We start from the raw sequence: 144179 nt of genomic DNA, 5'->3' as shown, positions 1-144179 counted from the left end.
ATTAGCATTCCAACCAAAAGGGAACCCAACATTGGGTGTGAATGAATACCAACAGAGGCACGAGGGCCAAGGGATGGACGCAAAGACCCATATATAGACCTAGGATTTGAACCTCTTGAAGTGGACGTGGGTATACTACTTGTAGTGGGACTAGAGCCTCCGCTAAATTTAATTGGAGGGACCATGGTGGATGATGTTGAGGCACCTATACTTGATAGGTCAAATGGTGGAAAGAGTGATCTAGGATGAGTTTTCCAATAGAAGATAGTGTGGAAGAATGTAACTATTATCGGTCTTAATAGTTGTACTTGATTCATGATGTAATATATTTGTCAAAATAGATTTTATTATTATTATTAAATTGACTTATTAAAGCATGGGTTTCATGCTTGGGTCAATGGTCAATAGGTCAAAGAACTCATTATGTGCTCTAGGAGTTTGTTGAGTCAAAGTCAAATTTAATAATGTAAACCCTTCTTGGGATCATTGCATTAAAGAAAGAAAATTGTTTGAATTCTTGTCATCTCCTCCACAATCAAGTCGTCCTCAAGCAAATTTTGCTTCAATATCAATTCATCTTCTCCTACTAGACATGTCGGCTCAATGTACAGACAAAACCCACTATATATACCCCAACGAAGTCGACCCAAAGAGGTAGTAGTCAACAAGTTCGTATGGACTATAGTCAACAAAGTTATAGTACAAAAGTTACAGTCAACGAAGTTTTGATCAAATACAGGACAACAAAGTATTGAAGCAAGACATAAATTCAAGATCGAAATTCTTCTCAATTACAGAGGTCAAAATTTTCTATCATTGTAGGGCCAAAGTTAAATTGTAGGACCAAAGTTTCTTCTTATAATTGTAGAAGCCGAAGTTGGTTAAAGAAGGACCGAAACTCTTATTCTTGAAGATTAGTATTGGAAGAAGACTACTTCAACTGAAAGGATGACTTGATGGATGGAGAGAGGTTTAGGTCAAGAGTCTTGGTTGTCTCACTATGATTTGAATCTACTAAAGAAAGATTTCTTGACTGGGTTTTCCCTTACCTAGGGGTTTTGCCATGGATGAGCACCTATATCTTGTGTTCTCTTGTGTTTTTGTGCTTTGGCAATTGTCTTGATGATAATAATGTAACAACAAAGAAGAAAAAGAAATACCTAATCACAAGAAATTGTCAAGTAATAGAGAAATCAAATTAATAAGAAACCCTATCAGTGTTGCCCTAGATTTCTCAACATGGAATCAAAGCATGGGTCATTTGCATAAGTGCAGGAAAGAGATCACAAAGGCTACAAGTCATGGCAAAGAAGTCTGGTCAACTAAAAGAAGTGAATCAAAAATTCTGGGGACTATAAACTAGCCCTAACCACTATAATATGGCTACAAAAAGAGTGAAGGCATAAAAATGTTTTGTTTGGAGGACTGAAAAAGGCCAAGCCATTCAAAAAGGATGAACCAAACTATTTGAACACATTTTGGGCATAAAATATGAATCTATACCTCTGCAACTAGGCTGCAGACGTGGGTGTTTTGGGCCACAGATAAAAAATTAAAGAAAGGAGTTGAGAGGCACTGTTTTTCTAATCACTGAAACGTTGGGCATCTAGCCTAGACAAGGCCAAGTTCATTGCACAAGAAAACGAGAGTCTGGGCATAAAACTTAATATTTGAAATTTCTTGAAATCCGAAGTTATAGTACTTTGTAACATGAGGGTGACCAAATTATACTACTTACGGATTAAATATAGTTCTTACAACTAGAAAATAGCCTAATTGAAGATAACAACCTGAACTAAGCTATATAAAGTTTTAAAGACCTATATGTATGACCTGTTGTGAAGTATCAATCACTATGGTGTAGTTAGAAAATTGACCATTAAGGGAGGGTATTAAATTATGTAATAATGTTTATAAGAAAGTTTTTCAGCGATAATCACATCAAAATTCATTTGTTGACGCATTTCGAACCAACAAGTGTGGTTCATTGTCCGTGTGGTTGTCGACGCGATAATCTCATCTTGTTTTGACGATGAACCACACTTGCTGGTTCGAAATGCGTCGACAAATGAATTTTGATGTGATTATCGCCAAAAACGTTTCTTATAAACTTGTTATGGATCACAAAAGCCTCAATTCAATATGTAATAATGGTCAATAATTAATTAGACTTAGGCATTTAACTTTATGTTATATTTTTGCTTTATGTCTTATTGATCAATCCCACATTCATAAAGTGGATTGACGTGTTAATGTAATCTATATAAGAAAGTGTTTGCTCTCTTATTAAAACACTGAATACAAAGAACTCTTTCAAGTTATTTCTTTTCTTTCTCTATGCTCGTGTTTTCTTTATATTAATTGCAAATTGAGAGTAAGAGAGTACTCATTGGAAGATCAAATGAATTTTAGGGTTACCATTCTTGGCTTGGAAATGTACTATTCCTAAAAGAGAGTAGTCAATATTGAGGTCAAAGTGGGTATTGCTCCATGTAGTATTTTCTTATTATGTTAAAGCACTTACATAATTGCAATTCCTTTTTTCCCTTTGTCCTTAGCTCCTTCTAAAACCAAAGCTGACAATCAAGCTTGTTGACCACTATGTGTCAACAACCCATAGCAGTACATCCCCTTTTTTCGCAAAAGGGATAGCGCATGATCAATGTGTCCGTGCCATCCAACTATCATCATCAGTTTGACCAAGAGGTTATAATGTAAACCCATTCTGCATGTATGTGATGTAAATAATCTCAGCAGATCCGTGTTGTGTATGTAACAACCTAGGTAAACCTACTTTTATGGTGACGATTTACATTCTGGGAGGTTTTTTGTCTCACCAATCCATTCTCGAATGATCGGCATAGTTTTCCTTCAGTCTTACCCCAAAGCCGGAATGGATTTTGTCACAGGGATCTTATGCGAGTCCTAGTGTTCTAAATCGAGTCTATGTAAAGGTGATTTGGGAATAATCCTAACTATTTGGTTAGGTTATTTTATTACAAATTGTTTAGTCTATTGGATTATATTTGTGTCGCAGAAATGGGTAGTCTGTGAGAGTCTTTTACAAATGGGTTTTCCCCCTTGAGATGTAAAAAATATGAAAATCATGATGTAAAGTGTCTTGAGGGTTGGAAAAATAATTTATCCCCTCATAGGTTAATTAATTAAATTTTCTAGCAAAAAATTAATTAAAATCATAAGCCTGAAATTTAATTAATTATAGGTCCTATCTTGCTAAATTTTAAGCCTTTGGTCCCTGGGGGTTAAGTCAAAGTCAAATTTTTGAAGAAATTAACTCAATTTTTTTTATTTTATTTTTGAGTTAATTAAAATGCATTTAATTGAAAATTTTGAATTTCCTCAAGAATTTAATATTTCAACGAATGAGATTAAAAGAAATTTTAATACTCATCAACGATCGAGATTTCTTTGACGAGGATTACTCAAACTAGCTGTTGGAGGTTTTATCTTTAAATAGGAAGTCATTCATCAGTCAATTCGTTCGACCTTAGAGTCTTGTGCTAAGCGAAAAGCTCTCGTGTAATTTTTTTTTTGAATAATAAAGAAAGACTTTGGGATTAATCTTCGTCGGTGTTACTCTTCATGGAAATACTATAAGATGTGTCATTTTTCATGTGTAATTTTTTTTTAGCAATTGATAATAGCTTCTGAAAAGTGATTTGAGTACAGGTATCTTGCTCAGTCGCTAGGGTTTAAGTCATAATTTAAATTTTGAATGTAATAACAAGTATCTCTATTTATCTGAATTTTATTATCATTTTCTCGCTCTATTTTGATGGCTAAATTGAGTTTTGTAGGAAACTTTTGATTTTTAGGACGAGCCATCTCCTGATCCGTGTTTTCTGAAGAGCCTAGCTTAATTTAATCTCGGGCTTATCACAAGATTTTTACTGGTGATGCGTGAAGCGTTTTGAGCTAAGCACCTCCTTTAAAATTTATAAATTTAATTTTTTATGTGTGAAATTGATAGATCTGGCTGTTGAGAGCCTTAGACTATCAAATTTGGGAGCGGAGTTGGACTCACACTCCTCAGATCTGATAGATCTGCCATTCTTGTGCATAGATCTGTAAAATTATTTTTGGTTTTCTGACTTGGGTTTTTCTGGGTTTTAGTTTTTATCTTTGTATATATTGTTTGGGTGTTTTATTGTTGTCGTGCAGCTACAGATCTGAGGAAAAAACCCATGTAGAGTCTAAATCTAGGCCCTGGAGGATAAGATCTGATCTGTGGGGTTTTATTTGCATAATTTTGCAGGGATATTATTCAAAAGATTTTGCAGTCCAAGGTTTTCAAAAGGTTTTAAATTTGGAAAATTTTATAAGGGTTTCAAATAAATCTGAAACAGAAGGATTTAACATTTTAATAAGAAATTATGGGGTTTTATGGCTACCATTTTTCTGAGTTATTCGATCTGCTGGTTGGGTTTTCGTTTTGCTGCAAAATTTTGATTTTTTTTGAAAAGGCCCACAACCTTTTGCTGCTACTTGCATTCTCTACAAATCTGCAAACCCCAACCTTGCTACCATCTCTCCCATCTATGTTTTTTTCAATCATCCAATCACTGCCTTCAAACTCTGCAAACGCATCCCTCTGCCCAACTCCTTTTACCCTTGAAATTTGTCCATCGCCTCGCTGCTTTGCTTGCGAATTCATCTCCTGCTGCGTGTGGTATCTCCTTGCCCTGACAGTAGTTTCGTCCCACAGCTCTCAACTCTTCATAGCCCGTATCCATTCTTCTCACTCCTTAATCCTCCATCCAACTCGCAGCCATCCTTTCCCACAGTTTTTCCTGCAAACGCCTCTTACTTAACCTGTGGATCTTCTTTGCACGCTGCTCCATTCACTCTTGCACAACTCCCTTCTGCTCCCTCTACAGCTCCATCGCAACCATCCCTCCCCCGCTGCTCCATTGCCCCTGCGTCCTTCTCGCTAGTTGCAATTCACGGCCTCCTCGCTGCACTTCCATTCCGTCGCCAAAACCTGCATAAGCAACAAGCAAACATTTCGATTTGTTTCTTTTTATTTACTTCTTATGTTTTAGTGGGTTAGGGTTACCATCGTTCCTTTTTTTTTTTCATTTATGAGGTAAGAAAGTTTAAAGTTTGATTTTATTCTTTGCTTTGAGTTATTTGATGATTAAATGTATTTTTTTGATTTCTCTATTGTCAAGGTGTGACTAATGTTTTAAAAATTATATTGACTATAGAAGAAAGTTAATTAACTCTAGATCTAGGTCATTAATGAAAATCATTTTAAATCTGGAATCTCTTGCATGATAAATTTTTGGGAATTTGCGTTTAATCGTTCATGATCTTCGCTTTGCCACATTATAATTTGCTCTGGATGACTTGTCATTTATTTAGTCTTTGGTTAATTCAAATTAAAGGCACTGGTCTGTAGTCATTTTTATCTTGTGATTTTGTCTATCTATCTCAATTAACCGAGACTTGTTCTAAACTCGTCAAGTTGTTCATCCTTAAAAACTCCTAGAGCCCGTGTTCCACAGGCTACCCTCGTCCATTCACCTTAGGGACTACCCCCCTTGACTTATCTAGGAGGGAGTCTAAATGGAGTGAGTAAGGATTAGAGTGACAAACCTTACTCTGAGCGTTGTCATGGTGCCTAGACACTTTGTGCAACAACAAGGCCCATTGCTAACCTTAGTTTATCTCAAGGCATAACTGGGTTCTCAATTCGACAGTATGTACCTATGTTCACTTCTATCCCTTTTTCTCCATGGAGATATTTGCTTTTATAGATGAGTTAACAAAGTGATTAAACTAATTAACGAAGGACCTCAAACGACTGTTCAAAGAGTTGTGTGAAGTCTACTACTACACTTTCAACTGCCATTATACCCTCTGTGACAGCAGTTGCACGCTGCTCCTTTACCTCTGGTAGAGTTGAAGGCTGGGCCTTCCACTATAATTTTGTGATCTGCAGGTTCAACTCCAACTGAACCCTCTCCATTTCTGTACCAGCGTCGCGCACACCTATAGCCAGCTTGTAGACGCACACCTCGACTAGTTATTTCTTAGGAATAGCCAACTCTGAGACCATTCGGCATGCCTCCTCCACGACCTGAAGTATATTCTTGTTTTGGTCGATAGCCTTAGTCATGGTGGCGATGGCAGAGTCTCGTTGTAGTACCATCTCCTCATTGTTAATCCTTTTCTCGTTGATCACCTGTAGAGTGTGGTGCTCACGGGCCCTCAACTCCGTAATCACTCCATCCTGTAATAGGTGGAGCACTTCACCAAATAGCGCTGCCAAATTCAACCCTATTCCCTTGAGGGTGCTGACAGTGGGCCTATAAGCTTCATTCTCTATGGTCAGTGCTCCATCGGGCAGCACTATTTCGCTGGATAACCTCGCGCGCAACAACTCAGCATCTTTTGAAGTGCCGATAGCAAGGCTGGTAGACATCGTGCCAGCCTGTGACACGAGGGTCTGCACCTCCTGCATACCCTTCTAGATAGCCCCCAATACTAGTTGTTGCTGCTATTAAAACTGTTGTAGGGCCTCCACAATGACATCTCGCACCGTGTCTCCAATTTCATGCAACTCGCCCTCTGTGAGGGTGATTGGGTCCAACAACGTCTTAGTGGCCTTGGACTTCTTCCCCGACCCCCCTTTCTCTTGTTCCCTTGGATGCTTGATGCAAGCAAACGTCGCTTGTGGGTCTGCGTCGTGCTACTCTGTCTGCTCGTCCATGTCTTCTTCTGTCTTAGGTGAAGGCAATCTCGCGCCTTTGTCAAAGACCCACTTTGTTCCACCTGTTTGCTTCTCCGTCTGCTGAGCGGAATCGTGCTCTGCCTGGGCCTTGTCAATGGCCTCCTTCTTTCTCTTTTCGACCAATTGCGTCATCTTGAGCTTAGCCTCCTCCTTGCGTTGCGTGGAGGACTTGCTCCCTCCCACCGCCATGTCTGTTTTAGTGCACCATTCTGTCAGCCAGCGATCAAGTACTACATTAATGGCATCATACGTTGCAAGGTAAGGCAAGTCATACCATATCTGTGTAGGGTCCTTCCCCGCCTTGATGGAAACATGGTGAAAATCTACCTTAAACTCTGCGTAGCCCCGCAGGTTGGAAAACACCGTAGGTGACAATCGCGGTTTGCGATTGATGGCCATGTGGATGTTCATCTCCATCAACATCCATAAGATCTTGTTGTCCTTGATGTGATGCGTATCCTTGGTCACCCACAACAAAGTGTACTTCGCTACTTCTAGTAGGTCTGGCGCTACCAAAGGGAATGGACTGTTCTCTGGTAGCTCCCATGCTACTAGCACAATAGATAGCAAGAGCCATGCGTAATGGAACGTCTTGCTGAGCTCCTAGGCCTCTCGGCAGTTCGCAAGGAACTCACCACAAAGATAGTCTGCCCAATTAAACTGAACTCCTTCGGCGCACTCGGCTGCTAATGCGACAACAGGCGTCGACACCTCATCAGCGCGACACTTCCTCATCGCCTTCCCTGCCAAAATCTATGTAGCCACCGTTACAGTAGGGTCAATGATGCTTGATATGGCATATCTGGGCAACTTCTTCACTTGCTTAAATTTCTCTTTCATGGCCTCCATAAGGACCTGCTCGCCACCTTTTCCGCCAAACATCATGGACGAATTTTCTCCTGTGTAAGGCAACCACGTGATCTTGTGGATCAATCTGTCAGTGATGGGTATTGACTCCTCCAACCACAGACACCCATCATGCACCAAGCATGGTACTTTCTTGATGACCAATACTGTAACCAGGGTGCGGTTGTAGTGCGGCACCCATAGCAAGTTGAGTAGACCTGCCTTGTCTACTCCTCTGAACCACCTCCGCGACTCGAATGCGGTCATCCTGATGGTTGTATCGATAATGCGGAACATTAGTTGCTCGGTTGCCAAGTGTGGGAACTTCTCATGGTCAGCCAAGTCCTAGTCTTTGATTTTTAACAAAGGAACCCGCCCCAAGCGCGGTCCTTCAAAAACAATCTCATCTGGCAGCAGAGGGGTTTGCAAAGGGACCTTGCACCTGTTGATATCTTTTGGTACCTTGGTCTTGCCTTTGCACAGAGGGACATACTCAGGAAACCGAGTGATAGGATCATCACGCTGGATTTCAACTTCCTCCATGTCTATCCTCACATCCTTATCATCCATCGGGATGTCTTCGATATCTTCCCCCTTCGGCTCCATATTGATGGCTTTTCCCTTTTCATGTGCGGTGCGATTATCCTTCGGTGGATTTCTTCTCAGCGATGCACGCACCGGTGTTGTAGGTTGTTTTCCATTTTTATCCTTTGCGCTCTCATTGGTTGAGGTGGGCTTTGGTCTCAACGTCCTTGGTGATTTGGGGACTTCTTCTAATACTTCGGCAAACTCTGGAGAATCTTCGGTATCCATAGCTTCTGCGGGTGCCGACATGATTTTCTTCAATAACTCATGTCACCTTCGACAATGCCTCAAATACTGAACTGGCTATCAGAGCTTCGAAGTTCTCGCGGTTCATGTGCGCCTGAGACCTCAACAACTCAATTCTCAAAATGCCAAGTGTTTTTTGCTAGACAACCACCTGTAATTTATAAGGCATTTTGAATTCAAATCTGACGGTTCCCCCCACATTTGGTTCATTAATGCCAGATTGGCAGCAGATTTTCAAGGATTTCATCCATAAATTCCATCTTAAATGATGGCTGCCCGTTCCATTTGGCTGCATTTCTACCGTCAAATCATGAACAGTGACTTTAACGATCACTTTCCAGCTAACCTGCGTGATTTCTCCCTGGGTAGCGCAATGCCCTTTGTGTTGTCGTGAACCCTATGACACTTCCTTGCTTCGCATAATCCTTCAATTGCGCAACTCCCCAACCCAGGCAGAGTAGTTTATACTCTCGCGCCTCCTTTAAGCTGCTTGGAGCGCTAAGACTGTGATACCTTCATATAGTCACATAGCCGAACCACTGGTGTATGGCTTCAATTGACTTCCATTCACTTTTCCTAGGAAGGGATCTCCATTCAATTTGACCAACTGAACTGCTCCTCCTTCGGTAATCTCCTTAATTACATAGGGCCCTAACCAGTGCATTCTGAATTTCCCTAGAAATTTATCAAACTTGCTGTCATATAACAAAACCAAATCATTTACCTTAAAGATGCACAGATTAATGTGTCGATCATGCCATGCTTTTCCACGTTGCTTTTGGACCTGTTGATGAAATCCAGCTAGAAATATTTCTTCTTCAAGCTTAGCCAGTTGCGCAAGCCTTTCTTCCAGGGCTCCGCAATCCGTCATACCCATGAGTGCCGCTATGCACAGACTAGACACAATGTATTCCATGGGCATCACTGCTTCAACACCATATACAAGCCTAGAGGGTGTTTGTCCAGTCAACTTATTGCATGTCATCTGATAGGCTCATAGTACTGTGGGTATGCGCAAGTCCCAATCACTTCGCTTATCGTTGCAAACCTTGGTCAGTGTGTTCTCCAGCACTTTATTGAATGCTTCCATCATCCCTTTAACTTGTGGGTGATAAGGCGTGCTCTTCTGGTGATATACCTGAAATTACTCCATCAGTGCACTAATCGTCTCATTCAGAAAGTGCGTACCGCGATCACTCCTCAAAATCTTTGGACACCCAAATTGTGTCAGTACATACTCAAAGAGGAACTTTGCAGCAGTCACCCATGTACAATCCTTTACAAGTTGTGCCTCCGCCCATCGAGTCAAATACTCCGTCGTGGTGATAATGTACCTCGCTACCGTCTTCTTCCCTTGGGGCTGAATGGGCCCCACAAGATCTATCACCCATTTCTCAAAGGGTTGCAACGTCATCTGTGGATTCATAGGCAACTCATCCCTCTGTGATGGCCTGCTAGTCCTTTGACACACATCACACGCTTTGCAATAAGCTTGCGAATCCTGATGGAGGGTTGGCCACCACAACCCTATGCGTTGAATCTTCTATGCAGTCGCTCTCCCTGCATAATGTCCTCCCGCACCACCCCAATGAGCATCCGCAAGGATACTAATCCTTTCAAACTCTGATACATATCCTCACAATATCTCATCGGACCCCATTTTGTACAGATACCCGAGAATGACAAAAAAGTGTGACGTGTGGACCACTAACTCCTTCTGCTGGATGGTGTAACCTTCCGGGCAATTCCTATCGTTAGAAAGTGTATGATATCTTCAAAATGACCATCTACGATGTGCACTGCAAATAGCTGCGCGTCAGGCAATCCCTCCTCCAAATTAGTGGGCTCTTCCCTAGTTTCGATGCGCAACAGATGGTCTGGTCCCGCATTCAGTCGTCCAGGTTTCAAAATAACTTCAAAATCATACTCTTGAAACAATAACAACCATTTGCAGATTCCCCCCCCTCCCAACACAGGTTATTGACCAAGTATTTCAATGCGGAATGATCTGTATACATCTTAAAATGGCCACCCAACAAATATTGTCTAAAGTTCTGGAGTGCATATAACATGGCTAACCCTACGCGCTCAATGGTGGAATAGTTCTTCTCCGCCTTGGATAACCTTCTGCTTATGAACGCTATAGAATGGTCCAAGTCTCCTCCACCAGCCTAGTTCAGTACTGCTCCCAGCACTTACATGACGCATCGACATGTACACAAAACTCCTTCTTCCAATCCAGGAAGACTAAAATCGGTGCGGTGACCATCTTTTCTTTCAATACATACAATCTTTTCTTACAGTCCTCGTTCCAGCAAAATGTGACATCCTTTTTCAACAACTTCTCCACAAGCGTGGTGATTTGGGCATAGCCCTTGATAAACTTTCTGTAATATCCAGTATGTCCTAGCGTAGCGCGCAGTTGTTCCACACTCCTCGGCGCTTCTAAATTAAGTATCACTGCGATCTTTGCAGAATCTACCATCAGTTCCTGTCTAAAAACCACATGACCCAGCAGGGTCCCAAAAGGAACACAAAATAGGTATTTCTTTAGATTAAGCGCGATCTGGTATCTTCGACAGGTATCTAGCATCAGGTGAAAACTTTCCACATGGCGTTTCACTAGCCCAAACATAGTCTAGTCATCAAAGTACACTCCCATAAACTTGTGAATAAATTCCTTGAACACTGCAATGACTACGTGCAAAAAAATCACAGCCGCATTCTTCAATCCAAAAGGCATTACAGTGTACTGAAAATATGCCCACTTAGTCGCGAAGGTCATCTTGCTCATATCCTCTTGCTTCAATCTGAAACGACTATGCTCCTGGCCACTTACATTGTCAAACACTTCATCAATGAACGAAGTTGGGAAAGGATCATGTACACAAGTGTCCTTAAACTTCCCGAGATCTATGCATATCCTTATTTCATCCTTCCACTTCTTTTCCTGTACCACCATTGGGCTTACCCAATTAGATTCTTTTACGGGCTCAATGATGCCTGCCACGAGCATCTTGTCTAGCTCTAAGTGGAACTTCTCCTTATACTTTGGATTGAGATGGTAAGGTCTTTGCTTAACCGGCTTCGTGTCGGGCTTCAACGTGATCTTCATGACACCCAGGTCTCTGATTATCCCTTTTAAATCCGTAAACTTGGTGGCAAACATATCTTGGTATTCACAGAGTAATTCAACGACCTTATCCACCATCGCGTCATCCCAGTGATCTCCAATATTCGTGAATTTGGGTTTTGCCTCCGTACCAATATTTACCTATTTCGTTTTCAGTGGTGTGTTCATATCAGGTTCTCAATCTGCGGTCCTTCAGCCTCGCGGTGACCTTTTGTTTCAGGGATGTTAATCTTTTGCAGATCCTCATCTTCTTCTTCAACAGTTACGTTATAGCATTCCAATGCGTGACTCAGCTGAGTAGTCCAATCGGGTTGAGCCAGGGCCAAAGGATCTTGCGGTATCCTAAAGATTGTTGCTTTCACTTCTTGTAGTGCCTCGTCAATACAATGAAACTTGTCTTCAAAGATGAATATCATTATGAATCCTTCGCGCAGAATATTCCATTCACCTATACCATGGCGAAGCTCTGTTTCCAAGTCCCAGTTCATTGGGATGATATCCAAGGTGTGACAGAACAAGTGCACCCATTCAGATTGGGCTTTCACTCCATAAGCCTCGACCCATTTGGCCAAATGTGCGCACAGATCATCCTTCCCGTCATAGTTGTCCGTTATTCGTACCTTTGGCTTCCCAAAGCATGTTCTCATCATCCTCCTACACTCGTGCTAATCATCAAAGCTACCCTTGTGCGTAACCCACTACCTTGCAGGTGTAGCTGGAAGCGCTGCTCTTCTGGTACCTCCCTCTCAAATGCATCCAAAAATATATCTACATCATTCATGCCATTATAAGAGGGCAGATTTCTTACCTCTGATGACACACATCACAATGACCGGGTCATCATGTTACAGCTTAGCGTGGTTACTTCATGTAACCGATTTTGTCAGCGCTCTAATTCTTCATCAAAGTTCAAGGTGCGGGAACGCTCGTGATCCCATGTAATTCGTACATCCATTATTGGATTCACCCAATATTGGTCTCGTGCTGTTATCTTATATATATCGTCCAAATCATCATCGCTTTCATAATCGCGGATTGGTTCACTATAGTGCGATCCTTCTACAGGATCTAGGGGCACTATTACGTGGAGTGATTTCTTCTCAAATATCATCTTTCGCTTCTTTAGTTTGATTACCCCGTTCATATCAGTATCCCAATCGATCCGAAGGAGCGCAGGGTAGGGGTTGCTGTCATCCACAATTAATATTACTTCAAAGTCAGCCAATGTGCTCGCGCCTTCAATATCTACAGTCACCCCTTGCAGCCGCCCCATGGGGATGATCCTTTGCTGATTTTCCATCCTTAACTGAATTGGAGACCACTGCAGCGCGGGTCTTCCCGTCCATTCCCAAGTCTGTTTTGGTAGGATGTTCGCATCTAACCACAGATCCAAAATAACTTGATCCATTTCATACTCTCATATCTGCACGTTCAGTGTCATCTCTCATCCTGTCCTTGTTTTATGCTTACCAATCTCTCGTACCACGCACTGTTCACCTAGGGTGTTTTCGACGCATCTATTTATAAGCTCATGTAATCCCTTCACGGCCTTGCTATCACGCAGCAACTTCATGTAGGTCTCTAGAAAGATCGTAAGCATAGAAGGGTCCATTTCCTGATTCGGCTTATTCTTGCTCCCTGAGGTGGAAGCCTCAGCAAAGCTCTTCTTTGCTTCCATGAATGTTTCACGTGCGCACTCCAAATCAAATTTAGCCTCCTTCGGTGGAGCTTTGCGAACCCATGCGCTGTCTTCGAGTTGTTTCCCCTTATCATCCCCTGTTGCAGTTCCACTTCGAAGCACTATATTCACATTCGGGTCCTCTTTGCAAGGCTCAGACCTCATCATCTGCAGGTTCTGAGTCGATTGAGGTGGTAGCGCCCCTTTGTCACGTATCCTTGCTCTCAGCGTAGAACAACCCTCCGTTTTATGATCAAAGAGAGTGCAATATTTGCACGACGGACGCGTTGCTTTAGTGCAATCGCGGGCGTAGTGTCTCGGTCCTCCGCAATTGTAGCATATTAGCTGTCCCCGATCTCTGCCATGTCCTCCTCTGCCTCGGCCTCGTCCGCGCCCCTGAAATCCTGTTCACGCCATCCCTGCGCTCTGGTCAAGGGGTCGCGTTTCTTCCTGAACCCTATAGGAGGGTGTTCTATCCATCATCAATTCATAGCTTCTGCAATTGCGCTAATCATGCCCTACCGACCTACAAAAGTTTTAGAACAGTTGTTGTGGTGTTTTTACAAACTTCTGCAGCAAATGACGATTATCCGTCAGATGTTTTCCTGCTACCTGACATATAGCGCACCACAATGTAGGCCTCATGCTCGGTCTTGCTTGAGCTTCCGTCCTCAAAGGCATCAGTCCTCCTCCTGCAATATAGTTCGCAAAGACTAGGAAATGGTCCTTGTCATGCCCCTGGCCTTTACATTTCAGGCACCATACCTCTTCGCGCACCTCCAGTCGAACTGTTTTGTCATGCTTCAAACTTTGCATTTCAATACAAAGATTTTGCAACTACACATGAATCTCGTGAACCCCCAAATTCGGATCCTGCATTGGTGTTTCATGCAATCTCATTGCAATCTCCAAGGCCTCTGCCTAAGTCGTTATCTTCTGTTGTGACAGCGCAACCCTTAAGTGTCGCAGGAGCGAAGCCACAAACCACTCGCGGTGTTGTCCATCTGTTAATTTCATATTAGCTTCGCGGATTTTACACTTCAACCTCTAATCTAATTCCCAAGGTGTCTCGCCTGGTTTCATCGTGATTTCCTTAATCCCCACAATCGACTGTGCCTCAGATTTAGGCCTACTGAATTCTTTATTCAGAGCGGTCTGAATATCCGCCACCCCAGCATTTGGGTTATCATTAGAGTATTTAATGTACCAAGTTAGCGCACTATCCTCCAAAGAACTAACCAATGTTGCCTTCTTTGTGTGATCATCCGTGACGCCCTGAGCTTCCCATACAACGTTCACAACGAACTAGAACTATTCTGAGTCCTCATTTCCCAAGCCTTTAAACAAAGGCAGCTTCACTCAATTTGCCATGTTGAACTACGGTGGAGGTGGAGGTGGTATGGGTGAAGTCGCAGGTGATGGTGGTGAAGTTGGAGGTGGTGTGGGTGGAGGTGGCAGTCACGGGAATCCTTGACTTATTAACTAAATAGAACTTTGCGGAGAAGCCTGAGCTACTCCCTCTTCGTCACCCAATGGAGGTGAAATTAATGGACTGTATTCGGGACCCTTTCTCCCTTCATTCCTGTAAGTTTTTCTGCTTCGCGTGGCTCCGAACATCAAGGTAGTTGCATAACCCGTTTTTCACACAATAACATCTTAATCCAGGTATGCAAAGACTTCAAGTACTTACCACGTAGGCCTTTGAAAAAGCGTCGCTCCCCCTCGCTGTAGCTAACTGAGGTATCGACTTCGAATTCAGTCACAAATCCTCCTATGATGTGATCGAGCCAATGATCGACAACATGTGCAATCTTATCCTCAGATGCTTCCAATCTATGTACTAACTTCGGGGTCCAGACAATAAGACCGTCAAATATCCACCTTCCTTGGCTATCTGCTAGCTTCGTGATCCACTCATATAGATCAATTGGAAAAGAACAAAAGAAGATCTCGTGGATCTCTGTATATAGGTACCTGTCCAGCCACTTTTACTTTGTCAGTTGCGGGTTTCTATTCTCCTGCGCTATGAATTCGTGGATCTTCCTATCCAACCAGTCTCCAATCTCTTTCTTAGTTGGATTCTAGTGATATGACATCACACATCTCTTATGCAGATTCTGGTCCCGACAATAGAACCATTTGTTGGTTGCGTGGGGCCTAACCCAGGTTCAGCGTTACTTATCCAAACAAATCCCTATACTACTGGCCCTTTCGGCATCAGCGCACGAAACGCGGACTGAAGTCTCACCTGAAGCAATATGGGGGGATGCTAGAACCAAGTTTCCGCACCCTGAGATGGTCATGATGTCGGTTTATTCCTTTTGTTCTTTCTTTCACATAGGTCCCCAAGTCCTAGGACCCTGTCTGTCTAACCCTCTGTTCTATGCTTCAGTACCTCCATGAACGGGTACAATTGACCTTCGCGCAACCCTAACCTTCGGTTCAGGTACTTTCGCACTGCGAGGGCAGCGTATTGTGTAAATTCCCAAATTACCCTAAGTGTCTTACTTATCTTATTAAGCGATCATGGTTAGCACCGCGTAAACAAATATTCTTTCTTGCGTTCAATTAACCAACGTAATTACATACATTCGCACATTACATAAGCATTGAAAATGAAATTCATACACAATATGACAAGATGCGTTAACAGGAAACAAAGACACAAAATTTGTAGAATGCTTCTCTTTATTGATATCTTCAGATGATTACAGACTCTATCCGCCCTGCACACACAGTTGTAGGGGTTCGCGCACTCAGTGGTGGACTTCCACCCTAGGCCTCTGCGCACTCAGTTGCAGAGCCTCTACCTACGCTACGACCCAAAATTTAAACTTCTAAAGACTTCCTCCTTATCGCTCAAGACTTCTTGTTTCTCTAAACTACTTAAAGCCTACTTACTTAGCTCTTTTTATATAATCCCATAGTCCACGAACCATGGGTAGATATTTACAGGCAACTTTACACTTTACAAACTAAGGGTGGACAAACCTTTATGACTCATGACAGCTTCGCGCTCCACGACCACAAAATGCGGAGACTTTACAACTTTATTACAAAACTTGACCCAAAATTGTCCTTGGGGGATCATGTTCCCAACAATTTATGATCAGTTCTCTTTGCCATTGACAATCATGGCCCTCCTTCTAGCACCAAAATGTTGAAGCCCTAGAATTCCATTGCAACAACATGGGGGATAACCACCTAATCCGGACCTTGGAAGCAAGTCATTTTCTGTTTGGTATGGTGGCTTCCATTGGGGATAATGGGACCAGTTTCCCATCAAGAATTGATATGATGATGATGTTGGTTTGATATAAAGTATAACGGAGAAATGCCTTAACTAAAATGATCTAATTAAACAATCAAACACATGCTTCTATCTATTCTAACATTTATCTTAATATATACCTGGAAATAACTTAACCCATGTGATCTACAAAGATATCTTAGAGAAACAGCTAATAAAGATCATTCAATTGCTATAAGAGAAGAAATTGTTAATGATAATTATTTTGACTAAATAGTTAGGAAAAATAATTGTGGAAACTATATCGCATATATCAATTGTTCATGTACTCAATAAGGTATCACAGCTAAGACATTTTACAAAAGTGCAATAACGTCAAACTATAGCTTAGATTTCATACATAACACAATATAAGAAATATTATTGCTGATTCATAAACAAAACTCAACCATAAAGATAGAAATACTAGATATGAGAAGTTCTCCTCATGAAGTCAGCGATATTGATTTGCTTCCTTTCAACTAAATATACTCTAGGATTACAAAAGTAAAAATTCAGTAGAGTATGCTTCAATCTCGAAGAAAATCATGATCTTATTCTAATTATCTCATCAAGGCAATCACAAAAGTACAGAAATGCAAGCCTTTGCAAAGTGTTTTTGATAAAATTCTGGACCCCTCTCTAAATGCATGAGAGGTTTAAATAATACAACATATGTATCAAAAATAGATTATTACATAAAAATTTGAGGAGGTTTAAAACAAACTTCCTCAAAATAAGTAAAAATAAAAACTAAAATAGAAAATAAAATGATGACAAGCTTTTCAAGTTGAATGGTTCTAGTTAACCATTCAGTCCTTGAGTTCACAGATATCTATCATTGGCTGCATCTGGGGTGGATAGCCAATTCTTGATCTTAATTGTCCCGTGAATACAACATCAAAGAGAGGTGGCACCATATTTTGTGTGGAATTTGTTAGATAGCATAGAGTCATCCAATGACTATGTAGTTTTACCAGAAACTGCCAGTAGGTTTCCCAATCAAGCTTAGATAGTTGTTTTATTTCCTCAACTTGCATTTTTGTGATCTCTTTCCATTGTTTTTCTAGTTGTTTGATGTCTCGGAGAACTTATGGCCTGCATTCTTTGATAATGTTGGCACTATGAAGGTTTTGGTTCACATTTTCAATTATATTGTTTGTTGTACTAGCTACTCTTGCTCTTGCCTTTTCTGCTTGCTTCAACTATATGTCCCAATTTGTGAATAAAATATCCTTGTGGGACTCCTCAATCTTTGGCAGATCGGATTTTCTACCTTCTTCAGATTCCTACCAAGAAATAAACTCTGAAATCCTCTTATAGATCTCTTCATATTCTAGTCTCTGATCAACCACTTGGTTGGATAATGGATCACTTGTTTCACAATAGGATTTGATCAATGAGATTTTTTGGCAGAATATTTCTTGTTGTGACAACAGAGAGTTTAGTTCGAGTACATCTTTAATGAATTCTTTTGTTTGAAGGTGGTCTTTGAGTTTATTCATTACATTCTGCATTTGATGAATATGTGAGTCCTTCTTTGCAATGTTTGTCTGACACTGTAATCTCATTTGCTCAAAATCTTTTTGAAGTTGTGCCATTTGCATCTGTGCGTGCTTATTGGTGCTTTGTCTTTCTTGTTCTAGTTGTTGTTCTAATAGCTTAACTCTTTGTTTTTTTTCTTTAAGAAAAAGTTGAACTTTTTGTTGCCTTATCAATTGTTACATTTGCATAGGCACCTGCAAATTGTGATAGCTTTGTAATATTTTCTAATGGATCGATGGGGATGTCTTTCCATACTACCTCCATCGATTCATTTTCTAGAATTTTTGTAGTTGATGCATAGAGTTTTCTTTTATTCCTTTGCCTCTTCACTATAGCCTTATGTGTTGGGATGTAGAATATATCCAGTGGGGGTATCAACTCAATCTTTAAAACAATTTCTGAAGTTAGGTACGCATGGATGATTTCAATATCTTGAATAGTTGTAACTCCTTGTATTGTTGTTTCTAGATTTATAACCTGTTGAGTCTGTTTAGGAGTCTGAAATCCATATGTTCCTTCAAGACTTGTCTCTATCTGCTACACTTGGAGATTTTTATTAAATTGCTCCCATTCTTTATCCAGATCAATGAATTTCATCTTTTCTGTTTGAACCTGTATGGAGCGAGTGTCCATGTGTTCCTTGGCTAAGGCCTTTTTGGCCGTTTCTTCAGCATTTTCCTCTCTGTCCTTCTCGGAATCTTTCTCAGGGCTTTCTTCCTTATTATGAGATTGATGTTCAGAATTTTCTAAACCTTGACCTTACTTCTCTTGAGATTCCTCATCAGAATTGTGTTTGGAACTTTCCTCCAAGCTTACGTTGGGAGTAAGCTCTCTTATTTATTCAATTAGTAATAGGTCCAAAGGGGCCTTTTTCAGTCTTTTATTCTTGTATATGTGGAAGCGGTTGAGATATGATGAGTTCATTTTTATTTATGCTAAATGTAAAACTTGTGAAAATCTCTCAGCTTTCTCAAAGAGATCATCAAACTCATCGTCCTGGTGAATAAATTCCCTGATTTTGACCATATTAGTGGAAGTTTCGGGCAACTTTGTTAGGGTCACTATCTGCCTGACGGAGTACCCAGATTCAGAGATGTGATGTTTTGTATCTCTTTTGTCGCGTGCCCAAAATCATGTAATATGAAAGAACCACATTGCACCGGAAAGGTCAGCCAGATGAATTTCTTCATTTCTTTGAGGGTTTTGGTAATACCATCCCCCACTGTTTGATAGGCAACCTCTCTTGCCAAGAATTATTTGGAACATAAAATGGAAGAACATGTGGAGCTATAATACTCCCAAAAACTCTGATATAAGTAAATAATTCCTCTCCAAACCATCTTGCCACTGGCAAGATGTCTATCTTTGCTTCCTCTAATAGCCTGGGGGCTTTCTTATCAAAAATGGTCTGGTAAATTTGCAACATAACTCCATGACAAATTTTATAAAAATGGGAGCTAAATTGTGATTCCCATAAAACTTTATGATAAGCATGAATAGGAGTAGGGTCCTATAGAGTCCATTTCCAGCCCATGTTTGGAAAATGTCAACAAAAACATATAGCATCCATGACTTAAGCACTCATGTAAAAGGGAGGGATAACCCGAGTGGAGATAATTGTATTGCACCTATATTCACTAATGGCCATAGCCAAATTTCCCGACAAAATATTGCTCCAGTTCATAATTATCGCATTAACAACCATATCAATCAATGGAACCCATTCAATAGAAAATTTAGTGTTGTTAGCCTTTCCAAATAGCCTATACATCATTGCCGCTGTAAAATTATGTGGGGCTGACAGAGGTGCGATTGGGTACATACCAGATTTCTCTCGCTTGAACTTGCTGGAGCCAAACCTCCAATTCTGCATGACGTCCATCGAGTCTTCATTTTCTTTCATAAAATGCTCAATAAAGGCTTTATCATAGAGCTTCTATGGCTCTGACAGATGGTACATTCGGCACAAATTGTCTGGAGTAAATGACCCCACGACTTCATGCCTGGAATTTCTGAATGTTCTATCTGAAATTTCCACATTATCAATAATCCATATTACCATATTCGTTTATGGTAATATTTTAGGCCTTGCAGCGATCTTGTGCAAGAAAACATGCTACTTCAAAATAGGAAGCATCGGATGAGTCCTCGTCATCTGTTGTTGCTTTAATTTCCAATACCCTTGGGTTTTCTTCCTCCAGTAAATTATACATTACCTCCCATGATGTAGTCCCACCATCCTTGTTGCAGGTGGTATCAGAGAAGAGTGGAATCATGTCTGAATCCTTAGATGTAGTACCCTCTACAGTCCCCTTTCCTTTCTTAACCATTTTTTCAAGCATTGTTTCTTTCGGAAATTTCCTTAAATTTGGGTAATGGAGAAAACAGAATGAAAACACAGCGCGACAATGAAAGCTGAAAGACAATAACACAATAAATTTTGAAAGAACGTAAGGACAGAGCTTTTATTTCAAATATGGATAAAAAATATATCAATATTTTCAAGCCATTAAAAGAGTAAATGCAATTAAACATTATTAACTATGCATTAAGGCCTACGTGTGATTTCCTTCATGACTCATCAAAACATCACATCGCAAGTTTCTAAATGATATTTCAAATTGGTGCACTAAGTGTGATACCAATCCCGCGATTACAATAAATCACAAATCACAATATTGGTGATATCAGGAATACACCAATTCAAAGTCGCTTGTATTTTGCGATTTGCGATGAGCGACTTACTTTTTTATTTTAAGAGTGCTTTTCCTTAAATGGATCATTATTCCATAAAAACATTTATTCACGATATGTCAGACCTGATTCAAGTTATAACAGTTTGCATTATTCTGTTGGGTCCTGGCCACATTGCAATTCACAGTTTTCATGGTTTGCATGTTTGCGCCTTTGTGGAAGTCGCGACGCAATTGCGATAAATACTTTATTTTATAAGGAATGCTTTAAGCCTTCAGTTTTATAAAAAGTTCAATGCTACCTTTGGTCTTTTACAGGGGGTTTCTTTTATCACATTTCGTAGATTTTGACTCATGAATAACCTTTGTTACTTTGGATCCTACGATTTGCGATAAAGCGAGAATTCCTAGTCACAAAGTGACTTGGTTTGATATCTTAAATTTATCCAAGGTTTTATTCCAAATGGCTTCAAAAGGCAAGCTCTTATTTGCTAGTTTTTTGAAAAGAATTTGAAAGGTCCCCATTTATTAATACAATACTAACTATTTATATAATAAATGGGGTGGGGGGGGTTGTTGAACAGTACAATAGAGTGGTACGCCAAATTACATGCACGATAAATTGAACTCTAGTTATCACATATTAATTATGTATTTGACGTTTGAACCAATCCACATGAATTGAGTTCATGGCATAACCAAATTGTTTCTTTAGTTGCTTCCTTAGCTACCATGTACTATGCTTAATAAGAAGATAGAGAAAGAGTTCTCAACTTCTTACTAGACCATGAAAAAATACATGAGCCAAGTTGAAAGATGTACCCTATGGTAGCTCATATATCTAAATTGTTTCCTTCCTAATCATAATCTATATAACCAAGAAGAGAAATTGTATCCTTGCTCGAAAAGAAATCAACCCCCATATGCACACTAGATCTTGGTCCCCAAAAACTTTGTATCAAACAAATGACCATACAAATTCTATAAAGACTCGTACAATTCATGTACAAAGGAGGGAAGATGCCCAACATATAGACCACTAAAAATGAAATTAAAGAAACCTATTACCAAAGAAACATGCAAATCCATCCATATGTTACTACAAAAACTTCTCAACCCTCTGAGGTCATATAGATATGTACATGCTTGTACAATGTACGAAGATGTGATAGAGAAGGTTGAATAGCTAAATCACTAGAAAAATAAACCCAACAAAAAAATTCACTAAAAATAAGCTCCTATTGAAAAACAAATTAGCTTCAAGAGAACAATAAGGTTTGGTAGAAATAAAATAGGAATGGTAAACACCAAACCTAAAATATGCACCAAAAACTTTAGGTTATATTTCTTTTTACCAAGGATAGGTTAAACAAACTAATTGAAAATTAGGAAAGACAAAACCAAATTAAATGAACCAATAAGTTGATCCTAGCTTATTCATTATTCCAGAGCCAATGGTGAAGCCAGAAGAAGAATATATATATCTATCTATATATATATATACCCCAAAAACTTCAGGTTATAAAATAAATAAATATACCAAAAATAGGTTAAACAAACTAATTAACAAAATTTAATTTAATGAATCAATAAGTTGATCTAGCTTATTCATTATTATGGAGCCAATGGTGAAGTTGGAATATATATATATATATATATATATATATATAAAATCAATCTTGTAGTGAAAATTCCAAGAGAGAAGCCTTAATGGTTAATATACTTATATGGCTCAACTATAAATAATAGTGTTTAGCCAATTGAAGAAAATATTGTTACAATTTTTTTTCACTGATGAAACTTTGATATTCTTTTGTTATGCTTTTCATAGGACTCCATAACCTCTGCTATATCTAAGTGATCGAGGAATTACATCCAAATAATACATATGGGATAATGTAATTTCACTTTTTTATATAATAAAGGATTACAAGGGTAATTTACTCCATGATGAATGTGGGGTGTACCTCCTTTACATAAGGCTAAAGTTTCTTTTGACATAACCCAGACATATTATCTTCCAAAGGGGCACATTCCAACAATAATTTTACTTCAACATATATTTTTTTATAAAATTATATTAAGTGATTGTAGTTTCCAATGACTAGGAAGCCATGAGAGAAATATTAGGTAAATGAGGGAGTTCATGAATGCATTGCTACGTATTATAAAATGTATAGTTGAGGATGAGCTCAATGTTACACAAATGGATTATTTTTAGATAACTTACATTATTTTTCTTTTATTTACTGTATTTCTTTCATTGTAACAAAATAGTCCATTGACACCAAGTTTATCTCTAAATTCAATGTATTTTTCCTATCAATGTAGAACATTTTTTTTATTTTACATTGATTTTGGTACTAATTTTAATGACAAATTTTTCTCCCATTACATTTTTCATTAATTGTTTTTCTAAATTTTATCTATGATCACACTTTTGTGCTAGGTTTAGCATCATGCAATTTAACTAGAGTAGCATTGTGTATTGTGTTGATTTTTTCTTCATAATGTAGCTTCTTCTATACCACCAACTTTACCATATTTTTGTTTATTACACCAAAATGAGCTTTGCTTCCAATATAATTTCTAACATTTCTTCTACTTTAGCATCTAGTTTTAGTTCGTCTATATCTTCTAATATTTGCTTTTATTCATAATAAGTTTTACTTCCATAATGGCTTCCACGTTACCATTGAGATTCTTCCATTACAACTTTGCTTGTAGAATTTTTTTCCTTCCACTATAACATCCACTTTTACATTCCATGTTTCTTCTATTGCTTCCATTTAGAAATTGGCTTTATTTCCGCTATAACTTCAACTCTAGCACCATGTTTTTTTTTAACTATAACTTACACTTCAACACCATATTTTCTTCCACTAAGACTTCCACTTTAACATTGGGTTTTTTCTTCCACTAAGGCTTCCACTTTAACATTGGGTTTATTAAATAAGATGTTTAGTTTAACATAAATTAAATATTTAATTTATATTAAATTAGATAAAATTTGGGTAATTGGTAAAAGTTAATTTTTTTTAATATATTTTTTTTAATGTTTTTAAAATTTATTATTTAAAAATCTATAATTCTAAATATATATATATATATATATAAATTAAAATATATTTAAAATTTTATAATATTTTTAAAAAATTACTTATTATACTATATTTAAGATAAAAAAAAATTCTGATAAAAAATAAAATAAAATCAAGATTCTTCGAATTTATAATTGATTTAAATTATACTTAAAATTGTTATATTTTTTACTCAGATTCAAATCATTTATATATATGTATGGGTTTATGGAAAAAATTGTAATATAAAATTTAAATCTTATTAAATAAGATGTCTAATTTAATATAAATTAGATATAATTTGGGTAATTGAGAAAATTTTGCAATGTTTTTACAATTTATTATTTAAAAATCTATAATTCTAAATATTTTTAAAAGAAAAAATATATATTTATTTTTAATAAATAAATTAAAATATATTTAAAATTTTATAATATTTTAAAAGAATTACTTATTATACAATATTTAAGATTAAAAAAAAAAAATCTGATAAAAAATTAAAATGAAAATCAAAAATCTTCAAAATTATAATTTAATTAATATTATTATTTAACATACTATGAAACCTAATTCTAAATATTTTTGAAAGAAAAAAATATATCTTTAATAAATAAATTAAAATATATTTAAAATTTTATAATATCTTAAAAGAATTACTTATTATACAATATTTTAAAAAAAATAAATAAATAAATAAATAATAATAATAATAATAATAATAATAAAAAATTAAAATTAAAATCAAAATTCTTCAAACTTATAATTTAATTAATATTATTATTTAACATACTATGAAACCATATCTAAAATAATAACATTTTGAAAAATCATATTTTTATTAATTAAAAATTAAATTCTACCGCTTTTAATGTAATTAATTTGACATACTATGAAAACATACCTTTCGAGGCACCGCAGTGTGAAACTTTGAGAGATAAACTCCGATACAATCCAAATATAAACCACTCCGACCATGAAAGCCCACTATTTTCCCATAGCTATTGGGGAATGAAAAGTAATTCCCTTTTTCTCTACCATAAGGTCCATATTTCTTCAAGTTGCTTGTAAAAGTCAATGACCTTAAATAAGTGTCGTAATGTCCACTTATTGAAGTGAGAATCTCTTTGGGATAATCCAATTCAATCTGTAAAAAATAAATTATAAATTAATCAATATATAAAAATTAAAACAATATCAATGCATATTATTTATAAAACATATTTATTATTATTCAGTCATCACCTTTCCAACTTTTTTTCCACCGTTTCCTCCATGCTCGAACCGAAAAGGACTTCCATCCTTATCATATTTAATTTTAATGGAATGTATGGCATCTCCATAACCTACGATTATTCTGTGAATGCCTGAATACACTCCATCATCCCACTTGTCCCCACCTTGGCCTCCCCATGGACCAACTGATATGGGCTTCAAACTCTACAATAAGAAGAAAATAAAGACCTCAAATTAATTAATTTTTCCATTTACCACAAAAAATTGTACTTCATTAACTTTCACAAAGACTTCAAATTAATTAATTTTTCCATTTACCACAAAAAAAATTGTACTTCATTAACTTTCACAAAGACTTCAAATTAGTTAATTTGTCCATTTACTAGGGAAAAAATCTGCTTAACTTATCATTATAAGAAAGTTAAGGAATTTTGTATACATATTTTATTATTAAATGTAAATTTACAATATCTTATCAAGATATATATACATTCTTAATCATTAAATCATTTAAATTATACTTTAAATTGTTATATTTTTAATTAGTTAATTTGTCCATTTACTAGGAAAAAAATCTACTTAACTTATAATTATAAGAAAGTTCAGGAATTTTGTATACATATTTTATTATTAAATGTAAATTTACAATATCTTATCAATATATATATATATATATATATATATATATATATATATATATATATATTCTTAATCATTAAATCATTTAAATTATACTTTAAATTGTTATATTTTTTAATCAAACTCAAATCATTTATATATATGTATGGGGCCATGAAAAAAATTGTAATATAAAATTTAAATCTTATTAAATAAGATGTTTAATTTAATATAAACTAGATATAATTTGGGTAATTGAGAAAATTTATTTTTTTTAATATTTTTTTTTGTAATGTTTTTAAAATTTATTATTTAAAAATCTATAATTCTAAATATTTTTAAAACCAAAAAAAAAAAAAATATATATATATATATATATAATATTTAAAAAAAATTACTTATTATACTATGTTTAAGATTGAACACAAACCCAAAAAAAAAAATGATTAAAAAAAAACTTAAAATCAAAATTCTTCGAATACTTAAAATTGTTATATTTTTTAATCAAATTCAAATCATTTATATATATATATGTATGGGGTTATGAAAAAAATTGTAATATAAAATTTAAATCTTATTAAATAAGATGTTTAATTTAATATAAATTAGATATAATTTGGGTAATTGAGAAAAGTTAATTTTTTTAATATATTTTTTTTAATGTTTTTAAAATTTATTATTTAAAAATCTATAATCCTAAATATTTTTAAAAGAAAAAAATATTTTTATTTTTAATAAATAAATTAAAATATATTTAAAATTTTATAATATTTTTAAAAAATTACTTATTATATTATATTTAAGATTAAAAATAAAAAATAAAAAATTATGATAAAAAAAAAAATTAAAATCAAAATTCTTCAAACTTATAATTTAATGAATATTATTATTTAACATACTATGAAACCATATCTAAAATAATAACATTTTGAAAAATCATATTTTTATTAATTAAAAATTAAATTCTCCCGCTTCTAATTTAATTAATTTGACATACTATGAAAACATACCTTTGGAGTCACCGCAGTGTGTAAATTTGCGAGATGAACTCCTATACAATCCAAATATAAACCACTCCGACCATGAAAGCCCACTATTTTCCCATCGCTAATGGGGAATGAAAAGTAAGTCCCTTGTTGTTTACCATAAGGTCCATATTTCTTCAAGTTGCTTTCAAAAGTCAATGACCTTAAATAAGTGTTGTAATGTCCACTTATTGAAGTCAGAATCTCTTTGGGATTATCCAATTGCATCTGTAAAAAATAAATTATAAATTAATCAATATATAAAAATTAAAACAATATCAATGCATATTATTTATAAAACATAGTTATTATTATTCAGCCATCACCTTTCCAATTTTGCTTCCACTACTTCCTCCATGCTCCAACCAAAAAGCACTTCCATTATTATCATATTCAATGTGAATGGAATGTATGGCATCTCCATAAACTACTATTATTTGGTGAATCCCTGAATACACTCCATCATCCCACATGTCCCCACCTTCGCCTCCCCATGGACCAACTGATATGGGCTTCACACTCTACAACAAGAAGAAAATAAAGACGTCAAATTAATTAATTTTTCCATTTACCACAAAAAAATTGTACTTCATTAACTTTCACAAAGACTTCAAATTAATTAATTTTCCATTTACCACAAAAAAATTGTACTTCATTAACTTTCACAAAGACTTCAAATTAGTTAATTTGTCCATTTACTAGGAAAAAAATCTACTTAACTTTCACACAAACCTCAATTTAATTAATTTTTCCAATTACTAGAAAAAATAATTGTACTCAACTTTCACAAAGACCTCAAAAAGAATTGTAATTAATTAACTTTAAAATTTATTTTAAATGAATGAAATATAAAGGAAATTATATAGACACCAATTTTAATATTTTCAAATATTAGTGTATAAACCTAAATTTTTATTTTGTTTTTAAATAGAAGACTGGTATTATCCTTTAACATCTTGAGGTTTGAATTTATTATAATCCTTTTTTTTGGTCGTAGAAAATTATAAAATTATCTTTTAAACACATCACAAAAGCAATTTGACAAGTTAAATATTGATTAATCGATATTAAGGTTTTAAAGGATTAATGTAACTACTCTTCATTATTAGAAGAGGGGCGTGTTCGCCCATGCAAAAGAGAAAAATGGCACTATTATTTTGCCTTGCAAAGCTTTTATCTTTTACTAGATTGAGGTATAAAGTATAACGCTTAGGAAATCAGATTCCTAATTATCTAAGTAACAAATGCTGGTTAATTCTCTTAATTGTGTGAAAGGAAGAACGCTTTAACTCTCATATTTAACGAATTTTGGTAAAAATATAATTGATAAATATTTTTAAAAATTTAATTAAAAAAAAATGAAAAATGAAATTTTTATAATCTAACAAAAACTTTAGCTAAATCTCAATGAATACAGGAAATAGGAGTTAGGACAAATTATACTAATCTATATGGCCTATGGTGCATTAAGAAAAGAAATTTAAGAGAGTTGACAATTCAATTTTGAGGTTTGTTATTATGAAAATATGAATTAAAGAAATTTTCGCAAGTGATGTAATTTAGACATTTGAATTTGAAATATGAATGAAAATTAAGAATTTAATTAGTCACTACAAGAGTGTTCATTAAATTTATCAATAAGTGTTTTAGTAATCGATGCAAGACAAAGAACTTATGAATCAATTAATGTGAAAAGCCAATTGTCTTGATGAACACTTATTTTAATTGATTTTGATTACTTATCAAACATCATCCAAAGAATGTTTATAATCATAATATTTCACATGAAGCTTTTTGCTAAGTTTAAGGTATCATCAATTAATTTTAAAGTCTTAAAAGATAGTGCAGAGCAATAAAGTAATCAAATCTTTCATGACTCCCGATGGTTACCAATGTCTTAGCTCAACAATACAATCATGGAACATCCATTGGAATACAATGTTTCAACCAATTAGAGATATGATTTGACTAAAGTAATGAAGGTGTGAACTCATATGTCGATTATGAAGTTAGTTCCCATGGATGTTTATCCAAATAAAATATGAAATCACTCACTTGGGAAGCTTGTTGGATTCTCAAGCCAATATGGTGATCCACATGGAGGTAAAATTGGTAGGCATGAAGGCCATTAAGACTCTAGGGTGAGTAATTCGTCCATAATTCTAAAGGTGGGTGAAGTTTTCCTTCTAGGATAGACAAAATGACAAAAATATTGTAATACCCCTAATTTGATTCCTTCAGTGAATGTTGATAACACATATTTTGAAGCCTTTGAAAAGCATCACAAGGGTATTGGTATGAAGCTTTTAAATCAGATGGGTTATGATTGAAGAGGCCTCAGAGTCAATGGACAAGCTATCATTAATCCTATCAAGGTGAAGGAATGACCATGATATGAAGGATTGGGTTATGACCATGGAGAAATTGGAGGGTTCTCTAAAATTGTTGAGGCAAGGAAATCATCAAGTGAATATATGTCACACCATGATGGTATTGATAATGGAAAATTGTCTCCACAGAGAGATGAATGTTCAAAGGCACATGCAAAGTCCAATTCTTCTCATCAAATTCATTGCCCAAAAGACAGGTATAAGTGTCATGGGGATTTCATAAATGTTGATAATTTTGTTCATTCATGGGAAATGTTTCCTTGCACATTTTGTGATGCATCTGACCATTGTGTGTTTGATTGTGAGATATGTAAGGCGATGGTAAAATGAATGGAACACATCCTTGGTACAAGATATGAGGAACCTCTCTCAGTTATGAAGACTTCCTTGTCAATGGCCAAGGGTAAGCACTTTTCTACCCATTGTAGCATGAATGGGCACTATATTGAAAAGTGGTGGAAACTCCATCTGAAAATTGTCCCAAGAAGAACAAAGACGTCTTGTGATCCCTTGCAAGGAAAGAAACAAATGGCAAAGTGGAAACTGATGTAGTTCTTGAATCATCTGTTCAAGCAAAGAGGGTGTAAAAAGAGAACCCATTAGCCCAGTTAGGCAAAGAATGGGTAGATTATTTTATACATTCTGCTTGCTTTGTAAAATTGTAATTAATTGTTGTATATTCCTGTATAAGTACTTTGTAAAGTGAAGTCATGTACAAACCACTTATTTGCACTAAGTGATTTGTGAATTTTATATTTGGTAAATATTGTGCAGAAGATGACCATGGTAACGTGGACAAAGCTAAGCATGTCATTGAACAAATGTAGCCAGTGCATCTAAGAGTACAAGTTCAACTTGAGGACAACAAAGAAAAGTACAGAGCACTGCAGGGCAAGCATAGAAGTTTCTGATTTCCAAGTGGAAAATCAAGTTTGGGTTCACCAAAAGAGAGACTTTAAGGTGAAGTTTGTTTGAGCGAAAGAAATATGGCTTTGGAGAGAATGCTCAAATTCCATCCATCGAATTTTTTATTCTTGCATGTTTAGAATAATTGTAGCAAGCCAAAATTCTTGACATGAAGATGAGGACTTCACACAGAGGCAAGGTGGAGTACCTTTATTGGAGCTGTAAGGCACCAATTAAAACAAAAAATAAAGGATTGAAATCAAGAAAATAAATGAAATTTTTCCTCACATATTTTTTGATATAAGATAGAGGATTCAAACGCTTGAATCACCTCAATTCAACGTCGGATGAGGAAGTTATGGTGTTCTGAATTTTTTTTTACCAAGAAGTAAAAAGTCAACTGCAAGGATGACCGAGTTGTTGACGGGTCATTCCCTACAACTGAAGTATCAGGGATCCTTGTGCTGAACTAGTTCAAGTGCTATGAATTTTACAATGAAGCATCAATGCCTTTCAAACGCTTGAATCGCCTCAATTTGACGTCAGATGAGGAAGTTATGGTGTTCTGAATTTTTTTTACCAACAAGTAAAAAGTCAACTGCAAGGATGACCAAGTTGTTGATGGGTCATTCCCTACAACTGAAGTATCAGGGATCCTTGTGCTGAACTAGTTCAAGTGCTATGAATTTTACAATGAAGCATCAATGCCTTTCAAAAAGTTCAAAATTCAAATGCAAAGAAGGGTATTGCGAACACGTGAAATTGGATTGAAATAAACTTAAATATAAGCATTCAAATCTAAAAATAAGGCCAATAAATTATTGAGGAACTCCCAAAGATGCATTAAGATAAAACACGTGGAATGATTTGATGAACATCATCATAAGGTTTTGAAAAATAAAATTAAAAGAGAGATTGATGGGTCACCTTGAAATGGGATTCAAACATGTAATAAGTCTAATGTTTTAGTAAGAATTGTCTTCATTTGAAAATGGTAAACTCAAGCATTCTCAATTAATCATCTAGCACTTTAAAATAAATCAAAATAAGAAATTTATAGAAAGGAAGAAGAAAAAAAGAAAAAAAAATAACTAATTTCAAAAAAGAAATCAATGAAATATTAAGTTTCTTCTACAAGCAATGTTTCGAAAGCTTAAAGGAAATCCTACTAGTCCATCATCATGGGTGTTGCAAAGAAATTTCAAAAAAGAAATCAATGAAATATTTTCTTCTACAACCAATGTTTCAAAAGCTTAAAGGAAATCCTACTACTCATTGCAACAAAGATGATATTTAAATAGATCCCAATAACACATCTACTCATTGCAACAAAGGTAGCAAAATCCCCCATGGATAATGTGCAACAACTCTTCAAATGAAATATATCCACTTAAATAACATGCTTGAAAAGAGCAAAATATATCCACTTAAATAACATGCTTGAAAAGAGCAAAATATATCCACTTAAATAACATGCTTGAAAAGAGCAATAGCCTGAGTTTCAATTTAAATAGTAAAAAAACATATCGCTGACTTTAAAAGGATCTCCCAAAAAAAAGGTTCAGGCAAGTGATTACTACTATGTATGTAAACATTGAAGCACATCAAGGTATATGCATAGTTATTCACCTAATCATCATCTCAATCAAATAGAGAATGAATATAAAATAGGGAAAAATGTATGCAATGAATTAGAAGGTGAATAACTTGCAAATTTAATAAAATAAGTGGTCTTTAAATACGAGGGTAGAAGATATGTCAGGGTCTCAGTTAGTGGCCCAGAGTGGAAGGAACGGAAGCCAGAGGGGGTGGGAATTTGGCCTCGGCCCCTAGCCATATCAATGCCACATATGACCTTATCCCAACAGAACAAGAGCTTCGACAGCAAGGGCAAGTGAGTAGCCCTAGCCCCTGGCCACATGCGCATCACGTGACCCTAATTTGGCTTTTAAGGGGTCATTGGTGAATTTAAACAGGCGACAAAATGCACCTTTTATGACAGGAATCTTGTTGGCACCAATCCAAATTATCGCTCGACAGATTATGTAAAGGGAGAATTGTCGCAGAGATAGCAGGGTTTGGTAATTTAGAGGACAGGTAATAGAGCTTGGCTTGGAGAAGCATATCTTGCTCAGTGTTTAACCTTTTTGAGCTCAAGAAGAGTCTAGATAGAGTTTTTTTAGTGTCTTAGACTCAATAGCATCCTCATTTTTCTAATTTAATCACTGTATGATGGCCTTTTTGTAGAGTCAATTTCTTTAGCGCCAGAGACAATTAGATTTTTGCAGCAAGAAGTAAGCACTTTTTAACATTAAGAGAGCCTATTCAGAGGTTTTCTAGCCTTCTAGTTTCATCTGCAATAGTTGTTGCTTCAGCAGAGCAACTATTTTCAGTCTTTCCTCAATGTTCTCATGAGAGAAGCTCTTTTCAACACTTCATTGTGGAGTTGTCGTATGTTTATGTGCTTGGATTTCAGGGGGAGTACAAGGACCTGTTGTGAGAGTGTCATTTTTCTGTTGACATCATGACTTGTTATAGGGAGTCATATTTTTTTAGTGATAATTATTTGTAGGAGAATGTTTCTTGGTAAGAGAAACAAGCCACTCTTGTGTCAACAATTTTTTATGTACTCATTTACTGCTGAAATCAATATAGCAAGCCTAGTCAATGGAGCAGGGCCTGAAGACGTAGCCCAAAGGGGTGAACTTTTTTATCAAATCACATTCCATTTAGTCAACTTAACACAAGGAAATGTAATAGTTTGAGATACTACATGATGTATCTAAGATATTCAAATGTAAGAATATCCATCATCATCCCGATCTTCCTCTTACATGGGCTTAACAAATGCTTCAAGCCATGTTTATTCTCTAAACATTCTAAACAAGTCCCCCCATTAAGAGGCATGTTGTAAACTATTATGACTAGAACTACCCAAGTTGTTCTCGTGAGCACCTTGGGTACAACCTCTATATATGTTCATTTTTTATTGATATTTTCATGTTTTGTTACATATTTCTTATTTTTCAAATCCACAAAAATTGTCCCAAAACTCACCATTTCAATAACAAATTGCGCCAAAGGAATTACAAATATTACATTTCAAAATGTCTCTTGAAATTGGAATAGGCTTAGTCTTTCTACAAGAAAGAAGTTAAATACTAAAATATTTGGTTTTGTTTGAGATTCATAATAAGTATAATGAAGTTGGAAAATAGGGTCACACCCCAAATTTAGTAGTATATTCCTTTAAAGGATAAATAGGAGCCTTCCCTAGTATATTTTAATACAAAATTCAATTGCATAATTTAACATTTGAATCTAAGAGCAAACGTAGCACCATTTTCTAATATAATGATCAATATTTTTGACAAGTTAGCTTTGTTCTTGTATCATGACATAATAATTTGAATGTAGAGGTAACTCTACCCTTCCACAAAGAAATGCTATGAGAGGGACTTATTTCATGAAGGATTGTAATAATTTAGTCATATTGAATACTTATTTGAAAGGAATAAATAAAAGAATGCATGCATTCAATCAACAAAAATAAGATCATGCTTGGGATGAGAAATTTGAATTTTGTTTCTATTAAATATGGTCAACAAAATTCGCAAATCCTTATAAATATGGTCAACAAAATTTTGCAAGGACCACCTTGAAGCAAAGTGAGCAACAGTTGGAGAATGGCGAGTCGGCTAGAACTTATTGAAATCCGGCTCTCTTCCCACAAAGCGGTCAATCTCAAGCACATACGTCGACATGGAAATAAAGTGGCTTACCTATTGGCTAATATAGGAGTGGAAAGTGGGAGGGATCTCTATACAGGTTCGCTTTCTACGCTAGCCACTGAAAACCAGTTATTGGAATATAAGGAACTAGTGAAGAGTGAAATGGCATAGGAAGAAGAAGCGCACCCGGATGCGGGGGAACACCAAGAGCCTTAATGACGAGCCGACGGATTGACAGCGTTCGGACCAAATAGATGGTGGCCATCGCATCATCCCAAGCTCACTTGAGGTGAACGCAGGCTCGCCTGCATGAAGCATTTAATGGCCGCTCAGTTTGCCCTCCCTCCCTTAGCGTTTGCCCGCTCCAAGCCGAAAATCCTTACAGCAGAACGGTTACCGGGAGTCGTTGTTGGCTTTTGTGCTATATTGACCTTAGAAATAGGCATCATTACTCCCATTCCAAGCACTGCCCTTTGAATCCCGCCCAAGCGCCCTTTGTTCAAGCTCTGCTATCCTTCCCGACTTCCCATTCTTCTGAACTCCACTCCGACCACATTTCTATGGTCCATCACCGTATGAGGAGCCGTAGAGGAGGTACCCGAGGTGGTAGCGCTCACCCACAGGCAGCGCAAAGCTCTGAACCACCACCACCACCTGCCTCACCACCTCCTCCCCAAGAAAATTCTCCCCCTCCCACCTCGCCCCGTAGACATTATCCTTATACTCGCAGTGGTCGGGGTCATGTGAAGGCTTCAATGGCCAAGCACAGAGATTTCGAGCTTCAAATTGCTACTTTTCCTTTGCACCCCAATTCGGTTCCTCAACACAATTCAGGTTCTAGAGCAATCTGAACAAGCCCATCATAACTGCTAATGTTACCATAGTTTTCTCAGAAGAAAATGATCAGAACAGTGCTCCTGTGCAAAACTCTGAAGAGCATCCGAACATTGCTCCTGTGCGAAACTCTGAAGAGCATCCTCAGGAGGATCGCAGCGTTTGAGTTGGTCGTGGTTCTGAGCACCTCCCAACGAAAGAAGGCAGGTGAACTCGGCATGCCAGACTGCATGCGGAAGGTGAAAACACTGGCGACACTCGGCAACTAGGTGGCAGCTCAGTGGGAGCTTCAATCTCGATGGCAATTGTAGGCAGTTTGAGGGGGGCACCCTTTCGGCGAGGGAGCCACCAAGTGGCAAGGCGGAAGGCAACGTGGCGGACGAGGACGAGGATTGGGACTAGTATGCTTAACCCATTGTCGAGGAGACTCCTGACCCCAAGTAATCCCACATGGCCACCCACGCGCCAACTCAGGCTTCTACTGCTGACGGGTTGGGTCCATTCTCTTGTTGTTTTGATTTTTGTCCACATGATAGGCAGTTATGTCATGTTTTCAACTGCATCAGGTGGTGTTGTGTCAAAACTTTCTTCTGGTTTTGTCGATGTTGGGTCAAGGACATATGTTTGGTTTTTTGCTATGTTAAACTAGTTCCCCAAATATGGAGCAGTTATGATTCTCAGGATGAACTCCGCTGATATCGGTTGAGGTTGAGGCCTCTTTGTAATATTATTTTTTTGTTCCTTTTAATAGAATTAGCCTTACACAGAAAAGAATAACAAAAAAAAAAAAAAAATTGGTAATGCTTAAAATTAAAAGAGAGGAAATCATACCTACATTAACCAATTTGATGTAGAATTCCAAGCTTGGAGTACAAAAGAAGCTTCACAAGTCTACAAGTAGACTACTACAATCATCAAATGCACTCAACATAGACATTTTTTACTATCCATAGGAGGTGAAAAGGGTGGAATGGGGTGGAATCATTGAAAATTTGAATATTGGATTTTTTTATGCTCCTCCTTTCAAGGAAGGCTTCAAAAAAAATGTGACATTTGACTATAGACATTCTTTTATAAACTTTGCCCTACTCCTAACATATTATATTCAAACATTTTTGTAAGATTTTATGTTTCTCTAAAATATTGTGTATTAATCAACATTAATTTGGGAGGGTTGGTACAAATGCACCATCAATGCTAAACATCAAGGAGATCATGTGTTAAATGAACAAGTTCAAATTTCTTTAAGGCCTTATTGGAACATTAATGGAAATTTTTGAAATACATAATTTCAAGCTTAAATGTGTCTCAACGAGCCATAAATAACTTCAAAATATTATTCTTTAAATGAACATAAAAAAATATAACTTAATGCATTATAAGGCTCATTCAAATGATGCATTGAGGAAGTTGACAATCACTCAAAGAAATATAGAAATACTTTTAAAAATGTTCAATCATATTTTCAAAATTCATTTAACCAACATTGCAAATGTAGATTGATTAATTGTTAGGAAAACAAAAATGAAAGATGAAATCCTCTTAATAAACCATCTAGGAAAATGAAAAAATATTCATTTGAAATTTGACAATGGTTCATCGAACCATATGGCATAAGTATAAAAGATAAACCGTTTGACTTTGACAATGGCTCATCAAACCATAGCGTAAGTATAAAAGATAAAACCGTTTGAATTATGTGGAAATAATCCATTGACACACCATCAACACTCAAAATATGAAACCTAAATAGTGATCCATGAAGTATTAGGGATCCTTGTGATGAACTAGTTCAAGTGCTATGAATTTTACAATGAAGCATCAATGCCTTTCAAAAAGTTCAAAATTCAAACGCAAATAAGGGTATTGGGAACACGTGAAATTGGATTGAAATAAACTTAAATATGAGCATTCAAATCTAAAAATAAGGCCAATACACTATTGAGGAACTCCGAAAGATGCATTAAGATAAAACACGTCAAATGATTTGATGAACATCATCACAGGGTTTTGAAAAATAAAATTAAAAGAGAGATTGATGGGTCACCTTGAAATGGGATTCAAACATGTAATAAGTCCAATGATTTAGTAAGAATTTTCTTCATTTGAAAATGGTAAACTCAAGCATTCTCAATTAATCATCTAGAACTTTAAAGAAAAATCAAAATAAGAAATTTCAAAAAAGAAATCAATGAAATATTAAGTTTCTTCTACAATCAATGTTTCAAAAGCTTAAAGGAAATCCGGCTACTCCATCATCATGGGAGTTGCAAAGAAATTTCAAAAAAGAAATCAACGAAATATTAAGTTTCTTCTGCAACCAAGAAGAGCAATTGTATCCTTGCTCGAAAACAAATCAACCCCCATATGCACATTAGATCTTGGTCCCCAAAAACTTTCTATCAAACAAATGACCATACAAATTCTATAAAGACTCGTACAATTCATGTAAAAAGGAGGGAAGAGGCCCACTATTACCAAAGAAACATGCAAACCCATCCATATGTTACTACAAAAACTTCTCAACCCTCTGAGGTCATATAGATATGTACATGCTTGTACAATGTATGAAGATGTGAGAGAGAAGGTTGAATAGCTAAATCACTTGAAAAATAAACCCAACAAAAAAATTCACTAAAAATAAGCTCTTATTGAAAAACAAATTATTTTCAAGAGAACAATAAGGCTTGGTAGAAAAAAAAAAGAATGGTGAACACCAAACCTAAAATATGCACCAAAAACTTTAGGTTATATTTCTTTTTACCAAGGATAGGTTAAACAAACTAATTGAAAATTAGGAAAGACAAAGCCAAATTAAATGAACCAATAAGTTGATCCTAGCTTATTCATTATTCCAGAGCCAATGGTGAAGCCAGAAGAAGAAGAACAAATATATATATATATATATATATATATATATATATATATATATATATATATATATATGCATGCACCAAAAACTTCAAGTTATAAAATAAATAAATATACCAAAAATAGGTTAAACAAACTAACTAACAAAATTAAATTTAATGAATCAATAAGTTGATCTAGCTTATTCATTATTATGGAGCCAATGGTGAAGTTGGAATATATATATATATATATAATCAATCTTGTAGTGAAAATTCCGAGAGAGAAGCCTTAATGGTTAATATACTTATATGGCTCAACTCTAAATAATAGTGTTTAGCAAATTGAAGAAAATATTGTTACAAATTTTTTTTACTGAAAAAGATAGAAAATAGTAACCAACTCTAACGCCATGTTAGAATATTTAAAACATGAACAATAATAAAACACACCAAATTTACAAGGTAAAACTCTAATTGGGGAAACATCCGTGGGAAGGAAATAACTTCTATACTATCTTCAAAAATATCCAATCTTACATAGAGCATATCCACAAATATTTCACCACTTTACACAGATGAAACTTTGATATTCTTTTGTTATTCTTTTCATAGGACTCCATAAGCTCTGCTATATCTAAGTGATGGAGCAATTACATCCAAATAAAATTTCACTTTTTTATATAATAAATGATTACAAAGGTAATTTACTCCATGATGAATGTGGGGTGTACCTCCTTTACATAAGGCTAAAGTTTCTTTTGACATAACCCAAACATATTATCTTCCAAAGGGGCACATTCCAACAATAATTTTACTTCAACATATATTTTTTTTATAAAATTATATTAAGTGATTGTAGTTTCCAATGACTAGGGAGCCATGAGAGAAATATTAGGTAAATGAGGGAGTTCATGAATGCATTGCTACGTATTATAAAAATGTACAGTTGAGGATGAGCTCAATGTTACACAGATGGATTATTTTTAGATAACTTACATTATTTTTCTTTTATTTAATGTATTTCTTTCACTGTAACAAAATAGTCCATTAACACCAAGTTTATCTCTAAATTCAATGTATTTTTCCTGTCAACTTAGAACATTTTTTTCAACACAAAATTTGGTGTTCAATGATAATTTTTTTTATTTTACATTGATTTTGGTACTAATTTTAATGACAAATTTTTCTCCCATTACATTTTTCATTAATTGTTTTTCTAAATTTTATCTATGATCACACTTTTGTGCTAGGTTTAGCATCATGCAATTTAACTAGAGTAGCACTGTGTATTGCGTTGATTTTTTTTTCATAATGTAGCTTCTTCCACTATAACGTCAACTCTAGCACCACGTTTTTTTTTTAAAGTACCTTACACTTCAACACCATATTTTCTTCCACTAAGGCTTCCACTTTTAACATTGGGTTTTTTCTTCAGCTATAGCTTCTAGTATTTCATCCATTTTGGCATTCAAGTTTTTCTTCCAATTTTTCTTTCCCATACTCATCCAGTTCATATATGGTTTTTCACCTAATAAATTTTATGTTTAATGCTAATGTTATAATACTCATTTTTTAATTCAAATTATTTTAAGAAATACGAAATAAATACAATATTTAACATATACCTCAACCTGAATTTACATTATAAGAAGCGTTAAGGTAGTTAAAGTGAAATTAAAGGCATTCATCCTAACTAAAAAAAATGTGCATCCATAAAATATTCCCTTCTACAAACAATATCTCGAGATAATGATTTTTCCATACAAAATTGCAATTAATTAAAATCAACAATGCTCAATAGATATAAGAAAAGTATGTCAATTGGGTTTAACTTGGACAGTTGGGTGGAATGATCGTTATCCTCCCCACCTAATTTTAAATATTGTAAATGAAATGTTACGTTCTTGAAAAGAGTAATATATGTGCTCTTAAGCGAGCATATTATGTGGCTTTGACATGGTATCAACAACCTTAATCTTAACTTTTGGCAAAGAAGTAGAGTTATTTCTTTCCCTAGGTAGTCCCTAATGTCCAAACATTTTGTCAATTTGGTTTAGCTCGAATGGTTGGGAAAAAGAGTTTTTTAGCCTCCCCACGAAGGTTCAAATATTTTATGTGAAATATTAAGCTTTTGAAAATAATAATCTATGTGGTGCTCTTAAATGAGTGTATAATGTAGCATTGGCATGGTATCGACATCCTCCCTCTTGCCTTCAAGATAAGGGGGAGGTTGATTTTTTCCTCACCCCATCCCTAGTACCTAAAATTTTACTGTGGAAAAAAATATATGGCAGGTAGTTTTGTAGCAACATCCTCATCATCTCCATCAAATCAAACAAGTCAGTATATATGATTTCAATATAATCACATCATGATGTCATGGACATCATCATAGAAAACTAAATAATCAATTCAAATAGACACATATAATATCCTATAAAACAATTTTTTGTAATCGTCATATTTAAAAAAAAAAAAAAATCAAAATCATGATTGTATAACCATTTCCTCATGCCACCCAATGAAACAAGTCAATATGATGTCCAAACCATAAAGTGAACATATTTACATAAGAGAAGTAAAATATCGACATCCTCCCTCTTGCCTTCAAGATAAGGGGGAGGTTGATTTTTTCCCCACCCCATTTCTAGTGCCTAAAATTTTACTCTCGAAAAAAAAAATAAGGTAGGTAATTTTGTAGCAACATCATCATCTCCATCAAATCAAACAAGTCAGTATATATGATTTCAATATAATCACATCATGATGTCATGGACATCATCATAGAAAACTAAATAGTCAATTCAAATAGACATATATAAAATATCCTGTAAAACAATTTTTTATAATCGTCATATTTAAAAAAAAAAAAGTCATTCAATGAAACAAGTCCATATGATGTCCAAACCATAAAGTGAACATACTTATGTAAGAGAAGTAAAATATACGTGTCAGTGATATCATGCAAATAACCTATGCATCTACACTAGTAATTGGACTCTCATATCTAGTGAAACCACATTCATAATCTCAAATTGATCCAACCGTATCATTGTTTTCATTTCCATCTATTCTTCAGATTGGGAAACCTAAAAATAAAACAAAGGATGATATAAAATGTTAGTATGAAGTGCATTTCAAATAATAATTAGATTTATCATTGATACATATAATTCCATAGAAATGAATAGCTTTCAACATTGTTTTTATGCCTAGCTAACCAACCAACACATTTCTATGATAGATTTTATAGATTTTGTGCTTATCTAGCAAGCTCAATTCAATGTTCATTTAATACGCGTAAATTTCTGGACAAGGATGAGAAGACATATCATTCACAAAACAAAAATAACCAACATGATACTAGAAGCATGCAAGGGGAATGTAATGATAACAGCAATGATCATTGAATTAAATATAAACTAAACAACATTAACGCTTTTGTGATGTAGAAGGATTCATCATATGAATTAACAAGGAGGGTTGCGTAGCAGTAAGTCCCTGACCATGCAAAAAGTTTCAAACATGCTGAGAGACTTGTACGGATATAGACAACCAAAACAGTCAATTTTTCAAACACGCTGAGAGGCTTGTACATGATATAGACAACCAATTCCAAGACCAGTAAAACAGACATCCAGATACAATGACTTCAAGCTCGCCTCGAGATAAGGCCGATAAACAACCCACATTCTTGCCTTTAGTACAGATGAGAAGAGGAAGATACTATTCATTCAAGTTGACCCCGCAGTTTGTTTTCAGCCATAGTGATTGTGCATAGGTATTTTCGAGATTGTTATGGCTATAAAATCCTTCCCCCAGCACACAAACCACCTTTGAAGGTTTCATTTGGAAAGTGCTTCATGGGTACTTTTCAGTGCATGTCTGACTACTAGAAGAGAGAAGTCACCAGCTAATTTCACTTACCATGTAAAATCACTAGTACTCATATACATGTGAAAGATCTGCCAATCAACCTATACAAATTGATGACTCCAACTTTGCTGAATATTCTATTTGTCAAAAAGGTGCAATATTCTACCCTATCAACAATTTTTTGGGAATCATATTTTTGCCATGATGTCGCTGGCTTGGTTTGGACCACCACTGCACAACGAGTTTCGAGCAGTGTTTTTTTTGGGAATCATATTTTTGCCATGATGTCGCTGGCTTGGTTTGGACCACCACTGCACAACTAGTTTCGAGCAGTGTTGGGAGACCTGGTTAAGACCCCTGAGACTTTCTATGTGTCTCCAGCTCAATCCTGAAATGGTTAATCAGTATAAGCTCGGCCTGAAACTTGACTGAAAGTGGAAATTGCCAAAACCCATTGAATGCCTAATCAAATTGAAGTTTTCATACTGTCACTTCTACGGATACTCTGTTACCCTGAATTGTAAGGTCTTAGTGACAACAGAAATCCAACATACATTCAACAGGAATGACAATTCTGCTTCCAAAGGGGAACGGAGGGATAGCATGTTCTCCTTCCAAAGGAGGCAGGAATAGGCTTAGATGCTCAAAGTTCAAAGCCTGAAGAAGATACCTAGGATGACAGGTATGTTTTAAATCACCAAGGGAGGGTCTTTAAACATGTATGCTATCCCAAAGTCTTGCATCGTCATCCGAGGAAGGAAGCCCAAATCTGTTACATACTCATCCGAGGAAGGAAGCCCAGAATCTGTTACCAGAATCTGTTAACAAGAAACAGAAGCAGGAAATCCATGACTAAGGAGGCAAAGCATGTGTTCTGGGAAATTCACATTGATGGTTTACAAAGGTATCGAATCATAACTCAAAATTGAGAAAACTAATTCAACAACACGACATTGTGCTTTCAAAGAGATAGATGCAACACGTGGCATGTTGAGCCATGATGCAGGAGCGAAATCAGAAATAGAGAGCGATTTGCAAATGAATATATGGTAAACTGCAAAAAGAACAATAGGTAAAAACCATTCAACTTTGAAAAACAACGTAAGATGATCATATTACAATCTAAATGGATCTCAAATTACAATAAGTAGATTAAAATAGGAAATTCAATATAACCGATTGCTCAATATTATTTAGCACATCATATTTCTTACAGAATGATGATTGAAAGGGATCTTAAAATGCAAGCAGATTATCTTTTAAGTAGCTAAATGTTCCGTGTCTGTAGCCTATGGGGCAAGAACTGATCCCATAGAGAGAGATAACTGAATATTAGCCCTTGGGAATATCTTACTGCAACGAATCCAATATATTGCAGTTGAATACAGTAAAAATGTAAATGAATAGATAAGTTGAAATAAGTCTACAAGATAAATTCCTTACTGAAATTGAGTACTACAAATATGAAGTTGCTGCAGATACCTTTAGGTTCTCTCAAATTCATCTTCCAGTGAGATTTCTTGTTCCTAATGAAAATAACTTGAGGCTTAGAAGTTAGAACAGACATTAATTATTTTTATTTCTTGGCTTGCAGAGGGCTTTCTGCCATTAAGACTGGGGCGTGATTAAATCTGCTCTGAATAGTGCATATATATTTGAGCAATATCAATGAGCAAATTCTCAAAATGAGGCACTCCACGTTGTATTCAGGAATACTGTTATCCATTTGCAATTTTGCACAGTTCACGAGTGTTAAGAATCGAACTGTCAATTTCAAGCCCATTGATACAAAGGACTGGAAAGTGACAGAATAATAGCAATTACACCTTTTTTTTTTATTGCCAGTGCTTCATTGAACAGACTTTCAAGTGTCTCCCATTGACCTAAAATTGACACAGTTTTTGTTCTCTTTTCACTGCTTAGTCAAGCTACTCGGAATCGATCGACTCTAGAGTACACTTCTGGGCCCTGTAAATAGGCTGAAAACAAATTAACTCCCAACTACCAGAATGAAACACCAACAAGGAAATATTGAATGAAATCAAACTACTCCCAACTACCAGCATAAATTTTTACCCTAAAATGATAACAATGGTTACTGTTACAAATGACAGTTGATGGCATCAAAAGTAACATCATCTATCTTGTAGACAGTAATTAAGGAATGCTTCAGAAGCTACGGCTTTTGCTAACTTACTGTAGGGAGGTTATAAAATATAGCTTTAGTTTGCCATTGTCACTGCTTAGTCAAGCTAATCAGAATAGATAGAGGACACTTACAGATCCTGAAAATAGGTTACGAACAAATTAACTCAAGCAAGTCATTAAAAACTAGAAGCTCAAGCACGCTGCATGATGATGGAGTCGTTCTCAAGCAAACACCTACAAGAACATATTGAATGACATCAAACTAGTGCCAACTACCAGCATGAATTTCAGTCTTTTGGTCTAGAATGATAACAATGGTTAATGCTGCAAATGACAGCTCATGGCATTATACATAATATCATTAACCCGACAGACAGTGATTAAAAAATGCTTCAGAGGCTACACCTTTTGCTAACTCACTGAAGTTATCGATGAATACCAGAATGAGCTCTGGAAAAGTTTTAAACAACAGTGCACATTCAGGTCCTGTGAGTAGTTAATTCTGGATTGGGTGCAAATAAGGCTATAGAAGTTACAGTCCAATTGGTGTAGTTCGGAAGTTTTTACTATAACTGTGTTTACCTTCTATATCCTAAATGCTTAGTTTTTGAAATGAAATGAAAAAGCAAATGATACCTTCAGATCCAAACTTTCAGCATAGCAAAGCAACATGCGCCTGCACAATTCTTTTGAACTGTTCAATTTAGGAGGTGAAAACGGTGGAATGGGGGGGAATCATTGAAAATTTGAATATTGGATTTTTTTTTATGCTCCTCCTTTGAGGGAAGGCTTCAAAAAAAATGTGACATTTGAATATAGACATTCTTTTATAAACTTTGCCCTCCTCCTAACCTATTATATTCAAACATTTTTGTAAGATTTTATGTTTCTCTGAAATATTCAAATTTCTTTAAGGCCTTATTGGAACATTAATGGAAATTTTTGAAATACATAATTTAAAGCTTAAATGTGTCTCAGAGAGCCATAAATAACTTCAAAATATTATTCTTTAAATGAACATAAAAAAAAATATAACATAATGCATTATAGGGCTCATTCAAATGATGCATTGAGAAAGTTGACAATCACTCAAATAAGATATAATAATTAAAAAAACAAAAACAAACAAAAAAAAATTAAATATTTTTAAAAGAAAAAAATATATTTATTCTTAATAAATAAATTAAAATATATTTAAAATTTTATAATATTTTAAAAGTATTACTTATTATACAATATTTAAGATATTTAAAAATAAAATAAAAATCAAAATTCTTCAAACTTATAATTTAATTAATATTATTATTTAACATACTATGAAACTATATCTAAATAACATTTTGAAAAATCATATTTTTATTAATTAAAAATTAAATTCTACCGCTTCTAATTTAATTAATTTGACATACTATGAAAACATACCTTTGGAGGCACCGCAGTGTGAAAATTTGAGAGATAAACTCCTATAGAATCCAAATATAAACCACTCCGACCATGGAAGCCCACTATTTTCCCATCGCTATTGGGGAATGGTGCATATAATTGCATAATGCACCTGTGCATTAGTGTATTATAGACACACCATTAAAAAAATCTACTAAAACATCCACCCACCCAACCATCGTAGTGACCTCCACTACAAACAGATTTTTGGACTATTTTTATAGCGTCTTTTGCAAAAACCTCTGCTAAAGGGTCTTTTCCTTGTAGTGATAGCATGTTGCTACAATAAATAAGAAACCATTGAGAATGGTCTTATTCCAATGCAACGGGTATTGTAACATCCCCAATCTTAACCCCCATAATAAATTTTAATGAATTACGCTAATATTTTTTTTATTATCAACATGAATATTTAATTATAGCGTTGAGATGATCTAGAAATATTAATGCTGTAAACATTACTATCCATCAACTAATAAGAAAATTCCAGCAACTAACTTAGATAGGATCACTTATAGGGACCATTGATACCATGAGTGAGAAATAGTGATGGGGATAAAAAGGGGCTAACCTAAGGAACCATAGCGACCATTGCCAAATATTTTGTTACCCTAATAAAATTGTGAGAGTTATCCTTCATTTCCCTTGACTAACTTGACAAACCAATCATTTAGGTGGAAGGGCTACCTTTCAAAATTGTGGGAGAATGGGTTGAGTACTTTAAAAAAGATTGAGTGGGTAAAATCACCCCTCTAGTAGCTTCAACCTTTACTTGGGGGAAAAGCACCTTAGGAATTGTGCCCATGAAATGGAAGGTCAAGTGTATGGATGAAAGAGATCACCATTTCAATAGAAAGAGAGATAATGGTGCATGAGTGGGAAAAATAGAACGAGCGTGTGCATGCAAAGAAAAAACCATCCTTTTTGTGAGCTAACCATTTCTCGTGAAACCAAGTTAGTAAGCCCCAAATCAAGGCCCTAAATTTTCATAAGGGAGTCATTGAAGTTGTTGCAAGAGGGGTTTACAATTTTGTTGCAAAGCTCAACACCCAAAAGAAGCATGAGGGAGGGAAGTAGCTCGAGAGCAACAAATGCATTCAAACATGACAAAGGAACAAGAAATTTTAGAACGTGTGGAGACAAATGATTTAGGACAAGTGAAAATTGGCTCATCTGCCAAAGCTGGGAAGTGGGTATGGGTCAATGCCAAACAATATCGGGGCATTTTAAAATGAAGAATAACCCATCTAAAATGGGAGAAAACAAGAAAGAAACAGTCTAAAAAGAAAAGTATTCGAGCCCTTCGCAAAAAGCACTCAAACAAGTTTCCTCTACAAGCACATGGCAACAAGAAGTCTAGAGGAAAAGTCATTGATGATTTTGCCTTATATAGTCCCACATCCACACCTCTCACCTCATCATATGATCTTTATGTGAAAGAATTGTTAAGTGCAAAACAAAGGTTAGAGGTTTTAGAAGCTAAAGGGTGGGAAAGAGATCATAAAATTCATATAATAACAACTAAGAACAAGGCTTTAGTAGAAAGCAATAAAGTTTTAAAAGAACAAGTGGCATTGCTACAGGAAGCTCTCCTGATAAGGAAGACAAAATGGCAACGCATCAAGGCGGATGTGCAAAACATAAAGAAATCTGTAGTGGAAAGTACAGAGGTAGTGAATGTGAAATCATCCGAGGATAAAGGGAAAATGATTGCCCAAATAAACGATCATGAAGAGAATGCAAGAGAAGAAACGAAAGGAGATTCCACCAAAGTTTCCAAAACTTGGGATCAAGTTATTAGCAATTATGCTAATAAGGAAGGAGAAACAAATATTCAAGTTGACAACATGCGAGATAGTGAAGGCAAGGAAAGACAAAATAGGGCAAAAAACATAATTATTGAAGGGGTGAAAGACTATGGGAAAAATGAATGTACTCTTGACCTTGCAAGAGACTTCTTGAAAGACAAGTAGCTATGGCAAGGAAAAATATGCCAAGCATGGAGGGTGGGTAAGTTTAACGGGGAGAGAACCAAGCCCATAAAAGTCATTATGCCTAGCTTGCGTGATATATATATCATTCTAAGCAAGAAACATCTCTTAAGGGGTTCTCGTTTTTTCTTAGAAGAAGATTTAACTGTAAAACAACAAGAGGAAGGTAGGGAGGAAATTTTAAACGTTAGGGCAGCAGGAGATGAAGGCAAGAGAGCATGGATTTATAAAGGCAAAGTTGTGATAGCGCAATTTGGACCTCCTTCCAAAACAGAGCAACAAGATGGTAATAAAGAAGAGGCAACAAACTCTTCAACAAGAAATCAGAAAGTAAGGTCAGTATGGGAAAGCAAGGAACAATACTCAAATGTGAGTCTTGCATGTCAAAATAAATAGCAATTAAGTCACAAAAAGGTTTCCTTAAAATTAATTTGTTGGAACTGCAAAGGTTACCCATGGAGACAAGGAACTGGGTTAGGGCCTATTGCGGAAGATAGAGCCATAATTTTCCTCATAGAAACACATGAGCATGAAGGGTGCAAGGCACCTCTATTTGAAGGATACTGGAAGATGGCAATGTGGAACAAGGCAGCAGGGAATGGCAAAGGGCATGGGGTATCATTGTTTTAGTAAGGGAGAAAGAAGGTCGTCTCATTCAGTTAGAAAAAGAAGACTCAAATAACCAAATCATTTGGTTTAAAATATCAGAAAATGGAAACCACATCAGAATTGCAACGTGCTATTTTGTGTCTCGGGTTTCAAAAATCTACAAAGGTGAGGGCTTGACCACAAAAATCCATTTTCAGCCTTAAAAGTGGATATTGCAACATATTTGCAGCTAGGTGAAGTCCTTATAGTGGGGGATTTCAATGCTAGGATTGCAAGTGAGAAAACTAGCATTCTTTGTTGTAAAGATGATTGTGACCCTATTTAGCTTATGGAAGAAAGTAATCATCAGTGGGAAATAATTTCAACAACAATTTACCTGCAGAATAGATCTCCAACGATGCCGATAAAGAAGAAGACACTAGAGTAAGCATGGTTTGGTGGAAAGCCTAAAGTGAGTCATTTGAAAGTCTTTTGATCTACTACGTATACTTGGATTTCAACTCACAAAAGAACCAAGTTAGATCCAAAGAGCAAGAAACTGATGCTTACAAGGTACAGTGACACTCACAAGGCTTACAGGTTGGTTGATCTAGCCACTCATAAGGTGATCTTCAGTATAGATGTTGTTGTTGATGAAGATATTAGACCTCTCCAATCTTCTTCTGAGTCCCGAATTACCAAACACCTAGAGGTACCAAAATACTCAAGCAGCTCCCCCTGAAGGGGGGAAGATGAGACTCATAGTTCAGTGATTTCTACTCTTGACAGTCCGATTCGACAATCAGATGATGTACCTACAGGAAGCCCAAGTCGTGGTGGCAATACTGATTTGGGTGGGGTAGATCCCAAAACAAGGCCAAAATGGTGGCACAACACCATTGGTGATTTTCAGATAGGAGAAATGATCGGGGGACGATCATCCAAAGGAAAGAGCATTCAACAACCATCTATGGTTAACTTTGTTCTTATGGCTAACCTACAGGAAATCTATGAGCCACAACACTTTGAGGAGGCAAAAGGAAGACTCAAATGGGAGAAAGCCATGGCATATGAACATGCGAGTTTGATGAAAAATCAAACTTGGGATCTCACATCTCTTCCACCAGGGAAGAAACCCATAGGCTGCAAATGGGTCTACAAGTTCAAGTACAAAGCAAATGGTACAGTTGACAAACACAAAGCACGATTGGTTGCAAAAGGATTCTCTTAGCGAGAAGGCATCGACTATGAGGAAACCTTTGCTCCCACAAAAAATATGAGCACCATTCATCTAGTTCTAGCCATGGCAACACAGTTTGGCTGGAAAGTCCATCAAATGGACGTGAAAAGTGCCTTCCTAAATGGAGATGTGCACAAAGAAGTCTACATGCAACAACCACAGGGGTTTCAGGTTTCAGGAAAGGAGTATTTGGTTTGTCAACTGAAGAAGGCTTTATATGGCTTAAGCAGTTACCTCGAGCATGGTACATTAAGATTGACAGATATTTGGATGAACAAGGGTTACAGTGGAGTCCTTCAGATTCCAACATGTATGTCAAAAGAGTTGGTAATGATATCATTCTTCTAGTTATATATGTAAATGATATCATTGTCACAGGTAGTGAATAAAAGGCTATAGAACAGATCAAAAATAATATAAGAAAATCTTTTGACATGACTAATCTAGGCCTCCCGCACTACTGTTTAGGTGTATAAGTCTGGCAAACAGGAACCAACATCTTCATATCACAATCAAAACATGCCAGAGGTTTGTTGGATATATTCAAAATGATAGATTGCAAAATCTCATCTGCACCTCTGGAGAAAGGGTTGAAACTTTCAGCCTAGATGGACTCTAAGGAAGTTAATGAGTCCATATACAAGCAACTAGTGGGGAGCTTGATATATCTTACAGCCACTAGACCTGACTTATGTTTTGTCGTGAGCTACATTTCCAAGTTCATGAGAGCGCCAAAAGAACACTGGACCACAGCAAAACGAGTTCTGAGATATGTGAAAGGGACACTTGACTTTGGCATTCTGTATAACATAAGCAAAGAATCCAAGTTTATTCAAATTTATAATGATTTTATATATAGTCTCTATATAATGTTGGTGATTTTTAAGGTAAAATAATTTTATTTTCTAAAATTTGGGCGAATCGCCTTTTATAAAATTGGAAATTGGGGAATCTTTTTTGTGGAAAAATCATGGAAAATTAGCCCACTAGGCGAACATTAGCCCCAAAAATTTTCCATGGTGGATATACAGATTTCTGTAGACATTCTTACCAAGCCTTTGGGTCCTGAAAAATATGTAAAGTTTCGGGATAAGCTTGGTGTAGTTAGTAAATTGACCATTAAGGGAGGGTATTAAATTATGTAATAATATTTATAAGAAAGGTTTTCAGCGATAATCACATCAAAATTCATTTGTCGACGTGTTTCGACGTGTTATAAACTTGTTATGGATCACAAAAGCCTCAATTCAATATGTAATAATGGTCAATAATTAATTAGACTTAGGCATTTAACTTTATGTTATATTTTTGCTTTACGTCTTATTGATCAATCCCACATTCATAAAGTGGATTGACGTGTTAATGTAATCTATATAAGAAAGTGTTTTCTCTCTTATTAAAAAACTAAATACAAAGAACTCTTTCGAATGACTTCTTGTCTTTCTCTATGCTCGTGTTTTCTTTATATTAATTGCAAATTGAGAGTAAGAGAGTACTCATTGGAAGATCAAATGAATTTTAGGGCTACCATTCTTGGCTTGGAAATGTAATATTCCTAAAAGAGAGTAGCCAATATTGAGGTTAGAGTGGGTATTTCTCCATGTAGTATTTTCTTATTATGTTAAAGCACTTACATAATTGTAGTTCCTTTTTTCCCTTTGTCCTTAGCTCCTTCTCAAACCAAAACTAACAATCAGGGTTGTTGACCACTATGTGTCAACAACCCATAGCAGTACACCCCCTTTTTTCGCAAAAGGGATAGCACCTGATCGATGTGTCTGTGCCGTCCAACTATTATCATGAGCTTGACCAAGATGTTATAATGTAAACCCATTCTACATGTATTTTATGTAAATAATCTCAACAGATCTGTGTCGTGTATGTAACGACTTATGTAAACCTACTTTTATGGTGACGATTTACATTCTCGAATGATCGCAGAGTTTTCCTTCAGTCTTACCCCAAAGTCGGAATGGATTTTGTCATTGGGATCTTAGGCAAGCCCTAGTGTTCTAGATCGAATCTATGTAAAAGTGATTTGGGAATAATCCTAACAATTTGGTTAGGTTATTTTATTACAAATTCCTTGGTCTGCTGGATTATATTTGTGTCGCAGAAATGGGTAATCTATGAGTCTTTTACAAATGGGTTTTCCCCCTTGAGATGTAAAAAATATGAAAATCATCATGTAATGTGTCTTAAGGGTTGGAAAAATAATTTATCCACTTATAAGTTAATTAATTAAATTTTCTGGCAAAAATTTATTTAAAATCATAAGCTAGAACTTTAATTAATTCTAGGTCCTAGCTCACTAAATTTTAAGCCTTTGGTCCCTGGGAGTTAAGTCAAAGTCAAATTTTTGAAGAAATTAACTCAATTTTTTTATTTTATTTTTGAATTAATTAAAATGCATTTAATTGAAAATTTTGAATTTCCTCAAGAATTTAATATTTCGACGAATGAGATTAAAAGAAATTTTAATCCTCTTCAATGATAGAGATTGCTTTGACGAGGATTACTCGAACTAGCCGTTGCAGGATTTATCTTTAAATAGGAAGTCATTCGCCAATCAATTCGTTCAACCTTAGAGTCTTGTGCTAAGCGAAAAGCTCTCGTGTAATCTTTTTTTGAATAATAAAGAAAGACTTTGGGGTTAATCTTTGTCGATGTTACTCTTCATGGAAATACTATAAAATGTGTCATTTTTCATGTGTCATTTTTTTTCAGAAATTGATAATAGATTCTGAAGAGTGATTTGAGTACAGGTATCTTGCTCAGTCGCTAGGGTTTAAGTCATAATTTAAATTTTGAATGTAATAGCAAGTATCTCTATTTATCTGAATTTTATTATCATTTTCTCGCTCTCTTTTGATGGCTATATTGAGTTTTGTAGGAAAGTTTTGATTTTTATGACTAGCCAACTCCCAATCCATGTTTTCTGAAGAGCCTAGCTTAATTTAATCTCGAGCTTATCATAAGATTTTTATTGGTGATGCATGAAGAGTTTTGAGCTAAGCACATCCTTTAAAATTTAAAAATTTAATTTTTTATGTGCGAAATTGATAGATCTCGCTGTTGAAAGCCTTAGACTATCAGATCTGGGAGCGGAGTTGCACTCACACTCCTCAAATCTGATAGATCTGACATTCCTGTGCATAGATCTGTAAAATTATTTTTGGTTTTCTGACTTGGGTTTTTCTGGGTTTTAGTTTTTTATCATTGTATATATTGTTTGGGTGTTTTATTGTTGTCGTGCAGCTACAGATCTGAGGACGAAACCCGTGTAGAGTCCAATTCTAGGCCCTGGAGGATAAGATCTGGATCTCTGGGGTTTTATTTGCATAATTTTGCAGGGATATTATTCAAAAGATTTTGTAGTCCAAGGTTTTCAAAAGGTTTTAAATTTGGAAAATTTTATAAAGGTTTCAAATAAATTTGAAGAAGAAGGATTTAACATTTTAATAAGAATTTCTGGGGTTTTCTGTCTACCATTTTTCTGAGTTTTTCGATTTGCTGGTTGGATTTTCATTTCGCTGCAAAATTTTGATTTTTTTTAACCAGGCCCACAACCTTTTGCTGCTACTTGCATTCTCTACAAATCTGCAAAACCCAACCTTGCTGCCATCTCTCCCATCTGTGTTTTTTTCAATCATCCCATCACTGCCTTCAAACTCTGCAAACGCATCCCTCTGCCCAACTCCTTTTACCCTTGAAATTCGTCCATCGCCTTGCTGCTCTGCCTACGAATTCCTCTCCTGCTGCGTGTGGTATCTCCTTGCCCTCACAGCAGTTTCGTCCCACAGCTCTCAACTCTTCACAGCCCGTATCCATTCTTCTCACTCCTTAATCCTCCATCCAGCCCGCAGCCATCCTTTCCCACAGTTCTGCCTGCAAACACCTCTCCTTAGCCCATGGATCTCCTTTGCACGCTGCTCCATTCACTCTTGCACAACTCTCTTCTGCTCCCTCTGCAGCTCCATCGCAACCATCCCTCCCCCGCTTCTCCATTGCCCCTGCGTCCTTCTCTCCAGTTGCAATTCACGGACTCCTCGCTGCACTTCCATTCCATCGTCAAATCCTGCATAAGCAACAAGCAAACATTTCGATTTGTTTCTTTTTATTTACTTCTTATGTTTTAGTGGGTTAGGGTTAGCATTGTTCCTTTTTTTTTTCATTTATGGGTTAAGAAAGTTTAAAGTTTGATTTTATTCTTTGCTTTGAGTTAGACCTATCCCATTTCAAAATTTCGATTTTTGTTTATTATTTTCGGTTTCCCTTCAATTTATTTTCTGACTTGATTTATGTTAAACATTTTACCATTTTTTTATGGTTTTTTATTTTTATTTGTTTTCATTTTCATCTAAAACATTAAAAAATCTAAACATTTAAAAGCATAAAAAAAATTAAAAATTGAAAATTTCTAAAAAACTTTAAAAAAAAAAACCCTTTTTCTTTTTTAAATCTTTGTGACATTTGATTTTTATTTTTTATTTTTTACAAAACTAAAAACCATAAAAATTTCTAAAATTTATTATTATTATTATTATTATTGACTTTGTGATTGAGGATAAAATAAACGAAAAAGGGGTTGGCGCTTTCACATTTAATATTTTAATGTGGCCTATGGCCCATTAAAATTTTAATTTTTAACCCTTTAATTCATTTTAATTATGTCACATTAAAAGATCTTGATTTCTTCATTCGACCAATTGCTTGAAGAATAATTAAAATACTGATTTAAAGTTCCTTGGTGTTATTTGATGATTAAATGTATTTTTGTGATTTCTCTATTGTCAAGGTGCGACTAATGTTTTAAAAATTATATTGACTATAGGAAAAAGTTAATTAATTCTAGATCTAGGTCATTAACGAAAATCATCTTAAATCTGGAATCTCTTGCATGATAAAGTTTTGGGCGTTTGCGTTTAATCGTTCATGATCTTCGCTTTGCCACATTATAATTTGCTCTGGATGACTTGCCATTTATTTAGTCTTTGGTTAATTCAAATTAAAGGCACTGGTCTGTAATCAATTTAATCTTGTGATTGTGTCTATCTATCTCAATTGACCAAGACTTGTTCTAAATTCATCAAGTTGTTCATCCTTAAAATCTCCTAGAGCCCGTGTTCCACAGGCTACCTTCATCCATTCACCTTAGGGACTACCCCCCTTGACTTATCTAGGAGGGAGTCTAAACGGAGTGAGTAAAGATTAGAGTGACACCCCTTATTCTGAGCATTGTCGTGGTGCCTAAACACTTTGTGCAACAACAAGGCCCATTGCTAACCTTAGTTTATCTCAAGGCACAACTGGGTTCTCAATTCGGCAGTATGTACCTATGTTCACTTATATCCCTTTTGCTCCATGGAGATCTTTGCTTTTATAGATGAGTTATCGAAGTGATTAAAGTGATTAATGAAGGACCTCGAACAATTGTTCAAAGAGTTGTGTGCAGTCCGCTACTGCACTTTCGATTACCATTATACCCTCTGTGACAACGGTTGCATGCTGCTCCTTTACTTCTGGTAGAGTTGAGCGTTGGGCCTTGCACTGTAATTCTGTGATCTGCAGGTTCAAATCCAACTAGACCCTCTCCATTTTTGTACCAGTGTCGCGCACACCTGTAGCCAATTTGTAGACGCACACCCCAACTAGTTCTTTCTTAGGAATAGCCAACTCTGGGACCATTCGGCATGCCTCCTCCATGACCTGAAGTATACACTTGTTTTGGTCAGTAGCCTTAGTCATGGTGGCGATGGCAGAATCTCGTTGTAGTGCCATCTGCTCATTGTTGATCCTTTGCTCGTTGATCACCTGAAGAGTGTGGTGCTCATGGGCCCTCGACTCCATAATCACTCCATCCTGTAATAGGGGAAGCACCTCGCCAAGGAGCGCTACTAAATTCAACCCTACTCCCTTGAGGGTGCTGACAGTGGGCCTATAAGCTTCATTCTCTGTGGTTAGTGCTCCATCGGGTAGCACTATCATGCTGGATACCCTCGCGCACAGCATCTCAGCAGCTTCTGAAGTGCCGATAGCAAGGCTAGTAGACATCGTGCCAGCCTGTGATGCGCGAGTTTGCACCTCCTACATACCTATCTAGATAACCCCCAATACTAGTTGTTACTGCTGCTCGAAATGTTGTAAGGCCTCCACAGTGACATCTCGCACCGTGTCTCCAATTTTGTGCAACTCGCCCTCTGTGAGGGTGATTGTGTGCAATGACGTCCTAATGGCCTTGGACTTCTTCGCCGACCCTCCTTTCTCTTGTTCCCTTGGATGCTTCATGCGGGCGAACGTCGCCTATGGGTCCGCATCGTGCTACTCTGTCTGCTCGTCCATCTCTTCTTCTGTCTTAGGTGAAGGCGACCTCGGGCCTTTGTCAGAGACACACTTTGATCCACCTGTTTGCTTCTCCATCTGTTGAGCGGCATTGCGCTCTGCCTGGGCCTTATCAACGGCCTCCTCCTTTCTCTTTTCGACCAACTGTGTCATCTTGAGCTTAGCCTCCTCATTGTGCTGCATGGAGGACTTGCTCCCTCCCATCGCCAAGTCTATTGTAGTGCACCATTCTGTCGGCAAGCGATCAAGTACTACATTAATGGCATCATCCGTTGCACAGTAAGGAAAGTCATACCATATCTGCGCAGGGTCGTTCCCCGCCCTGATGGACACATGGTGAAAATCTACCTTAAATTCTACGTAGCCTGGTAGGTTGGAAAACACCGTAGGTGACAACCACAGTTTGCGATTGATGGCCATGCGGATGTTCATCTCCATCAATATCCATAAGATCTTGTTGTCCTTGATGCGCTGCGCATCCTTGGTCGCCCACAGCAAAGTGTACTTCGCTGCTTCTGGTAGGTCTGGCGCGACCGAAGGGAATGGACTGTCCTTTAGTAGCTCCCATGCTACCAGCACAATAGACAGCAAGAGCCACGCATAATAGAACGTCTTGCTAAGCTCCTGGGCCTCTCGGGAGTTCGCAAGGAACTCACCACGGAGATAGTCCACCCAATTAAACTAAACTCCTTCGGCGCACTCGGCTGCTAGTGCGACAACAAGCGTCAGCACCTCATCATCGTGACACTTCCTCATCACCCTCCCTACCAAAATCTATGTAGCCACCTTTACAGCAGGGTCAATAATGTTTTATATGGCATATACGCGCGGCTTCTTCACTTGCTTAAATTTCTCTTTCATGGCCTCCGCAAGGACCTGCTCGCCACCTTTTCTGCCAAACATCATGGCCAGATTTTCTCCTGTGTAAGGAAACCACGTGATCTTGTGGATCAATCTGTCAATGATGGGTATTGGCTCCTCCAGCCACAGACACCCATCATGCACCAAGCATAGTAGTTGCTTGATGACCAATACTGTAACCGGGGTGCGGTTGTAGTGCGGCACCCATAGCAAGTTGAGTAGACCTGCCTTGTCTACTCCTCTGAACCACCTTCGCGGCTCCAATGCGGTCATCCAAATGGTTGTATCGATAATGCGGCGCATTAGTTGCTCGGTTGCCAAGTGTAGGAACTTCTCACAGTCAGCCAAGTCCCAGTCTTCGAATTTTAACAAAGGAACTCGCCCCAAGCGCGGTCCTTCAAAAACAATCTCATCTGGCAGCAGAGGGGTTTGCAAGGGGACCTTGCTCTTGTCGATATCTTTTAGTACCTTGGTCTTGCCTTTGTGAGGAGGGACATACTCAGGAAACCAACTGATAGGGTCATCACCGTGGATTTCAACTTCCTCCATGTCTATCACCACATCCTTATCATCCATCAGGATGTCTTCAATTTCTTCCTCCTTCGGCTCCAGATTGATGGCTTTTCCCTTTTCCTATGTGGTAGGATTATCCTTCGGTGGATTTCTTCTCGGCGATGCGCGCATCGGTGTTGTAGGTTTTTTTTCCCTTTTTATCCTTCGCACTCTCCTTGGTTGAGGTCGGCTTTGGTCTCAACATCCTTGGTGATTTGGGGACTTCTTCTAATACTTCGGCAACCTCTGGAGAACCTTTGGTATCCATAGCTTCTACAGGTGCTGACATGATTTTCTTCAATAACTCCTGTGTCGCCTTCGGCAATGTCTCAAACACTGAACTGGCTATCAGAGCTTCGAAGCTCTCACGGTTCATGTGCGCTTGAGACCTTAACAACTCAATTCTCAAAATGCCAAGTGTTTTTTGCTGGACAACCACATGTAATATATAGGGCATTTTGAATCCAAATCCGAAGGTTTCCCCGACATTTGGTTCATTAATGCCGGATTGGCAGCAGATTTTCAAGGATTTCATCCATAAATTCCATCTTAAATGCTGGCCGCCTGCTCCATTTGGCTGCATTTCTACCGTCAAATCATGAACAGTGACTTTAACGATCACTTTCCGGCTGACCTGCGTGATTTCTCCCTGGGTAGCGCAGTGCCCTTTGTGTTGCCGCGAACCATGTGACACTTCCTTGCTTCGCATAATCCTTCAATCGCACAACTGCCCAACCCAAGCAGTATAGTTTATACTCTCGCACCTCCTTTAAGCTGCTTGGAGCGCTAAGACTGTGCTACCTTCATATAGTCACATAGCCAGACCACCAGTGTATGGCTTCAATCGACTTCCATTCACCTTTCCTAGGAAGGGATCTCCATTCAATTTGACCAACTGAACCACTCCTCCTTCAGTAATCTCCTTAATTACATAGGGCCTTAACCAGTGCATTCTAAATTTCCCTGGAAATTTATCAAACTTGTTGTCATATAACAAAACTAAGTCATTTACCTTAAAGAAGTGCAGCGTAATGTGTCGATCATGCCATGCTTTTCCGCGTTGCTTTTGGACCTGTTGATAAAATCAAGCTAGAAATCTTTCTTCTTCAAGCTTAGCGAGTTACACAAGCCTTTCTTCCAAGGCTCCGCGATCCGTCATACCCATGAGTGCCACTATGCGCAGACTAGGCACAATGTATTCCATAGGCATCACTGCTTCAACACCATATACAAGCCTAGAGAGTGTTTGTCCTGTCAACTTCTTGCATGTCGTCTGATAGGCTCATAGTATCGTGGGTATGCGCAGGTCCCAATCACTTCGCTTAGCGTTGCAAACCTTGGTCAGTGCATTCTCTAGCACTTTATTGAATGCTTCCATCGTCCCGTTAGCCTGTGTGTGATAAATTGTCCTCTTATGGTGATGTACCTGAAATTACTCCGTTAGCGCACTAATCGTCTCATTCAAAAAGTGCGTACCGTGCTCACTCATCAAAATCTTTGGACACCCAAATTGCGTCAATACATGCTCAAAGAAGAACTTTACAGCAGTCGCGCATGTACAATCCTTTACAAGTTCTGCCTCCGCCCATAGAGTCAAATAATCTGTCCCGATGATAATGTACCTCGGCACCATCTTCTTCCCTTGGGGTTGAATGGGCCCCACAAGATCTATCACCCATTTCTCAAAGGGTTGTAACGTCATCTCAGGATTTAAAAGCAACTCATCCCTCTGCGATGGCCTGCTAGTACTTTGACACACATCACACGCTTTACAGTAAGCTTTCGAATCGTGATGGAGGGTTGGCCACCACAACCCTACGCGTAGAATCTTCTATGCAGTCGCTCTCCCTGCATGATGTCCTCTCGCAGTGCCGCCATGAGCGTCTAACCTACAGAAGTTGTGGAAAATTGTTGTGGTGTTTTTACAAACTTCTGCAGCAAATGATGGTTATCCGTCATATGTTTTCCTGCTACCTAATAAATAGCGCACCACAATGTAGGCCTTGTGCTCGGTCTTGCTTGAGCTTCCGTCCTCAAAGGCATCAGTCCTCCTCCTGCAATATAGTTTGCAAAGACCAGGCAATGGTCCTTGTCATGCCCCTGAACTTTACGTTTCAGGCACCATACCTCTTCACGCACCTCCAGACGAACTGTTCTGTCCTACATCAATCTCTGCATTTCAATACAAAGATTTTGCAACTACGCATGAACCTCGTGAACCCCCAAATTTGGATCCTACATCAGTGTTTCATGCAATCTCATTGCAATCTCCAAGGCCTCTGCCTGAGTCGTTATCTTCTGTTGTGACAGCACAACCCTTAGGTGTCGCAGGAGCGAAGCCACGAACCACTCCCAGTGCTATCCATCTGTTAATTTCATATTAGCTTCGCAGACTTTACACCTTCAACCTCTGATCTAATTCCCAAGGTGTCTCCCCTGGTTTCATCGTGATTTCCTTAAACCCCACAATCGACTGTCTCGGATTTAGGCCTACTGAATTCTTAATTCAAAGCAGTCTGGATATTCGCCACCCCAACGTTTGGGTTATCATTAGAGTATTTAATGTACCAGGTTAGCTCACGATCCTCCAAAGCACTAACCAATGTTGCCTTCTTCGCGTAATCATCTGTGATGCCTTGCGCTTCCCATACAGCTTTCAAAACGAACTAGAACTAGTCTGGGTCCTCATTTCCCAAGCCTTTAAACAAAGGCAGCTTCACTTAATTTGCCACGCTGAACTGCGATGGAGGTGGAGTGGTATGGGTGAAGTCACAGGTGATGGTGGTGAAGTTGGAGGTGGTGTGGGTGGAGGTGGAAGTCGTGGGAATCCTTGACTTATTAACTGAATAGCACTTTGCAGAAAAGCTTGCGCTACTTCCTCTTCGTCACCCAATGGAGGTGAAATTAATGGACTATATTCAGGACCGTTTCTCCCTTCGTTCTTGTAAGTTTTTCCACTTCGCGTGGCTCCGAACATCAAGGTAGCTGCATTCCCATTTTTCACACAATAGCATCTTAATCCAGGTATTCAAAGACTTCAAGTACTTACCTCGCGGACCATTGAAAAAGCGTCGCTCCGCCTCGCTGTAGCTAACTAAGGTATCGACTGCGAATTTAGTCACAAATCCTCCTATGATGCGATCAAGCCAATGATCGACAACGCATGCGATCTTATCCTCATATGCTTCCAATGTATGTACTAACTCTGGGGTCCAGAGAATAAGACCGTCAAATCTCCACCTTCCTTGGCTATCCGCTAGCTTCGTGATCCACTCGTATAGCTCAACTGGAAAAGAACAGAAAAAAATCTCGTGGATCTCTATATATAGGTACCGTCTAGCCACTTTTACTTTGTCAGTTGTGGGTTTCTATTCTCCTGTGCTGTGAATTCGTGGATCTTCCTATCCAACCAGTCTCTGATCTCTTTCTTATTTGGATTCTAGTGATACGACATCACACATCTCTTATGCAGATTCTGGTCCCGGCAGGTTTAGCGCTAGTTATCCAAACAAATCCCTACACTACTGGCCCTTTCGGCATCAGCCTGCGGAGCGCAGACCGAAGTCTCACCTGAAGCAGTATGGGGGGTGCTGGAACCATGTTTCCGCACCCTCAGATGGTCATGATGTCAGTTTATTCCTTTTGTCCTTGCTTTCACGTAGGTCCCAAAGTCCTAGGACCCTGTCTGTCTAGCCCTTTGTTCTGTGCTACGGCACCTCCGTGAAGGGGTACGATTGACCTTCGCGCAGCCCTAACCTTCGGTTCAGGTACTTTCGCATTGCGAGTGTAGCGTATTGTGTAAATTCCCAAATTACCCTAAGTGTCTTACTAATCTTATTAAGCGATCACGGTTAGCGCCGCGTAAACAAATATTCTTTCTTGTGTTCAATTAACCAACGTAATTACACACATTCGCACATCACATAAGCATTGTAAATGAAATTCATACACAATATGACAAGATGCGTTAACAGGAAACAAGGGCACAGAATTTGTAGAATGCTTCTCTTTATTGATATCTTCAGATGATTACAAACTCTATCCGCCCTGTGCACACAGCTGTAGGGGTTCGCGCACTCAGCGGCAGACTTCCACCCTAGGCCTCTGCGCACTCAGTTGTAGAACCTCTACCTACGCTACGACCCAAAACTTAGACTTCTAAAGTCTTCCTCCTTATCGCTCAAGACTTCTTGCTTCTCTAAACTACTTCAAGCCTACTTACTTAGCTCTTTTTATACAATTCCATGGTCAGGTAGATATTTGCAGGCAACTTTAGACTTTACAAAATAAGGGTGGACAACCCTTTATGACTCATGACACCTTTGCGCTCCACGACCACAAAATGCAGAGACCTTACAACTTTATTACAAAACTTCACCCAAAATTGTCCTTGGGGGATGTTATTCCCAATAATTTATGATCAATTCCCTTTGCCATTCACAATCATGGCCCTCCTTCTAACAACAAAATGTTGAAGCCCTGGAATTCCATTGCAACAACATGGGGGATAACCACCTAGTCTGGACCTTGGAAGCAGGTCATTTTCCGTTTGGTACAGTGGCTTCAACTGGGGATAATGGGACCAGTTTCCCATCATGATGATGTTGGTTTGACATAAAGTATAATGGGGAAATGCCTTAACTAAAATGATCTAATTAAACAATCAAACACATGCTTCTATCCATTCTAACATTTATCTTAATATATACCTGGAAATAACTTAACTCATGCGATCTACAAAGATATCTTAGAGCAACAGGTAATCATTCAATTGCTATAAGAGAAGAAATCATTAATGATAATTATTTTGACTAAATAGTTAGGCAAAATAATTGTGGAAACCATATCGCATATATCAATTGTTCATGTACTCAATAAGGAATCACAGCTACGACATTTTACAAAAGTGCAACAACGTCAAACTATAGCTTAATTTTCATACATAACACAATATAATAAATATTACTGCCAATTCATAAACAAAACTCAACCATAAAGATAGAAGTACTAGATATGAGAAGTTCTCCTCATGAAGTCAGCGATATTGATTTGCTTCCTTTCAACTAAATATACTATAGTATTACAAAAGTACAAATTCAGTAGAGTATGCTTCAATCTCGAAGAAAATCATGATCTTATTCTAATTACCTCATCAAGGCAATCACAAAAGTACAAAAATGCAAGCCTTTGCAAAGTGTTTTTGATAAAATTCTGGACCCCTCTCTAAATGCATAAGAAAGGTTTAAATAATACAACATATGTATCAAAAATAGAGTATTGCATAAAAATTTGAGGAGGTTTCAAACAAACTTCCTCAAAATTAGTAAAATAAAAACTAAAATAGAAAATAAAATGATGACAAGCTTTTCAAATTGAATGGTTCTAGTCAGCCATTCGGTCTTTGAGTTCACGGATATCTATCATTCGTTTCATCTGGGGTGGATAGCCAATTCTTAATCTTAGTTGTCCCATGAATACAACATCAGAGAGAGGTGGCACCATCTTTTGTGCGGAATTTGTTAGACAGCGCAGAGTCATCCAATGACTGTGTTGTTTTACCAGACACTGCCAATAGGTTTCCCAATCAAACTTAGATAGTTGTTTGATTTCCTCAACTTGCATTTTGGCGGTCTCTTTCCATTGTTTTTCTAACTGTTTGATGTCTCGAAGAACTTATGGCCTGCGTTCTTTGATAATATTGGCACTATGAAGGTTTTGGTTCACATCTTCAATTATATTGTTTGTTGTACTAGCTACTCTTTCTCTTGCCTTTTCTGCTTGCTTCAACTATATGTCCCAATTTGTGAATAAAATATCCTTGTGAGACTCCTCAATCTTTGGCAGATCGGATTTTCTACCTTCTTCAAATTCTTGCCAAGAAATAAACTCTGAAATCCTCTTATAGATCTCTTCATATTCTAGTCTCTGATCAACCACTTGGTTGGTTAATGCATCACTTGTTTCACAATAGGGTTTGATCAATGACATTTTTTGGCAGAATATTTCTTGTTGTTGCGACAACAGAAAGTTTAGTTCGAGTACATCTTTAATGAATTCTTTTGTTTGAGGGTGGTCTTTGAGTTTATTCATTACATTCTGCATTTGATGAATATGTGAGTACTCTGCAATGTTTGTCTGACGTTGTAATCTCATTTGCTCAAAATCTTATTGAAGTTGTGCCATTTGCACCTGTGCTTGCTTATTGGTGCTTTGTCTTTCTTGTTCTAGTTGTTGTTCTAACAGCTGAACTCTTTGTTCTTTTTCTTTAAGAAAAAGTCCAACTTTTTGTTGCCTTATCAATTGTTACATTTGCATAGGCACCTGCAAATTGTGATAGCTTTGTAATGTTTTCTAATGGATTGATGTGTGTGTCTTTCCATACTACCTCCATCAATTCATTTTCTAGAATTTTTGTTGCTGATGCATCGAGTTTCCTTTTATTCCTTTGCCTCTTCACTATAGCCTTACGTGTTGGGATGTAGAATATATCCAGTGGGGGTATCAACTCAATCTTTAAAACAATTTCTGAAGTTAGGTAGGCATGGATGACTTCAATATCTTGAGTAGTTGTAACTCCTTGTATTGTTGTTTCTAGATTTATAACCTGCTGAGTCTGTTTAGGAGTCTGAAACCCATATGTTCCTTCAAGACTTGTCTCTATCTGCTACACAATAAATTTTGAAAGAACGTAAGGCCGAAGCTTTTATTTCAAATACGGGTAAAAAATATATCAATCTTCTCAAGCCATTCAAAGAGTAAATGCAATTAAACATTATTAACTATGCATTAAGGCCTACGTGTGATTTCCTTTATGACTCATCAAAACATCACATCGCAAGTTTTTAAATCATATTTCAAATTGGTGTGTGTTAAGTGTGATACCAATCTTGCGATTATGATAAATCGCAACATCACGATATTGCAAATCACAATATTGGTGATATCAGGAATACACCAATTCAAAGTCGCTTGTATTTTGCGATTTGCGATGAGCGACTTACTTTTTTACTTTACGAGTGCTTTTCCTTAAACGGATAATTATTCCATAAAAACAGTGATTCACGATATGTCAAGCCTGATTCCAGATATAACAGTTTGCATTATTCTATTGCGTCTTGACCACATTGCAATTCACAGTTTTCATGGTTTTCATGTTTGCGCCTTCGTGGAAGCCGCGACGTGATTGCGATAAACACTTTATTTTATAAAGAATTCTTTAAGCCTTAAGTTTTATAAAACGTTCAACGCTAACTCTATGTTTTGCTTGAGGTCTTTCTCCTCAAAGTCACTAAAGAGATATCTACTCCATGTCATATGGAACAGGCACCGCTGTCGAGATACCACATGCTTCCCATTACAGTGTTGGTCACATATTAAATGGGAGTGAAATCAAGTTTGAATTGTGAAGCTAGAGCTTCACCTGTTGTTACAACTATGGGCTCCTTCTTGCTTGCTTTCTTCTGTAGGCAATTCATGGCAAAGCGCCTGTACTCGTGAGAGTGAAAACACTTGACTCTCGACAAATCCTCCTTCTTGCTTCCCTCCTCACCTTGGGAATTCTTTCCCTTGGCTTATTTTCTTTGATGACTAATGAAAAGTCCTCTTCCACTTCTTTGGAAGACATCCCATCTCTGGTGTTCCACTGAATCTCTTCCTGTACCAAATCCGACCACAACCTGTCCCAAACTGGTAGCTTCTCCCTCTCACTAACAAAGTCCTCGCAACTATGCCAACTCTTGGGAAGTCCTAGAAGATCTAGGCTCACCATATATTCTTTGGGAACAATAATCCTGACACTTCTAAGTTCATCCTGAAACTTGGTCAAGTACTTCATAATTGAGTCGCCCTTTTCCATCTTGATCTTTCTAAGTTTGTATTTCAATGCCAAATTCCTATGAACACTGTTATTTTGAAGCAAGTCCATCAATGTCTTCCACATTGAGTATGGAGTGTCCTTACCATGGAGACTCGAGACAATGTGGTCTCGAACTCCTTCCAGGATAATCCTTCTCCCTTTTGCCACACACATTCTCCATTCAACGAGATCTTTAGCATTAGATGTTGGAGGCTTAAGAATGTCATGATCTATGAATTCCTTGAGGCCATTGTCTTCCAACACTGCCTCCACCTTGTCCTTCCAAGCTATGTAATTTGAGCTTCCCGCAAATGCATACCGAAGTCTCAAACCATAGAAAACCATATTGTTGTTCTTAAGTATGAACTGCAAATTTGATTTCACTTGCACAACAAACTTGAATTATCTTCTTATATATTGTCTTTAGCTCTGACACCATGTACATGTTTACTATAGATTCAACAGCTTATGTCATCTGCTAAAACACAAGGCAAGGATCTACTCTACTCTTAATCGGAAACCAAAATTGATCAACGAAAACAATAAGCAAAAAAGGAAGAATATCAATCGCACATAACACAATATTTCTCTAGGGAAAGCAACTGCTAAAAACCCCGACTCTCTATATTACATTAACCAAATCTCTGAGAATAAAATACAATGATTGTTCAACCCAAACAATTCCTACACAAGTACAATCTATCTCTCTGCTTCACAACCCAGCTCAAGCCAACACTTAGACAATTTTTTTGCCTACCAAGCCTCTACTTCCTTGTGAAATTCCTAAGACTGCGCAATCCATCCATAGGCCCTCAACTCATTTCATGCACCATCTGTACAACTCGAAATATTATACAACTAATAGTACATTATCCTTGAACCTTAATCTCATCTAGGTCTTCCTCTAAACTGACATGCATGAGTTATTTTTGAGTGAATTATCATGTATCTAATTGATCACTCCATGTGAAATATATCTAATTTAATTCACTTGACCACTCACTAGTTCCTCCAACAGTTGGAACTAGTTTTATTGAATTTAACTCAGTTAAACTGAATTAAATAATTACAACTCAATAAGAACTCAACATGGGCCCCTAAAATTTAGGGATCATTGTACATGATTCTAGATAGACTTCCAACTCGAACTTCCTAATTCAACTAAGTCAATTTAACTTAGTTAACTATTAAAAGTTGCTATGAGAATAGAATTTCGATTTAATTCAACGACAAATTAAATTGGAATTGCTTGTTGCTATTTTTAACACGTTGGCAAAAAAGATAGAAGATTCAAGTCGGCCTTAGTTAAAACACCCTCTTGGAATGACTAGTTGTTTCCCTAGAGAAAGGTATATATAAGAGGAGAGGAGGAGCCTCATTCCCAACCATCCTAGGAGCACAACAACGTAGATATACCTTTAAGTGGCCACGGGGAGAAGAAGTCCAAGCAAGTTGAGAAGGAGCATAGGAGATGTCTCTTTGTGATTTTTTTGAGGACTAAATCTAAAGAGAAACAAGTTAAGGGTGATGCATCTAGCCATTGTGTGGTTGATTGTGAGCAATGTAAGGTGATGGTAAAATGAATGGAACAAATCATTGGGACAAGATATGAGGAACCTCTCTCAGTTATGAAGACTTCCTTGTCAATGGGCAAGGGTAAGAATTTTTCTACCCATTGTAGCATAAATGGGCGCTATATTGAAAAGTGGTGGAAACTCCATCTGAAACTTTGTCCCAAGAAGAACAGAGAGGTCATGTGATCCCTTGCAAGGAAAGAAACAGGTGGCAAAGTGGAAACTGATGTAGTTCTTAAATCATCTGTTCAAGCAAAGAGGGTGTAAAAAGAGAACCCATTAGCCCAGTTAGGAAAAGAATGGGTAGATTATTTTATACATTATGCTTGCTTTGTAAAATTATAATTACTTGTTGTATATTCCTGTTTAAGTACTTTGTAAGGTGAAGTCATGTACAAATCACTTATTTGTAATAAGTGTGTTTTCTTTGGAATGTTATGCTATTTTGGCTTGATGATGAGTCCATTCATTCATTCATTTAGGAAATCTCGGATGAGCATTGTATTTCATCCAGTATATGTACAGTTCTGTCAAACAATCACTTGTACACGTATTTCAATGTGAATCTTGTTTGTGAGTTTTATATTTGATAAATATTGTGCAGAAGATGACCATGGTAATGTGGACAAAGCTAAGCATGTCATTGAACAAATGTAGCCAGTGCATCTAAGCGTACAAGTTCAGCTTGAGGACAACAAAGCAAAGTACGAAGCACTGCACGACAAGCAAAGAAGTTTCTAATTTCCAAGTGGAAAATCAAGTTTGGGTTCAGCAAAAAAGAGACTTTAAGGTGAAGTTTGTTTGAGCAAAAGAAATATGGCTTTAGAGAAAATGTCTCTTGAAATTGGAATAGGCTTAGTCTCTCTACAAGAAAGAAGTTAAATACTAAACTATTTGGTTTTGTTTGAGGTTCGTAATAAGTATAATGAAGTTGGAAAATAGGGTCACAACCCAATTTTAGTAGTATATTCCTTTAAAGGATAAATAGGAAGATTCCCTAGTATATTTTAATACAAAATTCAAATGCATAATTTAACATTTGAATCTAAGAGCAAATGTAGCACAATTTTCTAATATAATGATCAAGCTTTTTGACAACGTAGCTATGTTCTTGTATCACGACATAATAATTTTAATGTAGAGGTAACTCGACCCTTCCACAAAGAAATGCTATAAGAGGGACTTATTTAATGTAGGATTGTCATCATTTAGTCATATTGAATACTTACTTGAAAGGAATAAATAAAAGAATGCATCCATTCAATCAACAGAAATGAGTTCATGGTTTGGGATGAGAAATTTGAATTTTGTTTCTATAAAAATATGAGTCAATATCTATGAAAGCATCTAAATTTTTAATGAATATGTAACATCACTTTAAATTTGGTAATGCTTAAAATTAAGAGAGAGGAAATCATACCTACATTAACCAATTTGATGTAGAATTCCAAGGTTAGAGTACAAAAGAAGCTTCACAAGTCTACAAGTAGACTACAATCATCAAATGCACTCAACATAGACATTTTTTACTAGCCATAGGAGGTCGCAAAGGTGGCATGGGGGGGATCACTGAAAATTTGAATATTGGATTTTTTTTTATGCTCCTCCTTTGAAGGAAGGCTTCAACAAAGGTGGCATGGGGGGGATCACTGAAAATTTGAATATTGGATTTTTTTTTATGCTCCTCCTTTGAAGGAAGGCTTCAAAAAAATTGTGACATTTGATTATAGACATTCATTTATAAACTTTGGCATCCTCCTAGCATATTATATTCAAACATATTTGGAAGATTTTATGTTTCCCTGAAATATTGTGTGTATTAATCAACATTAATTTGGGACGGTTGGTACAAATGCACCATCAATGCTGAACATAAAGGAGATCATGTTTTAAATGAACAAGTTCTAATTTCTTTAAGGCCTTATTGGAACATTAATGGAAATTTTTGAAATACATAATTTAAAGCTTAAATTTATCTCAGCGAGCCATAAATAACTTCAAAATATTATTTTTTAAATGAACATAAAAAAAAATATATCACTTAATGCATTATAGGGCTCATTCAAATGATGCATTGAGGAAGTTGACAATTACTCAAAGAAATATAGAAATACTTCTCAAAATTTTCCATCATATTTTCAAAATTCATTTAACCAGCATTGCAAATGTAGATTGATTAATTGTTAGGAAAACAAAAATGAAGATGAAATCCTCTTAGAAATCCTCTTAATAAACCATCTAGGAAAATGAAAAAATATTCATTTAAAATTTGACAATGGCTCATTGAACCATAGAGTACGTATAAAAGATAAACCATTTGTAATATGTGGAAATAATCCATTGACACACCATCAACACTCAAAATATGAAACCTAAAAAATGATCCATGAAGTTTTAGGGATCCTTGTGCTGAACTAATTCAAGTGCTATGAATTTTACAATGAAGCATAAATGCCTTTCAAAAATTTCAAAATTCAAATGCAAAGAAGGGTATTTGGAAAACATGATATTGGATTGAAATAAACTTAAATATGATCATTCAAATCTAAAAATAAGGCCAATACATTATTGAGGAACTCCCAAAGATGCATTAAGATCAAACATGTGGAATGATTGGATGATCATCATCATAGGGTTTTGAAAAATAAAATAAAAAGAGAGATTGATGGGTTACCTTGAAATGGGATTCAAACATGTAATAAGTTTAATGATTTAGTAAAATTTTCTTCATTTGAAAATGGTAAACTAAAGCATTCTTAATTAATCATCTAGCACTTTAAAAAAAAAAAAAACCAAAATAAGAAATTTCAGAAAAGAAATCAATGAAATATTAAGTTTCTTCTACAACCAGTGTTTCAAAAGCTTAAAGGAAATCCTACTACATCATCGTGGGCATTGCAAAGAAATTTCAAAAAAGAAATCAATGAAATATTAAGTTTCTTCTACAACCAATGTTTCAAAAGCTTAAAGGAAATCCTACTACTCCATCATGGGTGTTGCAAAGATGATATTTAAATAGGTCCCAATAACACATCTACTCATTAACACATCTACTCATTGCAACAAAGGTAACAAAATCCCCCATGGTTAATGTGCAACAACTCTTCAAATGAAATATATCCACTTAAATAACATGCTTGAAAAGAGCGATAGCCTAAGTTTCAAAAATTTAAGTCATGTAACAAATTTTAATTTGTATATTTACAACTTATGTTTTAATTTTTTACATATTCTATAAAATATTAAAATTTTGTTAAAAAAACAATTTAAATATATAAATATTTTATTATACTATAAAATGAAAAAAATATATATTTTTTATATAAAATCAACGTTTAATACACTATTATAAGAGGGTTAAGGAAAAATATATTGTTTATATAAAATTAACGTATAGTACACTACTATAACAAAATTAAGGAATTTAGTATACATATTTTATTATTAAATGTAAATTTACAATATCTAATCAAGAAATATATATTCTTAATCATTAAATCATTTAAATTATACTTAAAATTTAAATCTTATTAAATAAGATGTTTAATTTAATATAAATTAGATATAATTTGGGTAATTGAAAAAAGTGCATTTTTTTTAATATCTTTTTTGTTATATACATTAAAAATTGAACTTAAAAACTTACACATAAAGAGTATAAATAGATAGTGTTAGATATTTATAAATTTTTAATGTATATTGTTGGATATTTATAATCTTTTAAAAATTCAAGTTATATAAGAAATTTTAATTTGTATATTTACAACTTATGTTTTAATTTTTTATATATTCTATAAAATATTAAAATTTTGTTAAAAAAAAACAATTTAAGTATATAAATATTTTATTATACTATAAGATGAAAAAAAAAAAAATATTGATTATATGACGTTTAATACACTATTATAAGAAAGTTACCGAATTTTAAATACATATTTTATTATTGAATGTAAATGTACAATATCTTTTCAAGAAATATATATTCTTAATCATTAAATCATTTAAATTATACTTAAGATTGTTATATTTTTTAATCAAATTCAAGTACAATATCTTTTCAGGAAATATATATTCTTAATCATTAAATCATTTAAATTATACTTAAGATTGTTATATTTTTTAATCAAATTCAAATCATTTATATATCTGTATGGGGTTTTGAAAAAAATTGTAATATAAAATTTAAAACTTATTAAATAAGATGTTTAATTTAATATAAATTAGATATAATTTAATTAATGGAGAAAAGTTGATTTTTTTAATATATTTTTTTGTAATGTTTTTAAAATTTATTATTCAAAAATCTATAATTCTTAATATTTTTAAAAAGAAAATAATATATTTATTTTTAATAAATAAATTAAAATATATTTAAAATTTTATAATATTTTTAAAAAATTACTTATTATACTATGTTTAAGATTAAAAAAATTCTGATAAAAAAAAAAATAAATCAAAATTATTCAAACTTATAATTTAATTAATATTATTATTTAACATACTAGGAAACCATATCTAAAATAATAACATTTTGAAAAATCATATTTTTATTAATTAAAAATTAAATTCTATCACTTCTAATTTAATTAATTTGACATACTATGAAAACATACCTTTGGAGGCACCGCAGTGTGTTAATTTGAGAGATAAACTCCTATACAACGCAAATATTCATCACTCCGACCATGAAAGCCCACTATTTTCCCATTCCCAATGGGGATTGAAAAGTGCGTGCATAATGGGGATCTATTTTGTGTAGGAAAAGTGACACTGGCAAATCTGTTTCCAGAAGTTCCCAAAGTCAACTCCCTTACACAAGTGTCGTCGTAATATCCACTCATTGAAGTGAGAATCGCTCCGTGATCCAATGGAATCTGTAAAAAATAAATTATAAATTAATCAATATATAAAAATTAAAATAATATCAATGCATATTATTTATAAAACACATTTAATATTATTCAGTCATCACCTGTCGCAGTTCTCGATTGTTGTTTCCATGCGTATCCGACAAAACACTACTTCCATTATGATCATATTCAAAGCCAATGGCACATAGGGCATGTTCATGATCATAACGTACACTTATTCCGCGAATGCCTGAATACGCTCCATCATCCCACAAGTCCCCACGTTCGCCTTCACCCCATGGACCAACTTTCACACACTACAACAACAAGAAAATAAAGAACTCAAATTAATTAATTTTTACATTTACCACAAAAAATTGTACTTCATTGCTTTCAACCTTCACCCCATGGACCAACTTTCACACACTACAACAACAAGAAAATAAAGAACTCAAATTAATTAATTTTTACATTTACCACAAAAAATTGTACTTCATTGACTTTCACAAAGACTTCAAATTAATTAATTTTCCATTTACTAGGAAAAAAATCTACTTAACTTTCACAAAGGCATCAATTTAATTAATTTTTCCATTTACTAGAAAAATTAATTGTACTTAACTTTCTCAAAGACCACAAATTAATTAATTTTCAACTTAATAGAAAAAAAAATTGTACTTAATTAACTTTTACATTTATTTTTAATTAATGAAATATAAAGGAAATTATATAGACACCAATTTTAATATTTTCAAATATTAGTGTATAAACCTAAGTTTTTATTTTGTTTTTAAATAGAAAACTGGTATTATCCTCTTCAGGTTTGAATTTATTATAATCCTCTTTTTTTGTCGTAGAAAATTATAAAATTATCTTTTAAAAGCATCACAAAAGCAATTTGACAAGTTAAATATTGATTAATCGATATTAAGGTTTTAAAGGATTAATGTAACTACTCTTCATTATTAGAAGAGGAACGTGTTCGCTCGTGCAAAGAGCAAAATGGCATTATTATTTTGCCTTGGCAAAGCTTTTGGTGAATCCCTAGAATGGAAGTGGGACAACTCGAGGGATTATAGAGCAAAGAAGAGGGTGCACTTCCTTATATTGTGTACGATGAAGAGAATGGGATCATGGTTGCAATTGTTGTTGGAGAATGTCTGATGCCTGCAACTAGTTGGTTCCATTAAATCAAATAAGTGCTAAAATTATGGTTTCATGTGTTTAATGATGTGTTTCATCTCATGTATATATGGTGTTTACAATTTATAATATTTGTTTATCCATGTTTATGTTGTTCATGTTATGTATATGTTTCATATGTTGGTCATATGCATTATGAATTCATGATAGGGTATAATTATGGAACCAATGCTACCTTAGTGAAGGGACTATATTTGGTAGGATGGTTAGGATATGAAATTGAGGTATTAGAGAAAAGTAAATAGTTATACAATCCTTTAGGAATGTTTCAATTTTATCATTAATGGCATCATAGTTGTTAATTATGGGGTAGGTTGAAATTTTTTTGAAATTTCTAGTGTGTATAGACTTAGAAATGTAGTAATCTAGATTAGACAAGAGTCTAGGAATGTTTCATTGTGGTATTAATGCACCAGGTTCAAATTTAAACCTTTACAATAAGCAATGAACAAATAGATTATTTATAGAATATAAAATTAAACACTAACATTCACATTTTGTGCTCAAAAATTTACCTTAGAAACCCTTAATTGGGAAAACCAACAAATGTTTAGAACCATGCCTCTAACTATAATTGTATCAACTTCACCATTACAATACAATATATAGTATTCCATAGCATCCAAAATCCTAATTTATTAACCTAGATTAGATTCTAGAATTACATTATAATGAGATAAACTACACAAAACCCAAGCCAAAACAAAACCAAAACATACTCAAAAAAATGTAGAGACTTTCCCCCTACAACCTTGGCACAATGTACAATGAGCGGTGTTAATCTTCCAAGAAATATAACACATATCCAAAATTATTCTGTTTTTTTCTTTTCATTTCATATAAGAAACCTAAGGATTACATTATCAACAATTTATAGTAGCAATGACCATCGCTTATCTACACCTAAGGGAACTCCTTAGTTCTAATAAACATTGTTAATGAGATTGCAACATTCTTCAAAATGCTAGCATTCGCAGATAACACTTTATTTTCTTCAACCACAAAGTGATATTGAACTTCCATATGCATTTTTTAAAAATGATAAGTATGGTCCTTTGCTAGAAAGATTGCACTTTGTTTGTCACAACCTAACATTACAAATTATGATATAGACACAATACTTGAACACAATCTCTATGACCATACAAATTCCTTACTTGCATAAGTGGTTTCCATGTATTTATATTTTGTAGTTAAGAGTGTAATTGCATACTATATCTTTCTCATCCAACTGATTTCTCTACCAAATAGGTTAAAAATATAATCACTCAAACCCCTTCTCCCTACTCTTGTGTCCGTGGAGGAATCAGGTTATGTGGCCGAGATTTACTGATAACTCTGTAAGGTTATAACTATCGCTTTACAATAATAACACCCATAATACAACCCATACTCGAATGCGGATATAGCTAGCGGGTCTTGACATACCCACCCGGTTGACTAGTACATGTGAGAGTTATACACGGTTAACATTTTATACACCTTCTACCTGTATCGATCACATCCAAGGCAATTAAAAATTCAGACACGTGATCCCGTAACTACACCACGATTCTAAGGGTTGACATGTAATTTTTATCCTTTAAATATCTCGGTTATCAGTACAGAGTTTTATGAAGTTTTAATACACAATGGTTTTGGGCGGCTATTGACATTACCTGCGCATTTACTGACCCGTCCCACCCAGGATACGTGGCGTGGGTAGCACCCAGCTGCCACCTCGGGATCCTTGGGCCTCAATGGCTGTGAGGCATTACCCAGCTGCTACCTCGGGGATCCGTCGAGTATCAACGCCCAGGAAATTGTCAGATGATCCAACGATGAACATGATTGCTCGCCGTCCTACTCTATCCGTGGCGCCGAGTTGGGGTCTCATTCCTTCACAAAAAATTCTGGAAATTACTCTGCTCTCTGCTTGGGTGGAGGGCTTCACCATCACAGCGCCAGAGTTTGAATGTCGCAGACCTGCGTTCAAATTCCCTCTTGCTCCTACTACCAGACTACGTACCAGGTAACACCACCCAATTACCGCCCAGTTTCTTTCCTATTCTATCAGTCGATGTTTTGTTTTGCTGTAGTTTTCCGAATGCTCACAGATATACAGATACAGTTTACAAACCTAATTTCCAGGTGTGGCTTGCACGCAGGTACCCTATTGGCGGCTGGCTGGTTTGCAGGTGGCCTCGGGCGGAGGAAGGGATGAACTGCTGGTCATTCCAAATTTCTCGGGTATGAAGATATTCCGGTTGCCCGGGTTTGATATTTGTTTCTGTTTCTTGGCCTACAGGCCACTGTGCTTGACTGTAATTACAGTTTGCGCGAATACTTTTATATAGAGGTTCCCACCTCGGCCTTAAATGTATTGTTTTTTTTTTATGAGTTTAAAGAGTATTAAACTGTCCCTTTCCCAAGCTACGCCGGTTGTTATTCACTGGACTTACATGGTTATTCACTGGACTTATAAGGGTCGTTTTTTTTTTTTTTCCAATCATGACCCGGCTTGCTCTGTAATCTCTGTAACTCAGCTTTGTTTTTTTTTTTAAGAACAGTCCTGCATGTTCTATATCAGTTAGCTTCCAGACTGGCTTTCGTTCACGAACAACTGGTTGGAATTTTAATGTATTCTATGCCCCTATAATTGGAGATTGCTTAGATTTTCTTGGCCCGAATTGCATATATATATATATATATGAGTTTCCTCCCAAAAGAGTTATGGTGATGAAATCAGATGTTCAATGGTTGACTATAATTTATATTCCTGGATGTTATATTCAAATATTAATTATGTTTGCCACAGTGTTTACCTATATACATTTAATTTACTGGTTAATGGTTCCGGTCGACACATTATTTACTCAGTTGCGTCCAGCTTACTCGTGCCTGTATAACTCTATCAGGTGTATCAGCAATTTCCACTTACCTATTTCCACTTACCTTGAACTTGTCGTTGATGGTTTAAAGGCTAGACCTACACGTTACCACACGTAGCTAGACCTAGGATTATTCCTTCCTTTGAACACACAAACGCTTAACTCCCAGGGCCCATGAATTGGTTACAAACTCCTATCGGCCCCATTAACTCTGCTAAGCGGTGCTCTAATTCTTGCTTGAATTTGTCTGAAGGGTTTACCGAAAGATGGCACAGTTTTCCCCTCCCTGCACTATTGTCATTCATGTTACGAACAACTCGACCACAGGGGTGATTATGCCCGCTCTGTAGTACCCAAGTACTACCCATTACCCAGAAGGTTCCAGGATTCACTACCATTCTCTGATTTTTTCTTATTTTTTTTTCTTTGTAATGCTTGTGTATTTCTTTGGTTTTGTTTTACTTTGTTTGTTTTATTTTCAGTTTTCCCCTCCCTACACTATTGTCATTCATGTTAAGAACAACTCTATTGTCATTCATGTTAAGAACAACTCGACCACAGGGGTGATTATGCCCGTTCTGTAGTACCCATTACCCAGAAAGTTCCAGGATTCACTACCATTCTCTGATTTTTATTTTTTTTTTCGCTTTGTAATGTTTGTGTATTTCTTTGGTTTTGTTTTACTTCGTTTGTTTTATTTTATAAGCAGAAACAATTAAAAAAAATAATAATACATTCTATCAGTACACACCTCAGTGGTAGTTATAGCAGGTACGTTTACCCTCATTCAACATGTTGAATTTGCATAACTGCTTACGACTAATTATTCACTTACCTGAGTTGATGTAACTTACGAATACTCCAGAAGCCGAGCCTCCACCTCCTTGCTTCCACTATACCACCCAACCTTGAGATTCGTCTTTCGGGACCAGAATCTCTCCCTAGCTTTCTTGCAGGGCCACTACCCTCAGCAAGTCACCGCACTTCTGTGCTGGCTATCTGGTCCTCACCAGACTTAGCCGCTTTTGTGTGTGTGTGTTTTTTTTCCTCCTCTGCCTGTCCTCACAGCACAGAACCCCCTTCTCCTGCCTCCTTTCCCAGGAAAACCTTCTTGTTAGTTGCTAGCCTTTCAAGAAACTTATTTTTTTTTTTAAATAAACACAGGGAATATTATTAAATCCAAACTGATAATAATAGTCAATTACATTTACCATTTACTGTAATCAAACTGATAATAACAGTCAATTCAGTTTACCATTTACTATAATAAAATAAAATATTTACATTTAACCTCGGTATCACCTCTTAGACCCATAGGAAAGAAAAACAACTCAACATTTCTCGTAAAGATTGTCTTTCAAAATTGCTACTAATATTAAAAGCCAACATAATGTTTAAAGTTAATTGTTCAAATCAACAACCAATAAGGAAGATGGGCGGCATGCCATATAATTTTTTATTTTATTATACTATAAGATGAAAAAAATATATTGTTTATATAAAATTAACTTTTAATAATAAGAAAGTTAAAAGTTAAGGTATACATATTTTATTATTAAATGTAAATTTACAATATCTTATCCAGAAATATATATTCCTAATGGTTAAATCATCTAAATTATTCTTAAAATTGTTATATTTTTTCATCAAATTCAAATCATTTATATATATATATATAATCGGGTTATGAAAAAAATTGTAATATAAAAAAATTGTAATATAAAATAAGATGTTTTATTTAATATTATATAAAATTAACGTTTAATACTAAGAAAGTTAAAAGTTAAGGTATACATATTTTATTATTAAATGTAAATTTACAATATCTTATCAAGAAATATATATTCCTAATGATTAAATCATCTAAATTATTCTTAAAATTGTTATATTTTTTCATCATCTAAATTATTCTTAAAATTGTTATATTTTTTCATCAAATTCAAATCATTTATATATATGTAATCGGTTTATGGGAAAAAATTGTAATATAAAATAAGATGTTTTATTTAATATAAACTAGATATAATTTGGGTAATTGAGAAAAGTTAATTTTTTTAATATATTTTTTTAATGTTTTTTAATTTATTATTTAAAAATCTATCATTTGGGTAATTGAGAAAAGTTAATTTTTTTAATATATATATTTTTTTAATGTTTTTAAAATTTATTATTTAAAAATCTATCATTCTAAATATTTTTTAACAAAAAATATATATTTATTTTTAATAAATTAATTAAAATATATTTAACATTTTATAATGTTCTAAATATTTTTTAACAAAAAAATATATATTTATTTTTAATAAATTAATTAAAATATATTTAACATTTTATAATGTTAAAATTACTTATTATACTTAAAAAAATCAAAATATTTTTTAATTTCTTTAAAATTTGTTATTTAAAAATCCATAATTCTAAATATTTAAAAAATATATATATTTATTTTAATAAATAAATTAAAATATATTTAAAATTTTATAATATTTTTAAAAAATTACTTATACTCACAAAAAATTTATTAAAATAAATTTAAAATTTTATAATGTTTTTAAAAAATTACTTATTATACTTACAACAAAATCAAAATATTTTTTAATGTTTTTAAAATTTATTATTTAAAAATCTATATATATATATATACATAAATTAAAATATATTTAAAGTTTTATAATATTTTTAAAAAATTACTTATACTCACAAAAAGGTTAATTTTTTTTAATGTTTTTAAAATTTATTATTTAAAAATCTATAATTCTAAATATTTTTAAACAAAAAAAATATATTTATTTTAATAAATAAATTAAAATATATTTAAAATTTTATAACATTTTTAAAAAATTACTTATTATACTAAAAAAAACAAAACCAAAATTCTTCAAACTTATAATTTAATTAATATTAATATTTAACATATGAAAATCATATCTAAAATAATAACATTTTGAAAAATCATATTTTTATTAATTAAAAAATAAATTCTACCGCTTCTAATTTAATTAATTTGACATACTATGAAAACATACCATTGGATGCACCGCAATGTCTAAACGTGAGAGATAAACTCCTATACAACGCAAAAATTCATCACTCCGACCATAAAGGCCCACTATTTTCCCATTCCCATTTGGAATGGGGATTGAAAAGTGAGTCCCTACTTCTCTACCATAAGGTCCATGTTCATTCAAGTTGCTTTTAAAAGTCAATGACCTTATACCACGTAGTATACCACGAGCGTTGTAATAAGAGTTGTAATATCCACTTATTGAAGTGAGAATCTCTGTGGGATAATTCAATTGAATCTGTAAAAAATAAATTATAAATTAATCAATATATAAAATTAAAACAATATCAAATATCAATGCATATTATTTATCAAACATATTTATTATTATTCAGTCATTACCTTTTCAATTTTGTTTCCAGTGCTTCTTCCATGCCCCAACCAAAAACGACTTCCATTATTATCATATTCAATGTCAATGGAACCTATGGCACCTCCATTTTCATCATAAACTACTATTATTTGGTGAATGCCTGAATGCACACCATCATCCCACATGTCCCCACTGTCGCCTCCCCATGGACCAACTGATATGGGCTTGACACTCTACAACAAGAAAAAAATAAAGACTTCAAATTAATTAATTTTTACATTTACCACAAAAAAATTGTACTTCATTAACTTTCACAACGACTTCAAATTAATTAATTTTCAATTTACCACAAATTTTGAAAGACTTCAAATTAATTAATTTTCAATTTACCACAAAAAAAATTGTACTTCATTAACTTTCACAAAGACTTCAAATTGGTTAATTTGTCCAAAGACCTCAATTTAATTGGAAACCATTTACTAGAAAAAATGATTGTACTTAACTTTCACAAAGACCTAAAAAAAATTGTAATTAATTAACTTTTACATTTATTTTAAATGAATCAAATATAGAGGAAATTATATATACACCTATTTTAATATTTTCAAATATTAGTGGTTGAACCAAAGTTTTATTTTGTTTTTAAAAAAAGATTGGTATCATCCTTTAAGCAGTTGTCTATAACGGGACTTTTTGAAAGCTTTTCCGGCGGGTTTTTCCGGTCGAAATCCGGCAGGAATTTATTGGAATCGCAAGTTTGATAGCTAGTTTCTGCACAATGAAAGGATTTTTCAGGGTGCTCAATCCAAATATGCAGTTAAAAAACCATTTTAACTGCAACAAATCAAGATTTAACCTCAATTTCTTCTACCGGATTCTGTCACCGGAATCTCCAAAAAGTCGCATTATAGACAACTCCATCCTTTAATATGTTTGAATTTATCATAATTCTTTTTTTTGGTCATAGAAAATTATAAAATTATCTTTTAAACACATCACAAAAGCAATTTGACAAGTTAAATATTGATTAATCGATATTAACATTTTAAAGCATTAATTTAACTACTCTTCATTATTAGAATGTTCGCCAGTGCAAAGAACTAAATAGCACTATTATTTTTCCTTGGCAAAGCTTTTATCTTTTACTAGATTTAGAATTAATTTAACCACTCTTCATTATTAGAATGTTCGCCCCTGCAAAGAACTAAATAGCACTATTATTTTTCCTTGGCAAAGCTTTTATCTTTTACTACATTTAGGAGATTTAGGTATAAAGTATAACGGTTAGGAAACGAGATTCCTAATTATCTAAGTGACAAATGCTAGTTAATTCTCTTAATTGTGTGAAAGGAAGAACGCTTTAACTCTTATATTTAAAGAATTTTGGTAAAATATAATTGATAAATATTTTTAAAAATTTATTATTTTTTTTTATATTTTAAATTTATTAAATATTTAATAAAAAAAATGAAATTTTTATAATCTAACAAAAACTTTAGGTAAATCTCAATGAATAGAGGAAATAGGAGTTAGGACAAATTATACTAATCTATATGGCCTATGGTGCATTAAGAATAAAGATTTAAGAGAATTGACAATTCAATTGGGAGGTTTGTTATTATGAAAATATGAATGAAAGAAATTTTCACAAGTGATGTAATTCAGATATTTGAATTTGAAATATGAAGGAAAATTAAGAATTTTAATTAGTCACTAAAAGAGTGTTCATTAAATTTATCAACAAGTGTTTTAGTAATCAAAGAACTTATGAATTGATTAATGTGAAAAGCCAATTGTCTTGATGAACACTTATTTTAATTGATTTTAATTACTTATCAAACATCATCCAAAGAATGTTTATAGTCATAATATTTCACATGAAGCTTTTTGATAAGTTTAAGGCATCATCAATTAATTTTAAAGTCTTAAAAGATAGTGAAGAGCAATAAAGTCATCAAATCTTTCATGGCTCCCAATGGCTACCAATGTCTTAGCTCAACATCAATTAGTTTTAAAGTCTTAAAAGATAGTGAAGAGCAATAAAGTCATCAAATCTTTCATGGCTCCCAATGGCTACCAATGTCTTAGCTCAACATTACAATCATGGAACATCCATTGGAATCCAAAGAATGTTTATAGTCATAATATTTCACATGAAGCTTTTTGCTAAGTTTAAGGCATCATCAATTAATTTTAAAGTCTTAAAAGATAGTGAAGAGCAAGTGAAGAGCAATAAAGTCATCAAATCTTTTAAAGTCTTAAAAGATAGTGAAGAGCAAGTGAAGAGCAATAAAGTCATCAAATCTTTCATGGCTCCAAATGGCTACCAATGTCTTAGCTCAACATTACAATCATGGAACATCCATTGGAATCCAATGTTTCAACCAATTAGAGATGTAATTTGAATAAAGTAATGAAGGTGTGAACTCATACTTCGATTATGAAGTTAGTTCCCATGTATGTTTATCCAAATAAAATATGAAATCACTCACTTGGGAAGCTTGTTGGATTCTCAAGCCAATGATTCACCACATGGAGGTAAAGTTTTTGGCATGAAGGCCATTAAGACTTTAGGGTGAGTAATTCATCCATAATTCTAAACGTGGGTTAAGTTTTCTTTCTAAGATAGACAAAATGACAAAAATATTGTAATACCCCTAATTTGATTCCTTCAACTAATGTTGATAACAAATATTTTGAAGCCTTTGAAAAGCATGACAAGGGTATTGGTATGACGCTTTTAAATCAGATGGGTTATGATTGAAGAGGCCTCAGAGTCAATGGACAAGGTATCTTTAATCCTATCGAGGTGAAGGAATGGGTTATGACCATGGGGAAATTGGAGGGTGCTCTAAAATTGTTGAAGAAAAAAAATCATCAAGTGATTATAAGTCCAAAGAGAGATGAATGTTCAAAGGGACATGCAAAGTCCAATTCTTCTCATCAAATTCATAGCCCAAAAGACAGGTATAAGTGTCATGGGGATTTCATAAATGTTGATAATTTTGATCATTTATAGGAAATTGGAGCTATAAGGCACCAATTAAAACAAAACATTAAGGATTGAAAACAAGAAAATAAATTAACTTTTTCATTTAATTTTTTAATGAATATGTAACATCACTTTAAATTTGGTAATGCTTAAAATTAAAAGAGAGGAAATCGTACCTCATTAACCAATTTGATGTAGAATTCCAAGGTTGGAGTACAAAAGAAGCTTCACAAGTCTACAAGTAGACTACAATCATCAAATGCACTCAACATAGACATTTTTTACTGGCCATAGGAGGTGGCAAGGGTGGCATGGGGGCGAATCACAGAAAATTTGAATATTGGATTTTTTTTTAATGCTCCTCCTTTGAAGGAAGGCTTCAAAAAAAATGTGACATTTGACTACATAGACATTCTTTTATAGACTTTGGCCTCCTCCTAACATATTATATTCAAACATATTTGGAAGATTTTATGTTTCTCTAAAATATTGTGTATTAATCAACATTAATTTGGGAGGGTTAGTACAAATGCACCATCAATGCTAAACATCAAGGAGATCATGTGTTAAATGAACAAGTTCAAATTTTCTTTAAGAGGGTTAGTACAAATGCACCATCAATGCTAAACATCAAGGAGATCATGTGTTAAATGAACAAGTTCAAATTTTCTTTAAGGCCTTATTGGAACGTTAATGGAAATTTTTGAAATACATAATCTAAAGCTTAAATGTCTCTCAGCGAGCCATAAATAACTTCAAAATATTATTCTTTAAATGAGCATAAAAATGAACAAGTTCAAATTTTCTTTAAGAGGGTTAGTACAAATGCACCATCAATGCTAAACATCAAGGAGATCATGTGTTAAATGAACAAGTTCAAATTTTCTTTAAGGCCTTATTGGAACGTTAATGGAAATTTTTGAAATATATAATCTAAAGCTTAAATGTCTCTGAGCGAGCCATAAATAACTTCAAAATATTATTCTTTAAATGAGCATAAAAATTACCACTTAATGCATTATAGGGCTCATTTAAATGAGCATAAAAAAATATCACTTAATGCATTATAAGGCTCATTCAAATGATGCATTGAGGAAGTTGACAATCTCTCAAAGAAATATAGAAATACTTTTGAAAATGTTCAATCACATTTTCAAAATTCATTTAACCAACATTGCAAATGTAGATTGATTAATTGTTAGGAAAACAAAAATGAAAATGAAATCCTCTTAATAAACCATCTAGGAAAATGAAAAAATATGCATTTAAAATTTGACAATGGCTCATTAAACCATAGAATAAGTATAAAAGATAAACCATTTGAAATATGTGGAAATAATCCTTTGACACACCATCAACACTAAAAATATGAAACCTAAAAAATGATCCATGAAGTATTAGGGATACTTGCAGTGAACTAGTTCAAGTGCTATAAATTTTATTTAAAAATCTATAATTCTAAATATTTTCAAAAGGAAAAAAATATAAATTTATTTTTAATAAATAAATTAAAATATATTTAAAATTTTATAATATTAAAAAAAAATACTTATTATACTATATTTAAGATTAAAAAAAAGTTTATCATAAAAAAAAATTAAAATCAAAATTCTTCAAACTTATAATTTAATTAATATTATTATTTAACATACTATAAAACCATATCTAAAATAATAACATGTTTGAAAAATCATATTTTGATTAATTAAAAATTAAATTCTACCGCTTCTAATTTAATTAATTTGACATACTATGAAAACATACCTGTGGAAAAAATGAAAGAGAAACTCCTATACAATAGAAACATGAAAAACTCCGACGTTGCAAATATGAATGACTCCGACCACGAAAGCCCACTATTTTCCAATCGCCATCGGGGGATTCAAAGGCATTCCCTCGTTCACTGCCATAAGGTCCATATTTCTTCACGTTGGTTTCAAAAGTCAATGACCTTAAATAAGTGTCATAACGTCCACTTATTTTAGTGAGAATTTCTCTGGGATAATTCAATCGAATCTGTAAAAAATAAATTATAAATTAATCAATATATAAAAATTAAAACAATATTAATGCATATTATTTATAAAACATATTTATTATTATTAAGTCATCACCTTTCCAATTTGGTTTCCAGCTCTTCTTCTAGGCTCCAACCGAAAAGATCTTAAATTTCTGTTTCTATCTCTTCTTCCAAGCTCGGACCAAGAAGGTCTTCCATTATTATCATATTGAATGTGAATGGAATCTATGGCAACATCTCCATAAGCTACTATTATTTGGTGAATCCCTGAATACACTCCATCATCCCATTGGTCCCCCCCTGGACAATCAAATAATATGGGCTTGACAAGAAAATAAAAACCTCAAGTTAATTAATTTTTCTATTTACCACAAAAAAAATTGTACTTTACTAACTTTCACAAAGACCTCAAATTAATTAATTTTACATTTACCACAAAAAAATTGTACTTCATTAACTTTCACAAAGACTTCAAATTAGTTAATTTGTCCATTTAATTAATTTTACATTTACCACAAAAAAATTGTACTTCATTAACTTTCACAAAGACTTCAAATTAGTCAATTTGTCCATTTACTAGGAAAAAAATCTACTTAACTTTCACAAAAACCTCAATTTAATTAATTTTTCCATTTACTAGAAAAAATAATTGTACTTAACTTTCACAAAGACCTCAAATTAATTAATTTTTCAACTTAATAGAAAAAAAAATGGTATTAATTGACTTTCACATTTATTTTAAATGAATGAAATATAAAGGAAATTATATAGACACCAATTTTAATATTTTCAAATATTAGTGTATAAACCAAAATTTTTATTTTGTTTTAAATAAAAGACTGGTATTATCCTCTAACATCTTTAGGTTTGAATTTATTATAATCCTTTTTTTTGGTCGTAGAAAATTAGAAAATTATCTTTTAAAGGCATCACAAAAGCAATTTGACAAGTTAAATATTGATTAATCAATATTAAGGTTTTAAAGGATTAATGTAACTATTCTTCATTATTAGAAGAGGGACGTGTAATTATCTAAGTAACAAATGCTGGTTAATTCTCTTAATTGTGTGAAAACAAATGCTGGTTAATTCTCTTAATTGTGTGAAAGGAAGAACGTTTTAACTCTTATATTTAACGAGCTTAGGAAATCAAATTCCTAATTATCTAAGTAACAAATGCTGGTTAATTCTCTTAATTGTGTAAAGGAAGAACGTTTTAGCTCTTATATTTAACGAATTTTGATAAAAATATAATTGATTAATATTTTTAAAAATTTATTAATTTTTTTATATTTTAAATTTATTAAATATTTAATAAAAAAATGAAATTTTTATAATCTAATAAAAACTTTAGCTAAATCTCAATGAATACAAGAAATAGGAATTAGGACAAACTATACTAATCTATATGGACTTTGGTGCATTAAGAATAGAGATTTAAGAGAGTTAAAAATTCAATTTTGAGGTTGGTTATTCGCATGTTGCTCGTGAAAACCTCTATGAGGCACTAGTCACATGAGCTAGTCCAAAAAATAGATTGGTAGGCTAAGATAACATTTTAAATGTATATTAGTATATTTCTATTTAATATTGTCATTTTAATGGATTAAGTTAGTTAGTAGAAATACTATTACAAAATCTTGGGAAAAAAATAATTGTACCATCCAAACAAAAGGTTGTGAAGGAAATAAATCATTATATATCTCTTGATAAGTATTGGCATGTGGCTGGTGAAAACCTCTATGAGGCCCTAGTCACATGGGTTAGTCTAAAAAACACATTATGGTACGCTAAGCTAACATTTTAAATGTACATTAGTATATTTCTATTTAATATTGTCATTTAATGGATTTAATAGATTAAGTTAGTAGAAGTACTATTACAAAATCTTGGGAAAAAAATAATTGTACCATCAAAACAAAAGGTTGTTAAGTAAATGGAGCAAGGATCATATTTGATAAATTATCTAAACAAGAAGGCACAACAGAGGAACGGACATTATCATGAAAGAAAAGAAGAATGTTGCACAGAATTCAGAGAACATCATTATAGAGAAATTGACTAGACTAGACCGAATAAAGCTCAAATCAAAAGCACAGGGGATTCACTTAGAGAACCTTTGTCATATCACGTGCATTCGTGGCATATTAAACAATACCCTCAATTTGACTACATATTGGAAAATCCATCTAAAAATCACATTATTTAACCCCCTACCAATATGAACCCAATATAGCTTCCCAATTTAAAAAACCCCTATTTCACCAGATATTGTAAGTATCCATTTTTCCATTAGCATTTTTTATACCCCTTTATATTTTTTTCATTAACTTTAAGCTCCATTATTTATATTTTCTAATATAAAAATCCTTTACCCCGATATATCTGCCAATATATGAACCCACATGGTATGATATTGCTCCCCCAGTGAAGCCGCCATCTTCAAGAGTTGGACCAACCAACTGACCAACTCGACTGAAATGATCAATATTATACATCAAGCTGGTGATATCGGCCAAAGGAGGTCATTTTACTTGACCAATGGAAAAGTAGAAATACAAAAAAAAAGAAGTAAAATTCAGGAGAATCAAATGGATATATGGAGAACCACTTGCATCACACGAGTTGACAGATATCCAAAATATGAGGGATATTGTGACGAGACAACTTCAAATGGATCTTGAGGTCAAAATCAATGCAGCGTTTAATTTGAAAACTATAAACATGAAGATACATGCAACATTGCTTATTAGTTTTCTTGAATTTTCACTAGACAAAGTGGTCGAACTTTCAAAATTTCGAGAGTTTCCAAGTCTGGTTATTTTTGATCCCAAACTACTTGAGTGTCTAAGAACAGAAGAGTTCCAAGAATATTTAAAAATGGATAAGAAGAGGGTGCATTTTCAAGAACCAAATTTCATTGTAGAACAAAGGACAAAAGCCAAATTTGACGAAGGAACTGCAATATATTTCCAGGTCCAAATCAACAAAATTAGACAAGAAAAAATCAACGATGCTTCTTGGGAAATCATGTTGAAACATTCATGAAGTGGGCCAAAATTAATAATGAATGGATCAAGTAGAACCAAATATTACAACCAACAAGCATCTGAGACATTCTCAACACACCATTAGCTGCATATTTACGTTGGTTGAAGGAAGAAGTCGCTAAGTATATTGTTAGTTGGTACCGTAATGACCTTCTATGGTTAGAAAAACCACTAATTACTTTGTAAAATTCTATTTATAACCTCAACACACCATTAGCTGCATATTCGTGATGGTTGAAGGAAGAAGTCACTAAGTATATTGTTAGTTGGTACCGTAATGACCTTCTATGGTTAGAAAAACCACTAATTACTTTGTAAAATTCTATTTATAACCTCACCAGTCTACCACACCCTGGAGACAAAATCCCAAAGACAATGGACATGACTATGTGGATTTCAAAGTTTACTAGTGCGACGACAACAAATAACTCCAAAGGTTAAATCATCAGACAATTTTGGGCCTTGCAGATCAAATGGGCATGCATCATCATCTCCCTATGCCTTAGTCCAACATTTTTGGGCCTTGCAGATCAAATGGGCATCATCATCTCCCTATGCCTTAGTCCAACATGAAGATCTTCTGACAAAAAACTGAACATGCTTGAAGCAATTGGGAAAATGGTGTAGACTTGTAGAGTATACAATTGGGCACAACATGTAGCTGACATGGTTAAATCCAACTTCCAAGAATGTCAGAATTCAAGACTATTCAATTCCCATCATTGTTAATTTGGCTAGAAAAAAGACAAGTCTTCCTCATTGGACAAACGGAATTCACGAGAAATGCAATGAATTTTGTTTCCATTAATGAATGATTTTAAGATATTTTCACATGGTTGGTTGGAGAAAACCACAGTCTGTTGGAACCTGTGAAATATTTAGAAATTGGTTATTATACCTAAAGTCAATCTCCAATAGATGGAGGGTACCCTAGCATGTCTAATGTTAGTTGCCCATGATGTCTCTTATTCAATCATGCCTGGATGAAACCAAGGTTTGGTATGTTGGCCCTAATGTTGTGAACCCCTAGGAACTTCCATATCATTTGACTGTCGACCGAATATATGAAGAACTAATTTGGCAAACTAATATAGTGTTTCTGATTCCATCGCTAGTTAAAGATCCCTAGACAGATGTACTCCTACCATTGGAAAATGCAGAGAATGAAATGGAATGGGAGGCAGAGTTGTATATAGAGCCTTTTAAATTTGACTTATCAGTGCCCCTAGCAGAATCCCAAAGAATTGTTCATTTGTGTAATGTAAAGGAGGTTGCCCCCTTGAAGAGGCTTATTCCTAAGGTGTTCATCTATCTTTTCTATCTATTTGTGAGATGGTTTCATAACATCTTCTCTTGAAGATTTTAAAACTTGAGCAAAGTCTACAATATAAGCCAAGATTGCTAAGAAAGAAAATTACAACTGCAGCTGATGCAGGAGGAAATCCAGTGGCTGAGAGAGGGAAAAGAGTCATAAATACAAGCCTCCAATGCCACTGAATAATTATAGTGAATTCTTAACCAAGTGCAATCAATTGGAACAACAAGGATCAGTTGAACGACGACCAACACATCAATCAACAGTGGGCAATAAGGCGTAGTATCTATAACAAATCAAAACATTAGAAGCACAAGAAAGATTAATTGTAAGAGAATGGTCAATATTTGACCAGCATCTATAACTTCTTGAACCTATCATCTGCCAAGCAACATTTCCAGAGCCTCCATCCCAAGCATGGTCATTTGTGCCAACTCCCCCATGACCTAAGTATTACCTTTTTGAACCGAGTCTTTCAGGATGCTGCAAAACCCTCGAATAGAAATCATATACATAATAAATTGAGGTCAAAGGAAATTGGTCACCAGCAAAAAGAGAAAGAAGAGAAATATTAATACTGAAGTCTTGGGATGCAAGACAAGAAGAATCAGTGGATCAGCCAACCACAACTATGAGGTAGGCATCTCATGAATATACACCATTGCAACCTTCTACCTAAACAGATCCATGATATCTTTGGATAATTCTTCTCTCTTATTTTGCATCTATTGTATAAAATTTTGTAAAAAAAATTGTAGGTCTCCAAATATCCCCCTTCTTTGGGACAAAGAAGGCTTTGAGGGTGGGGGAGATGTTGGAGGGGCTACTCGACTTAGTTGACTAGCCCAGTTGAGTCAATATAAGAAATACAGTGTAAATTTGGTTGGCTTACTAGTCGAGTAGAATGTTTGAGTCAGTCAAGGATAGTCGGTATCAAAAATTAAATTGGTATAACTGTCAACACATGATATTGATATATATATATATGCACATAAATAGAATGGTTTGATTTTCTCATTAATAGAATATAATAAAAAGTACTTCTTCGTTGGTTCTCAAATACCTTCTCTCTCTTCTACCTTTCTTATGTTGTTTATGATTATGTTAGTTATTTTTGTCTCTTTTACCGATAACCCATGCAAAACTCCACTTAGTTGACTAGCCCAGTAAAGTCAATATAAGAAATACAATGTAAAGTTGGTTGGCTTAATAGTTGAGTAGAATGTTTGAGTCAGTCAAGGATAGTCGGTTCCAAAAATTAAATTGTTATAACTGTCAACACATCAATAGAATGGTTTGATTTTCTCATTAATAGAATATAATAAAAAGTACTTCTTTGTTGGTTCTCTAATACCTTGTGTCTCTTCCACCTTTCTTATGTTGTTTATGATTATGTGAGTTATTTTTGTCCTTTTTACTAATAACCCATGCACACCTTTTGCTAGACAACAATAGTTTCATACATCAAAATATCAAAAACACTAGCTTGGGGATCTTGGGACATCTCTCACTCTTCCTAGATATTAAGAAATTGATCTATGAATAAATTTATACCTACATGAATAGGGACCTTGACCAATGTACATTCTCACATATTAAACTTCTAAATTAGTGTTTCAACATATTTCATCTAATTCAACTAGAGCTTCTTAATTTTTCAATATCTTTCAATTTCCATGCCAAAAAAAAAATTGTAGCACTAGGAAATTTCATATCAAATTCAAAAAATGAATAATTTTTCACAAAATTGATGGTTTCCTGGTTCTTTCTAATTAGCAACATATCATTAATATATAAGACAACATAAATAAAATTATCACCAACTAACTTGGAATACACACATTTTTCATCTTTGATCCTTTAGACAGTTACAGTATACAATTATCAAACATTTGACAGCGCATCACTAGATATTATTTTAACCCATACAGGGACGACCTTTGTACCTTGCAAACCAACTCTTTCTTCTCCTTGAATGTGAAGCCTTCTAATTGTTTCGATTTTTATCCTTGTACACATCTTCTCTAGCACTAGGAAATTTCATATCAAATTCAAAAAATGAATAATTTTTCACAAAATTGATGGTTTCCTGGTTCTTTCTAATTAGCAACATATCATTAATATATAAGACAACATAAATAAAATTATCACCAACTAACTTGGAATACACACATTTTTCATCTTTGATCCTTTAGACAGTTACAGTATACAATTATCAAACATTTGACAGCGCATCACTAGATATTATTTTAACCCATACAGGGACGACCTTTGTACCTTGCAAACCAACTCTTTCTTCTCCTTGAATGTGAAGCCTTCTAATTGTTTCGATTTTTATCCTTGTACACATCTTCTCTAATTCAAGAAGAAAAGTAGCAACAATAGACTAAATGAATCTAATATCAGTTAATTTAGTAGAATGAGAAAAAATGTCACCAAAATTAATTCCATCTACATAGGAATATCTCTTTTCTACTAAGAAATCTTTGTACATATTCATTTTACATTTTCTACTAAGAAATCTTTGTACATATTCATTTTACATTCTCCATTCCACTTCTTATTTAATACCCATTTACTAATAATGGATTTGATTCTAGCCAACAAATGAACTAGATCCAAATACTCATTATTATCCTAGCTAGTCACTCCTTTATCCATCGCCTTATTTTAGTGTTTATCGTCCTTTAAATACACTGCCTCTCTAAGAATTTTGGGATGATCATCGATAATATATGAAGGAAAACTAATGCAAAATTAGATGGAGTATACCCTTTTTCCTTCTTTGTTGAGCTAACCTCCTCAATACTAGAGTATGAGTTTCCTCCTCTTCTAATTCATTTCCTATCATTTATTTAGATTCTTCATCCTTAAACTCAACCTCTATTTTGTCTAGTTCTTTTTCCTTTGGTAGGACTCCTATTTGGGAATGTCTTTAACCTCTCTAAAAAAAACATTTTGACTATTAACATCATTATAACTAATAGAAATACACTTTTCAACTTTATTATCTAGCTTACTCCTACTGTTGTTTAGCACATGTATATAAGCATCAAAACCAGAAACACAGAGATATTTCAAAAAAATATTTTTTATCAAGCCATGCCTGGTGCAAAATATTGTCAAACAATGTTGATGAGGGTGATTGATTTATGTGATAACATGTAGTATCCACTACCTCAACCTAATTGTTCTAAATAGGAACCACTCAGAATGCTTCTTTCTAAGTTACATCAATGTCCTATTCATCCTTTCTATAACCTCAATTTGCTGATACATGTATGAAGCAGTGTTCTTCCTTTCTATTCCACTTCCTATAGAAATCCTTAAAATCATTCTCACAAAACTCTCCACCATTATCTATCATCAACACATGTATTTTTTTTTCCATCCAATTCTCTACAAAATCCTAAATTCCTCGAATTTACTAAAGACCTTATATTTATTTCAAAAATATAAACCCATGTATTCCTTGAGAAATCATCTATACATGAAAAATAGTACACAAATATACCTAATGATGGAACAAGAATAGGTACAAACACATCACTATGTACTAACTCCAAGATTCCCTTTTGTCTCATAGCACCAGATGAGAATCTCACTTGATTATCTTTGTCATACATAAAATGTTAACAAAAATCAACCTCTAGTGTGCAATTAGTCATATCTACAACCATACCTTTACCATGTAATCCTTTAAGGCCCTCCTACTATTTGATTCAATATAATTTTCTTCTCTCTAGAGACAATAAGGTTTTTGTATTCTTCATATCCACCCTCAGGGACAACAAAATTATTACACCCATTAGTGAAATTACTACCTATAAGCTTATGTAAAGTTCCATTATGAACTCCCTTTAAATAGGTAATTTCTCCTAGAAACACTTTGTAGATTTTCCTTTCAAATAGTACATACAGCTACTTTCATTCATCATGTTTATAGATATCGAGTTTCCTTGGGTTGTGTAGGGTAATGAGAATGAGAGATTAATGGGTTGAATTGTTACAAGGGTCATTAAACTATGAAATTGTTGAGTTGTTTTTACATATAATTTATGTATATTGGTATATAGTATACCAAGGACAATTCAAGAATAACGAAAGCGGAATGTACTACCCAAAACTTGATTCTCAAGTTGTAATATGTTCATGTGCATATCAGTTATAGGATAGTGACCTAGCTTGATGTTGGGATAGAGTGTCCATAATATTTTGGGCCAAAAATCCTACACTAACAAAATGTTGAATAGCCTAATTATGTAATTTTACATAAATTTTTTTATCAATAAAATGCATCTTGGTTGCAAATCAAGTAAGAATAGAGTATGGAAAAGGTGGTAGAACAACAAGAGAAAAAGGGGGATAAGGTTTTAATAGAAGTCACTAAGAAAAAGAAATAATATAATATCCCCAAGTCTTATGTCATTATTCATATATTATTTCCTAAGTTCACAAGTATAGGAATGAGTTCCCAAGTCACGGGAATATGATCCTGGATGACAACTTTCCAATAGAGAGATACATATTTAAAGCATGGAAATAGTGAAAAATACATTCATTTTCATTGTTCTTCTTTTCCTTTATAGTCTAGGTATGGTGTGGCTTATCTTATAAAGGAATGAGGCCCTACTTCCCTATGAAATTTGTGAATCATAAGTGGCATTCTATTGCCAATACTCCTTCCATTTATTAGGGGGAAGGTTGGAGCACTCTAGGAGTGGAAATTTCTTTCTTTATAGATTAAAATATTGAAGATTACAGTAATGGACACTTGCAAGGCTGAGTTTTCTTCCTCAGATTGACTGTAGCAGCATTTAATGAATATATCTTAGCCAAAAGCTTAAGAAATTCATAGGCTACCTGGCATGCGTGCAGGCTGAGTCTCAAAAACTTACAGACTTACAGACTCCTAAAACAACATATGATTTGGCCACTTTAGTTTCACATTAGCATCAAGTACTAATGCGCAAGCTTCTCAAATCACTTACAAATTGGAACTCTTCTCATGGTGCAAGGAGTTCAAACTAAAAGTCTGTAGATGCAAAGCAGGATAAAGTTCGACTTAAACCTCTAGACTCTCTAACTCTCCATTCCCCAATGCCCCTTACCTTGTGATTCAAAATATTTATAGAACCAACAAGGGGGACAAGTATTCGTGAATTGCCGAAAGCAGAATGTACAAAGCTGATGACTCAAAAGCAAGATGCTGATAAGCTCTGATCAGATCACTGAAAGCTAGATTCGGGCATGGGAGGACTGTCCCATGTTATCTCATCCCTTCTCCTTTTACGGATAGCTAGACGCATGTGGGGACCGAATCTAGGGCTCAATTTTATTCACACAATGGAGGTTCAAAAGATGAGTGAACCCACGAAAGCTCAAAAATACATAAAGTAGAGATATGCAAATCTCTTTTTGTACAATAATTACACAGTTAAGATTCTAGGACAATGGAACCCACGAAAGCTTGTCCAACACCATCGTCGGTTGGAAAGACAACACTAATCCATCGTGTAATGGTCTATTTGAGGGTGTATATAATGCTGGTACCGGAATCTTTCAACCAGATAATTATTGAAGTACTGGACCCTCACTTCTTTTTTTGATTCCCAAGTCTGCGAACTGTGGCTGTCAGGTGGCTCCAGGAAATTGATGTACTGAAAAGGATTTGATGTTATATCAACTTGATTGTGAAAATCTTCATAATTGGTACTGGAAGATATTGTCCTTGCCTTGTAATGATTCGTGACGAACCATCGGATATGACCACAACGTCGGATTCCTTGCAGAAATGAAAGATCTTCAATATTAGCAATATCTTCAACAGATTTGTACAATATTCCATTCATGTGGGCTCTTGGTTCACTAAAGCCAGGAATCTTTAGCATGTGTAGAGTATACAACTTAATAACCAAAGCTGAGAATCCATAGATTTGGCACCATTCAATGAACCAATCTGGTGTGGGGTCTTCTCGTTCTAGAGCCTCTGCTGTCATTCCTTCAAATAGAAACGAAGATTGTACAGAATAAAATAAATTGGCTGAACAGTTTTGGAGATTCATAGCTGTAAAGAATGATTCTTTCTCTCTGTCAGGATCATAATTATCCCGATGAAGATGGTTATCAAATCCCCTGAATGTGATGTGGCAACTTGTCATTCTGTCATCATCCTCATCATCTCTCTCAAGAGTATAAAATATACTGCCAATGTGTTCCTGATATTCCAAGGCCTCGATTGATTCTTCATTCATTTCATCTTGCATTGTCGTTGTCGAGAGATATGAAATATCTTCTCTATATCTGACTTCTTTGATTGGATACCAAGCTTCATCATGAACAAGTAATGGAATTTCAAGATCATAACTTACCCACCCATTTAGCGTTTCAATTTCAACAGTGCTTTCATATCTTCTTATGAAATTGCAACTTAAAGCAAGGATGGAATGTTCTGATAAAAATTCCCTACTCAACATATCTGCAAAACTATTTTTATCTTCGGGAACAAATTCAATATCAAAAGAATATTGACTCAGTTCCATGATCCACCTGACCATTGTTGCTCCTTCAAATTGGCAATTTATGGATTGCATTCCTCAAAACTTGACAGTCTGTCCTTACTGTGAACTTAGTATATATGACAAAATCTTTAAACTTGGCTATGCCAAGACAGACTGCTCTCAATTCTTTCTTCAAGCTGGACCAATTTAACTGTTTCTTGGCCCAAAGTCTAGAGGCATACTGGCATACCCCTATTTCTTTCTTTCCTCCAGATTTTTTTGGATTTTCTTGGCACAAAACTGCTCCCCATCCAGCCTGACTGGCATCTGTCATAATTATTTTCTTCCATTCTTCCCTTATTGGAGACAAAGGCTGGATATTCCTTACTCTTTCCTTTATTCTTTTTACTGCTTGGGTACAGTTTTCATCCCATGGAATTGGGATCTTCTGGAGTCTTTTATTCAATAATTTCCTATCCTATGCACAATGACTCAGAAATTTTGAAATATAATTAACACTCCTTACAAATCTTTGTAACTGATTCTTATCAGTTATTTCATCTGGATATTGTATCCCAAAAAATCTATCATGGTCTTGAAGAGCTTCATCTTGGATGCAGATAATACTATGCCCATTTCTTTGACTCTTTTCAGGAAGATTTTTAGATGTTTGATATGATCTTGTATGTTATCAGAATGTATCAATAGATCATCAATGTATTTCTTTAAAAATTCATCCATACCTTCGAAGGTTTCATCCATTATCCTTTGAAATGCTGAAGGCGCATTGATGAGACCAAAAGGCATGATGTTCCACTCATAATGTCCTTGTGGAACAGAGAAAGCTGTTTTCCATTTGTCTGCTTCTTTGATACCAACCTGCCAAAATCCTGACTTTAGATCAAATTTAGAAAATACCTTTGATTTTGATATTTGGGCCAGAATGGTAGATGGTTTTGGCAAGGGATAGGCATCATAGTCGAGAATGCTATTCAGAGGTTTATAGTTAACCACTGGTATAAGCTTACCTCTAGCAATCTCTGCATGTTTATTGACATAAAATGCAAAGCAAGCGATAGGGCTCTTGCTTTTCCATATCAATCCTTTTTTCAGAAAATCTTTAATTTCTTCTTTGCACAATTTCATTTGTTCTTCATTCATCAGAACTACTTTGGATCTCCTAAGTTTACCACTGAAATAAGCTTTTAGTCGGAGTTCAACCTCATGCTTATGGATATGCCAAAAGGCATTGGGATCATCTGAACAACATTCTTTGAATTTGGCAGTGAGGTCAGCTATTTCCTTTGCATATTTCCCATTATTTAAAAGTTCATCTGTTTTTAGGGATTCCTTCTTTACTTCCATCTTAGCCAATAGACTCTCTAATCTTTCTATTCTCCTTAGTCTATTTGGTGCATTTGAATTAATGAAAGGAAAGAATATCTCTTTATCATTCAAGCTGACAAAATAGCCATACCTTTGAGTAGCGACGTCAAGCTTGGCTCCATGCTTGGTGAAATTTTGAAAAAATGGAGTTCCTAAATACATAGCACAATCCATATTAGGAACTATGGGACATACCACTCTTACTCCCATATCTTTTGTCAGAAATATTTCAATTTCTGCCTCCTCCTTTGTTTCTATTTCACCATTGGCTGTAATAACTCTTGGACATTCAGTAGGTCGTCTCAAATGGGCACTGACTACTGCATCACTGACAATGTTTAATCTTGAACCAGTGTCCATTAAGACTTTCCAGTCTTCATACTGGTTCCCAATCCTTACTCTCATCTTGATACAATACATGACATCCCTGTTCATGATATTACATCCTAGTGATATCCTATCATCTTCGTTTGTTTCTTCTGGTGGCTCTTGCCTGTGCATCTGTTCAGAGATAGGATTCACAACATAAGTCCAGTTTTCTGTTTGACTTGAAAGAGGAGGATTCTTTGAAGTAGAAACAACTTTAGATCCCATCATTTTTACTGAAAGATCTCTATGACTTTCAATACATAGTTTCTTATTTTCTTTCACAGTCTTCCTTAGCTCTTTGATATCCTGATGAATAGCTGGAAGAGTCTGTGGAAGATCTTCTCCAAAGTCTTCAGTCCTGAACTGCCTTGTTAATGCTTCTACTGAGAATAATGTAGCAGGAGAAACATACCCTTTATGTCGCTGATTTTTTAAGCTTGGGGGTACCTCTTTCAAATGATCCATTAATAATGTTTTATACATGTCTTTCAACTGTGGATCTGTTACGGCCATCATTTGTACGACGAGATTCCTGCTAGTTTCTTCATAATCTGTCTTCATCATTCTCACCGCGTTGCAGTTGCAGACCTCTGGATCACTACACTCACAATCTCTGCATTCAGTGCAATGAGGATCCCTGCATATTTCTTCTTCTGATGATGAAGATTGATCTACATAGTTCAATTCATTTTCTGAGTCAAACTCAAAACTGATCAGTTCATCACAACTTCTTGAAAGATCAAAGAAGTTGACCTTTCCTTTCTTATTCTTGTATATAATCTTCTTCTTAGAAGACTCCTTTTTCTTTTCGGGACACTTGTTTGATGTATGCCCTTTTTTGTTGCAGTTGTAACAGATTATTTCCTTTTCTTTTGAGAACATTTTTGTATGTTTGTATGGCTTCTTTTTGAAATGTCTCTTTGGTTTGTTCTTGGAATGCTGGGAATTCTTCTTAGAATGGAATTTTTTCCTTCGCCTCTGCCCCTCAGAATTGCCAGCTTTCCCAAGGTGCCATTGCTTGCAGAGCTGCTGGTAACCATGTGGTTTTCTTGGATTTGTAGCAGCACGCGCAATCTTCATTTGTGAACAGAGTTCAACAATTACAGCTTTGACTGCTTGCCTGATCACACCAAATTTGTAGTCTCCTACTTTCTTTAGAAGTTTGTTTACAATTGCCGAAGATACCCAGTGTGGAAGTGAGGCAACAAAGATTTCCTTCCATTTAGGTTCTAAAATCAAATTGGGAGACCAAGTATGGAGCCTATGTAGAAATTCATTAAAATATTCATCAAAATGTTGCATATTATGCAAATTCATAACAAGCAATGTTATGGTTGTGATTTCATTTGTGATCCGAGGAAAACCAACAAAATTCACTGTGATTCCATAAAGTAGTTTTCCTATCATATTATTTACAGGAAGATAGGTAACAGGATCCATATATGTGGTTCCATCTTCATTCAACATGACTGATTGTTCCCAAGAAGGAAGAAAGTTTGGTTCTTTTAATGTTTCTGCTCTTAACCATACATCCAAAGTACCTTCAAAACCTCCAATTATTCTTCTAATGGCGTTAATAGGGACAATGTCATCTACAAGATATGTTCTATAGCACACTAGCATAGAATGTAGAACTGACATGACCTCTACCTCAGTGCAGTTATCAATATTCCACTAATAGGTGGAATTCGCAGACCAATCTTTATGATATTCAGATTTCATTAAATCTCTTCGATCTGAGGCTGGATCCCAAGTAGAATTCCACTTGGATCAGGAAGAGGTGGCATTAACCTGTTGTTCAATACCTTCTTCTGGCTCTGTGATGCCAAATTGCTCTTTATCCTGTGTAGAAAAATTGTTAATACAAGTCTCAAGATCTTCAAGTTCTGGCGCTGCTTCTATCTTATGGAAGCTTGTATCTACATCATCCTTGTCATGAAAAGATTCACCAAATATGAATTCAGAACTATCTCCTTTGAATTGATCAGACTTTTCTTCTCATATTATTTACAGGAAGATAGGTAACATGATCCATATATGTGGTTCCATCTTCATTCAGCATGACTGATTGTTCCCAAGAAGGAAGAAAGTTTGGTTCTTTTAATGTTTCTGCTCTTAACCATACATCCAAAGTACCTTCAAAACCTCCAATTATTCTTCTAATGGCGTTAATAGGGACAATGTCATCTACAAGATATGTTCTATAGCACACTAGCATAGAATGTAGAACTGACATGACCTCTGCCTCAGTGCAGTTATCAATATTCCACTAATAGGTGGAATTGGCAGACCAATCTTTATGATATTCAGATTTCATTAAATCTCTTCGAACTGGGGCTGGATCCCAAGTAGAATTCCACTTGGATCAGGAAGAGGTGGCATTAACCTGTTGTTCAATACCTTCTTTTGGCTCTGTGATGCCAAATTGCTCTTTATCCTGTGTAGAAAAATTGTTAATACAAGTCTCAAGATCTTCAAGTTCTAGAGTTGCTTCTATCTTATGGAAGCTTGTATCTACATCATCCTTGTCATGAAAATATTCACTAAATATGAATTCAGAACTATCTCCTTTGAATTGATCAGACTTTTCTTCGTGTGGTTTTTCTGACAAATAAGAAACTTTTCTGAAAACACTGGGATTGGCAAACAAAAAATAAGGGTGTGTAGAAGTAGGTGGTGGAAAGTTTATAGAACTGGGGGCTTTAATCAGACTTTCCACTGAAGTGATTATAGAGTATGGGACGGATGTTTTAGGTTCGGAACACAGAGCGGTGGATTTGTAAGCCTCTGCACTAGGCTTCTTTTTCAATGATTCCACTCCAGTAGATACAACCCATACTTAATGTTTTACAATATCAAGGCTTTTGTTTACCTTGATAATTTCTCTTCCATGAGCTATAGGAGCTTCATGGATCTTCTTATCTGTTTGAATTGATAGCCTGTCCAGGCTCTGGGTGATGGTCTGATAATTTTCTGCAACGGTCTTGACACTATCATTCAGACAGACTATACTGTAGTCTTGTTTCTGCAAAACTCTTTCCAGCATCAATTTCATCTCTTCACAAGCATGTTCTACAAAATTAAATTTACTTCTGACAAACTTTTCTAGACTTTATATGGCTAAGTTTGTCCTATTTGTTGCTGCAATTACTTCTCTTGCAGACAAAGAAGGATCATCAAGATGAGAAGGAAGAAGTTTATACATTTTCCCATCCTACTGTCGGATTACAAAATTCTTCCATGGCGGGAATTTTGTATCTGTCTCTTGGATAGAACCATCTAGAAGTTACCACTTATGCTTCCCTGGGGTTCCTGATCTAATCATGTTAACATGAAACTGGGAGCATACAGACTTTATTAATTCTTCTCCTTTTTCTCTTACTGCAATCAAATGTTTTGGCAGATTAGGATTTGTGAGCATATTTTGGATCTAGGAGAGAATTCAAGAGTGCGGAGAGGAGAAGGAATGATAACATGGTTCTCCTCTAATTTCTTTTCTATATATTGTTTAGGTGCTTTGATTCTTTTCTGTTTAGCCTCATTCCTGAACTATTTTATCAATAATTCCCCTACTTGACTTGCAGATGGATAATACCATTCATAGAATGATATACACATGTCTTGAGCTTTCATGTAGTCTTTGCATCTCTCATCGTTCTGTTGGTTGAAAGTTTTTCTGTCCTCCTTTTCCAAAAGGAGAATTTCTTGCATATATAAATGTTCTTTTTCATGAGTATAAATATCCCAATTAAACATTTTCTTCTTCCAGACATTTTCTGGATCATAAGGACCAACTCCCTTGAAAATCTTCAAAAATGCAATTATCTCTTCATCTGAAAGAATTTCTATTGAACTAGGAATTTTATCAATAGCTTCCTTCCTATAGGCTGGGATGCTAGACTCGTGTACAAAACCCAAAGCTCTAGTAGGATTAAGAAAATTTACAAGAATATCTTCTTGAGGATTGAAGAAAGAAACTTCTTTGTAACTTTGCTCAGAAGGATCTTCCTCAGACTCTTCCAGCCATCCATCAGGCCAGCAAGAGGAAGCCACAATCTCTTCCTGATATCATACTGCAAAAATAATACCGGGTATTTATCTTTCTTTAATTTGAAGAAAATGGGCTCTGCAAGTTCTTCTGAGTCAATGGGAAAATTTGGTTCAGAATACTTTGATGCTATGCAAAATGAACAAGAACTAAGATCGGGAATCTATGATTTATGCCATAATGAATAAAGTTCTATGAATGGTATTATCCCTCTGCAAGTCGAGGAATTACTAATAAAATAGTTCAGGAATGACGCTAAACAGAAAAGAATCAAAGCACCTAAACAATATATAGAAAAGAAATTAGAGGAGAACCGTGCTATCATTCCTTCTCCTCTCTGCACTCCTGAATTCTCTCCTAAGATCCAAAATATGCTCTCAAAGCCTAATCTGCCAAGACATTTGATTGCAGTAAGAGCAAAAGGAGAAGAATTAATAAAGTTTGTATGCTCCCAGTTTCATGTTAACATGATTAGATCAGGAACCCCAGGGAAGCATAAGTGGGAATTTCTAGATGGTTCTATCCAAGAGACAGATACAAAATTCCTGCCATGGAAGAATTTCGTAATCCGATAGCAAGATGGGAAAATGTATAAACTTCTTCCTTCTCATCCTGATGATCCTTCTTTGTCTGCAAGAGAAGAAATTGCAACAACAAATTGGACAAACTTAGCCATATCAAGTCTACAAAAGTTTGTCAGAAGTAAATTTAATTATGTAGAACATGCTTGTGAAGAAATGAAGTTGATGCTGGAAAGAGAATTGCATAAATAAGACTACAATACAGTCTGTCTGAATGATAGTGTCAAAACCCTTGTAGAAAATGATTAGACCATCGCCCAGAGCCTCGACAGGCTATCAATTCAAACAGATAAGAAGAACCATGACGCTGCTATAGCTCATGGAAGATAAATTATCAAGGTAAACAAGAGCCTTGATATAGTGAAACATAAAATATGGGTTGTATCTACTGGAATGGATTCACTAAAATAGAAGACTAGTGTAGAGGCTTATAAATCCACTGCCCTGTTTTCTGAGCCTAAAACATCAGTCCCATACTCTATAACTCCCTCAGTGGAAAGTCTTATTAAAGCTCGCAGTTCCATAAACTTTCCACCGCCTACTTCTCTACAGCTTTATTCCTTGTTTGCAAATCCCAGTGTTTTCACTAAAGTTCCTTATTTGTTAGAAAAACCTCATGAAGAAAAATCTGATGAATTCAAAGGAAGTGTTTCTGAATTTATATTTCGTGAGTCTTCTAATGACAAGGATGATGTGGATACAAGTCTCCACAAGATAGAAGCAGCTCCAGAACTTGAGGGTCTTGAGGCTTGTATTAACAATTTTTCTCCACATGATAAAGAGCAATTTGGCATCACAGAACCGGAAGAAGATACAGAACACCAGGTCAATGCTACTTCTTCCAGATCCAATTGGAATTAGACTTGGGATCCAGCCCTGGACCGCCGTGATTTAATGAAATGTGAGTATCATAAAGACTGGTCTACCAACGTGGAACATTGATAACTGCACCGAGGCAGAGGTTATGTCAGTCTTACATTCCATGCTAGTATGTGATAGGACATATCTTGCAGATGACATTGGTCCCATTAATGTCTGCAGAAGAATAATTAGAGGATTTGAAGGTACTTTGGATGCTTGGTTGAGAGCTGAAACATTAAAAGAACCAAACCTTCTTCCCTCTTGGGAACAATCAATCATGTTGAATGAAAATGGAACCACATATATGGATCCTATTACCCATCCTTCCGTAAAAAATATGATAGGAAAACTACTCTATGGGATCATTGTAAATTTTGTTGGTTTTCCTCAGATCACAAATGAAATCACAACCATAACACTGCTTGCTATGAAGTTTCATAATATGCAACATTTTGATGAATACTTCAATGAATTTCTTCATAGACTCCATACTTTGTTCCCTGATTTGATTTTAGAACCTAAATGGAAAGAGATATTTGTTGCCTCTCTTCCACAATGGGTATCTTCAGCAATTGTTAATAAGCTTCCAGGGAAAGTAGGAGACTACAAATTTGGTGTGATCCGGTAAGCAGTGAACGCGTAATTGTTGAGCTTTGTTCACAAATGAAAATTGTGCGTGCTGCTACAAATCCAAGAAAACCACATGGTTACCAGTAGCTCTGCAAGCAGTGGCACCTTGGAAACGCTGGCAATTCTAAGGGGCAGAGGCGAAGGAAAAAGTTCCATTCTAAAAAGAATTCTCAGCATTCCAAAAACAAACCAAAGAGACTTCCAAAAACAAACCAAAGAGACATTTCAAGAAGAAGCCTTAAAAACATACAAAAACAAACCAAAGAGACATTTCAACTAAAAGCCTTAAAAACATATAGAAATGTTCTCAAAACAAAAAGAAATAATCTGCTACAACTGTAATAAGAAAGGGTATACCGCAAACAAATTTCCTGAGAAGAAAGAGGAATCCTCTAAGAAGAAGATTACATATAGAAATAACAAAGGAAAAGTAATAAGAAAGGGCATACCGCAAACAAATTTCCTGAGAAGAAAGAGGAATCCTCTAAGAAGAAGATTACATATAGAAATAACAAAGGAAAAGTTAACTTCTTTGATCTTCCAAGCAGTTGTAATGAATTGATCAGTTCTGAGTCTGACTCAGAAAATGAATTAAACTATGCAGATTACTCTTCATCATCAGAGGAAGATATATGCAAAGATCCTCATTGCACTGAATGCCGAGACTGAGAGTGCAATGACCCAAACGTCCGCAACTGTGACGCAGTAAGAATGATGAAGACGGATTTTGATGAGAATAGCAGGAATCTCTTCACTCAAATGATGGTCGCAACAGATCCACAATTGAAATACATGTATAAAACATTATTGATGGATCATCTGAAACAGGTACCTTCAAGTTTAAGGAACCAGCCACATGAAAATTGTGCGTGCTGCTACAAATCCAAGAAAACCACATGGTTACCAGTAGCTCTGCAAGCAGTGGCACCTTGGAAACGCTGGCAATTCTAAGGGGCAGATGCGAAGGAAAAAGTTCCATTCTAAAAAGAATTCTCAGCATTCCAAAAACAACCAAAGAGACTTCCAAAAACAAACCAAAGAGACATTTCAAGAAGAAGCCTTAAAAACATACAAAAACAAACCAAAGAGACATTTCAACTAAAAGCCTTAAAAACATATAGAAATGTTCTCAAAACAAAAAGAAATAATCTGCTACAACTGTAATAAGAAAGGGTATACCGCAAACAAATTTCCTGAGAAGAAAGAGGAATCCTCTAAGAAGAAGATTACATATAGAAATAACAAAGGAAAAGTAATAAGAAAGGGCATACCGCAAACAAATTTCCTGAGAAGAAAGAGGAATCCTCTAAGAAGAAGATTACATATAGAAATAACAAAGGAAAAGTTAACTTCTTTGATCTTCCAAGCGGTTGTAATGAATTGATCAGTTCTGAGTCTAACTCAGAAAATGAATTAAACTATGCAGATTACTCTTCATCATCAGAGGAAGATATATGCAAAGATCCTCATTGCACTGAATGCCGAGACTGAGAGTGCAATGACCCAAACGTCCGCAACTGTGACGCAGTAAGAATGATGAAGACGGATTTTGATGAGAATAGCAGGAATCTCTTCACTCAAATGATGGTCGCAATAGATCCACAATTGAAAGACATGTATAAAACATTATTGATGGATCATCTGAAACAGGTACCTTCAAGTTTAAGGAACAAGCCACATGAAAATTGTGCGTGCTGCTACAAATCCAAGAAAACCACATGGTTACCAGTAGCTCTGCAAGCAGTGGCACCTTGGAAACGCTGGCAATTCTAAGGGGCAGAGGCGAAGGAAAAAGTACCATTCTAAAAAGAATTCTCAGCATTCCAAAAACAAACCAAAGAGACTTCCAAAAACAAACCAAAGAGACATTTCAAGAAGAAGCCTTAAAAACATACAAAAACAAACCAAAGAGACATTTCAACTAAAAGCCTTAAAAACATATAGAAATGTTCTCAAAACAAAAAGAAATAATCTGCTACAACTGTAATAAGAAAGGGTATACCGCAAACAAATTTCCTGAGAAGAAAGAGGAATCCTCTAAGAAGAAGATTACATATAGAAATAACAAAGGAAAAGTAATAAGAAAGGGCATACCGCAAACAAATTTCCTGAGAAGAAAGAGGAATCCTCTAAGAAGAAGATTACATATAGAAATAACAAAGGAAAAGTTAACTTCTTTGATCTTCCAAGCAGTTGTAATGAATTGATCAGTTCTGAGTCGAACTCGGAAAATGAATTAAACTATGCAGATTACTCTTCATCATCAGAGGAAGATATATGCAAAGATCCTCATTGCACTGAATGCCGAGACTGAGAGTGCAATGACCCAAACGTCCGCAACTGTGACGCAGTAAGAATGATGAAGACGAATTTTGATGAGAATAGCAGGAATCTCTTCACTCAAATGATGGTCGCAACAGATCCACAATTGAAACACATGTATAAAACATTATTGATGGATCATCTGAAACAGGTACCTTCAAGTTTAAGGAACCAGCCACATAAAGGATATGTTCCTCCTACAACATTATTTTCGGTAGAAGCACTTACAAGGCAATTCAGAATTGAAGATTTTGGAGAGGATATTCCACAAACCCTTCCATCCATTAATCAAGCCATAAAAGAGCTAAGGAAGATTGTAAAAAAAAATTAAGAGATTATGCATAGAGAATCACAAAAATCTATCAGTCAAAATGATGGGATCTCTAAGAGCTTCTACTTCAAAAAATCCTCCTCTCAGGAAAGACAGAAAATTGGACTTATGCTACTAATCCTATTTCTGAACAGATGCACAGGCAAGAGCCACCAGAAGAAACAAACAAAGATGATAGGATATCAATTGGATGCAATATCATAAAGCGGGATGTCATGTATTGTATCAAGATGAGAGTGAGGATTGGAAACTAATATGAATACTGGGAAGTCTTAATGGACACTAGTTCAAGATTAAAAATTGTCAGTGATGCAATAGTCAGTGCCCATTTGAGATGACCTACTGCATGTCCTAGAGTTATTACGGCCAGCGGTGAAATAGAAAAAAAAAAAAGATGAAAGCAGAAATTTAAATATTTTTGACAAAAGATGTTGGAGTAAGAGTCGTATGCCCTATAGTTCTTAATATGGATTGTGCTATGTATTTAAGAACTCCATTTTTCCAGAATTTCACCAAGCATGGAGCCAGGCTTGACGCTGCCACACAAAGGTATGGATATTTTGTCAGCTTCCATGATAAAGAGATATTCTTTCCTTTTATTAATTCAAATGCACCAAATAGACTAAGGAGAATAGAGGGATTAGAAATTCTATTGGCTAAGATGAAAATAAAGAAAGAATCTCTAAAAACTGATGAGCTTTTAAATAATGGAAAGTATGCCAGAGAGATATTAGATCTCACTGCCAAATTCAAAAAATGTTGTTCTGATGATCCCAATGCCTTTTGGCACATCCATAAACATGAGGTAGAGCTTCCATTAAAAACAGATTTCAGTGGTAAACTCAGAAGATCTAAGGTAGTACCGATGAATGAAGAGCAAATGAAATTGTGCAAAGAAGAAATCAAAGATCTTCTGAAGAAAGGACTAATAAGGAAAAGTAAAAGTCCTATTGCTTGCTTTGCATTTTATGTCAATAAACATGCAGAGATTACTAGAGGTAAGCACAGGTTAGTAGTCAATTACAAGCCTCTTAATAGCATTCTCGACTATGATGCTTACCCCTTGCCAAAACCATCCTCCATTCTGGCCCAAATATCAAAGTCTAAAGTATTTTCTAAATTTGATCTGAAGTAAGGATTTTGGCAGGTTGGTATCAAATAAGCAGACAAATGGAAAACAGCTTTCTATGTTCCACAAAGACATTATGATTGCAACATCATGCCTTTTGGTCTCATCAATGCGCCTTCAACATTTCAAAGAATAATAGATAAAACTTTCACAGGTATGGACACGTTCCTACAGAAATACATTGATTATATGTTGATACATTCTGATAACATACCAGATCATATCAAACATTTAAAAAGATTTCTGAAAAGAGTCAAAGAGATGGGCATAGTATTATCTGCATCCAAAATGAAGCTCTTCAAGACCATGATAGATTGTCTGGGTTACAATATCCAATATGGCTCTTATACTGTGATCCAAAGAAGTCTCAATTTTGTTGATCATTTCCCAGATGAAATAACTAATAAGAATTAGTTACAAAGATTTCTAGGGAGTCTTAATTAGATTTCAAAATTTCTGAGTCATTGTGCACAAGATAGGAAATTATTGAATAAAAGACTCCAAAAGATCCCAATTCCATGGGATGAAAACTGTACCGAAGCAGTAAAAAGAGTAAAGAATATCCAGCCTTTGTCTCCATTAAGGGAAGAATGGAAGAAAATCATCATGACAGATGCCATTCAGGCTGGATGGGGAGCAGTTTTGTGCAAAGAAAATCCAAAAAAATCTGGAGGAAAGAAAGAAATAAAGATATGCCAGTATGCCTCTAGACTTCGGGCCAAGAACCAGTTAAATTGGTCCAGCTTGAAGAAAGAATTGAGAGCAGTCTGCCTTGGCATAGCCAAGTTTAAAGATTTTGTCATATATGCTAAGTTCATAGTAAGAACAGGCTGTCGAGCTTTGAAGTATGAAATCCATAAATGACAATTTGAAAACGCAGCACTGGTCAGGTGGATCATGGAACTGAGTCAATATTCTTTTGATATTTGAATTTGTTCCCGAAGATAAAAATAGTTTTGCAGATATGTTGAGTAGGGAATTTTTAATTCCATGCTTGCTTTAAGTTGCAATTTCATAAGAAGATATGAAAGCACTGTTGAAATTGAAACGCCAAATGGATGGGTAAGCTATGATCTTGAAATTTCATTACTTGTTCAAGATGAAGCTTGGTATCCAATCAAAGAAGTTAGATATAGAGAAGATATGTCATATCTCTGGACAGAGACAATGCAAGATGAAATGAATGAAAAAACAATCAAGGCCTTGGAATATCTGGAACACATTGGCAGTATATTTATACTCTTGAGAGAGATGATGAGGATGATGACAGAATGACAAGTTGCCACATCACGTTCAGGAGATTTGATAACCATCTTCATCGGGATAATTATGACCCTGACAAATAGAAAGAATCATCTTCATCGGGATAATTATGACCCTGACAGACAGAAAGATTCATTCTTTACAACTATGAACCTCCAAAACTGTTCAGCCAATTTATTTTATTATGTACAATCTTCGTTTCTATTTTAAGGAATGACAGCAGAGGCCCTAGAGCGAGAAGACCCTAGACCAGATTCGTTCATTAAATGGTGTCAAATATATGGACTCTCAGCTTTGGTCATTAAGTCGTATACTCTACACATGCTAAAGATTCCTGGCTTTAGTGAACCAAGAGCCCACATGAACGGAATAATTTACAAGACTGTCGAAGATATCGATAATATCAATGATATTTCACTTTTGCAAGAAATCTGACGCTGCGGTCATATCCGTCTTTCCAACCGACGATGGTGTTGGACAAGCTTTCGTGGGTTCCCTTGTCCTGGAATCTCCACTGTGTAAGTATTGTACAAAAAGAAATTTGCATATCTCTACTTTATGTATTTCCAAGCTTTCGTGAGTTCACTCATCTCTTGAACCTCCACTGTGTGAATAAAACTGAGTCTTAGATTCAGTCCCCACATGCCTCTGGCGATCCGTAAAAGGAAAAGGGATGAGATAACATGGGACAGTCCTCCCATGCCCGAATCTAGCTTTCGGTGATCTGATCAGAACTAATCAACATCTTGCTTTCGAGTCATCAGCTTTGTACATTCTGCTTTCGGCAATTCACGAATACTTATCCCCCTTGTTGGTTCTATAAATATTTCGAATCACAAGGTAAGGGGCATTGGGGAATGGAGAGTTAGAGTGTCTAGAGGTTTGAGTCGAACTTTCTCCTGCTCTGCATCTGCTAACTTTTAGTCTGAACTGCTCGCACCACAAGAAGAGTTCCAATTTGTAAGTGATTTGAGAACCCTACACATTAGTACATGATGCTAATTTGAACCTAAAGTGGCCAAATCATATGTTGTTTTATGAATTTGTAAGTCTGTAAGTTTTTGAGACTCGGCCTGCACGCATGCCAGGTAGCCTACAAATTTCTTAAGCTTTTGGCTAAGATATATTCGTTAAACGCTGCTGCATTCAATCTGAAGAAGAAAACTCAGCCTTGCAAGTGTCCATTACTGTAATCTTCAATATTTTAATCAATAAAGAAAGAAATTTCTGCATCCCTATGTATTTGAGTGTGTCGATCCTGAAAATGGTACATAGGTATGTAGAAATTACTTTCTTTATTGATTAAACTATTGAAGATTACAGTAATGGACACTTCCAATGCTGAGTTTTCTTCCTCAGATTGACTGCAGCAGCATTTAACGAATATATCTTAAGCCAAAATCTTAAGAAATTCGTGGGCTACCTTGCATGCGTGCAAGCTGACTCTCAAAAAATTACAGACTCATAGAACAAAATATGAATTGGCAACTTTAGGTTCACATTAGCATCAAGTACTAATGCACAGGCTTCTCAAATCACTTACAAATTATAACTCTTCTTGTGGTGCAAGCAGTTCAGACTAAAAGTCCGCAGATGCAGAGCAGGGAAAAGTTCGACTCAAACCTCTAGACTCTCTAACTCTACATTCTCGAATGCCCCTTACCTTGTGATTCGAAATATTTATAAAACCAACAAAGGGGACAAGTATTTGTGAATTGCCGAAAGCAAAATGTACAACGTTGATGACTCAAAAGCAAGATGCTAATCAGGGCTGATCAGATCACCGAAATCTATATTCGGGCATGGGAAGACTGTCCCATGTTATCTCATCCCTTCTCCTTTTACGGATAGCGAGAGGCATGTGGGGACCGAATCTAGGACTCAGTTTTATTCACACAGTGGAGGTTCAAGAGATGACTGAACCCATGAGAGCTCGAAAATACATAAAGTAGAGATATGCAAATCTCTTTTTGTACAATAATTACACAGTGGAGATTCCAGGACAAGGGAACCCACGAAAGCTTGTCCAACACCATTGTCGGTTGGAAAGACAACACTAATCCATCGTGTAATAGTCTATCTGAGGGTGTGTATAACGCTGGTACTTGAATCTTTCGACCAAGTAATTATTGAAGTACTGGACCCTCACTTCTTTTTCTGATTCACAAGTCTGCGAACTGTGATTGTCAAGTGGCTCCTGGAAATTGATGTACTGAAAAGGATTTGATGTTAGATCCACTTGATTGTGAAAATCTTCATAATTTGTACTGGAAAATATTGTCCTTGCCTTGTAATGATTCGTGAAAAACCATCTGATATGACCACAGCATCGGATTCCTTGCAGAAATGAAAGATCTTCAATGTCTGCAATATCTTCAACAGATTTTTACACTATTCCATTCATGTGGGCTCTTGGTTCACTGAAGCCAGGAATCTTTAGCATGTGTAGAGTATACTGCTTAATGACCAAAGCTGAGATTCCATATATTTGCCACCATTCAATGGACCAATCTGGTGTGGGGTCTTCTCGTTCTAGGGTCTCTGTTGTCATTCCTTCAAATAGAAACAAAGACTGTACAGAATAAAATAAATTGGCTGAACAGTTTTGGGGATTCATAGCTATAAAGAATGATTCTTTCTGTCTATCAGGGTCCTAATTATCCCGATGAAGATGGTTATCGAATCTCCTGAATTTGATGTGGCAACTTGTCATTCTGTCATCGTCCTCATCATCTTTCTCAAGAGTATAAAATATACTGCCAATGTGTTCCTGATAATCCAAGGCCTCGATTGATTCTTCATTCATTTCATCTTGCATTGTCTCTGCCCAGAGATATGAAATATCTTCTCTATATCTGACTTCTTTGATTGGATACCAAGCTTCATCATGAACAAGTAATGGAATTTCAAGATCATAGCTTACCCACACATTTGGCGTTTCAATTTCAATAGTGCTTTCATATCTTCTTATGAAATTGCAACTTAAAGCAAAGATGGAATGTTCTGATAAAAAATCCCTGCTCAACATATCTGCAAAACTATTTTTATCTCCGGGAACAAATTCAATATCAAAAGAATATTGACTTTGTTCCATGATCCACCTGACCATTGCTGCGTCTTCAAATTGGCATTTATGGATTGCATACTTCAAAGTTTGACAGTCTGTCCTCACTGTGAACTTAGTATGTATGACAAAATCTTTAAACTTGGTTATGCCAAGGCAGACTGCTCTCAATTCTTTCTTCAAGCTGGACCAATTTAACTGGTTCTTGGCCAAAAGTCATACTGGCATACCTCTATTTCTTTCTTTCCTCCGGATTTTTTTGGATTTTCTTGGCACAAAACTGCTCCCCATCCAGCCTAACTGGCATCTGTCATGATTATTTTCTTCCATTCTTCCCTTATTGGAGACAAAGGCTGGATATTCTTTACTTGGATGCAGATAATACTATGCCCATCTCTTTGACTCTTCTCAGAAAAAATTTTAAATGTTTGATATGATCTGGTATGTTATCAGAATGTATCAGCAGATCATCAATGTATTTCTTTAAAAATTCATCCATACCTTCGAAGGTTTCATCCATTATTCTTTGAAATGCTGAAGGCACATTGATGAGACCAAAAGGCATGATGTTCCACTCATAATGCCCTTGTGGAACAGAGAAAGTTGTTTTCCATTTGTCTACTTCTTTGATACCAACCTGCCAAAATCCCGACTTTAGATCAAATTTAGAAAATACCTTTGATTTTGATATTTGGGCCAGAATGGTAGATGGTTTTGGCAAGGGATAAGCATCATAGTGTAGAATGTTATTCAGAGGTTTATAGTTAACCACCAGTGTAAGCTTACCTCTAGCAATCTCTGCATGTTTATTGACATAAAATGCAAAGCAAGCAATAGGGCTCTTGCTTTTCCTTATCAATCCTTTCTCAAAATATCTTTAATTTCTTCTTTGCACAATTTCATTTGTTCTTCATTCATCGGAACTACTTTGGATCTCTTGAGTTTACCACTAAAATAAGCTTTTAGTGTGAGTTCAACCTCATGCTTATGGATATGCCAAAAGGCATTGGGATCATCTGAACAACATTCTTTGAATTTGGCAGTGAGGTCAGCTATTTCCTTTGCATATTTCCCATTATTTAAAAGTTCCTCTGTTTTTAGGGATTCCTTCTTTACTTCCATCTTAGCCAATAGACTCTCTAATCTTTCTATTCTCCTTAGTCTATTTGGTGCATTTGAATTAATGAAAGGAAAGAATATCTCTCGATCATTTAAGTTGACAAAATAGCCATACCTTTGAGTAGCGACGTCAAGCTTGACTCCATGCTTTGTTAAATTTTGAAAAAATAGAGTTCCTAAATACCTAGCACAATCCATATTAGGAACTATGGGACATACCACTCTTACTCCCATATCTTTTGTCAGAAATATTTCAATTTCTGCCTCCTCTTTTGTTTCTATTTCTCCACTGACTGTAATAACTCTTGGACATTCAGTAGGTCGTCTCAAATGGGCACTGACCACTGCCTCACTGACAATGTTTAATCTTGAACCAGTGTCCATTAAGAATTTCGAGTCTTCATACTGGTTCCCAATCCTTACTCTCATCTTGATACAATACATGACATCCCGGTTCATGATATTGCATCCTAGTGATATCCTATCATCTTCGTTTGTTTCTTCTGGTGGCTCTTGCATATCTTTTGTCAAAAATATTTCAATTTCTGCCTCCTCCTTTCTTTCTATTTCTCCACTGGCTGTAATAACTCTTGGACATTCAGTAGGTCGTCTCAAATGGGCACTGACTACTGCATCACTGACAATGTTTAATCTTGAACCAGTGTCCATTAAGACTTTCGAGTCTTCATACTGGTTCCCAATCCTTACTCTCATCTTGATACAATACATGACATCCCAGTTCATGATATTGCATCCTAGTGATATCCTATCATCTTCGTTTGTTTCTTTTGGTGGCTCTTGCCTGTGCATCTGTTCAGAGATAAGATTCACAACATAAGTCCAGCTCTCTGTTTGACTTGAAAGAGAAGGATTCTTTGAAGTAGAAGCACCTTTAGATCCCATCATTTTTACTGAAAGATCTCTATGATTTTCAATACATAGTTTCTTATTTTATTTCAGTCTTCCGTAGCTCTTTGATAGAATGATGGATGGCTCTAAGAGTCTGTGGAAGATCTTCTCCAAAGTCTTCAGTCCTGAACTGCCTTGTTAATGCTTCTACTGGGAATAATGTAGCAGGAGGACCATACCCTTTATGTGGCTGATTTTTTAATCTTGGGGGCACCTCTTTCAAATGATCCATCAATAATGTTTTATACATGTCTTTCCACTGTGGATCTATTGTGGCCATCATTTGTGCGAAGAGATCCCAGCTAGTTTCTTCATAATCTGTCTTCATCATTCTTACTGCGTTGCAGTTGCAGACATCTGAATCACTGCATTCACAATATCTGGATTTAGTGCAATGAAGATCCCTACATATTTCTTCTTCTGATGATGAAAAGTAATCTGCATAGTTCAATTCATTTTCTGAGTCAGACTCAAAACTGATCAGTTCATCACAACTTCTTGGAAGATCAAAGAAGTTGACCTTTCCTTTCTTATTCTTGTATATAATCTTCTTCTTAGAAGACTTCTTTTTCTTTTCGGGAGACTTGTTTGATGTATGCCCTTTTTTGTTGCAGTTGTAACAGATTATTTCATTTTCTTTTGAAAACATTTCTGTATGTTTGTATGGCTTCTTTTTGAAATGTCTCTTTGGTTTGTTCTTGGGATGCTGGGAATTCTTCTTAGAATGGAATTTTTCCCTTCGCCTCTGCCGCTCAGAATTGCCAGCTTTTCCAAAGTGCCATTGCTTGCAGAGCTACTGGTAACCATGTGGTTTTCTTGGATTTGTAGTAGCACGCGCAATCTTCATTTGTGAACAAAGTTCAACAATTACAACGTTGATTTCTTGCCTGATCACACCAAATTTGTAGTCTCGTACTTTCCCTAGAAGTTTGTTTACAATTGCCGAAGATACCCATTATGGAAGTGAGGCAACAAATATTTTCTTCCATTTAGGTTCTAAAATCAAATCAGGAAAAAGTATGGAGCCTATGCAGGAATTCATTAAAATATTCATCAAAATGTTGCATATTATGCAACTTCATAGCAAACAATGTTATGGTTGTGATTTCATTTGTGATCTGAGGAAAACCAACAAAATTCACTGTGATTCCATAAAGTAGTTTCCCTATCATATTATTTACAGGAAGATTGGTAACAGGATCCATATATGTGGTACCATCTTCATTCAGCATGACTGATTGTTCCCAAGAAGGAAGAAGGTTTGGTTCTTTTAATGTTTCTGCTCTTAACCATGCATCCAAAGTACCTTGAAAACCTCCAATTATTCTTCTGCAGGCGTTAATAGGGCCAATGTCATCTGCAAGATATGTTCTATAGCACACTAAGATAGAATGTAGCACTGACATGACCTCTGCCTCAGTGCAGTTATCAATATTCCACGAATAGGTGGAATTGGCATACCAATCTTTATGATATTCAGATTTCATTAAATCTCTTCGGTCTGGGGCTAGATCCCAAGTAGAATTACACTTGGATCTGGAAGAGGTGGCATTAACCTGGTGTTCAATACCTTCTTCTGGCTCTGTGATGCCAAATTGCTCTTTATCTTGTGTAGAAAAATTGTTAATACAAGCCTTAAGATTTTCAAGTTCTGGAGTTGCTTCTATCTTGTGGAGGCTTGTATCTACATCATCCTTGTCATGGGAAGATTCACCAAATATGAATTCAAAACTATCTCCTTTGAATTCATCAGACTTTTCTTCATGTGGTTTTTCTGACAAATAAGGAACTTTACTGAAAATACTGGGATTGGCAAACAAAGAATAAGGATGTGTAGAAGTAGGTGGTGGAAAGTTTATAGCACTGGGAGCTTTAATCAAACTTTCCACTGAAGGTGTTATAGAGTATCGAATGGATGTTTTAGGTTCGGAAAACAGAGCGGTGGATTTGTAAGCCTCTGTACTAGGCTTCTTTTTCAATGATTCCACTCCAGTAGATACAACCCATACTTGATGTTTTACAATATCAAGGCTTTTGTTTACCTTGATAATTTCTCTTCCATGAGCTTTAGCAACTTCATGGATCTTCTTATTTATTTGAATTGATAGCTTGTCCAGGCTCTGGGCGATGGTCTGATCATTTTCTGCAAGGGTCTTGACACTATCATTCAGGCAAACTGTATTGTAGTCTTGTTTCTGCAAAACTCTTTCCAGCATCAATTTCATCTCTTCACAAGCATGTTCTACAGAATTAAATTTACTTCTGACAAATTTTTCTAAACTTGATATGGCTAAGTTTGTCCAATTTGTTGCTGCAATTGATTCTCTTGCACACAAAGAAGGATCATCATGATGAGAAGGAAGAAGTTTATACATTTTCCCATCCTGCTGTCGGATTATAAAATTCTTCCATGGCGGGAATTTTGTATCTATCTCTTGGATAGAACCATCTAGAAGTTCCCACTTATGCTTCCCTGGGGTACATGATCTAATCATGTTAACATGAAACTGGGAGCATACAGACTTTATTAATTCTTCTCCTTTTTCTCTTACTGCAATCAAATGTTTTGGCAGATTAGGCTTTGAGAGCATATTTTGGATCTTAGGAGAGAATTCATGAGTGCGTAGAGGAGAAGGAATGATAACATGGTTCTCCTCTAATTTCTTTTCTATATATTGTTCAGGTGCTTTGATTCTTTTTTGTTTAGCCTCCTTCCTAAATTGTTTTATTAGTAATTCCTCTACTTGACTTGCAGAGAGATAATACCATTCATAGAATGATATCCACATGTCTTGAGCTTTCATGTAGTATTTCCATCTCTCATTGTTCTGCTGGTTGAAAGCTTTTATGTCCTCCTTTTCTATAAGGAGCATTTCTTGCATATATAAATGTCTTTTTTCATGAGTATAAATATCCCAATTAAACATTTTCTTCTTCTAGACATTTTCTGGATCATAAGGACCAATTCCTTCGAAAATCTTCAAGAATGCAATTATCTCTTCATCTGAAAGAATTTCTATTGAACTGGGAATTTTATCAATAGGGTTCTTCCTATAGGCTCGGATGCTAGACTCATGTACAAAACCTAGAGCTCTAGTAGGATTAAGAGAATTTACAAGAAGATCTTCTTGAGGATTGAAGAAAGAAACTTTTTTATAACTTTTCTCAAAAGGATCTTCCTCAAAAGGCAGCACAAACTTGATCATATTTATAGTGTGATTACTAGATGACTCTCCATGAGGAGTAGGAGGATCGGATGAGAATTGACAAGATGTTTTCGAGCGGTGTGGATGGTCACAAACTGAACTAAAAGGCTGAGATGGGCCTAGTTGTGAGAGAAGTCTTCAAATAGACTCATACACCGCTTGGTTAATTACAAACTGAGGTGGAGGATTACACTGAACAGGATGTAATTGATTGACAGAAACTGTTGTAGGTACTGAAGTGATAGAAGGTCCACCACACTAAGCTGTATTTACTTTGGGGAATCTAGTGATAACCTGGCCCTCTGTTTCAATGATAATAGACTGGGCGGCAACAACAATTTTCTTTGTGGGTTTTCCCCAATTGGTAACCCAATCATCTGGCGGACAAAGATCTTTACGGGAGACATATACAGGGGCGACTGGATTACAGGCAGAGTCATATTGTACAAGGGTTACTCTACTAGAATCTTTACGAGAATGTAAAACTGCAAGAATGGTAGTATTATAAAAATGGACACATGTAATATAAAAGACTGTCAGATTTTTTGATTTTGCATGGAAATTTTCACATCCCTTGGTTTGAATACCTAAAGTCAAACATTTCAAAATATTTGGGTCATCTAGGGCGACAGAGAAATCAATACGAATAACCAAAATGTGTTATAATTCATATATTATTTCCTAAGTTCATAAGTATAGGAATGAGTTCCCAAGTCACGGGCATATGATCCTTGATAACAACTTTCCAATAGAGAGATACATATTTAAAGCATGGAAATAGTGATAAATACATTCATTTTCATTGTTATTCTTTTCCTTTATTGTCTATGTATGGTGTGCCTTATCTTATAAAGGAATGAGGCCCTATTTCACTATGAAACTTGTGAATCATAGGTGGGATTCTATTGCCAATACTCCTTCCATTTATTTGGGGAAGGTTGGAGCACTGGAGGGGGAATTGGGTCAGTATGAATAACCAAAATGTGAGGCTTGGAGGGAACTTAAAGAGTCCATTATTCTAGTTATAGTTCCTAGAGCCACAACTCTAAGACATCTTAGTTGGTCTAGGTTAGATCCCATATGTGAAGTTGGACAAATTGAGGGACTTTGGAGTTGAGCAGTGGGTACAATTCCTTGAGTTTATGTAGTTTGATTGGAATGAGAGTGTGGTTGGAACTGTTATTAGAGTTTATACCTTATCCTAGACATTACTTGTACTGATTATGAGACTCGATTGGATTAGATAGCCATTTCCATTATGGAATCATATTCCCAATTCTCAGGTGACCTACTATTGATAGAGCTAGAGTAACAAGGTTTATGGATAGATGGAATGTCGAAGGTCTATAGCTAATCAATGTCATTTGCACAAGATAAGTGTTAGAAATATGGTTCCATGTGCTTAATGTTGTGCTACATCTTCTCTGTGTGTGTGGTTTATATGTGCTTATGCATGTTGATAATGTTGTTCTTGTTATTTTATGTGTTTAATATAATGATAGTATACATCATATTGCATTATAGGGAATCATTATTGTATCGAGGGTACCCTAATGAAGGAATTATACCTAGTAGAGTGACCACAATGTGAAATTGAGGTATTAAAGTATAGAATCTAGTTGTAAGAGCCAACTATGAGCTAAGTTGAAATAATTTTGAAATATACAATGTGTATAAAGTTGGAATTATGGCTCATATAGGAGTATATGCACATTACAAACTTTACTATTTTTTTATATTTTCCCTAATAAAAGGTAAATGGTTGGTTGCGTAATCTAGTAATACATGAATGCCATTGAGTCAATATTCTTAGTACTTGATGTTAGTGGTTCACCCTCAAAAGTCAAATCAACCACCATGGAGTGTTTCTTATCTTCCAGAGCTGATAATTGTGCTTACCGACTATCAAACTTAGAGATTTTCCAAAACCTATTAACATTATCTGCCTCACTTGATGATTTTTCTCTTAACAATCAAAATTATTAAATTTAATTATGTTTTGGGATATGTGATTAGTATACTTCCATTCTTGACGACAATATGAAACACTCAACATTCTCATGGTTAAATTCTACCACTTTTCCCCTAATTTCGCATTCCCTCATTTTTTTTGTTCCTCATTCCTTTATATACTTTTCTCTCCTTTTCCAATTATTTTTCATGACTAAGCTCATATGAAGCCAATATGACAAGAAAGAACTATGTTTTCTTATCTCTAGGGTGTTGCATAATGTCAAAATCCATTTTTTAAACTTAATCTTGTATGCATTGGGACTTTAAGCTATTATTTTAGTTTTGATGAAAATTAGTAGGGTAATATGTGAAAAAATTATGAAGAAAAGTTTAGATAATCTAAAAATACAATTTTATCATAGGTTATAAAATCCTATTTTTGGATCATCTAACATTCCCCCCTATAATCCAAAGATGTCCTCAAGCTAGTTTATTGTCCTTAGGAAGATCAAATCTTTAACATTTTCACGAAACTGCTTGGCAGAATAAAATTTACTAAGTTCAGGGATGAACTTGGTATCTGTTGTAATGTATCTTTGGATCATAAGGGGGAATGTTAGATGATCCATAAATGCAATTTTATCATAGGTTATAAAATTAAAATAATATAATTATTAATTTAAGATATTAAATTAATAATTATTATTCTAGAGTGTTTAATTATTTAGAATTAGTATATTGTTGTAACTAGATATGACTCCCCAAATGTGTCGTATCTTAGGCTCTATTTCAGGAGATTTGTTAGCTAGTTGGTTTGAATAGCATTTATTGTAAATGTACACTTGTTATTTAATAAGTGATCCATAATTAGAGTTAGTTAGGACATGGAGCTTATAAATAGCTCATTGCAAGAGTGTTTGGATGTTCGGGTGTAAACTCTTGCAAAATCAAATTATGTAATTATTTTTTTCTAATTAATAAAATTACGTGTCTGAGGACACTTCTACCATTATTGTGGTATCAGAGCTCCAATAATGTTGCAGTTGATGTGAGGAGGAGATTCCAGCTCTACAAGTTTTTGGAAAACTCCATTGAATTATTCAACGAATGTTTCGTATGAAATTTGTCAAGTTTTTATTCAAAAGAGAAGAGATTTCATTATTTTATTGATTTTAGATTTTGAAATCTGAAAATCAATTTTTTGAATTATTATCAAAATTGTTGTCTTGAATTTGTATTATTGTGGAGCTAGCTAAATATCTAATATTTGGGAGGTCGAGGTCGTGCCTAACTATTTTGGACAATAAAGCCATCGTATTCCTCACCTGCCATCGTATTTTCATTCATCATTATCAAAGCGTCTTGTTTTTTTTCAAAACCCTATCGCAGATTATGGCCTAGGTTGGCAATGCTACTTAGATGCTCCCACTAATGCTTTTGCAGACCAGAAGGATATACACAAGATCACGATGAATGCCATATTTCTTTTTCCATTTTAAAGGATTTCTTGTGCTTTTTACGATGAATATATACATCCAATATACAACCGACCGACCAATCAACCATGGTCCCATGAGGTTTAAATTGTGAGTATACTAGTTAGATCTGATGATATCAGAAATCTGGCATGTTTTGACAATTGGATTAAAGATGATCCTTGGATGCTGTAAAAAAAATCCATGTCTATCTTTAACATCATCTGATGGAAGGACTTGAAGGTGATAGACCCAATCCATAATCCGTTTTGCATCAACCTGATCAAGAGCATTGAGGATGACCAGGGCCAAAACAACGAAGTATGCAAGAGTGAGACGATGACTGTCCCTTCTCCAACATTGTTTTCAGCGAAATCTGTAAAGGTTCTCTCAATCAAAAATGAAAGTGGCTACCTTTAGCAAAAAATCTGTCACGGTTCTCTAAATTGTACACAGAGAATGAAATCTGTCACAGTTCTCTCAATCATACACAGAGATTGTAATCTGTAACGGTTCTCTCAATCGACAATCGAAATTGAAATTCGTTGTCTCAAGCAAAGATACATCTCGAAATTTTCCCTCCACTGATCTCCATTGACGATGGCACCAATTCAAAAAAAAAAAACACCGAAGTTATGTTAGCAACTAGTTAATATAACTTATTGGTATCACAGATCAGAGAAGCCAACCAGCGCGTAACTAGCAAAAGAAGCCAGCGTAAGGCCAGAGTGAAGCCTATCAGCTTGGATCATAAAGTTTTTTTTTAATATAATGCATTATTGTATTTTGGAGAGATTTGGTGATTTTTTAATTTTTGGAATTTATTGTTTGTGGAGTAATAAGATGATTTGTAAATTTTGGAGTAATAAGATGATTTGTAAATTTTGGAGTAATAAGGGAATTTTAATTGGAATTTTTTAAAGGGATAAGTGTAACTCAAAGTAGTTTTACTAGGGGGGGGGGGGGGGGGGAATTTTTTTTTTTACCAAGTTTTGCATGAGCATCTTCGTAAAAGTCAAATTTTGAAAGTTGCCCTGTAAGTTTTGAGAAATTGACTAGAGCCAAGTGCAAAGCTCAGTCATTTTTCTCCTGCTTCAACGACTATACGAGGGTAAAGGCCAAGCCTCGATAGATCATTTTTTTTGCATGGTGTGTTGTGTTGTCCATCTTGACATTTTTGTTTTGATTCTTAGTGCGAAGCTTCAACACTACAATGCCTAAGTTGATTAATTTGTTTTTTGATTCCTACAAACTTGAAGGCACAAAATCTTATAAAACATCGCACCGTCTCATCGAAAGCACTCTCATTTACAACGAATTATGGCAAGGTATATGTGATGGAGATATTAAGCCAAATAAACCCACAGATGTAGCTACACTAGCAAAATGGGAAGTTAAGAATGCCAAAGCCTTAGCTCTTATTAAATCTTCTCTGAATGATGAAATGTATGTCCATATAGAAAATGCTACAGATGCATGGTCTACTTTGAAAACTTTTAAAGACCTCTTTGATACTCGGCCTGAATCAAAGAAAGTTTATCTACAATTAAAATTGTTGCAACAAAAATTGACTTGAGGAGATGATGTACTTGAATATATCTCAAGACTTAAGAATATTACGCAAAAAATCATTAACGCTGGTTTTCCAGCAATAGATGATAGATTTATGATAACAATTGTAATTGCTGGACTTCCTTCTTCCTACACACATTTTTTGGAGACTCTACAATTAACTGGGAAATTATAAAAACTAAAGTTTGATGAACTTTGTTAAATGTTGACTCAACATGATAAAACCTTTGGGAAGAAGAAGAAAGTTGGTGAAGATGTTTTTCTCAGAGGCCAGCACTAGTAAATCATCAGCAAACAATTTTCCACGCATAGGCAGAGGCAATCAAAATTAAGCAACACATAATGCACAAAGTCAAGGTCAAAGCCAAAGCAGAGGAAACAACTTTAACAACGGCATCAGTTCAAGAAGGAGCAATTTTCAAGGTAGAGGAAACAACCAAGGAAGAGGCAATTTTCAGGGACAAGGAAATAATAATCAAGGTAGAGGGCAATCTCAACATAGAAGTCAAAGCAGAGGCATAGCACAATCTTGAAGAAAAGGAAGAGACTTAAGTCAAATTGTGTGTCGAAGATGTAATAAAATTGACCATTATGCTAAAGATTGTCGAACATCTCTTAATAAAATTCCCAATTTTCAGCAGCACTCAGCGCAATTTGCAAATGATCAAGATGACGATAACTCAAAATATGTTTTGACTTCCTCACCAGTATCACAACTTTCATCCCATCTTAGTAGTGATTATGAAGATGCGTGGATCTTGGATTCCGAGACAACTCAACACATGACTTGTCGACATGATTTTTTCTGGAATTTTCAAAATTGCCAACTTAATTCCATTTTTCTTGCAAATGACACAAAACATACTCCTTATGGAAATGTCGGCATTCACCCCATCATCCCCATCATCCCATGAATTTCCACCATTACCTTCCCATGGGCCCACTAATATAGTCTCCAAATTCTGAAAAAACCAAATTTCAAATAATTAACTTCCTCATTTCCTAAAATAAACAAATAATATTATAATTATAATAATATTTAATATTATTTTTTTATTTAGATTTTATATAGAAAATAACCAATATGATCAATATTTTTTGTAAAACATTTTTTAATTAATAATTAAACGTTTAATAAACATTAAAAAAAATATTTTTTAACGATAATTATTCTTTTATATTATTTATTAGTAAACTTTAATGTTTTTATAATTTGAATATAAAATTAATTTATTAATAATTAAATTTAAAATAAATTTTAATAATAATAAATATTTTCATATTTAAAATAATTTTATCTTATAAAAATTTTATCATTTATAATAATATGATTATATAAAAATATATTTTTTATTAAATAAAATTTAAAATAACTATTGTGCCTAACTTTTTTCGTGAATAAAATTAAAGCAATTACAATTTAAATAAAATTAAAGCAATTACAATTTAGTTAATTTAATTATTTTATTGAGATATATAATTAAAGCAATCACAATCTCGGTCGAATACCATTCTATATTGTGTATCAATATAAATAAAATTGCTTTTTAATTATTTTTTAAAATAAAGACATAAATTTAAAATAAAAATAAATAGAACTAGAAATAATAATTAAATTTAAAATATATTTAAATATTAATTTAAATAAAAAAAACTAACAATAAATAAATAAACGAACAAAATATAATATATATATATAAACTTGACATGAGTATACAAATAAAAACTTGATATGAGAGGATATTCTCATGCCGATCTTAATTAATAATTTAAATAAAATATTAAAATAACAGAGAGGAAAAAAATTATATAGATGATCAAAGCACATACAGACATTACGTACCATGGCTGATGTTAGTTTGTCCTAAAAGTTTGAATTGTTCCAAAAATTCAAACAGCACTGAATCTCACCGAATTAATTCGAAACTCAAGTTGCAATTATATTCCTGTGAGTTTGGTAAACCATAAAAGACATCATTTACAGCGTGCGATGAAACCCAATGGAGTGGAGTTTAAATTAGTGTCATCCTTCCAAAATAGATAGACGCTTTCAATTGAGAATTACCTTAACGTTTACTTCAAACGGACGCGGAGGCGGCGGCGCAGAGAGTTTGATTGAAATTGAAGTGGCATAAACCTACCTTGAATTCTGAGATTTCAGGTGGAAACCGAGCAATATATAGAGAGAGAGAGGCTGAATCGGTACATTCAATCTGAAATGCATGGGAATTTTGAAAGAAAAGGCATCTTTCATGGGAACTATTGGGTAGAACTCAGACCATTCAAGCGAACAAAAAAAAGCAAAAGAGAAACAGGTGCAGAGATGGGAATGGCATAAGATCCCATCCAAGCCGAAAGAATGGCGACAGAAAGTTTTTATTCCACAAATCTTTTCACGAATATCGTCGCATCTTTCAGGGTTGGGATGGTGTGTTATCACAGGTGGGATGGTATAGAATCTCATCAGACAGACACAATCATAGGTGGGATGGTATAGAATCTCATCTCAACAGACACAATGGGCTGCCATAGATCTTATTTGTTAAAACAGCGAATGGACTTACAGAAGGTAGCTATTACAATTACAGAGTTGGCCAGTGTGGCTCAAAATATCAGAGGTGAAATCCCCTCAAATTGAACAAGCTTCTTAAAAAAAAATAGACATGATTCAGAAATAAATTAGACTATATTCTTATTAAAAGAAACACAGGTATCAGAATGCGGTGGAACAGGGAAATAGTTTACTAAAGACCGGGTTCTGGTCATGACTCTGCAACAGAGAATTAAGCTAGTTCTTTCGAAGGAAAGTATGCAACCAGAGGCGAGTCCAAGACCCTGAATGTGAGGATTCAGGCCTAAGCCCTGTCGCTCGAGGTAACAGAATTAAACTCAGATGGATTATTTGTTTAAATTCTTTAAAGAAAAACATGGTTCGACCCCGTTTCCGGGTAGAAGAGCTTCCAAACCCCAACTGTAATCAAACCCAACAAATATCAACGGAGATAATTCCAGATAAAAGCACATCAAGAAATAGCGAATAAGTATACTGTCCGGTAACCGAGACGATTTACCAAACCAAACCCTCTACAGAATAGCTTAACCAGAAGGACATAAAGAAAATAATAGTCGATAAGCCAGCAACGTATGGCAGCATCGCATAACTTTAGAAAATGTTCTCTGTGGAACATAACCCAGGAAGAGTAACTCAAGATAATACAAAATCGGAAACCTTCATACCTGGTTGGGATCCGCTGCCATCTGGTAGCAAACTCGAAAACGAGAGCAAAGTGTACCTACGAGCAAACCACCACAAATAGATTAAGCATTCGAAGATTTCCTTATTAAAGAGCTTAGTCTGCTGTGAAGAAAGGTTAAAACATGGTTGCAGGAAAAAAAAACGAAATCAGGAAAACCAACCAACTGCTAACTTAGCCGGAATGCCAACTCTGGCAGTGAGGACAAGGATTGGCACTTCGAGAGCCTTTCAAAAACCTCAACAGAGCTCTGGTTCGAAGCTGGAATGAGACTAAGCAGAGTCATGAGCACTGACGGGAGAATGAAACCTCGATGCGACGCCAAGGGTATTGAAAGTTGAAGGAACCAACGCTGGCCGTTGGATCGCTCAACAGGCCTCAATACCGTCGATACAAAAGGAATCCCGAGGCGGTGCTGGCGCTGGTCAGGTCTGTGTCGTACGTCCTTCCCATCTTTACTTTCCAGGGTATTGAAAGTTGAAGGAACCAACGCTGGCCGTTGGATCGCTCAACAGGCCTCAATACCGTCGATACAAAATGAATCCCGAGGCGGTGCTGGCGCTGGTCAGGTCTGTGTCGTACGTCCTTCCCATCTTTACTTTCCACATGCGAAGAGACTGTCCTTCCCATCTTTACTTTACATCTACAGAGATGGGAATGGCATAAAATCCCATCCAAGCCGAGAGAATGGCGACAGAATCTCATCTCAACAGATACAATGGCGGTATAAAAGTTAAATTCTTATTCCATAAATCTTCTTTGTGGGCCGCCATACTTTACCCACGCAAGCACCGTGACGAAAGCAACAGGACGTAAGATTGCGCGCGTCACAAAAGAAGCCCAACACAGTGCCAACCGCCCCCATTCGTCTTCTGTCCTTGCCCTCTTTTTACTTTAGGTCCTTTTCATGCCACCTGCTCCCCATCAGATTGGAGAAAATAAGAATAAATGGGACCAATGACCAGATAATTATAATATATATGAAAATAATTATGGCTATTAAATTTTTAATATGAATTATACAATCTAATTTATTTATAAATTTAGATTAAGATTATTTATAATTTTAGATTAGAATATAAGATAACTATTATATATAGAAATGATTATGGTTATTAAAATTTTTTTATATTAATACTAAGAAAAATAATATATATATATATATTAAAATAATATATTATATATAAAAATGATTATGGTTATTAAAGGTTTTTTATATTAATACAAAGAAAAATAATATATATATATATATATATATATATATATAATATATTATATTACAATATGTATATATGAATTATACAATCAAATTTATTTATAATTTTAGAATAAAATGTAAGATAACTATTATGTATAGAAATGGTTATGGTTATTAAAGTTTTTTTATATTAATATAAAAAATATTAAAATAAAAAGGTATTTTACTTATGATTTTGAAAGGTAACAATAAAGTATTTTATAATTTTTTTTGGTTCACAAAGACTTTATAGCATGTTTTCAATTTAAAAGAAAATAATAATAATATTTCTACTTCCTACAATATGATTATCTATAAATTTATAATTTATATTATTTTTTTAAATTATTATCAATATTTTTTAAAATGGAATGTATTAATTCTATTTAAAAATTAAATAAAATAGAATTTTTTTATTAAAAAATAATTAATTCTATTAACTAAAATTTTGATTTTCTTGTAGGATATCAATATATATACATATATATAGTTGTGTAGTGATAAAATGGTATTTTCACCAGACAACAATATGAAACAAGAGTGTGATTTTTTGTTGTTTAAAAAACATTTTTGGATGTTTAGATGGATTTAGTACTTGTTTAAAACACATTTTTGAATACATAAAGGGAGAAAGTACTATCAAAAACCCTAGGGGCACTAGAATTCTACAGATTAGACAAGTTCAACTCAAGTTTTTAAAAATCTCTACCAAATTATGAAAAAATTCATTTTGTCTATAAGAGAGACTACAACTATCCTTATGCTTGGGGACTTCAATGCTAGAACTACTACCAACCAAGACACTCTACTAAGTAATAACACTAACCCTAATTCCTTATGATTTATTGAGGATTATGACTTAGCTAGTAAATTCAAAAGATATAACCAATAACTTATTTGGTATCAAGTTAATCAAGCTTTGCAACTCCCAAGGCTTGATTATTTGTAACAAGATTAATAAGTGTCCCACATTTGGCCAAATGAATTATATTCATGGGCTTGGAAGCAATGTTATGGACTATGCAATATCTGATACATGGTTTCTCAATTGTATTGTTAATTTTGACCTCCTAGATGACCATGAGCATGATTCTGACCACAAACCATTATTCTTCACCCTAAATATTGATATGCACACCAACCACATGCAAAATAAAGGTGAGAACCAAACAAACACTCATTTTGACAAAAGTAAAATGGATCTAGTCTTAAAATATTTAATAAGGGATTTAGGTCTCTTAAAATATAATGATAATATGATCACATCTACCACAATTTTACTACAACCCTCCCCACTACCATTAACAAATTCTGTACCGAGGTATCATATAAAAGAACGATAAAACTTCCAATCCTTGGTATGATAAGGATTGTAAGTTTGTCAAGAAAGTGATTAGAGATGCTCCTAACGAGAGTATAGAACTTGAAAAAATAAGAGTGTATAAAGCCCTTATGAAAAGGAAGAAAATGTGTTATATGAATAAGAGGCATGAGTGTCTTCTTCACCTCTCTAAAGCTTAGCCCATAAAGTTTTGGAGGAATATTCTTGTTCGTAAAATGAAAGAAGATAACTCGATCCTCTTGAAGGATCGGAATATCTATATTAAGAATCTTTATGACTCCTCGGACACCATGGGAAACATTACAAATACTCCTATAAAGGAAGATATTTTTTCTTTAGAAGATGTCAAGTTCAGGATTAAGAAGCTCGCTAATAGGAAATCTAGGAATATTCAAGGGTGCTGATCTAGGTGGATCCCTAATGGCACAAAAATAAAGGTTCTCATATTGCAATGAAATTAAGACTAGATTGGAGAACTCGTCGTAATTTTTCCAATACTGCGAAAGAAGCGTCAATTTGGGTTCGTATGTATAATTTATGTTCAGCCAAAATTGCACTCCGGCCAACTTAACAGCTAAAGTTGGCATAGTCTCACTAAATGTGGTGAAGGTATTAGTTAGGGTTAAAGTTAGGAGCGCTAGAAAATATGGTGGCACCTCGCTAAATTTAGTGGCATTAAGTAGCCCAATAATAAGAAGCCATGTGGCCTAATCAGATGGTCCCACTTAGCACCCCGTTGGTGGCCTATTGGTCCAATCCAACCAAATAAACTTTGTGGCAATTATGTACTTGGTGGACAATTTTAAATTAAATGGCAAACAAATCTAACCAATGGCCCACAATTTAAATTAAATGGAAAATGTTATAACAAAACACATATACTTAAACTCGTTCGGTGGTTAGTTGTTTAGTGGTTAGCAATTGGCTTATTGGCTTAATACATATATATATTACAACATGAGTTTTAAATGATATATCTATCTATCTATATATATATATATATATATATATATATATATATATATATATATATATATATATATATATATAAAACGGTTATACGAATGGTTGGCAATTAGATCAACAAAAAGTGACGAAATTTCGGCCAAAAATGGCACGACAATTTCATTGATTTAATATGGAAGTCTATCAATAGTTTTTATATGTGGTCACAATTATAGGAAATGATTACAATGAATGTCGACAACTGGTTTATGGTGTAACGATGATATAATATAACCAAAAATAAATAGTTCGACGACAACACGACGAAATGCGTAGTTTCAACCCAACTATAACAGTCAACGATTATATTTTGTTTTAACAAAATTTATTAATATAACACATGATTGTTAGCATTGCAATAGACATATGACATGTTGTAAAGGTCATTACAATAGACAGTCCAATTGTATGTTGTTTGTGTTATAAATATGGGGTCGGAAAGGTTGGAAGCCCCGACGTCCCAACCAGCCAATGACTTTATTTAACCATGTCAACCAATGTGCCAAGTGGGGTGGATGTTAGAATATCCACCGACATAGTGGTATATAAACTTGTAATTTCATTAATCAACGGACCGATGGAGGGGTCATAGAGCGAAGCAGTGAGCAGATGCTAACAGGCAAAATTCACAAGTAATGGAACCATGACCAAGTGGGTGGAACTTTGCCATGGCCACGCATGTTGAAAATCATATTATGGTGGAATATTCCCAAAAATATTCTTAGAATATTATTTTTAAATGCTATTGAGGAATCTTAAAGATTCTCAGTGGGGTCCAGGTATGACAATGGCAGAATATAGATGAGTTGATACTCATTTTAACTATAATTTCACAAGGATTTCAATGGAATGGTTTATTTTTGCATATGAGCAGTGGATATCTAGACTCATGGCACAAGCTCACATTTTTTATTATTTCCTGGACATGACGTTCGAGAAAACAATGCACCTTTCAAAAGTGGTTTATGTTTATAGTCAAAAGTCTTAAAAGGATGAGACATACCTGCTAGTGTTGTGATTATTATGTTTTGAGCAACGAAACTTCAAGTCAATCCCAAGATTGGAGGTATAATGATGTATTTTTCCATTTACTCAAAGTGACCTCCCCTTGTATTGAAGTAGGGCTCGGAGATGAAGTCCACATTGGATGAACTCTATTGTCAAATTTATGTGTGTGTTGTCTTTATGGTATCCTTTATATTTCTTTTTATTTAAGTATTTTCGTACATGTCTTTTACATTATCTTGCATGCAATTCTACTAAAATCAACCAAAGAAAAGATCTTGGATCTTGCTGGTATCAGAGGCATACTAGATCAAGTTTGGTATCAAAGTGATTTTATTGCTGATGTGAATTACGAGTATGAATAAGGCTAAGCTCAAAAAGTGTGAAGGAAAACTTAAGTCTTTTGACCCAGATATTGGACATGCAAAATGAATAAGGAAAATGGTAGATGATGATGCTTCTAGTGGGAATGAGAAATATTTTGTAAATTCCTTCTACAACATGGAAAATAAGGTAGATAAGTTGTTTGTAGAGTATGAGAAGAGAGTGGAAAAAGAAGGAAAAGAAGAAAGAGAAAGTAGAGGACAATGCTTCAGTAAATCAACGAAATGGAGGAGAACCTCTTGAGCCTCCATCTCCACCTTCAAGTGAATGTTCCACTTCTTCATCTTATTTCCACCATTCTACTAATTAACATAGTGATTCTTCTAAATTTTTTTTTTTTTTTTTTTAAAGTTGGATGTAAAATTTGATTTCCCCATGTTTAACGAAGAACCTAATGCAGAAAAGATAAACAATTGGATAAGACAGATTGAAGTATATTGCAGAATACAATAGATTGAAGAGGATGAGGCAAAGATCCATTTTGTATCTCTTTGACTGGGAGGCACAACGCTTGTACTATCAAATTTCCCCTCTATAAAGAAACATAACCAATTTTTTTTCCAATTCATAACTTAATTTATTCGCATTAACATTCTATACTAAATGAACTTATCTATAACAATAACTCCTTTATTGTCATAAATACACCCATCCTCTTCCAGAATTACTGCAACTATCTCAGGTTTGACCTATATGCCTTATGGGAGTAAGATCGACACCACTTTATGTGTTTTCATAATTGGTTCACAATTATCCTAATGTTGCTACTGCGATCTAACACCTACCATGATTACTCCTAGGTTCACACACCTCTTTGCTAAGGTTAGATTTCAGTGTGGATATAATTCGATGGTTTCACATATTGCAATGTTTTTTTATGATATACACGTTATAATTTTTGGTTAACCCCTCAAACGATATATGGTTGTACTTAGGACCTCATTAATTAGTGCTAATGTTTATGTTTCTTAAAATATATGTCTACGCACCCCCTCCATGGACATTTGGCTTACTCGAGATACCTGGCACTCTTGGTTTACTTGCGGACCCCTTTGTCCCACCTATAGATTATCGACTGAGCTAGTAGGGGTTTTCCATGACACCCTCTTCATGTGATGAGGTAGGGCACCCATGTGATGCATCAGGGTTTTCTTGGTAATTGTTCAATGGTGGCGATGTGCTCCAATGGCAATCAATGGTGTAGCTAAACTTGCAACCCTAATTCATTTTGTTACTATAACCCTGCCTCACATTCCACCATTCTGCCACCACGTTTAGGGTGAGGAATTGCATAGCTACTCTGCATAGTTTATGGGAAAACCCCAAACTGATACCCTTGTTTCGTTTGCCTTAGGCTACTGTATGGATTCCATTGTATCTCTCGCTATCATACTCAATCGCTTACAGTAAATTTCCCTCCCTTTTCACTGGATATCTGATTACATGTTCACACAATTTGCTTAGTAGGTTCCATGGCGGCATAAGGTTGAGAACGACAAATATTATAGCTATTTCATTTTCCTTTGGTTTCTACTTGCTTTGCATTAAGCCCTTTAGGTTTTTATAATGACAATTCTCTTTTCTGTTACATTCTTTGGGTTCTGGTTTCCATGGATGTGATTTACAAAGTGTCTATAAATTGTAAGGGAATGCAACTAGCGGCCCATGCTCGTGTGGCCTCATCACTGGTGTTTGCAAAACGCCAGGCACCCAGGTACCAGTTTGTATTCTTTGGCTCCATAGTTTTCATATAAGAATAGTTTCCTAGTGCATGGTTTTCATAATAACCCTTTCTTTTCTTATTTTGGGCAGGTCCAGAGACAACTCCAAGCGTTATCTCCTCTTCTTGCATTTTCCAACAGGTAACGTGGTTACAAATTCCTATTTTAGTTACTTTAATGATTTATTTTATTACGAGACCTTACCTCTTCTTCATTCAGGGACTTTGCTCTTATTGTGTTTTTTGTGTATGCTCTCTGACACAAGTACCCATATCTCAATAGCCTATAATTTAAATGCACTGTTAATAGGTCTCATTCCTCAGTTACGTATGTGTCATCCTGAAATCTTCTCCAGGTCGGTGGAACCTTCTTCGTCTTGCTAGAATATTGGGACCACAAATTTCTATAAAAAAAACTTTTTGTTTACATTCGCTACTTGTAGTAGGGTTTAACGTTTACGTTGATAACCCTCATGGCCAGATGTGGCCACTGTCTATGCTGCTACCAAAATTTTCCCAGTTTACACTTTTCTATTATATTCGCATGTCGGTTCATGACCAACATTTTCTTGTAATTTGGAATATGCTTCCATGACTAGTTCCACTCTATTTTTGGTAATTGAGTTTAGCTAATTGGTCGATTTTGTGAGGAACTTTTTTATAATACATTCATTTCATATGATGTTGTTAATGGGACTGCATTAACATCGATATAATATATTTCCTTCATGCTCTATCCATATTTCTATGATGATATATTATTTATGTGATGGTATATTATGTGTGTGGTGTCCTAATTATTCCAGAATAATTCAATTTATATTACATACTGGTTCACTATTAGTTTCCCCCTCTTCCAGTTTCGCACATGGACAACTATTTTCTTCTTTTTCCCGAGTTAAAAAAAGTAAGGAAAATAAATAAATTATTTTCGTTCTTTTTATCATGCTATAATGTTGGGCTTAACAACATCCCTTAGATGTTAAATTACCACATCTATAGTTTAACACAGTTTATAATTTATGTCCTCAAGCATAAGTTATCTCTTGTATTCTTGTATTTTTTGCAAATTCCATTTGTTGATTGTTTTGAGAGGAGCATGACTCCTCAACCACCAGATCTAGTTGTTGTGTTTTCTCTTGTTCTCCAAAGTGGTTCGATTGATTGACTATGGGAGGTGCCTCAATCCCTCCTTTAGGCAACCAATGGACCTGTAATAATTTTATTATATTTTCCTCTATTACTACAGTCAATGCTCAGAAAAAGGGCATTTATACTAGTTTTCTAACCTCAATAGGGAACCTCAATTGAAATTATTGTCCTGTTTGATACGTTTTCATAACATGGTAAGGTCCATACCTCAGACCCTGTTAGGTCCCTGTATTTCTAGTGTAGACCCTTATTGTTATTAGTGCAACCCCCTTATTGTATTGTTGTTCCCATTTAGTCCCAATATTGTTATTATTGTGCCCCATAGAAGCCCACTATTGTTATTTTGTGCCCTTACAATATTATTGTTATGTCTACTCCGATTATATTGTGACCCCTTAGACTCCTATAAATAGAAAGTGTAGAAATTTTGAATAATTTAACACATATTCAATGGAGATTATCCTGATCATGTACTATTGCGGAAAACATACAAAATACATAAGCTCCTCTACGTTGATCAACAATATAGCAGCATCAATAACAATAAAACATCAAGAGCATTCACACATTAACACAGTATGTATCCCGGGGAAAGCATCTCGCTAAAAACCCCAACTATCTGTATATTAATGATTGAGTCATGTAACATTACACAGCATAATACTTCTCACAAGTATCTCCACCTCTGTTACACACAATACAGCTCAGATCTGATCTCCAAATCTCTTCCACTGCTTGCCTGCCTCCACTGCTCAATACCTGCTCAAGAACTGATGAGAATAGCTTCCTAAACTCGTTTTTCACCTGCAAAATAGTCACTCACTCTTTGTGGACGTGAGAAAAGGCTAAAATGTGGGCCAAATACGTGAGCAAAATCATTGGCATACTCAATCCATTGATTGTGCAAGATCTGATGCACAACTATAGTCACAACTGATAGCAATCTGATTCTCTACCACCTGTCCCTGTTGAACTGAACATGCACTGACATGCAACTGAGTTAACTGATGTATTCATTAGTTGTATTATGAGTTAATAACTTTGAATTAATTAATAACTAATTCACTCAACTCATCTCTAGTCTATTTTCCAGTTAGACTAAATACAACCAGTTTAACAAAGCTAAACTGAACACAACTCCATCAACTCCACAATCAACTCCACCAAACTCAACTGATTGCGTTCTAACTGAAGTCATGCATGCAACAACTCAACTGACTCATAAGAAAAGCGTATTTCCTTCTGACAGCTGCATGTGCCACTTCTGTAGCTCAAACTGAAGTGCTCCAAGAGAATAAGATTAAGTTTATAGTCCAAATATTATTGTGAGATAATAATATTTGACTTTTCTATTTTTGACAGCCAGTCTAAAAATAGACTTTGATCACTCACACTGTGATCACTCACACTTTCATCAAAAATAGAAGTCCATCTATTTTTCCCAACTTGATCAATCATCCATAAACATAGACATGATCCATATGTCTAAAAATAGACATAGTCTAAAAATAGACATAGTCTAAAAATAGACTTACGCCAAAAATAGCCTGCGGGCCCACTTAGTGAAGGCGACTCTTTTCACTAAGCTCCATCATCTTGTTGCAATCTCAACACTCCCTCTCGACAAGATATGGATTATCAACAACCCCTATCCTGCCTCGGTGGTACTCGAATTTGCTCCTAGTGAGAGCCTTCGTCAGAATATCAGCATCCTGATCCTCCGTTGGAATGTATGAAAGTAACATGATCCTCCGCTGCACACAATCTCTGATATGATGGTACCTGATGTCAATATGTTTAGATCTATCATGAAATACAGGATTAGCCGAGAGTTTAATGCAACTCTGGTTATCACAGTAAATCACAGTAGGATCCAAATGAGAACCGAACAAACCAATCAGGATCTTCCTCATCCATATAGCCTCGCATGCAGCCAAACTTGCTGCCATATACTCGGCCTCCGCTGAACTGAGTGCCACGGATCTCTGCTTCCTGCTGTACCAAGAAACTGCTGTCGATCCGATACTGAAGACCCCTCCTGATGTGCTCTTTCTGTCTGTTGGGCTCCCTGCCCAATCTGCATCCGTGAAGCCACATAGCTTCACCTCATCCTCCTGTCTGTACCACAAACCATATCCCGATGTGCCTCTCAAGTAGTGCAATACATGCTTGCCCGCCTTCCAGAAGAGCTTGGTAGGCTTAACCATAGCTTGTGAAAGCTGGTTAACTGCATAGCATATATCAGGTCGTGTATTGACCAAATACATCAGCGACCCCACCAACTGTCGATAAACAGTGGCATCCACTTCTTCTCCCGAAGTGGCATCCTCCTTCCTCCAACCTCCAGGAAGAGGAGTATCAACAGGCTTGCAGCCATGCATGTTGAACTTCTCCAGTATCTCCCGAGCATACTTGCCCTGAGAAACAAACAGTCCACCACTGCGCTGCCATATTTCCAATCCTAGGAAATAGTGAAGGAGGCCCAAATCCTTCATCTCAAACTCTGTAGCAAGATCCTTCTTGCATGACAGTATCAACAACTCATCACCCGTTAGAATCAAATCATCAACATACAGTACAATGATAAGCAATTTACCCTCCACCACAATCTGGTATAGGTTCAGATCCGCCTCGCTCTTGGAGAATCCAAGTCCTGTGAAATAGCTGTCTATCCGTGTGTACCAAGCACGTGGTGCTTGCTTCAACCCATACAGCGCTCTCTTGAGCCTGCACACATGCGACTCGCTGCTGAAGACTTCAAAGCCTTCGGGTTGCTCAATGTACACCTCCTCCTCAATGACTCCGTTGAGGAACGCAGTCTTCACATCCATCTGATGAATGTGCCATCCCATCTGCGCTGAGAGAGCAAGAATCGTCCGTATGGAAGAATACCTTGCGACAGGTGTAAAGGTCTCCTCATAATCGATCCCCTCAATCTGTGAAAAGCCTCGGGCAACAAATCTTGCCTTGTACTTCTCCACACTCCCGTCAGCTGCCTGCTTAACTTTGTAGATCCATCTCGAACCCACCACTGATTTCCCTTCCGGTCTAGGAACAATCTCCCATGCACTGTTTCTGACAATAGAATCATACTCTTCCACCATGGCGTCTACCCATGCGGGATCCTCCACAGCTTCCTCGAAAGAGGATGGCTCAGTCACAACACACTTGCTCATAAGAGCCATGTATCCAGTGTACCGATCAGGTGACTGTCTCTGCCTGCGTTGGGCTGTAGGTGGTCCTACAACTTTCTCTGCATCTTGAGCCAGTCGCTCAGCTTCTGTCAAGCGCTTTCGCCCTCTGATGGTTGGCGCTGCATGAGTGGTCTCTTCCACTCCATGAACCTCGTCTTGTGGCTGATCCACGTCCTGAAGCTCATCCTTAGGAACTAATAGCTCCTCATCTGCATGCAAGTGTAGCTCCCTCTCAAGCGAACACTTCATGGCTTTCTCCTCCTGAAATTTTATATCCCGTCGCACAACAGTTTTACCACTGTCTGGCAAATACACACGATAGTTGTGGGGTGTATCAGTGTACCCCACAAATATCCCAACCTCTACAGTCGGCTCCAACTTCTTTCTGGCATCCTTCGTCACATGCATGTAAACGTTAGCACAAAAAATTCTCAAATGAGAAAGATCAGGCTTCTTACCAGAATAAGCCTCCTCGGGTGTACTCATGCCAAGTATCCTATGAGGACAACGGTTCTGCACATAAACTGCTGTATTGCATGCTTCCGCCCACAAGTGAAGGGGTAGGCCCTGATCATGCAACATTGCCCGTGTAGCACCCACAATCGTTCTGTTCTTCCGCTCAGCTACCCCGTTCTGCTGTGGGTTATGGGGAGCTATGAGCTCTCTACGAATCCCTTCTACCTTGCAGAAATCCTTGAACTCGTCCGAGATGTATTCACCACCATTATTGCTCCTAAGAGCCTTCACCTTCTTCCCCGACTCCTTCTCGACCAGTGCTTTGAATTCACAGAACTTTGAATATGTCTCGCTCTTCTTCTGCATGAAGAAGATCCAGCACTTACGAGAGAAATCATCAACAAAAATCACATAATACCTGTGTTTTGCTGTCGAAGCAACTGAGAAAGGTCCACACACGTCTGTGTGAATTCTCTCAAGGATCATCGTGGCGCGACTATCCTTCTCGTGAAAGGTGGCTTTCACAAACTTCCCCATTGCACTGATCTGACTGCGCAAGTGTGTCTTTAGGAAGCCCTGTAGTGATCTGCTACAGTATCTTCAAGGCTCCATGGTGAAGGTGACCCAATCTCCTGTGCCACAACTCGCCATCATCCCGGCTCACCAATCCTTCTACCTTGCCTGCCATTGCTGCGCATCCATCTACATGCAACTGATAAAGGTTCCTAACTCGAACCCCTATCTTCCGGGTCTCACCAGTTGTCTTGCTGCGCAGGAAAGCCTTTCCCTCGCTAAAAACAACATCATACCCCTTGTCTTCTAACATCGCCACTGAGATGAGATTCTTCTTCAATCCTGGAACATGCATGACTTCCTTCAATACAAAGGGTTTACCAGACTCCCTCTCAAAGGAAATGGTACCGATACCGGTCGCACTGTATCTACCATCATCGCCCATCTCGATGTGCACTCCAAGATCTTTGTCCTCCAGATCAGAGAACAAATCTCTATCTCCCGTCATGTGAAAAGACGCACCACTGTCCAAGAACCACACTGATCCCATCACACTTGAAACCAAGCATGCGATCAATGAAAAATCAAGCTCAAACTGAGAAGCTAAGGCCTCTCCCCCTGCAGATCCAGCAGCTTGCTTGTTCTTCTTCTTCTGCGGACAATTTGTGGCATAGTGTCCATGCTGGTGACAGTGAAAACACTTCACCTTGGACATATCCTGCTTCTTGCCTTTTGCACCAGACTGAGAAGCTTTCTTGCTCTTCCCTTTCTTTGCTTTGGCAGCCAAAGCGCAATTCTCTTCATCAGCTCCCTTTGACGAAGATCCGTCCCTGGTACTCCGCCTGATCTCCTCCTGCACAAGATCTGACCATAGTCTTTCCCATCCTGGCAACTTCTCCCGACCATTGACAGAGTCCTGATAGGAATGCCAACTCTTCGGAAGACCAAGGAGAGCCAAGCTCACCAAGTCCTCATCATCGACAGTAACCCCCACACTTCCCAGCTCATCTCGACACTGAGTGAACTTCGTGAGATACTTGGGAATACTATCACCCTTCTCGCATTTGATGTTTCTGAGTTTATCTTTGAGTGCTAGCTTCCTCTGATCGCTCTTTCTTTGGAATAATTCTGTTAATGATTTCCACATCAAATATGGAGTAGCCTTTCCATGGAGGCTGGACACAATGTGATCCTTCATGCCCTCCAACAGAATCCTTCGACATTTTGCGATCTTCTTTTGCCAAGCATCAGCTTGAGTAGCATCAGTAGGCTTTGGGATATCCGTATCTATGAACTCCTTCAGCCTATTATCATCCAATACTGCCTCCATCCTGTCCTTCCATGCAATATAGTTTGAGCTGCCCTCAAGAGCATACTCCAATCGCAATCCGTTGAAAGACATTGCTGCGTTGTCACCAAGAAAACACTGCTGCAAATTCGAATTCCACCAGCAACCAACTCAACTGCTTCCGATCTAGAATTCGTGAGAACAAAATATTTCTCGTACAGAGATTGACTGTATGGGCTTTCACCAGATATTTCACCTTCCAAAGGAAGGATGAATCCAGAGGCTACCTGGCCCGATTACAGGCTCTGCCTAGAGAAATAGAATGTAAACACTTCCTGAATAGTAGATCTGATGATCAATCCTTGCTTGATATCCTGTAAAAATCTCTTCTACAAATCAAGCCGCTCCGATACCATGTAGAAATTTTGAATAATTTAGCACATATTCAATGGAGATTATCCTGATCATGTACTATTGCGGAAAACATACACAATACATAAGCTCCTCTACGTTGATCAACAATATAGCAGCATCAATAACAATAAAACATCAAGAGCATTCACACATTAACACAGTATGTATCCCGGGGAAAGCATCTCGCTAAAAACCCCAACTATCTGTATATTAATGATTGAGTCATGTAACATTACACAGCATAATACTTCTCACAAGTATCTCCACCTCTGTTACACACAATACAGCTCAGATCTGATCTCCAAATCTCTTCCACTGCTTGCCTACCTCCACTGCTCAATACCTGCTCAAGAACTGATGAGAATAGCTTCCCAAACTCGTTTTTCACCTGCAAAATAGTCACTCACTCTTTGTGGACGTGAGCAAAGGCTAAAATGTGGGCCAAATACGTGAGCAAACTCATTGGCATACTCAATCCATTGATTGTGCAAGATCTGATGCACAACTATAGTCACAACTGATAGCAATCTGATTCTCTACCACCTGTCCCTGTTGAACTGAACATGCACTGACATGCAACTGAGTTAACTGATGTATTCATTAGTTGTATTATGAGTTAATAACTTGTGAATTAATTAATAACTAATTCACTCAACTCATCTCTTGTCTATTTGCCAGTTAGACTAAATACAACCAGTTTAACAAAGCTAAACTGAACACAACTCCATCAACTCCACCAAACTCAACTGATTGAGTTCTAACTGAAGTCATGCATGCAACAACTCAACTAACTCATAAGAAAAGCGTATTTCCTTCTGACAGCTGCATGTGCCACTTCTGTAGCTCAAACTGAAGTGCTCCAAGAGAATAAGATTAAGTTTATAGTCCAAATATTATTGTGAGATAATAATATTTGACTTTTCTATTTTTGACAGCCAGTCTAAAAATAGACTTTGATCACTCACACTTTCATCAAAAATAGAAGTCCATCTATTTTTCCCAACTTGATCAATCATCCATAAACATAGACATGATCCATATGTCTAAAAATAGACATAGTCTAAAAATAGACTTGCGCCAAAAATAGCCTGCGGGCCCACTTAGTGAAGGCGACTCTTTTCACTAAGCTCCATCATCTTGTTGCAATCTCAACAGAAAGGAGGTCTTCTCATTTGTATCATCGAATTATTATTCATTTGTGTAATGTAAAGGAGGTCTCGCCCTTGAAGAGGCTTATTTTGAAGTCGTTGATCTATTTTTTCTTCTATTTTGTGAGCTCGTTGCATAACATTTGGTATCAGAGCTTTGGATTCTAGGGTTTTGCTGCTTCAAACAAGTCATCATGGAATATTTGCTATCATATTTTTTCTACGAGGCATAATAATCTGAAATTAAAACCCATTTGAGATAAAATCATGATGAACCTTGTGACCGAATTTCAGATCTTTTAGTGCTATATTTTTGGAGATGTGAATTGAGGAAGTTAGGATTTTTGTAGGCTCACGAATTCCATATCAAAGAGGTGACTGTGGAAACATCGACGTAGATTTCTCTCTAAGAATCAGATTCAAATTTTGTAAAAATTAATAGAAATAGAATGGACTATAGTTTGTTGGATATCATTTTTAGGGTCGAAGGTCAAAATAGTGACACATGGTATGTCGTACAAGTTCGCTCTACTAAACTAGTCTATAATCAAGTCATTGTGGGAGATTGGGCATAAGTATTTCTTGGACAATCCAATCTCGATCAAACTTGAGGGGTTGGAAAGAAGACTCAGAGAGATATCACAGGTAGAAATGTCAGAACTTGGAGATCCGAAATTAGAGAGTTACAGTCGTTTAAATATCGAGCTCCTAAAAGAAAGAAAAAGAATGAACACATATTTCATTAAAATTGATTTTTTTTATTACAAGGATGTGACTAGAATTGAGTATTTATGTTATTTTGAAATTCTAGATCCACTATTTATTTCCAAATTAAATGAAATTTGTGTTAATGGCTCGAATCAAGAAAATAGAAACACCTAGTAAGCAAAATTGGATGAATGATTTGAAGAATGTGATCGAAGCTAAGATAAATAGTTTTATCTATGCCATGGAAGCTAATATCGATGATATGGAAGCATGTTTGAAGAAAGGCATGGAAGATTTGAAGAAAGACATGGAAGGTTTGAAGGAAGGTGGGACAAAGACACTACAAGAAAGGCCTCCTAATGGTGAATAGGTAGTATAGGAAACTCATGATGAGAAAAAAAAAATGTTAATCACAATTTCAGAGAATCTACCGTTGGATTTAAGACCCACCATATTCCAAAGATCAATATGAGGAAGTTTGATGGCAATGATCCTGTAACATGGATATTACCAATGGAGAAATATTTGATCTCCAAAATGCGCAAAACACACAAAATGTACATATTGCAAATTTATATGTAGAACCCAGTCAATTTTCATGGTATCGATCGCTTTGCTCTCGTAAACAAATGGTCACTTGGTCCATTTTTATGGAGGAAATGATAGCACATTATGTTATGAAACCAGCTCAAGAAAAGATAGAAAATATAGATCAACACCTTAGAATTCAGCCTCTTCGAGGGGGCAACCTCCTTTATATTACATAAATGAACAATTCGTGGATGATTCAAATGGCAAAACCTCCTTTCTATATATAGGAGTCTAAGGAGTCACAATATAACCCAGCCGACCTAACAATAATAATATAAAGCCACAAAAATAACAATAGAGGGATTCTATGGGGCACAATAATAACAATATGGGGATAATAGGGGCACAACAATATTAATAAGGGATGCAACTACAATAGTAATGGGGTAATCACTAGTATTATAGGGACCCAACATGCCCCTCTCCTTCAAAAAAGTGTTGTCCTCAATGCTTGAGTAGTTCTGGATGCTTCCGTATAAAATTCTCATCCTCCCATGTGGAATCTTTAGTGGATAAGTTCTTCCACGTGATAAGATACTCTGAAATTGATTGATTTCATAGCTGTCGGGTTCTTTTTTCTGTGACTGCTTCCGCTTCCAATATAATTTTTCCTTCCTCGTCAAGTTCTGGCAATATTGTTTGAACTGGGATATTGTCACCTATAACCTTCTTTAAACATGAAACATGGAAAACTAGGTGCAATTGAGAAGCTGCAGGAAGCTCCAATTTGTATGCCATAGTACCAATCTTTTGCAACACCTTGTACGAACCATAATACTTTGGTGATAATTTATTATCCTTCTTTGCTTGCTTGAGGGACATTTGCTTATATGGTTGTAGCCGTAGGAATACCCAATCACCTACATCAAAACTTCTTTCGCTGCAATGTTGATCTGCCTGTTGTTTCATTCTATTTTGTGCCAACATGAGGTTATCCTTTAAGAGTTGGAGGACTTGTTGTTGATGTTTGATGTGATGTTCCATTGCTTGAACCTTAGAATTTTCTCTTAAATATGATGTGACAGATGGTGGCTGATATCCATAAAGTGCCATAAATGGGGTCATTTTTGTTGCTATATGGAAGGAAGTGTTATACGACCATTTAGCTAGAGGCAACCATTTGACCCATTGTGTCTATTTATCAGATACAAAGCGACGAAGATATCCTTCCAAACATTTGTTTACTATCTTAGTTTTCCCATCAGATTGAGGATGATAAGATGAGCTATGAGCTAATTGAGTACCAAGACAAGAAAATAATTCTGTCCAAAAAATTCTAGTGAAAATGGGATCTCTGTCACTTACAATAATCTTTGGGTTTCCATGTAGCTTTTGAATTGTTTCCATAAATGCAATAGAAACTGTACTGGCTTTAAATGGATGTGATAATGCACAAAAGTGTGCATACTTGGTAAGTCTGTCAACTACCACCATGATGACATTCTTTCCCTCAGACTTGGGTAAACTTGTGACAAAATATATTGAAACCTCCTCCTAACGTTGGCTTGGAATGGATAAAGGTTGTAATAGACCCGGTGTCTTAATTGTTTCAATTTTATTTTGTTGGCAAACCAAACATTCCACCAAAATTTTTTGAATATCCATTTTAAGGCCATCCCAAAAAAATTCCTTCTTAACCCTATGGTAAGTTTTTAAAAATCCTGAGTGCCCTCCTAAGGGAGAAGTGTGCAATTCCATAAGAATCTTTTGTTTTAGTTGGGAATTCTTACAGAGGTATAAGCGATCTTTGTACCATAAGGAATCATTTTTCCAGCTAAATGTATCAAACGTACTGGAATCTTATTGTAACTTTCGAATATGTGCCCAAACTTCTTCGTCATTCTTCCATTTCTGCCTTGCTTCGTTTATCCAATTTGGTTGGATAATAGAAATGGCGCACAACAATGCTTCGACATCCTCATCCTTTCTTGAGAGTGCATCTGCCACCACATTTTGCTTCCCTTTTTTGTAGATGATTTCAAAGTCATAACCCAACATCTTTGTGACCCATTTTTGTTGCTCTTCAGAGGATAATATTTGTTCTAAAAAGTATTTAAGGCTATCATGATCCATTTTTACCTTGAAGTGTCTTCCCATTAGGTAGGGTCGCCATTTCTTAAGTGCATGGAGTATTGCCAACATTTCCTTCTCATAAATAGCTTTACGTAAAAACTTTCCCTTGATTGGACGACTTTCAAAAGCAATGGGTCTTTCATCTTGCATTAAAACAGCACCAATTCCATTTCCTGAAGCATCACATTCCACAATAAAGGTTTTTGTGAAGTCCGATGTAGCTAAGACTGGTGCTTGGCACATTGCCTCTTTAAGATGTTTGAAGGCCTTTGTTGCTTCTGGAGTCCATGAAAATGCATATTTCTTCAATAATGTTGTTAGAGTTGCTACTATTCTCCCATAATTCTCAACAAACTTGCGATAATACCCTGTCAACCTAAGAAATCCTTGCAAATGCTTTATGGATGTGGGGATTTTCCATTCCTTAATGGCTTTAATTTTGCTAGCTTCTACCTTAACTCCTTCATGAGATACAATATGACCCAGATATTCCACCTCTTGTACTCCAAAGAAACATTTCGATCTTTTTGCATATAATTGTTTCTTCTCCAATAATTGTAGCACCCTGTCAACATGTTCAACATGATCCTTCCAAGACTTGTTGTAGATTAGTATATCATCAAAAAATACTAACACAAATTTTCTAAGGAATGGTTTGAAAATGGAATTCATCAAACCTTGAAATGTTGAAGGTGCATTGGTAAGGCCAAAAGGCATGACCAAAAATTCATAATGACCCTCATGAGTTCTAAATGTTGTTTTCGGAATGTCTTCAGTCTTCATTCTGATTTGATGATATCTTGAACGAATATCCAACTTCGTGAAGTAAATTGATCCATGCAATTCATCCAGTAATTCATCAATGACAGTAATGGGAAACTTATCTTTAATAGTGAGCTTGTTGAGCTCCCTATAATTCGGACACATGCGCCATGATCCATCCTTCTTGTGCACTAATACTACTGGAGCAGAGAAAGAACTTTGACTCGGTTGAATTATACCAGCCTATAGCATTTCTGTAACCATATGTTCAATTTCACTCTTTTGGGCATAGGGATATCTGTACGGCCTGATGTTTGGAGGAACACTTCCTGGAATCAGATAAATAGCATGATCATGATCACGAATAGGTGGGAGACCTTTGGGAGTCTCAAATACCTTGGAATGATTGTCCGAAACTTTTTGGAGATCTGGATAAATAGATGATTCCAATGTGGAAACATGTAGCGAACATAATTGTGCAATTACACCCCTTTGTTCCTTTTTTAAAAGCTTTGTCATACCATTAGAGTTGATTATCTTTCCCGGTTTCCCTGTAATACCCCTTAATTCAAATTCCTTTCCTTCCATAGAAAATTTCATGAAACGTTCTTGAAAATTAAAAGTTATTGTACCCAAGGATTGTAGCCATTGGACTCCTAGTACAACATCAACACTTCCCATTGGAATGGAAAGCATTGGACTAGTCAATACATATTCTCACATCGATAGCTTGATATTATGACACTTTCTAGAGCTATTTATTGTTCCTCCATTTGCAACCATCACTTGACACTCTGGTGTTGGATATAAGAAGCAATTCAATTCTTTTGCTACCTTACAATGAATAAAATTATGGGTTCTTCCTGAATCAATCAACACTATTACCTTTTTCTTCTTGATTTTTCCTTCTATCTTAAAGGTTTGAGGAGTGGTAATTCCATCCAATGCATTACAAGATATGGTCGAATTCATTTCTTCTTTATCTAGGTTTTTTTCCTGGAGTATATCCTCTTCTTTTGACCTTTCTTGCTCCTTTTCTTCTTCCTCTTCGCAATCTATGTAGAATAATTTCTTCTCAGCATATTTATGACCTTTAGTGTATTTGCTATCACAACTGTAACAAAGCCCTTTTGCTCTTTTTTCTTCCAATTTTTGTGGTGTCAACCTTATAGGTTGTGGAAGACTAGGGGCAACAACACTCCCATCTTTATAGTTGTGAGTGGTATGCTTCCTGGTAGCCATAATTTTGCTTTCCATTTTTCTTGCTAACCTGAATGCCTTCTCTAATGAATCAGGTTCCCAAAGGCGAACATCATGTTGGATATTATCCTTTAAAGTCCCTATGAACACTTCAACCTATGCTCCTCTGGAATATTTTTTACCCTTATGTTCAATTTTTGGAACTCCTTTATGTGCTCCATTATTGAACCTTTTTGTTTGAGGCTTATCAATTGGCTAAAAAAAGTGTTGCTTTTTGTATCCTCATAATGTGCTGTCAATTCTTCCATAAAAATTGCCCAAGTAATAATTTGTTTATGAGAGCAAAGCCATTAATACCATACAAATTGATTTGGTTCCAAATATAAAGTTGCAATACGTACCTTTTGTGCGTTTTGCACATTAATGAG

At 35.4% G+C, this 144179-nt stretch overlaps 1 protein-coding gene, 1 long non-coding RNA gene and 1 pseudogene across 3 annotated transcripts; all 3 read right to left on the bottom strand.

Moving 5' to 3' along the window:
* Window positions 1–24910: 24910 nt before the first annotated feature.
* On the bottom strand, window positions 24911–25305 carry LOC149190372 (uncharacterized). The gene is made up of 2 exons (XR_016255989.1): window positions 25095–25305; window positions 24911–24996 (listed from the first exon to the last, which is right to left on the bottom strand). It is a non-coding gene; the product is annotated as an uncharacterized LOC149190372 (long non-coding RNA).
* A 1381-nt stretch (window positions 25306–26686) lies between these two features.
* On the bottom strand, window positions 26687–34201 carry LOC149190371 (jacalin-related lectin 19 pseudogene; annotated as a pseudogene).
* Window positions 34202–70528: 36327 nt separating this feature from the next.
* On the bottom strand, window positions 70529–123905 carry LOC149190370 (jacalin-related lectin 19-like). 2 transcript variants are annotated; one of them, XM_089413394.1, is made up of 4 exons: window positions 123723–123905; window positions 123543–123598; window positions 70884–71078; window positions 70529–70785 (listed from the first exon to the last, which is right to left on the bottom strand). In XM_089413394.1, exons 2-4 carry the CDS (start codon window positions 123561–123563, stop codon window positions 70546–70548), a joined length of 456 nt encoding a protein of 151 aa, XP_089269520.1. In that variant the 5' UTR covers window positions 123564–123598; window positions 123723–123905; the 3' UTR covers window positions 70529–70545. The 2 variants fall into 2 exon arrangements, 1 of the variants encoding a protein (XP_089269520.1); XR_016256490.1 differs by lacking the exons at window positions 70529–70785; window positions 70884–71078 and adding an exon at window positions 83424–83545.
* Window positions 123906–144179: the final 20274 nt, after the last annotated feature.

This window comes from Pinus tabuliformis, chromosome 3_1 (assembly GCF_031772625.1).
Source record: "Pinus tabuliformis cultivar Carrire ecotype Pingquan chromosome 3_1, CPIR1, whole genome shotgun sequence".
Taxonomy (NCBI): domain Eukaryota; kingdom Viridiplantae; phylum Streptophyta; class Pinopsida; order Pinales; family Pinaceae; genus Pinus; species Pinus tabuliformis.
The sequence above is the reverse complement of the archived record's forward strand: the minus strand, read 5'-3'. Positions and strand labels throughout refer to the sequence as shown.

Coding starts and splice junctions, on each gene's coding strand:
- LOC149190370 (XM_089413394.1), bottom strand. CDS start 123,563: ATGGCAGCGGATCCCAACCAG. Junction 71,079..123,542: donor TGGCAGCGGATCCCAACCAG/GTATGAAGGTTT, acceptor TTGTTGTTGTAG/TGTGTGAAAGTTGGTCCATG. Junction 70,786..70,883: donor ACAATCGAGAACTGCGACAG/GTGATGACTGAA, acceptor TATTTTTTACAG/ATTCCATTGGATCACGGAGC.